Source organism: Anopheles ziemanni, chromosome 2, assembly GCF_943734765.1.
Source record: "Anopheles ziemanni chromosome 2, idAnoZiCoDA_A2_x.2, whole genome shotgun sequence".
In the NCBI taxonomy this organism is placed as follows: Eukaryota; Metazoa; Arthropoda; class Insecta; order Diptera; family Culicidae; genus Anopheles; species Anopheles ziemanni.
The window spans coordinates 23,385,834-23,530,012 of NC_080705.1; the positions used below are offsets into that span (position 1 = coordinate 23,385,834).

The 144,179-nt window shown below is 43.5% G+C and overlaps 8 protein-coding genes across 8 annotated transcripts; 5 read left to right on the plus strand and 3 right to left on the minus strand.

Moving 5' to 3' along the window:
• Positions 1 to 415: 415 nt before the first annotated feature.
• Positions 416 to 30,407, plus strand: LOC131285195 (kinesin-like protein KIF21B). The gene is made up of 13 exons (XM_058314060.1): positions 416 to 459; positions 19,170 to 19,308; positions 21,176 to 21,259; positions 21,355 to 21,591; positions 21,670 to 22,138; positions 22,219 to 22,421; positions 22,520 to 24,513; positions 25,422 to 25,913; positions 27,338 to 27,484; positions 28,693 to 28,834; positions 28,915 to 29,204; positions 29,272 to 29,913; positions 30,212 to 30,407. Exons 1-13 carry the CDS (start codon positions 416 to 418, stop codon positions 30,405 to 30,407), a joined length of 5,079 nt encoding a protein of 1,692 aa, XP_058170043.1.
• Positions 30,408 to 38,085: 7,678 nt separating this feature from the next.
• LOC131285360 (uncharacterized) lies at positions 38,086 to 40,412 on the plus strand. The gene is made up of 3 exons (XM_058314250.1): positions 38,086 to 38,600; positions 38,676 to 39,910; positions 39,971 to 40,412. Exons 1-3 carry the CDS (start codon positions 38,086 to 38,088, stop codon positions 40,366 to 40,368), a joined length of 2,148 nt encoding a protein of 715 aa, XP_058170233.1. The 3' UTR covers positions 40,369 to 40,412.
• A 420-nt stretch (positions 40,413 to 40,832) lies between these two features.
• Positions 40,833 to 42,046, minus strand: LOC131293211 (G protein-activated inward rectifier potassium channel 4-like). Its single transcript, XM_058321291.1, has 2 exons — positions 41,885 to 42,046; positions 40,833 to 41,792 (listed from the first exon to the last, which is right to left on the minus strand). Exons 1-2 carry the CDS (start codon positions 42,044 to 42,046, stop codon positions 40,833 to 40,835), a joined length of 1,122 nt encoding a protein of 373 aa, XP_058177274.1.
• Positions 42,047 to 42,585: 539 nt separating this feature from the next.
• LOC131293212 (ATP-sensitive inward rectifier potassium channel 11-like) lies at positions 42,586 to 44,931 on the minus strand. The gene is made up of 6 exons (XM_058321292.1): positions 44,921 to 44,931; positions 44,533 to 44,733; positions 44,242 to 44,369; positions 43,976 to 44,175; positions 42,950 to 43,903; positions 42,586 to 42,867 (listed from the first exon to the last, which is right to left on the minus strand). The coding sequence occupies exons 1-6, from the start codon at positions 44,929 to 44,931 to the stop codon at positions 42,586 to 42,588; spliced, it is 1,776 nt and encodes a 591-aa protein (XP_058177275.1).
• Positions 44,932 to 46,333: 1,402 nt separating this feature from the next.
• Positions 46,334 to 53,034, plus strand: LOC131293213 (uncharacterized). The gene is made up of 9 exons (XM_058321293.1): positions 46,334 to 46,609; positions 46,973 to 47,742; positions 47,874 to 48,129; positions 49,302 to 49,831; positions 50,311 to 50,615; positions 50,706 to 51,237; positions 51,330 to 51,426; positions 52,099 to 52,245; positions 52,328 to 53,034. The coding sequence occupies exons 1-9, from the start codon at positions 46,393 to 46,395 to the stop codon at positions 53,032 to 53,034; spliced, it is 3,561 nt and encodes a 1,186-aa protein (XP_058177276.1). The 5' UTR covers positions 46,334 to 46,392.
• An 11,149-nt stretch (positions 53,035 to 64,183) lies between these two features.
• Positions 64,184 to 95,940, plus strand: LOC131292836 (U8-agatoxin-Ao1a-like). Its single transcript, XM_058320927.1, has 3 exons — positions 64,184 to 64,316; positions 92,274 to 92,352; positions 95,778 to 95,940. The coding sequence occupies exons 1-3, from the start codon at positions 64,184 to 64,186 to the stop codon at positions 95,938 to 95,940; spliced, it is 375 nt and encodes a 124-aa protein (XP_058176910.1).
• An 8,331-nt stretch (positions 95,941 to 104,271) lies between these two features.
• On the minus strand, positions 104,272 to 105,165 carry LOC131293214 (transcription factor ATOH1-like). Its single transcript, XM_058321294.1, has one exon. The coding sequence runs from the start codon at positions 105,163 to 105,165 to the stop codon at positions 104,272 to 104,274; it is 894 nt and encodes a 297-aa protein (XP_058177277.1).
• Positions 105,166 to 115,187: 10,022 nt separating this feature from the next.
• On the plus strand, positions 115,188 to 120,381 carry LOC131293215 (meiosis regulator and mRNA stability factor 1). Its single transcript, XM_058321295.1, has 10 exons — positions 115,188 to 115,376; positions 115,453 to 116,139; positions 116,212 to 116,887; positions 117,071 to 117,786; positions 117,853 to 118,293; positions 118,525 to 118,678; positions 118,883 to 118,993; positions 119,082 to 119,992; positions 120,084 to 120,167; positions 120,232 to 120,381. The coding sequence occupies exons 1-10, from the start codon at positions 115,224 to 115,226 to the stop codon at positions 120,343 to 120,345; spliced, it is 4,047 nt and encodes a 1,348-aa protein (XP_058177278.1). The 5' UTR covers positions 115,188 to 115,223; the 3' UTR covers positions 120,346 to 120,381.
• The last annotated feature ends 23,798 nt before the right edge of the window (positions 120,382 to 144,179 follow it).

Below are 144,179 nucleotides of genomic sequence, written 5' to 3' on the forward strand. Positions count from 1 at the left end.
CTCATTGAATATGATGTTTTCCCTGCGTCGCCGCGGGTTACACCATTTGGTGGTGTTTTTTTCTCTCTTCTGTGTGTTCCGAGTGTTGTCGTTAATATTCATGAGCATTGCTACCGGTTATATGGTATTTAGATTTGTTTCTTCTTTATCGGTTGTCACAGTTGACCTGTCATTCATGAAATAATTCCAGCACGGACAAGGAACCAAATTTTGTGTGTTGAAAGAAGGCTCACAAGTTAAATACTTTTTCTAGTTTAAGTGTTACTTTTTACCCAGGTGAATGTTCAAATTTTAATATTGGATGTATTTTGTTTCGATGGTGTGTACTTTTTCAAGTAATTTATTTATCTTTGTCTTTCTTTTTTTGTCTTCTAGAATCTGAATCCGTCCAACGGTACACAACAAAATCGGCATCATGCCAGATGATGATAAGGAATCGTCTGTACGGGTGGCCGTCAGGTGAGCGAAATTATGCTTTAATTTAACGTATTGAATTTAAATATAACTCAAAGAGGAAAACAAGGAAAACAAAAATTATCAGTGAAGATATTCTGATAGCTTGCGAGTATCTGATTGATTCGTTGCGGTTGATGGAATATTTTAAAAGAATGTTTGAAGACAGAGGACCAAAAGCAAAAAACCACCATTCATCATTTACTTTCCCCATCACGAGTTTGTTCTGTAAACACCTGAAAGGATGTTGCTACCGTCTATTGACTTAGGTGTCGTTGAATGTTCTATCTGTTTCAAGACATCGGATGTCGTAGACCCTTTCCACCGCCATTTATTTCGTCTGTCCTATTATTTTGGGTCTTTGTTGCCACAGTAGCAACACGAAACCGCGCGAGTCCTCTCTGTTCGTCGGTGGGAAATGGTTTCAAATTTTCATTACCACTTCCGGGAAGGGAGGAAACCTCACACGCTCTTTGAATAATGCAGGGAAGCGGTGATCACGACCACGATCCCGCTGATGGTGATGATGATCGTCATGTGTGTATGATAAAAACAAAAATTATGATCCATGTACCGAGTCTTGCCTGGAGCCAACATGTGGAAGTAAGCCTGCCCAGTACTCGGATGCTTTTCCAACGCCATACGCTGCCAGCCGTCCGGTGCAGTTTCAGTGTCTGCCATCTCAAATGCTAAATTATGTTTCATTTGAGTGAGCTCTGGCTGACATTCACTGTGTGTTGCCCGGGTGTGCGGAGTTGAAGTCGGCAGTGAAAGGAACGCTAGAATTGGTAAATCGTGCGTTGTGCGATCGTGCGATGCACATTCACCAGAAATGCAACGGCGGTAACCAATCATTCATAGTTTGGAGTGTGCTGCTTTGCCGGCAATTTGTTGCAAACGTTCGGTAAACGATTGATGGTGGTCTGTAAAAATTAGCATACAATTTACCAGCAGGAAGCCTTTTACTTTCGGCAGATGGTTCTCTTGTTGGTTCGCTTCCCGATTCGTGTTTGCACAGTTGACATTCAGCCATTCCTTTGCCATCATTACGTCAAGGCTTTTGTGGCAGGGGAAATATAGCTGAAGCTCGCTTTCGGTGGAGTGGATTGTTTGGTTTTCCAACTTTCCTTGACCGATGGCAAAAAGAGCGTACGAGGTGGATTCTATTTGCCAAAAATGTTTTCATACACTTCCTACCTTCCTGTGGACGGTGTGCGATGACACACTCACTCCATATGAATCTCGGCACCTAACCGGTATGGTGTTGTCCACTGAGGCTACTTCACCTTCATCGGTCATCAAACTTCATAGTGCGCTTGGTTCTTTTGGTTGAATATTATATTATTAGCATGCAACTGTGAACTTTGGCCACTATTATTTATAGACTTGTCAGTGGCAACCGTGAAACGTGTCACGCCCCTCCCGGTAGTAGGCGAGCACCATAATCAGGTGTGGAAGTAAAAAGAGTATACTTGCGAGAAGTATTTGGTGTACACTGGCTCTTTGTATATTCGTTAAGAAGAGTTATCATTTTAAACTCAGCCTGTCCTATATTAAATTCTTGCAAACCTAGTCCTCTATTGGCCAATGGCACAGGGAGTACGTTATTTTGTAGCAGTACCTCCAATATCCCGGGATCTCCATAGATGGGCCATCAGAGGCAATCAATTGTATCCGTCCTTCCGCTGAGGTTAAGTGCGTACGTGGTCCAGTTGCACAAAACACCCGGCCGGGGCCCTAATGAAGCGGTCAGACAGCGGGATGATCAGTATCATCGGCTAAACGACCGGTCGCCCCCCATTCGGACCAACTAAGGTCACGCGCAGGTCCACCTCGTCTTGAACGGTGCAGTAGTGTTTTGTGACTCATCCGCTCAATGACTGAGTGATTTGTGTGTTTGCGGTCGATGTAACCTTAAATCTTATCATACATTTACGCAACTCCTGCCCGATGAGAGGCCCTTTGATCGCAGCGGATTCTCCGACTGATAGCGAGATAAAGTCTCCCACGATGTCGTCGTCGTGTGGTGCGTGCGGATTAAGCTCTGAGGCAGCAGTACGCACCGACTACGAGAGGGAGATTTATCGCATTTACGTACACACATCACACTTCGTCAATCATTCACGCGTACCAACTTGGCTTGGTGGAGCTGGACGGCTGCGATTACCTCATCATACGTCTAGAGAGGACGCGAAAAAAACAAGCTCGCGCGCGCGCGCGCGTGAGCGTTTGTTTGGGACTTGCGTAGATCGGAGCGTCAGGTCGTCTGGCGTCCGTCTCCAACGGTCGAAATCTGTCCGCCCGAATCTGATCGGTGATGCCATAGTAGAGAACGTCGCGCCAGTACCTCCAAAAACTCCCCGGGTGGGTAGTCGAGAACCGAACCTCTCCGGGGTGTGTGCCCCCTTCTGCCAAATCCGCCAAACATCCGTCAATTTTTGGCCAACCCCCAAATCGATGGCTTGAAGCAAGTCTGGTCCATGCCTTATATGAAGATTTCTGACGAACGCAATGACGCTCTGAATAAATATCCGACATCCTCCGGGATGTGCATATCCGTCGAAAGCGGTGCGTAAGTAAGTGTCCGTCGGCGCACACTGCTGGATCTTCCTCCCTTAAGGTCGATGATGGAGTTGTTGATATTGTTAAATTACCCCGCAATCGGTGCTGCTTCATCGTTAATGTTGTTGTTGATTCTCAGCCGGTTCTTTCTGGACCTACCCGTTTGTTGCGTATCGCCTCGGGCGGTATCGACACATTTGGGTAAATATTAGATCATCTTGTTTTCTGAGCAGCTTTGCTCAGGTGTCAACGATAAGCAGCGGTGGTTCTCCTCGCATTCCCGTGGGTTTGGAACTGGGACACTTCCTGGAAGCGACGAAGTATGGGGTTATCGGTAGGAGGTTGTTTGCCCTGCATGTAATGTCTTATTTGTATTCTTGCTTAAGAGAACCATCTTCGCTCTCTAGTAAGCTAATTTATCCAGAATTAAATTTTTCTCAAACCGTAAGTCCTCTTATAGGAAATCAGTTTGCTCCAAAACGATACAACAGCCCAACGTTGTTTGTGGAACACTTTCATTCGGCTGCGCGCATGATGCAGTGCACTTCAGTCGCAGCCATTTCTGCGGTTAGTGAACAAGCAGGTCATTGAATGTATCTAGCTCACCGCCAACGTATTACCATTAGACAGGCTGCCATTTGAAAGAAGTGAAAGATAGAAAAGAAGGGGGAACCAAAGAAAACGAGATTGTCTGCCTGTCGGTTGGGTTAAAATTAGGCGTCAATCTTGCGTGACCTCCGCAAAAACCTAACGCAATTACCGATGATTGTGGAAAATGCATTTGCGCAATGGTCTGTTGTTGAGCTGCCTGAGCTTAAATGTTGGCCAGTCTGTTTCGTATCCTGCTCAGTACGTGAATCGGGGAACGGAACATGCTGCGTATTAAAATTAAGCTGAGAATGTCAGATCCGATTGCTACATCGTTAAACTCATCTGCGGAATTGAAGATTTGAAAGAGACCTCACAAATCGCTTGCAGTTTAATCCTCTCCCGGTTCTCCTGGTGATATCCATTACCTCAACGAAGTTTTATGATCACCAGCTGACATCTCTCCCCGTGTGCCACACATCGTAACGGCCCCGGAGAAAATTGATGCTTGTCAAAGAAAATGGATCCGATTTCCCTTGAACTGTGTCCACGGCAGTGGCAACCCCCGGGTGGGTGCTATTTTCCAATCTATTTTGGTGACAGCTTCGACCATCGATACCGGTCTCTAATACGCCAAAGCCTTGTCCGGTCTCAGGCGGTCCAGCGGGAAAAGTCAGCAGCTTGTAGTTTGTGAAAGTACTTTCACTAGATTTACTCTGCAGGAAGACCAGGCGAAGTGCCAGCAGGAGACGCACTCGATCGAGAGATTAAATTGTGGCGAAGCGTGTGTGATGGGTGCGCGCCATCGAATGCCAATTCCGTTCGGGTATGACCGTAAAAAACCAATAAGTGGTCGGATGAAGTATTTTCATTGGAGTTTTAATTAAGATTAAATCAACCATTGTGTGCTCCCGTCGGCTACGGTTGGTTGGGGCTTTTAATATTTATTGTGCTCCGTTTAACGATTGCCGGATGAATCGTTACAGGATTAAGGGTGATATCCACTGCTTTTTTGGGTTGGTTTCGGAGGTTGTAGATATCGACAGTTTTGGACACAAGTTGAATTTGTAAATGGAAAATGCATCTCAATACCGACAGAGAGACAGCTTACGCGAAAGAGTTCGCTTTTGCTTAATTAGGGCATGTTTTGAATGCAATGTACCGGGAATCGATCTACTAAATGTGTTACTTCCAATCAGACACGAACCAAGATGCTAATGAACTGCAATGCCTTAGTCGAGGCAAGAAACTGCACGCACGTAATTCGATACCGAGATGCTTGCTGAACGTTTCTGCCAAACGTCTATTTCCAGTCTTCCGGCAACACAGCTACTCGTAGTCGGTATGACCCTTGCTGCGGTTTTCTTGCTTTGAAAAGGAAACAAAATCCAAACACAGTACCGGGGATATTTTGCGTTGCCAATCGTGCCGCAATCGTTGCGGTCTCCTTTGATATCGGTAGCGGCAAAGCAAGGGAGCCATCGAGCACCGCCATCTTCCCTACACTGCTACCGGCGGCTACTGGGTACTTTGTGCGCCGCGAACGTGATCCAACCTCGGTGACGCCGCCACATTTTTGTCACCTTAAACGATGCACTTCACGGAGAGTGCGGTGGCCCAGCGCCGGTGTGGCATTGCTGGATGGATGGATGCCTAGAGATAGCAAATTTGCCAATCGAGGAGGGATATTTCACGGTGCCCAGCGTTCGTTGTTTGCCTAATCGGTTACGGGTGTGCGGTGTCGAGAGTGAGAAGCTCGGGTACATTAAAGCTGCCGGTGGCGGAACAAACACGAAAGGTTCCACACGTATCCAATGCTATAAGGCACGCCAAAGGGTTCTACGTAGCACCGTTTGGGTTCGGGGCGAGAACATCTGACGCTTTGTAGCTGTGTGGCGAGTGTTACAAACTGTCGTAACACGAGAGGGATCGATGAAACCGCCTCGGCGGTACCTCTGCAACCTCAACAAACGATTATGTGCCGCCGTACACACAATGTTAAGGTCAGGTGTTATGCCATCCAACGGTGGTGGAAGTGCTGTAAGCGTTTGGTTTTGTGCGTGCTATACCTGTTGAAGTCTGATGCGCGATTGGCTATAAATTTTCCCATTTTTCTGGTTCGATGGATTGATGGTTATTCTGCTTGGCAGAGGGTCCTTTCAATGGCTTCCCAATATCCGGCCAAGTTCAGTAGAATGGCTCCAACTATTCAATAGGGCCATAACTATTAGATAACCTAACGTGAAAAGATGTAAACATGTATAATGATCTCGCGGCGTATAGCACTTGTGTTGTGGCCGCACCCTTTTCGAAGCAATAAGACACGATTGGGGAGTCATTGTGTGGCCTATAAAACGGTGTAAACAGGTCAGTACGCGGTGTACGTACCAGCCAGCGTGCTCTGTGATGGCGCTTTGGTGATCACACGGGTGGAAACCTGTCCGAGGTTACAATCAGACCTTGGTGTGGTAGAATTTCAAGAGCAAACGCGCCGCATCAACCGGCACCTACCGACTCTGTGCCGTAATTGCCAGACAAATCGTACAGCACCGCGTCAGAGAGAGTGGAGCACCCGGTAGCGTCTGATTGAATCATGTGTATGTTTGGGAACTAAAATAGGATTCGGTTGTGGTCCCGAAAATGTGAGTGAAATGATGTTTTTGGGGTAAATGTAGTCAGGCGTTGCCGGCCTCCCGTACCCCGACGTTGTGCTGTCTCGGGCCTTAGTTGTCCTCCGTACCAACGGTGGACTAAAATAGAACACTTCAGAGAGATCGTTCACACCGCTACGTCGTAGCGTTACGGCACAAGGTTGTGTGATTCGTGATTCGAGTTACGATTTTCGATAGATTGCGACGGTTGGAGGCATAGTACTCGGTTTCTAGTACACTAATTACGTCACTGTTGATGTGTGCGCTACCAGCCTCTTGACACACAACTGTGCAAAGTGGAACAGCGACCGAAGAAGATGTCGCCAAATTCTCCCCGGCGAGCCGAGTTCGTGCCTGGGGTGTGTTTGTTTTCCTTTCAAGGGACTGTGTTGGTTTGTTGTTTGATTTCGACGAAGTGTGACACTTGAAACCTCCTCCATTCACCAGCAGCAATCAAGTGGAGCATCTTGAGGGGTGGGTAAAGGACCACCAAGGAAGCCTAGGGCGCAGCTCTAGCTAGCCGCGCTGAGTCGTTCACGCTTCGCCGATTCGTTGTCAACAGGTTGGCTAATTTTTTGTCCATTTTGAGTCAAATCAAACCACGAAAAGCCCATCAACCGTGCCGTAAAGGTTGTCGGACTTTCTGGTGGTAATGATGATGATGTTGTTGACGGTGAAATGAGTGAGTCCGAGCGGCTGGCAGGCAAGACCTCGCATCAAGCACGCAGTAGCATGCGGGTGACAATTGTTTCACTAAATATTGTCATTCGTCCACAAAACAACTACTTTAAACAAGACGTTAGTTACCCGAAACACGCCTCCACTGTACGATTCCAACAAGAGTTTCGAGAGTCCTAGAGAACTTGGACCTGTCCGAGAGATACTCATGAAACCTTGACTGGCAGCGACACCGACAAAGTATAGGCCAAATAATGCGTACTTTGTGCGTAACTAAACACACGGTACCGATAAGTCGCACTCGGGTCGGGAAGGATTTGGTCCCAAGGTAGGCTGACTTGGTCACAGTAAGAGGTCGTCGAAGTAGCACCAGCAGCAGCACCAGAAGACAGAGGCGTCGTTGTTCATGCTCAAGCTCAGCGTGCTGTTTGCGTGAGGCAATGATTTGGTAAATATAGGATTGGCTTTGGCCGCTTGCTCTCTGGTGGCGTTGTTGGTTCGTACTCTTGCAAGAAGAACGTTATGCTGTGCATGGGGTTGAAGCATGTTTCATAAGCGACCAAAACACACAACCACAAAATAAAAAGACACCACAGGTACGCACTTTTGACTGGGTGGCGTAACGTTTGCGTTGGACTTTATCTCTTCGATCTGAGGGTAGGGAGGTGGTGGTGGTGATTATTTTTTAGAGTAAATATTTGACCTTAGTGCTTGATCTTTCGGGGAGTTTTTAACTATTTCTGTTCGCGCCTCTAGATCAAGAGTTCATTTTATCTTGGATGCTGGGACCCTTAGGAGTTTTCGTACACGGTCTTAGGGTTGGAGGTTGATATCCCGATTTATTCGTGTTGTGATCCCTGAACTGTCTAGTTTTGGAAATAACCTTGGATGTCATATTAACATTCTACCTCGTCCCAAGTCCTATTAATATCCGTCTCGTATGTTTTTACTTAATGTACATTAAAGGTTTTTGTTTTTAAATTCATAACTGAGGATAGTTGTATTGTACAAATGATCCTAGTTTGTTTTTTGTTTGCTGTTCAGTTTGATGAAACAAGCAAAAAACAACAACCCAATAGGAAAACCCACCCGTTTTGAGCATTCTCCTTTCTTTCGCCCTTAATTTCCTTACCTGCTTTCGCAACCTTCGCCTCGCATCGTTGGGCTCTGGGGGGGGCCACTAATTAAACGCCCCATTTTGGTACCGCAGTCGCGCGGGGGGAGCCTTAAAGCGGCTCGTATACATTTTGGGGCGAGTAAGCTTTGACGCCTTTTTTTTTTGATAGTTCAACCACCACCCCGGTTGGTGGTTTGCTGCTACATGGGAAAAATTGAGTGCTTTTTATGTCTGAATGTTTAAGTATCAAGACGTAAAGAAAATGAAAAGGAAAAAACATTCATCACCCGCAAGTCATTGCCCTCACGATGCAACATTCGCACACTGAGACTTTTCTTCAAGGAAAAGGGACCCCAGACCAAAAAAAATGGCCACACGAATGTAAACTGCTGCGGCATGCCGGAAGAAAGATTGCGCGTGATCTATTCTCTCACTTTCCTTGTAACTTTGGGGTTTTTTTTTGTAGCTTTGCTGGTGAAATGGTGAAAATGTCGGCGGCACGTGTTCACAGTACACTTCCAACTCGATCGTGTTTTGCCTCCGATAGGAGGGAACGAAAGCGCCTAGCGTCCCGGCCCACATTGCGTGCCCGTTAAATATAGCCTTGTCCGGTCGATCAAGCCCTAATTTGCCAACCCTGTTGGTGCGATCAGTGGGCGGCGATTCCGCTCCACAGTAATTAATAACGGCGTAAGGAAATGGCAAGCGAAAAAGCTTGATCGACACTGGGAAATGGAGCGCTAAATTCCGGCACACCCCGGGAAAGGTGATAGTTGCAGGGTGCCAGTTGTGCTGGTGGCGTTTGCCGATGACGGATTACTCCCTTTGCTTCTAGTTTTGTTTCGTTTTTCCTCTCTCACCAGCTTGAAGCTTGAACGTGTTTTCAAAAATACCTTTTTGTACCGTGTGTGGAGGTGTGTTGCATGTCTTGAAGACGTACGCCCGACGCGTTGCGCTAAATCTGTGCTGGACGTGCTTGAATATGCAAGTGGCTCGAGCAGCACCGGCCGATAACGCCATGCAAATTGTGCATGTACGTATAAGTGCACCATTAGGACAGAATTAAACTGCAATAGATGCACGAACCGTTTGGACCACGTGCCGTATGGCTTGGTGATTTTTTCTTGTTTGTTTGTGTGTGTGTGAGAGTTGATGCAAGTCTTAAATAATTAATAGCCGTTTAGCTCTCCACATCGATGGGCATATCGCTTCAATTTTCTGCTGCACTGAATAATTATTATTGAATAGAAAAAATGTTCGACAGGGTTGTTTAGAGCCACTCCGCAAGAGAACGTCATTGGAGATGTCAGCTGTAATCGTTTCAATACTTTACGATGCTTAAGCTACCCCATGACGTGACGTGAACGATTAGTAAAAGTCTTCTGTGAGTGCCCAAGACAAGCGTGCAGCTTTAAACCCTTGAATGAAACGGTTTTTATTGCAAATGATAAATCAGGTAGGCTTTGTTTTGCTTTTTAATTTGAATTTTCCAGAAGATCGAAAAACACTTCTAGTCTGTTTAATATCGCCAGCACCACACCCTAAGAATCCGCTACATCAATCGCTCGTTGCATGGGGTTCAATTGTGCGATATTAAAGGTTGTGTCGTTGCAGGATAGTTTAAAAGCGGCTTATGCAAATAAAATAATAATGATCGACAGTCGCGATCGTTCGACCCAAGTTCACCAGGGTCTCCATCCGGTTATGATGAATTAAGCAGCACGAACTACTCGACCCCTGGGTTGGCCAAAGCACTATTTCTAGACACCGAGACCACACATTACTCTCTTGCCTGATGTGATATAACGAGCCTGAGCATGAGTTGCACTTATCATCGGGCAAAGAAAACCGCCGTTTGATTAAACGTAAGAAGTTTGCCGCCGGCTTGGTTGATTTTTGTTATTCAATCCGGTATCTAAATTGACTGGGAGACTAATTGATTAGCATGGCATTATTAAATTACGCACTTTACGTGCACCACGTTATCGATCGGGGGACACAACACGGGTGACGTTAAGCTTCCGCCATTCGGATAAGATGGAGAATAAATAAAATCACTAACGGAGACTGGCTTGTTTTTTCTACAGCGAGAGGGCGTGGTGGAACTAAGCGAAGTACCAGTTTTCATTAGGCGGAGGCTCATTAGTGGTTGAGCGCTCAATTAATCCGATTGTGCACGTTAATCTTTTAATTAATTTTCAAACCATAACATAACAATGACTGTGAGAGGTCTTCTGGAGTCATCTCGGGTCGAATGTCAGTTGGTTCGTAAGCTCATTGATATTTACATTTATGTTTGATTGTTGAGTTTTTCTCTGTCTGATAATGTTTCCTCATTTCTTAATTGGATTTGTTTCCGTTATATCATCTAAGTTACCCTTCATTTACAATGGTAGTGATTGCTTTTAAATCAAATTAAATATTTATTTAATCCTAGAGGTTTTCACATTGATACGCCGTATAGTTTATTACCTAAACAAACTATTTGACCCTTCATTCAATTAGTGGTAGCATCAACATAAATGCTGATGCAGCGGTTCCCCAGAAATGCTGTCCCCAATCGAGTTGAAATGTGCTTAGGAAAAAGATGAATATTTTTCGACAGAAACTGTGTCCATTTGGCATCGTCTTTAATTCTTCTGGCCGCATGCCAGCGGACAGTTTTCCGTAATGGAAACAGACACATTCAATGTGGCACTTATTGCCATGTGTCCTACCCTACAGATTGCTGAGTGGCTGATTGAACATCAATGGTGATTTATATTGATCGGCGGATACCACCAACAGTAACAACACCAGCTGTATCATTTTCATTAGATCGAAAGTTGGTGGCGTACGTCTGTTTTCACTGCACTTTCATATTGATAGTTGCTTCATTCCGCTCGCACTTTAGAGCACGGTGCAATTCAATCGATTCAATTAGGGAACTGAAAGGCCACAAGACACGAGCAATACGATCTACAACAAATGTCACCGAAGTGTCAGTGTCTGAGGTTTTGATATTGATTTTGCCCTATCGGAAAAAAACATCTCGTGAAGTTGTCGCGTACACTTGAGATGCCCAGATTTAGGTTTCGGAAATCGAAAATTTTTGGCATCCCGCCGACCATCGTATCGATTTATATGTCGCCCACGCTATCTACAAGAGTTGTAAGAAGACATTCCAAAATTAAAAAGTTCTCGTAGGTGGCCACGGTACGGTAGCTAGCGCGTTGTCGTGGTTCGAGGTTGTCGGAGCTTGTTGGCATTGATTATTGATTAGCATACGGATTTTAACGATAGGCATTGAGTGTGGTGCTGAAACAGTGGGCTCTAGTGCGCAGTACTCTAGAGTACTTGAAAGCGAACCCGGCGGAGGCCCATGACTCGCCTCGATCGAAATCCCACCATGGAGGATGGAAGTCGAAGTCGTAGAAATGGCCTTACGTGCTAAAATCGTTTTCTGAAAAGTGGCATTTTAACATGCTAATTTAGTACTTTGCATGGTAGGCGTTTGACTCTTAACACGAGGGCGAACTCGGGAAAGGAATAGCAAATCTTATTGCCTGGTATCCCTGGAGTTATGTAATGCTTTTGGCCGGTTTATTCCTCGCCAAAGGTTATGGTTTTTCTTGGCTGCGCTATATTCGCAAATTTTTCATCAACTAAAAAGAAAAAATCCAAATTTGTTCATTAATCTTAGCCTCTGCGATCATCCGATGAGAGATGGACGTAACTATAACAATTTCATCTTTGCCGTCGAATGGACAGCTGGCGGAAATCAAACGGTGCCATCTGCTGACGGACGCACCGAACTGACCCTGCGCTTCGTACCTCTTCCTTTCCAGCTAGATTTTATGGCCGACGGGGGCGTCGACAACAAAACAGCGACAAACTACCGCTCCGCTGATGGAGAACCTGCTCGTGCACTGGTCCCCATCCTCCAGGCGAAGCGCTTCTGCTCCTCTGGGTGATGGTCGGTCGTTGGCGTGGCGTAGTAGTAACACATCTACTCCGTTGGCGCCATTCTCGCCACTCCTACCGTACATTCTTCATAACCCCGAGCTCAGCTGTTTTTGACTCCATACTAAAAGTCCACGGTACGGCATCGAGGATAGGTGTGTGCTTCGAGTTGGATCTCTACCTCGGGTGCTGTTGGGCAGTCGGTGCATGTCGGTCGAGGTATGGTTTGGTCAAGGACGACCAGTTTTTGTACGGCCGACTTTTGCTGGTGCAAGCGTGGAAATTGATCGTTGCGTAGAGTTCTTCTTCGGCGGGGCCGTTTTCATTCATTCATGAGCTCGAGTTCGTGCTTCTTTGGATAACTTTTTTTCTCTGCCGTTCATCTTGGTGGCTCGAGTAAACCGCATACGGCGAGCGCAGAAGGAGTGAAGGGATGATTTTTTACCCACATCTTTTGCTCTCACGATGGAACCATGTGTGTGCGCCCCCCGGCACACACATTATGGGAGGTTTGATGAGTTATGTTATGGCGCTCCGGGAAGTAGTATGCCACCTACGCGATGCGTGCAGTTATTAACCTTCTTTTTATGTTGGTTTTTTTATGTTACTTCGCCCATTGAATACATTTTACCCTTTGGCGAGGGAAAGAGTTGTGTCAGCTTAGGCTGATTGCCTGTCGAGAGGAATTTCGGGTGGGATATCTTCTCACCCACAGTTGTAAATGTATCTATTCTCCTTTGTAATTGCTATATGAACGTGTTGATGTGAATTAGCGTTATGTAGGTTGATCCATAGATTATACAACCCTTCGGAATACTTGGCCCTTCGTTTTTTTTAAATTAAACCATCATGGAACATTTAATCTATTTTAATAGGGCTTTTAAAGTATTTTTTTCACAGCATACAAACATTTTTTCATTTACTGGAAAGAGTTGTGCTGAGAGAGAATAAGTTCGAAAAAACATCCTTAGAGTAGGGCGAGGTAATATACATACATCCCTCAAATGGAAAAAGAATTATCACACTCCACATTTCAACATTGTATCATGTACCTAAAAAACATTATCGAAAATGTGTGCGTTACTTAATCAGAATATCTTGAGTTCATTTAGTTAGTCATAGTGAAGAGTTAGTTTAGTCATAGGGAAAAAGTTTTGCATTTTTTCAGTGTTTTGCCTCTTTTTTAAAACTTTAACCAGAATTTCTTCCCTTATAAGCCGGTGCATGTTTATATCGGATGAGGGTACTGAATATACCTTATAAATCTTACATGATTTCATCCTCAATTTGTTTTATCACGTTTTTGACGTAAAACCGTACAGAAATATTTTATGATGAGAAACGACACTAATTAGTTACTATCCGCATACGAGGGAAAACTGATTCAACAGCAGGGCAATAAACTAACAAAACGGAAGTAATAAAATATTTTAAATTCATGTGAGTTCATAATTTTGATTTTAAAATTATATTGCAAGTTGATTTGTTGGAAATGGCAGTAAACAATTTATGTTGATCCAATTGATGCCTAAGTACGTTTCAAATTTATTCTTAAACGGTAAAATCGGCCGGGATGAGAAACGAATGTTCCATTTACGATCGGTAATTAGGGCGAAGCGCATTTCTACTCGTTGTGATTTCATTTATTAGCTTCATCAGTTTGCCGGGAGAGACCAACTATTGGTCTTAACCCCTCACCTGCGTGATTGCTTAGCATAAGACTGTAACGATCTTATCGTCCAGTAGAAAATAAGTTCACCGAATGGGAAAATGATGCGAAAGGTGTGGTGCACCAGTAATTCCACCCGAAATATTCCACCCAGGGGAGCCTCCGCTCCAGTTTAGGTTCAACGACACGGAAGCTCCTCGAATGAATGAATGAACGGCCCCACCGGGGTGGGAAGCAGGTCTCTATAGCAACGCCCGGTTCAAATTGGGAAGGTGATGATTTTCATCGTCTTCCCGCCGTGCGAGCACTCGTGTCTTCCGACGGTAGAACAAAAGCTAGTAAGCGTGGTAAAAATGTTCATCAAATTATGTTGCACGCCCAATTAATTAATCCATCGCCCGTTGAGTTTTCGGCTGTGCGCGCACATGACATGCCGGGGATGAGAGGTCCACCGGCGTAACGAATGTGTGTCGTGCACGGGTTTTTGAATCACGCTTTGAATTTCAACGGGTGTTGAAGCGGGAGAGGAAGAGCAACTGGAGCTGGGTTTAAAAAACATAATCCGTTATCTCTATCCCAGCGCGCCACGATCGGGGAAGGTTGAGGGTTTTTTTTTGTCTTTTGGGAAAATGGTTCCACCTAAGTATAACTTAGAGAACGGCAAGAAAATGAGCCTTTGGTGGTTCACACCGTGTGGTGAACGGTGTGTCGTTAATTTGGTGAATGCACTGAAGCAAAGTTCAACCCGTGTGGGGAGGCGCCTCGGGAGGCGTTCGGATGCATGCAAGAGAAAGGCGTGTATTATCCACGGGATACCAGCTTTGCCACCGGAGACGAGAGGTGCACTTATGCGTGTACCAGCTTCAATGCATAATTCATCGGTACAAATTTCCATGTTTGACATGCGCCTTCCCAAACCCGGGGTTAGGAGGGAGTGGAACGGGCAGTTCCCGGCCGTTTGTCCAGTCATCGATCGCGTGGGTAACAGGCGGAAAAGGTGAAACTCCCCGCGAGACGTGAGAATTATTTTATACACTTGGAAGCGAATAGACGGGCAATGCAAACACACAAAAAATTGCACACTCTAAAACGAATGCAAATATGACTTTCCTTTGATGAGTTACGGTCGGTCGTAAGCCTTAAGGGTGGAACTTTGTGCACCCCCGGGTTGTGCGAATGGCTAACGAACGAAGAAACCTGAGCCCCCCGGAAGCAAACAAAAATAGAATATATTTTCTCTCCCACAGCCAGCCTACCAACTTCCTGGTGCTTGTAAGGTCGTTGTGACTAACATTATCTTCTTCCTTTGTAGAAGGTTTCCACCTTTCTAACTCTACGCCAGATGACAGGAACCACTTGTGTCGATATATGTATGACCATAGGACATGTTGCTCGCTTTTGCCCATCATGCTCTGAACTGATGTAGAAGAAGTGCGAGCAGACACAATTTAGCGCATCGTAACCTTGACATTGTGCTCAGGTGGGATCGATTACTTAAGGTGTACTTTCTAGTTTGTTGGTGCACTTGTGGTAGTTGGTAATATCGTGAGGTGCATAGCTAAGGCGCGCACGTGTATGGAATATGGAGGATTGACACACACCGGTAATTCCATCATGGTAGCGGCAACGGTTTGAGGTAACAGGTACATGATAATTAATTGAAATACCATCCATTTCGAGCGGGTTTGTAGGAAAAGCAAATTACGTCAAAGCAAAAACTAGGACGGAGCGGTACCAAATAAGTAAATATAATCATGTGTGGTATCTAATTAGCTTCCAATGGTGGATTACTTTTGAGGTTTAAATAAAATACTTACACCAGGCGAGAAATGAGTTATTTACATGCGTTTTTCTTTGTTTTACGCTTTTAAGCTACCAAACAAAGTTTGTGAGTTATGCTACCCCAGTTTAAGGTCTTCCTTTTAAACTTATCTATATATGCTATCATACAAGATGTCTCTCTTTTTTTTCTTGATCATTATAGAATCACTAAACGGACAGTTTCGGCCGTGTATGCTAGCATAGCATATGGGTCAAGATTACAATGGCCGATACAATTCATTTAACTTTTTTTTGTTCGCTATCGACGTGGCGATAAAACACCTTATCTATAACCGAGTCCTCGTTTGTTTTACGTAGTTCGCGCTGATACAAGACTCGAAAGCGTGTGGCCTAATGGGACAATGATTATGGTTAGAAGCTGTGGCTGTGACTTATACAAACCTAGTTGACTCATAACTGTTTGTTTGTATGGAATTTTTGCCTTTCAAAGTTCGATCAGCGCAAGAAACGGATGTGCGTTCTTTGTAATGGTTGAGCAATCATGCTCAAATGATTTTTTCAGGTTGGATATTTCTGAATCAGCTTAATACTTTGCCTTGGTCACAGGCGTTAATGTTATTTCTACACTGCGGTCCGTTAAATTTTTTATGACAGTTTGTGGTGCTAAATCGTCTGAATGTTGGATGAAGAAAACCAGAAAATCCAGTAATCTGCCGTAACAGATTTTAAAGCGGTGTGCAAGAAAGTTTGCGTCACGAATCCCATGTCTAGACGGATAGTTGCTCTTCTTTTAGCACATTGTTACCATCTTATATGCATTACACGTACGTTCAACTCCATCCGACGTAGCTCGCTTCCCTCAGGTGCATTATCGTTACAAGATGATAGACGAAACATGCTTCATTGTCGTTATCTTCGATTTAAACCCTTTCCATGTTTGACCAACTTAATTTTCTACTAACCACTTATAACGGAATTTGAGTACAAGAAACGCCACAAAAATAATTTTTGAATCTTATACATCGTTTATTTTTGGAATTTGCATATTGCTTAATTCTTCAATGATGGTACTCCCTGTCGATACATCAAGGGACACAGAGTATATCTGTACTCAAATAACTAACCGACAACATTAGCCCGGGATTCCGGTATGCTAATGAGACGACGGTGGTGATGTCATTGTTGAGAATGCCAACAAAGTAATGCCGCCAAGTACTATTGGTATGCAGATTCCTATCCCTTTCGGTTGAGGAACCGTCAGCAGGTCGCGCTTCCTGTGCGAAATTCCCGAAAAGGTATTGCGGCACCGTAGTGTCCGATTCCGATTTCAAGCGCTGGGGTGTCCGGTGCATTGTGGTGGCAGACCGATTAGATGGAAGTTCTGCACCGATGGCGCTGGATGGTTGATTAATGGAGAAACAAGTATGGAAAAACGAAAAACTGCATACCGGCGCAGTTGTCCGCCGGCGGTGGCTTCGTTGCCGTGGGAGACTCTTACGACTGTTCCTGCAGAATGTAATAAAGTATTACATGGTTTCTTTTGGCTGGAAGTGGGTTTCACATGGTAAGGCTGTTTGCGATGTTTCGAAACGTGCGAGACGTGTCGCAATTGCCATTATCATAAAACTCCAAGAAATGGCTGAAAAGCGGCGCTCAACTTCCTCATGCTTCCAGGAATGTCTCGTTTCCATAATACAAAAAAAAACTTTGTCCCCCAAACCTTTCGGTCAATGCAGCGGTAACTTGACACCACACACTCTGGGGTCTGGTCGTGTTCAGCCAGTCGGAAAATGGCGTGCGGTGAGGAAAAAAGTAGAGAAGAACAGAGCGAAACGAGATCGGTACAAATTTAGCACGACACGTGTGATCAAAAATGCGCAAACCTCTACGGCTTCCACTTAATCAGCTAAAGGTGTCCAAGTTTTAAGTTTCCTTCCCAGACCGCTTTTGCTGCGTTTACAGCAAGCGCCTTCAAGGAATGAAGTTTTCATTCTTCAAATTAAAAGTCACTGCTGATATCGTTTTCCCTAGAACTCGTGCCCGCTCAGTATGTTTAAAAGATCCTCAAGAGAATACAAATAAATATCCTTCCGATTATGGCAAACCCGTTTCGTGGTGGCCTTTTTGTTTTCAAGTCAGCAGCCAAATGTGTCCATCCGGGGAACACGGCGCTGGATTGAATTGAACTTCTCTCGTCCGACCAATCACGTAAAGATCATTTTTATATGAAACTGCCTGCGTGATTGAGGTTGATTATGAGCTTTTAATAGTTTCCGGTTAATGGGGCGGTGTTCGTGGCAGAGAGTGTTCATCTACATAATAGATGAACTAAAGGAGAATGCTGCAGTTACATATACCTTTATATGGAATTAGCATCTTTGCCTATGAAAGTCAAGCAGTACTGCTTGCCTTTGCTAAGAGAGTGCAAAATTTGAATGCTCCATGCAAACATATATGCTCTGTAAACACATTTAAATGTGTCTTGTCCAAACGTCATCCATCAAATTGTGACTGCAGTATGAGGGCTGGGTACAGACATGCCTACGGAAGGAATTTCTCGTATCAATCATACTCTACCCACCGATAGTAAAAGACGTTGGCAGTCTAAAACAAGTCCACCGGTACTGGGTCGTTAGTATCGCGCCCCCTCTGGGCAGTTTGTCTGGTCTGATGGAAATGGGGTTTCCTGCATTGCCTTTTTTTGCCTTCCGATACCGCATTAATGCCGTCCGCCGACAAGCTGTCTGTTCTTTTGTGCCGCGAGCTAAACTTGTACCACCTAACCTCAATTGACCAGCCAGTGACCGGTACACTTCGAAGCCGCTTAGCAAACCTTGGTCCAGCGCGAACTTTACGGTGCTCCAGGGCGGCGTACTAACCACAGCGACTCTAGCCGAAGACATGGTTGCACACAACACAGTGCATCAGCGTTAGCCCTAAGAATGATAGAGGAAGAAAAAAGAAACACTTACAAACGGTTAACGCGATTAGGAATAGTCGTGTACTTCTTAATCGTACAGAGAACGTAACAAAGGTCTGCAACATGTGTGACAAAAAAGAGATCCATATTTAATCCATGGTGTATGAATGGACAAGGAAAAGTCCAACGAAGAGAAATGATGCCTTTCATGCTTCCTATAAGCAACTTGATATAAAAATGTGCATATGAATTAAACGTTCCTGGTCACACTGGGTATTCCCTTATTATGAGTCAAAGTCAAACACCTCACGGTTTGATTTAGCAGAGTGTACGAAAGCACGATAGACAAATGCAAACCAGTTCCCGTTGCTGATAGACTCTGGCTTTTTCCACTGCAATGACTAGAATCGATTATTCAATTAATTAGCATACAGACGCTATATAATTTCATTTCATCAACCGGGAGTTTCTAACTTGTTGTAGCAGCTTTTGTAATAATTTATAATTTTAGAAACTCAACGATACTTGTGCTACCGTCTCCCCATTCTAAAGGGGGGGACTCAATGTGAACGTACTTCTTCCAGAACACAAAAGAGTCGTGAATGCAATGTTTTGGTATCCGGATGCCTAAAATATCACTGACCCTCCTCAGAAGGATGTTCAATTCTTTCTACATTATCCGTTAATCGGTTACGGAGCTATTCTTAGCAGAGTTCAATTTCATATGCGTGCATTACATATTACATGTGTCCCAATATGTATTACATGGATTTTCAATTTGTTTTTTTGTTTCTCCGTTCGTTTCAGAATTCGTCCACAGATACCGCGTGAGCTTATCGACTTCTGCCGGGTGTGCACCCGGGTCGAGCCTGACGAGCCACAGGTTACCCTCGGATCAGATAAGGCCTTTACCTTTGACTATGTTTTTGATATGGACACCACACAGGTAAGTGCGAACGTGAATTGCGATATGCGGAGGTAGGGTGCGATGTGTAGAACAATATTGCCGATAGGCCGAGCCCTAAAGGTTGCCTTCAGCTGTTGATACGGGGGACATGGCATATCCATCCTCTGTTTCAGTTGATACCTTGAATAATATTGCGGCGGCAGAACGGTAGAATATGTTTACAAAATCCATCTTACAGCTGATTCTTCGCCTTCTGTTACGCAAAGTCGGTATGAGTTTTTGTTGGTCACTTTCCTTTCCTTCAACATGCAATAATAGCATGTTATCGTGTTCCTATATCTGGCTATCGTTGAAACAATATGCGCAGTTTAAGTTTTTCGATAGCGGAATGAAGCATAACGTTGATACAGAGATCGATTGGCGCTCGTTTAGTATGTTAAGATACTGGCAGCAGCGAACGGAAAATACATCCATTTTAACTCATGTAACAAGCTGATTGATGACCTGATGAAGTATTATCTATCAAGGGTTTTCCTAGCGTTTCCTTTTTTTGGCTCAATATCGGACATAAAAAGTGGGAATGGTTTAGACAATATTTATTTACGCTAGTTCAAAATATAAATCATATTTCCCTGATATCGCAGAATTTGTTGTAATAAGAACAACTAATAGAAACATAATGTTTGCACGTTGCTTGTGCGATATCAGGAAACCTGTCAACATCAAATCTTTTGATACGTTCAGAGAAAAATTGTCAGGAGTCTTCTTCAAAATAAATAGACGAATATGTGCCGTATTTTGTATCTACTAACAACGGCAGGCTCCTGGCCTTATTTGGTAGACTTTTTATTCCCTCGAATGGTGAAGGTGGCTACTGAAAGCATGGAGTGCTGAAGCCACAAACAAATGACATCCGGCGCTCGATAACAGTCACGTTTACGTGACTGGCCCGAATGTGTGAGATATGTGATACTTAAAGCGCGATGCATCGCAACCAAAAGTGTAGTACGATTTTCCTCCTAAAGCTGGCTTTCTCTCGTGTGATGGATACGTCTCCATTTGCCTTATGAGCTAAGAATAACTGTTCGTCAGGCTTGTGCTGTGCTGCATCACATCGTAGCACCGCGGCAGCAAACTCGCGTGTTATGAGGTCTAGCCTATAGGCTACCGACTGGAAAAGCAGCTTCCTCTTTATGTTCTCATGCCGAGGGAATATCTATATCTCGGAAATTCAGCATGACACTACCCGAAGACGACAGCCTGAATGCATCAGTTGGTTGAAACGCGTAGATGAATGGGATGGATGTCAAAAAAGGGTTTTCTTTTCGAATGTCTGCTTGCTAGGCTTTTCGCTGGCCAGCGGGTTTATTTATTCGAGCGTTCCCACACAAGGAAGGATATACCGTTTCATTTTGCAAGCATTCGATTTTACTTGCTGCAGAATGTACATGTACATTACCATATTGCCGGTGTAATGTGGAGCGTGGAGATTGTCAGGTTCCATTTGTACGGAACGTAGACTGGAGCTTGTGCTTTTGTGTACGAACCGTTTGTACCTTGTAAAAAATGTAAACACAGACAAATGATTACAAAATATTCTTTAAGTAGTCGTTTTTCTTTCAACTTTTTGTACCCTTCCATTTCGGTACATGCATTTTGTTTGGAATGACTGCACACTTACTTGCAGGATACGTCGTACGGAGCAATCTTTTACAGTTGCCGTACTTGTTTCATTTGTCTAAAAGAACTGTGAAATGGTGGCAACGTATTATTTTTTTCCCTGCAAATAACCTACCATGGTTATGGAGATAGAACGAAACATTTCATAGGCATGATAATTATGCATACTTTAAAACTACATCGGATGGATCAGAAACTCTTCATTTGTTAATTTTTTTTTTTGCAGGTCTCGGTGTACAACAAATGCATTGAAAAGCTAGTAGATGGCGCATTGAAGGGTTTCAATGCGACGGTGTTGGCTTACGGTCAGGTGAGTAGTACTCTGAATTCTTATGACCACCTTTCTATAATTCAATTTTACCATTGATTGAATTGTCAAACTCTTCCCAACGTTTTCCCCTTTAGACTGGATCTGGAAAAACATACACGATGGGCACTGGATTCGAACGGTCACTACCGGACGCTCAGGAAGGGATCATTCCAAGGGCGGTGAGGCATCTCTTCGAAGGCATCTCCCAGCTTCAGGAAAACCCATACGATGAGGATGGTACTTATCTCGGAGCGGTAACATTCAGTGTGGCAGCTCAGTTTATGGAGCTCTACAATGAAGAGATTATAGATTTGCTAGATCCATACAATAAGGTATGTCGTGCATAGGGAAAACTGCGTTGAGCAGAAGCAACGTAGCACAAGTTTTCATTACATCTTTAAACTACGCAGGATGGTCGAGGGTTTAAAATATTCGAAGATACTACCGGTGGTATTTCGGTTGCGGGCGCAACATTAAAGCCCCTCACGGGGCCACAGGAAGCGCTAAACTGCTTGCAGCAAGGTGCCCTCGCCCGTACGACAGCCTCCACGCAGATGAACGAACAATCGTCCCGCAGCCACGCACTGTTTACCATCCTCATCCGGAGGCAGCGGGTCATGACACCGGAGCAGTGCGGCAACGTGGACGGCGATACGGAGACGCTCACGTCCAAATTTCACTTCGTCGATCTGGCTGGCTCGGAGCGATTGAAGCGCACGGGAGCGACGGGCGAACGGGCCCGCGAAGGAATCTCCATCAACTGCGGCCTGTTAGCGTTAGGAAATGTGATATCTGCCCTAGGTGATAAGACGAAGAAGGTGTCCCACGTGCCGTACCGGGACTCGAAACTGACCCGATTGCTGCAGGATTCGCTCGGAGGTAGGGTTCGAGAGAATGCATTGTTGAACAAAACCGATTTTACACGTGATGCGCACGTTTCTTTTTTCGTTTTTGCTCAGGTAATAGCCAAACCATAATGATAGCCTGCGTTTCGCCAAGCGATCGGGACTTCATGGAGACGCTCAACACGCTCAAGTACGCAAACCGGGCGCGAAACATCAAAAACAAAGTGCAAATTAATCAGGATCAAAGCTCGCGAACTATTTCCTTGCTGCGCCGAGAGATTGCTAGTTTGCAGCGAGAGATCCTCGATTACAAACAGGTATGCTTGTAGTTAGAAGACCTAGACCCCTGTGCCATGTATTTTTACTATATTATCTAAATCCTTTTTAACCAATTTTAATTTTCGTCTTGTTTCAGGGCAAACGGAGCGTCGATGCAGAGGGCAATGAAACTATATCCGATGTCTCACTGGAAAATGCCATCCTTATGCAGGACAATGAAAGATTACGGCAGCGCGTGCGTGCGATGCAGGAAACAATCGATGCTCTGACGAGCCAGAACGCACGCATGCAGTCGGAGCAGGCGCTCGCTCAAATGCGGCTTGGCAGTAACGGTGGCGAAGCAAGTGCCACCGAGTCGGATACGCATGGCTCCGGCGACCCGATAACCGCTTTCGGCAACGAGGGTGGAAAAGATACGGGAATGGAAGGGCTCATACACGGTTATATCAGTGAAATCGAAAAATTGAAGGCCAAGCTGATCGAGTCCGAACAAATGTTCAAACAGTTGAAGCTCGTTAAGGCTTCCCAGTCCAAGCTGGGCAAGGACGTTACCCCCTTCATTGAGGACAACAAGGAGAAGATAATCAACATGTTTAAGCGCGAGCTGGAACGAGAACAGGAATCGCACATGACCCGGTCGCTGCCGGGGCTGGAAAATGATCCGAGCAGTGCGTGCCTGGAACAGGATTCGGACAGTGAGTCGGACACCGAGTCTGATGACAAGACAGACGAGTTGCGGGCGGAGATGTGTGACGTCAACACTGGCATTGAGTTGAAAATGCAACTCATCGAGCGGTTGGAAGAATCCCAGCAGCGCATGCTGATCATGCGCCAACAGTATGAGAAACAGCTAAACATGATGAAGGAAAGAATCACCGTTACGGAACGTGAGCGGGATCAAATATTGGCAAACATGGCGCATGGTGGTGGTACCGGTAACAACAGAACATCAGCAAATGCCTCGACAAACGACAACGCGATTCGGCGAGTCAAAGAGGACTACGAGCGGAAGCTGGCCGAGTTGAAGCGTCAGCTGAATCAAATGCAGTCCGCCAACAAGGAGCACTTGCGCATGCAGCGGACGATGCAAACACAAGATGCTCGAATAAAAACGCTCCGGCAGGAGTTGACCGAACTGAAGCAAGTTAAAACGCGTCTCATGAAAAAGATATCGGAAGAAAATAATCGCCACAAGGAGCAAGACAGTCGGAAGACCCGTGAAATCGCTCAGCTGCGGAAGGAAAGCCGGAAACAGGTTAACATGATCAAATCACTGCAGGCGCAGGGTGCTGCCAAAGATCAGGTGTTGAAGCGCAAAACGGAGGAGGTGTCCAATCTTCGGAAGTCTCAGCGCGGTGTGATGAGTCTGAAGGCGTCCGGGCGGGTGGCCCCGAAGACGTCGTACGGTCGGGTCGTGCTTAGCGGTACGAAGCATTTCCAGGCCCACTGGTCAGCAATGCAGCGTGCTATCATGAACGCGGCACGCGCCCGCCAGACGGTAATGGAACTCGAGCGTGAGCTGGAGCGCGTCATCCAGGAGCGGAACGCGCTGAGCCGCGAAATAGCAAACGTTCGTATTCGTAAAAATGCCAATGGGGAGTCGCAGGCGCTGCAAGATCTGATCTCGGAGGAAGACACCATGATCGCCAACCTGAATTACTTGCACGATACGGTTACGCAATTACAGGAGACCATCCTGCAGGTGGAGGATGGCAAGGATTTGTCTACCGAGCACACCCTGTTGCAGAACCTCACCGATAAAATTGACTCGCTCGATGAGGCCCGGTTTTTGCTGATGCGACTGTGCGGCGTCACCGTTGGGCATGTTTGCGAGGCGGGTCTAGCGCAAGCGAAGCTTTCCGAGCGGGAGGCTCTGATGATGCAGTTACAGCAGGACACGTCGATGCACCAACAGCTGCTGCAGTACATGCTTGTTAAGGAGCCCGCAGCTGCGACTTCGGATGCCAGTTTTAGCTCGGCCCAGTCGGCTAACTCGTACGTTCAATTGGGCATTGAAAGAAACAGCGAGATGGAACAGCAGCAGGGAGGATCGGCGTCGCAGCATCGGCTGCCGCATGTTGTTGACTCTACGACACGTAGTCCATCGCCGAGCACTAGCCACACAGAACTGTAAGTTTCAAAATTGCGGGGCAACCGATATTTTCATAACAATCGTATAACCTTCCTTGCTTGCATGGGTTTGTATGGTGATGTGTGGGAATGGTGGTGGCGGCGGCAAATAATATACCTTTTTCCTACAAAGGTTTACTGGTGGTTGTTTTTATAACGTAAACTATTTACCAACATCCAACATTTGTTGTGTGTTTTGTTTGTGACTTTTAAACTTCGCCATTATTTACTATATCGTTTTTTTTTCTTTTTCGTCAGCAGTCGAACAGAACAAATAAATATAGGTTACGAAGAGATTATATCTGAATGAATTAAGTAATGTTACAGCTGATGATGCATGAAGACAGAATTAATTATGTACAAATTTCGAAGTGCGATCCACTAATTTTGAAAAGTAGAAATGGTAAAAAATACACAGTCCACTTCTAACATATTCAACAAAATTCACTTATGTTTCTTGCTCCCATTTATCTTGGAATACACCTTCTATTCGAATAATAACGCTTAAAATGTACAACTAAAGCAAACACATTGCTTATAAAAATTACAAATTTATTCAAAGCGTTTTTTCAAAAATACTTTCAAAGAGTAGTTGTAACACACTGTTGATAGCTTTGTAATTTACCATTTCTTTAATGTATTTCATTATTGGCCGTAAACGTCATTCATTACCTGTGCGTGTGTTCGGTTTATCATTCTATCTAAACCACTTAAATTTATTAGTGATATAACACTTATTTTACGATTGGCATTAGGTAGATAGATGTACAGCTTTCATTTGTAAATTTTCTTTCTCCCCTGATTTATTTATTTACTTATCCGTTTACTTTCCTCCTTTACACACTGCACATTGTCCATACTTGCTGACATACGACGGCACCGACCCTTTTCCCTCGGATACAATTTAGCGATAACATTGTCACCTACAGGAACTCCTCGAGGCAACGACGAAATCCCGCTGTGGTGCCGTCGGTGGCTACCATTCAGGACCTACTGTACGGCAGCAGCTCCAGCTACGTCGGTCCCGCCGGACACGAAGGTGGTGGCGGAGGACCCGGTGGTGGTGGTGGTGGTGGTAGTGGCTTCGATCGCAACACCACCGCGGCCTCATCACACCATGCCAACGGAGGCGGGGGCGGCAGTAAGCTCGAGAAAGTGGGTATTTGTATTTATCTCGAGGATTCCGCAGATGACGATGACACGAAGCACCAACCCCCCTCTCTGCAGGACCGGCACTCGGACATTATGACCCGCTCGTACACGATACTGGGTGGGGCGACGGATCCCGTCGCGGCCGCCAATGCCGGGCTTCCGACCGCACCGCCGGTGGTTGCGACCCCCGCATCCGCCAGAACGTTTGTACCGCTTTCACGTGTTCCCAGTGCACCGGGCTCGCTAAAGTAAGTAGTTCACATCGGAAGCACCGTTTGATTGTTGTGTTCATCCATGCAGCTTTGGTTTATAGTTTGTTCTGTGTGCACGCTTTTAGTGTGTGTTATGCGTGAAATTCTTTAATGCATATTTCTCTGACAGTTCAATACGATCGACGAGGTCAAACGAAGTGAAGCTCCAGTCCATATCGAAAGCAGAATGATATAGTTGTGTGTTTATTAAAACCCCGTCACGACGTTGCGGAGCGATGTGCAAGAAATAATACGAACAGGAATAGAAACTGTACCATACTGGAGCCGAAGTGATCCCATTTTTGACGATGCTTACGATGAAATCCCACAGGAACCATAATAAGGGAAGAATGTTTGGAATTTCGGGAATGATAATAATGCTTGCATTTTGTATGGATTAACCAGTACCTAATTCAGTTGCTGGATCGATACGATCAATATCCTTCTTTGATGCATGACTGCGTTTGCCGAATTTGGCCCTTCCGGGCTACACTGAGTGTTTGTAATGCCTCCGTCGCTGTTACGTTTCGCTGTTCTTTTTGTTTTAGAAAAATTATGCTGCGCCTGCTGGCCACCGTCGATCTGCTGTATCGCCTCCTACCGATACAGCCCTTTCTAGAGTTTAAGCGACTGGTGGAATATAGTTTGGTCACCATCGGCGAACAGCTGCTGCCTCCAGCAGTCGCTGCTATGCCAGCCACCAGCAACGGCCCTCCGCTCCATACGCTACTGAAAAAGTAGCTTTATGCATTAGTTTGTATCCTACAAAAAAAACTATCTCTAGCCGGATTGATTCCTGATGGTTTAGCGTTTATTAGGAATATAGTTAAACTAACTAAGTTCTTTGTTGCTTAGCCAACGGCGATGATATTTGGTTTCTTTTCGCTTACGAATCTAACACCGATCTTTGACGCGTATGATGTTCGTGTTTGCGAGGTGTTTTTTATTGCTGTCGCTTGAAGGCATATTTTGTCCGACATCCTCTGCCTGCCTTACTCACTGCCAATGTTTCGCTGACTGTTTTCATTGCAGAAAAATGACCCTCAGTTCTGATTTGCAGACAAAGTTTTGAGACGGTAAACTAGCATCAGTTACTGAATGTTTGTTGATCTGAGAAGAGCAATATATTCGATTGGTTGTAATTGTAGGGTGACTTTCAGAAAACAAAAAAATGTATAAAAGTATCAAAATGATTATACACGAACGCTGCGGATTGAATAAAGATGATTTGAGGTTAGCACCGTTGCATTTATTTAGTATACTATTGCAACTGATTTGGTGAAACAGCGATGAAATGATCTGAAATTTAAAACATTCTTATACGACAAAAAGGCGATGCACACACGAACACATCTTTTACTCAACATTTGCGCTCATCATCAACACCATCTTAAATCGACACTTCATACCGAATCTTACAGAGGGCTACAGCCACACCCGAACATATCGCGCCAGAATAGCACTGCATCGCCGCTGCTTTCCCGGAAGTCGTTCGAAACGAGCGGCGGAGCTCCATCGTCCCCCAGGATCAGTCGGAGGCCGTTCCCCAGCAAGGTGTCTCCGGGAATGTAAGTATGACTGTTTCTTGATGCACTCCGATTCACTACAAATGCAAACCAGGACTGTTCTGGCGAGGTTCGAATTTATTTTAAAGTAAAAGGTGAATTGGAATTTGCGTAAAACGATTCAGAGTAAGAGACCAACAAACGTATAATTTGTTATAGCCAAAGGAAGAACGATGGTGGTGCGTTGTTCGTTCGTTGTTTTCTCACAATCCCAACTTATTGCCCTTTCAGCGGATTGATAAGTGACCAGCAGTTTAAGAACGCGGCAGTTTACTACTACGGCAAGCGATAAAAAGGATATTCAAGCGCTTTCTACGAAGTTGAAACATATATAAGCTGAAGTCAACCTCTTTGCACCGTCGTGTAATAACGATAAAAACCGCCTAGCTCAATTTAGTCAAATAGTTTTGATTTGTTGCCCATCTACTACCAGAAGTCTTAACCCCTACATAAGTACGTTAACCTTATACTGAAAGTATAAAACTCTACCATATTGAGTAAGATCTGGATAGAAAAGTAAATCATAGGCCGAGAAAATATTTTGCTACGACTATGGTGAAGTTGTTTGTGTTATCTCCCGTTACATGTTTGATAGCAGTTACATTTTAAAATCATTAAACTTAATTTACAAGTTTTAATTTGATAAATAAATAACCTGAAATGTAGTTTCCGTTCCAAATATTATTCGAATAAGTTAAAACAAACATTAATTAATAATTTCTACATAATTTTTTACCGGCATAGTTGAATAAACTAATGCATTTTGGTGTCTTAATTAGTCTACTATTGTCAAAGCCATCGCTGCCAGTGAGAGTATTATTTTAAAAGCCAAAGCGCCAACTTAAACTGCCTGGAACCAACCATTTAAAACAACAATAATCTAATTGGAAACGTTTGCTGCTTTGTGCTGTTCGATTGTCGTATTAATATCAGCTAATCTTGTTTGACTTTTGTCTCTTTTGGATTTAACTTTCATTGCGTGCCTGTTATTGCCATCTTGTCATCTTTAAACCATCATGTGCGGTGCGACCACTAACCTAAAATCTTGCCACAATGCTCTGCTCCACTCTGCGCTACTAAATGTTGTGCCGCGATGTGTGATCTTTTGGCTGCGTTCTTTGATGTTAAACTGGCTAACAATAACACAAAAATGCACCATAACGAATACACCAAACGTACGGAATCGGGAAACATGCGGGTCACCTATGCAGAGAGGACTCGAACGATGTGCCGACGTCACCACCCGTCTACCGTCGTGGGATCTCACGTGAGGATGGCGATGTGTTTTCGCGCCTTGGCGCAGGAACGCAGGATCCGCTTCCCGGGGGAAACATTAAGGAGTTAAACGCAAGGGTAAGATTGGTTTTAGCAACCGGCGAGCAGTTACCTAGCGAACTACGTATATCTCTATATTTTTTGTTATTCACTTTCAGTACAAAGCTGGAACTCCGCTGATTTGCACGCACGTGGTCGATGGGCATACGAATTCCGTGCTGTCAATTAAGGTGTGCAATCAGATGCTATTCACGGCTGCCGCCGATCGGACGGTAAAGGTTTGGGATTTGCGTTCAAACTCGACGCCACAGTGTCTGACCGGTCATTTGGGCCCGGTAGCAGCCGTCGAGTACGACCAGGCGAACAAACTGCTCTTCTCGGCTTCGGGAGCTTTCATCAAGGTGTGGGATCTACGAAGCAGTAACATTCGTCCTATCATTACCTTATGGTGAGTTTGAGAGTGAGACGCATTGAAGATTGCGTGATCTTATTATAGTTCATTTTTTTTGTGGCAGTTCTTCCGGCACAACCCTGCCAGCGAACGCCACCCTCTCGGATCTGGTGCCGGGCGAAAGTTCCATTACGGCGCTCACGATGGGTCCGTCCGGAAAGCTTTACACCGCCGCCTCGGATAAGGTGCGTTTCTGGGATTTGCGTCAGTTTGCTTGCCTTGGCCGACTGTCCGGTGGACATCAGGCCGCCGTAATGTGTCTCACCGCCTGGGAGGGTCCGAACAATACCGATCTGGTGGCAACCGGCTCGAAGGATCACTACGTCAAGGTGTTCGAGGTGAACTCGGGCGGGGGTGTGGTACAGCCCCTGCTGCATCTAGAACCGCCCCACTACGATGGTGTGCAGGCGTTGGCCGTCGCAAACGATGCGATCGGGGTCGATGCGGAGCTGTTTTCCGGGAGTCGCGATTCCGGCATCAAAAGGTGGGACCTGCGCAACGGCGAGCTCAAGCAGTCGCTCAACAACGCCCACAAGGGCTGGGTGTCCGGGATGGCTATCTACGGTGATATACTGCTGTCTAGCTGCCGCGGTGGCGTTGTGCGCCTTTGGAACATTAAAACTTGCGACAGTCTGGCCGAAATGAAGACGGAACAGTCGATCAATGATATCGTGACGAGTGAGAATCGTGTCTTTACCGCGTCCAAGTGAGTATAACGCTTAAACGTAACCATTTCATTCGTGTTCAATTATTATTTTCATTTTTTAAATGGGATTTGTTTTTAAACTTTCGTTCTATGTTTTTTGGAAATATTGTTCTTAAAATCGGGTTGTCTTGGTTTTTTTGTTGTTTTTTTTATCAACGCGGTGATTTGTGGTGCATTTGATGCAACGGGTTAGTTTGACGGTTTTCTCTTTCTCTTTCTCTTTTTTCTCTTCTCTTGCTCCCTCGTTTGCATACGTCCCTTTCCTGCCCTTTCTTGCTCGCTTGTGTCCATTATCTAGTTCCGGTGAGGTACGAATCTGGCGGTTTGTAACCACCGAGTTGGACTCACTTATTGCATCGACCGCCGGTGCGGGGTCCGTTGCCGCTAGTGGCGCCACTGCCAATGCAGGTGCAGCAGCTTCTAGTGCTAACAGTAGTAGTGGTGGTGGTGGTGGTGGTGTTGGTGGCGGAGTTGGTTGCAAAGCGAAACGCTAAATGCGGAACAGGAAAAGAAGGACACGACCTACGTCGATTTCAATTTAATTCAATTTAATGTCAAATTTTAAAACACCTAAGCAGAGTATGCGAATGTGGTCCGAACGTGTCGTAACGTGTGTGCCGGCTTACAGTGAAAGTAGGATAGTTAGAAACTAACAGACAAAGTTACTACTTTCGCAGCAAAAATAATCAACAGGTTAAACTAGTAATTAAGTGGAAGAAACAAACAAAAGATTTTTTGCCATCGCACTGTAGGAATAGCGTTCAACCGATGCCAGGGATTGGAGAAGACTTAGAGTTTATAGACTGGACGTAGCGTTAATAAGATGCTGAATAACCCAAAGAGCAAAATGCTTAAATTATCATCACCTTATTCTATTCGAATATTATTCTCTCTGTCCTAGGAGCGCAAATGAAAAAGAGACACTGATGCTTGGTCTACACGAAGCGCAAAGAAACCTTTGCAAACGGTAAAATGCTGTGAGTTTGCGGTAAAATGCTGTCAGTTTGTCAGTCAACTGTCAAAGTAAGCGAAAATCTGTTTTTCGGTCGGCGAGTAAAAAATAGATTTGCGCACCTGGTATAGAGTGCCGGTCGATGGAAAATAGTAGTTTGTGATGATGTACAGTGGTTGTTGATAAGATTTCAATACCTCTGTGCTGTTTTTTTACAATTAAACAATCTAGTCAACATTGAATGCGCTTACATCTGCATCGGCTCACGAATAGGAACGTCTACACGAAGCGAAAAAAAGTGACAGAAAAAATGATATTTTCGCCTGGGTTTTCAGAGTTTTGCGCATCGTGTAAACTAAGCATGACACTTTCTTCATTCTGAATTAAACTAAATTTACATTGCTTTTGTACGATTTTTATTGTTCAAATAATTCGTGTGATTGTGATTTGTGTTGTTGCTGCTTTCATGGTTCACTAACTTTTCGTAAATTGTCATTATGCGGTGCAATCTTATAACAATGATTGATACCTTTATTTATTGTTGTTTTATAGTAATGCGGTTCGCTTTAGTAGAACTAACCAATACATTGCAAGTTAAACGTAGATGTATGAAAAAAGATAGGTCATAAATTAACATTAAATATAAAAGCAATATGTCAAACAAATAAGTAAATCTAACGCAGGGTACGGCAAGTGAAAAGGTAACGGTTTTGCATAGAGAACTGAATTGCGAGTGGCCTATAGAGATAGAAAACGATCGTTCCAAAATAGAGTTTGCAGACTGAGGTGCCGGCGTCCAGAACACAGGTCATTAACAGTTTCGTTCTGTATTTTAATACCTACGTAATTGTCTCTGCTTGGGGAATCAAAAACACACTTAACTGATTATGAGTACATTTCTTCAATCACAAGGTTATGGGCAAAATTAATTCTCTGGATGATGGTGTTGGTGTGGACACTTCAGCTGGTGGTATTCTTCTTCTGTCCCATAAGCTGTAGCCATAGGGCGTAAGAAGGATGAAAGTACTAATGAAAATAGCACATCTACGTGCTCCTCCGCATGGCATAAAAAAAACTACACATTTTTAAGCGATGCACGTGCCCAATCGTTATTTATTAGTGGCAGGTTGTGGCACCACTTCCTATCATTGCTGCTATCATGCACAGCAGCGGTCTCAACTATGGAGTAGAAATGTTATTAGTAAGTCTTTGCTACTCACTTTTAACTACTGTTTAATCGTGTTGTCCGTTTTGTTGGCTGTTTGTATCACCATTCACGTTTGCATCCATCTTTCTTTCTCATTTATTCATGGCTTACCCTCTGTTAAGCTTTGTTGTGCGCTATATTTTCCTGCTCTGCTGTATACACTTACCTGATACTTGTTGGAGAAACAAACTTTGTGTATAAACCCTATGTGTCAGTTTGACACATTTGTCAATACTGAAATACATTATGAATTCATTCTGTGTTCTACCGCCAACGAAACCACACGTGTTTTTCATTACGATATCACTTTAGGTTATGGTCCCAGTGTAACAAAATGGAGGATGAGAAAAATGATCGTTTTCTGCTCCCATTGTTTAATGGCTCTAATTACAATGCCTGGAAATTCCGTATGCGTGTGTTATTGGAAGAGCGTGATCTTTTAACGTGTGTAGAAACAGAATCGGCGGATATCGAGGAGCTGCGTGATGCTCCTGGTGATACAGCAGAGAAAAGTAGAGAAAAGGCTATGGCGCGCGAGAAAAGGATTAAAATGGACAAAAAGTGCAAAAGCTTGTTGGTGTCAAGGATACACGATTCCCAGCTGGAATATGTACAGGATAAACCTACACCAAAAGCTATTTGGGACGCTTTGTCTCGCATTTTCGAGCGGAAAAGTATCGCCAGCCGAATGCACCTCAAGCGACGAATGCTCTCATTGCGTTTTGAGAGCGGAACACTGCAGGATCATTTCCTAGTATTTGATCGCTTAGTGCGGGAATACCGTGCAACAGGGGCAGTGATCGAGGACTTGGATGTAGTTTGCCACTTACTTTTGACTCTTGGATCCGCGTACTCAACGGTAGTGACCGCGTTGGAAACCATGCCCGAAGAGAACCTGAATCTAGAATTCGTAAAATGTCGTCTATTGGACGAAGAGATTAAACAACGAGGCTCAGGTATGGAACCGGCTTTAGTTGAAAGCGGATCACCGGCTTTTGTGAGTACGAAGAAAGTGTTTAAGACGAAGAAAATGTTCAAGTGCTACGGGTGCCAACAAGAAGGCCACAAACTTTCAAAATGTCCCAATAGAAAGCCAAAGGCGAATTTGGCAAGCAACGGCAGTGTTTCGTTCGTCAGTTTGGTCAGTAGCAATGAGTTATTGGAAAAACAGGAGAAGGTGCAATGGGTTATTGATTCGGGGTGTTCAGACCACCTAGTGAAAGACAAAGGTCTTTTTGAATCATTGTCTCCGTTACCAGTTCCTATAAGAATAGCAGTTGCAAAAGATGGCGCGTCGATCGAAGCTCGGCACATTGGAACAATACGGCTCGTTTCAATAGTAAATGGTGTGTGTATTCCGTGTACGGTAAACGACGTTCTTTTTGTTCCCGCACTACGCTTCAATCTGTTCTCGGTATTGAAAGTTGAACAGAAAGGTATGAAAGTAGTGTTCGAGGATGGAAAAGTGTGCATATGGAAAGACACAAGGCTTGTTGCCACAGGTTCGCGTCGGGGACAGCTGTATGAACTGGATGCAGTCAGTGAAAAATGCAATGAAAAGAAATCTTTGGTGGCATGCGGACGAATCACGAAAAACCTTGATTTGTGGCATCGTAGGTTTGGTCATGTGAATAATCGAACACTAGAAAAGTTGATTAGACATAATTTTGTGAAAGGCCTAGATTCTGTGAAGTGTGACGATTCGGATAAAATTACTACCGTGTGTGAAACGTGCGTAATGAGTAAACAGACTCGTCAACCTTTTACAACATACGAAGGAAAACGCTCAACACGTATACTGGAAATGATCCACTCGGATGTATGCGGACCAATTACACCAGTGGGTCCAAATGGTGAACGTTATTTCGTGACGTTTATTGACGACTGGAGTCATTTTGTCATGGTTTACCCCATGAAACGTAAGGATGAGGTGTTTGAACTTTTTGTAAAATATGAGGCGTTAGTGACAGCAAAATTCTCTACAAGAATATCGCGTTTAAGGTGTGATAATGGAGGAGAATTTAAAAACCGCCATTTTGAAGCCTTTTGTCGTCGGCAAGGAATTCAAATAGAGTACACAATACCATACACCCCACAACAAAATGGCACTAGTGAAAGAATGAATCGCACACTTGTAGAGCGAGCTAGGGCAATGTTGGAAGGTGCAAAGATCGACAAATGTTTTTGGGTACAAGCGGTCGAAACAGCAGGATATGTGGTTAATCGTTGTCCAACAAGAGCGAATGACGATGACAAAAGTCCAGCTGAGTTATGGGAAAGTACCAAACCTGATTTGTCTAAGTTGCGTGTTTTTGGCTGTCCGGCGTTCGTCCATATACCGAAAGAAAATCGCAAGAAGCTAGATGCTAAGGCATGGAAAGGCGTATTTGTCGGATACGCACCGGCAGGCTACAGAATATGGAATCCTGAACAGAAGTCCATCGTTGTAGCGCGAGATGTTGATTTTCTGGAAATGGAAACTCTGAAGAACGTCGAAAGGAGTGAGTGTTCCAGAAGCTACGATAACATTGATGTAGTTGTTTTAGATCAAGAGGAAGCAGAGCAAACAAATGAAGGCAATGATCATAACATAGAGGTTATGAATGATCAGGAGAGCACAGGAAGCGAAGGAAACTACGACACTGGTGAAGAGGAAATAATTGAAGGTGAAGAAAATTCTAATACCAGGCCTGTTCGAGAACGAAATGCTCCTGTGTGGCATAAAGATTATCAAGTTAATGCCAGTTTTGCTCTTAATGCTTTGTGCTATGTTGATAACATACCTGGATCAATATCTGAACTAAAGGAAAGAGACGATTGGATATTGTGGCAGCGGGCATTACAAGAAGAAAAGGATTCAGTGCGCATGAAACACGTGGATGTAAAGTATTTCTTTGTAAGAGACCTAGTAGAAAAGGGTACCATAAAGTTGCAGTATGTTCCAACAGTAGAACAGGAAGCGGATATATTGACAAAAGGTCTACCTGCACCAGCTTTCACGAGATTGCGTACATGTCTAGGATTGTCCGATTCTAAGGTTTGAGCGGGCGTTTTTGGGACTACAAGGTTTGAGCGGGCGTGTTGGAGAAACAAACTTTGTGTATAAACCCTATGTGTCAGTTTGACACATTTGTCAATACTGAAATACATTATGAATTCATTCTGTGTTCTACCGCCAACGAAACCACACGTGTTTTTCATTACGATATCACTTTAATACTTTAACACTCGTTCTGAGCACAAAGCCAGCACAATATCCCTCAGAAAAATAATCTATTTGAATCGAATGACACAACAATGCGTAGCACTTACTTTTTACCGCTCGGAAATGAACTACTTTATCAGTGCAGTTCATTTGTTTCGTATTCCGTTTTAATCGTAAACCATTTTAATTGTGGTATTCATACATAATCCATCGCTTTTTTGATGTTCAACTGTGGGGTTTCGCTTTCCAGTGATGTGGATTTGCGAGAGATCCGCACCATTTGTGCATATTATTTTTGTTCATAATTTGTCATTTTGAAATTGTTGTTTTTTAAACATTATATTTTATTTTTCTCTGTTCCTACGCTTTCTTCGTTTTATGATCTTTATGATTTACCACCCGCACCTACAACGCAGCGATGGAAAGGTTCGCCTGTGGCGCGTTTCTTCCGCAATCCGACGCTTTGGACCGAACGACAGTATATGACGCCAGCGCACGGAAGCGATGCCAGAAGCTGCCCGAATGTATCGGCGGCATAACAGCGCCGGCGGCGGCAGCGGCGGCAGTGGCAGACGGAATAATCTCATGACGCAGTCGATGGAATCTGGATCCGGGATCAGCAGGACTTCGCCTAGTGCAAACGGCGCCGTAGGGCAGTCTTCCACGCAACCCTCGTCGTCATCGTCCTCGTCGTCTTCGTCGTTTGGTGGCTCCTCGATCGTGTCCTGCATGGCAACGTCCTCGTCCACCACGCCGTCGGTGGCATTCGCTTCAGTGCCTCCTCCAGTAGCTACGGCTTCTAGACCGTTAGTGCCCGCCAATGGAGTCCCGGCGATGGGCTCCGCTTCGCCGGGATCGTTGCGAAACAATAGGCTTTATCGTAGCCTAAACCATAACTATCTCAGTATACTGAACCGCACAAACCGACGGTAATGGGTACTATCAGTCCAGGATAGATGGTTGTACATACTATCCATACGGGACTCATTAGTTAGGATTTGTCCACGTTGGCCAATAATACCAACAGTGCACCATGTGTACCTGGTTTTCATTTATGATTGTATTTGCCCCAGCAAAATCCATTTCTAGCAACTTTCCTCTGTTTATCATTCTTTACAACAAGCTGAACCACTATACTTTTCTGTTTTACATTTCCCGTGGTTTTTGTCATGCAAATGTTGTGGGGAGGTTTTCAATGTTCGTACAGCAACTAAACTTAATCTAAAATGTAATTTTTTTTTTCGCGGCGACGAATACTCATTTTTTCTGAACATGACAAACAAAAGAGCTTAAACCCCTGTTGCGAACTAGAACAAAAATGGTGTAACTGAATGTTTAGATTACCTTTGAAACTGAGGAACTTTTCAACTTGATTTTTCATCGTTAGTTCGGTTGACATTTACAATCTAATATTATTAGCTCATTTACCTTCGTGTATGGTAGTTTTCCAATACTTTCCAATTAATCCCAAATATAATTTAATATTGGTTGTGATTTTAGTTGATAGAGAAGAAATCGATAAGTATTTACTTCGTTTTTTCCGCTATTACTTTATACTAATAATTAACTCTCGCATACACGCTCGACCGACTGTTCTGTGTAGCATGAAGATGATGTACAGAGCGTGCTTATTGAAATGACAATTTATGCTTATTTTTAACAGTATTCCCAATAGTTAGTATTTCGGAATGGACGTCGAAATGAGGGCCCACTTCGTCTGACACAGTATTTAGCTAGGCAGTTAATTTTTTGTGTTGATTATTTTCATCTTTTTAAGCTTAAGAACCCACCAATGCACCAACACGCATTCCATTAAATGGGTTATATGTATCTTTTATATTAGTTGTACGGGGTATGCCTTCCGTGGACTGCTGGATAATAAAAAATGCGTAGAAACTGACCTATGCTGAATGTGAAATACTACAACCCCAGATACTAAAGATTACAGGAATGCTAGAGAATGAAATATGAGTAAAAGAAAGTGTCCGATGAACGATAGGATGTTGATAAGAGCATGCCAGGGATAAGAAGAAATTTATGGTTCGACTAATTTGTGTAAAGGCATGAACTGAAAGACAACAGAAAACTGCATAGATGCTACTTAGGAATGTTTAAATTCAACAAATAATAAAAAAAACTTACTAATTTTGAAAATAGATGCTTTTTTCTTATTCTTGGTTTTTTTATTCAATAGCCTTATTTAAGCATATGAATCGCCAAAACGGTAATTTTGGACATACATTTATAAACAATTAAAATGAAGATTGCCCTATTTCTATCGCCTCATCGTCTAGAAAATCTTTCGTATACGGTGTATATTATGTTGTTTTTTATTCTACGTCACTACGCACAATAAACAAAAAAGGCTATTGTTGAAAGGTATGAGAAGTTATACGAATGTTTATATTTAAAAAGCAAGACTTTTTATTTGTGTAAATATGATCAAAACCGTGTTTCATACTTTCGGTAATTAACGAATTGTTGATCATTTCAAAAACTCGCCATGATCAGATGTAAACAAACCATGACAGCACTGTCAAATATGTCTAATTATAATTAGTGTATACACCAACCTCTTTGTTGCATGCACTGTGGTATCCCCTTCGCAACCGAAAAATCCAAACAACTGCCATTTGTTTGAATCGGTGCTGCTGAGGCTACGAAGGATTGCGGATCGCCATTTGTTCTAGGCACTAGGACGAATCCTGTGGGTTGAGTGAATTATTGATTTAGCTTGGTTAAATAGTGTTGATTGAGTGTTTTAAGTCGTGAAAACGTTCGAATGAATGCTTCTATCCTGTAAAAACTATGGCAGAGATAATTTCATGCGCCAAGGATACGCAGCTGCACAGCTTCCCGGAGCTAAAACAGCTTTCCACTAGTGCCCATATCGACAGCAACAATGGATCGGATTGTCGGTTTTTCGGGTCCTCGAAGTTATTCGTGCGGGCGAACAAGAACACCGGTATCGAGCTGCTGCGCATCAAAGATGGCGAAGCGCCGGTTGACGGCGCTGCGCCCACTCGATCCATTGCGACCGTAAAGAAAATGATGATCGATAATCTGTACTGCGTGGCGTGTCCAAAGACGGCGAGCAAAGATGAGATTGCAATCGGATTGACGTCCGGCACGGTACGGTTTATGAACTACAAGAAGGCCAACTTTACCAAGCGGTTCGATTCCGAGCGGATTACGAACAGCGTCACGTTCATGGACTTTAATGCGACGGATGATTTCCTGGCGGCAGTGTACGAAAATGGGCTGGTAAATGTTTACGGAATGAAGACAAGCTCAAAGTTGCACACGCTAGCATTCGATAAGAAGTAAGTCGTTCGTCACCTTTACAACATGGGTCCGAACAAAATAAAAATATCCATCACCAACGTTCTTCTTTACAGCACAAACAAGGCACGCTTTCATCCTACGAAACGGTTCCACATGGCAGTAGCATCGGACAAAGGTGCGGTCGTGGTTTACGATTCTCAGGCAAAGAAAACTCTGTTCTCTCAACCAACGGCTCACGGAGCGCCCTGTCGCGATGTGGGCATGGTCGAATCATTTCCGGACTACGTTTTCTCCGTTGGCTATGATAGTGTGATCAATGTGTTTGATACACGCCGCAAGGACGTGGCTTACCATATACAGTCAAACTATCCCTTCGAGTCGCTGGCGATCGCGGAGGATGGTCACCACTTCGCTGTGGGCAATTTGAAGGGTTACGTGTACGGTTACGACTTGCGCAACCTGCAGCAACCGCTCAACATGAAGCAGATCCACCAGAGCAACGTCACCAGCTTGACGTTCGTTCCCAAGGCCAAGGACGGCTCAAGCAGGCGAAGTATGATCGAGCTGGACGAGTCGCGAAAGGTTAGCTCTCGCGGAGTTAGAATCAGTGAAGGTGGTGTAAGGGCCAATGGAACACCGGAAATGGGACAGGCAGCAAACGAAAAGGAAAAACAGCACGACAGTTTCATTGGAGATATTGATCAGTTCATGCAACGACGTGAGCCTACGTTGGGCTGTATGTCTCGGCTGAGCACATCGTCCCGGTTGAGTGGCGAATCGCCGAATCGTTTGGCGGGAAACAATTTGCTGGGCTTCTTGGATGATCTTTCTGACTGTCATACTGATCTGGACGATACGGACGGATTGTCGGAATCGAATCATGCACGTGACCAACAGCATGCTTCTGGGTCTACGCCTGAGCCAGAATTGAACATTGATGAAAGTTTCATCAATACCACTCGTCTGATAAAGCGCATCAAAGCGAATGGTGGTGGGCGACCGAATGCCAGCGCCGGTGATCGCCTGAACAAGAAAGGAATGGTCGACAATTTGGAACACATCAACGAAGAAGCATCCGACATCGGGGAAACTGAAAATGAAGGCACTGAAGAAAGTGGCGTCATTGTGGTTGGTGCTAAAAGCGAAACTAACAAGAAACCACCACAGCTTAGCATTAATCGTGTGCTCCTCGAAAGCCAGCAGGAAAACAAAGCAGTAAAGGCTGTTACGCAACAAGATAGCCGTAAGTTGCTGAGCGTCCCTAGTGAACTATCAACTCCTACGGTGGATGGAAAAGAAAACAATTCTCGTTCGATGATGGCGGCCGCTGTTTTCCGGCATGAGGATTGCCCCGCTACGGCCGCAGAACCTTCGACGACCAATCACCTTGGTCCGGAAGCGAATGAAGATTCCCTCAAGCGACCGGCCATCGATCAGCAGCCACTGACGAAACAACAACAGCGAACTAGTACAAGTGGATTGCAGGTCCCTGTGCAGCAGCAGCAACAGCTCAGTGCCGAAATAGCCGAGCTGCGAAAAGCAATGATGGACCAGTTTCAGAAGAGCACGATCCAGCAGGTGGACGCGGAACAAGCGATGAGGAGCCACCTTTGGATGTGTATGTTCAATCTGTGGAGGGAAACGCACCAGAAGCTAGAGTCGATCGAGCAGACCGTAAATGCCGGCTTTGGGTTGCTGCTGCCGAGGGATGAGTTTGCTCAACAATTCATAAGCATGCGAGCAGAAAATGAAGCTTTGCGAAACCGACTGAGAGAGCTGGAAGAACAAGGGAAGCGTGGAAATTAGCAGCAGCGTAGAAAGGGTAGATCATTCAAGTCCCTCCGGGGTTTAAATAATACACAGTAAGACTAGTTCGATTTAATTGTCAGACTTTGCTGCTTCCATTTGAAATTCGTTTATTTGAAGTTTTGTGTTGATATAATGTTTTTTTTGATAAGGAGTAATTCCGTATATGCTGAAAAACGTACCATTAAAATAACTTTTATAGTATGGCATTATGTACAAAATATGGTTTTAAGGCCTATAGGCAAATATTCTCCGTACAAATTCGATTATCATCTCAGCAATCCAGTCTGGCTTAAGTAGACCGAACTCAACTGAAAGCTATGAAATAGACATTTTAAGGATAAGTTTAAACGTGAAAATAGATCTTTCGTTACAACGAATCAAGGAAGCTTTTCTTTTTGATGGAGCAATGATGTAAAATAGGATGTGTTTCTTTTACTTCTGGCTTTACTGGAAATGGTTTCTTACGCTTCGGTTTCGGGGGTTTGAACCTGGGTTCCTGGTTGCTCGTTCTTGGTTTGGCTTTGGCTTAATTGGCGCCTTATTTGATCCAGGTGACGGGCGCTGCATAGTGGCGTATCGACCTGTTCCAGGTCGTGCATTTGCTCATTAACTGCGACGTAGCTCTGCTTTCTCGAATCGTACTCGACGATGTTGCGGAACCGATGGCCCCAGCAGATCTCCGCCGGCATGTAGGACGTGCGTGCCTGGTTGATCTGCCCTGTCGTCATTGTACCACCCGTCATCGTGATAACGATTTCGAAATTCCGCTCCAGCAGGTCAGCTGCCGACACCCCGTAAAGCGGGCTCTCGCTGTCGATCACGTGACACACGGTGACGGGCCACAGCAGTATCAGCCGACCATCGTTTTCTAGCTTCAGGTACGACTCGTGCTTCTCGATCTCCTCTCCCTCAGCCGTACGGCGTGATTCGAGGAGTACCGCCGAAACTTTCGTTTCGATCGCGTGCTGCCAGCGACGATCGCAGATGCGAAATACAAAGCACAGCTTACCATCGCGTAGGCAAACGACCGCCCGACGACTGAACTTCGTCTCTGAGATCTTCTGCGGGGGACGGACCATCTTGGCGTATACTATGCCAAGGATCGCTGCGTCGATCAGCAGACCGACTATCAACTGTATCGTGAGCAAACCGAACGATTCCGGGCACTCCTCCGTCGGCACCTTGGCACCGTAACCGGTGGATATCTGTGTTTCCATACTGAACAGCAGAAAGCCAACAAAATCGGACACACCGTCCACACAGGGCATGACACCGTCGAATAACCGTTCGCCGGTCGCCGGATCAAGTGCTAGATCCCCGTGTGCGTACGATAGGATGTACCAGAGGCCGGCAAAGAATGTCCAACTGCCAATGTAGCTCAATACGAACACGGCCAAGGCATAGCGCCATTTTTCTTCCACCTGCAGACCATTTTCAAAATAGAAACTTTTCATTCACTATGGCGATGTTCCTCAAAGATCCCTTGTGACACAAGGACGGGTTTTAAACTTACCAAAGTTGTAACAAGATCCTTCACGAAGCGGATGGATCGTTGCGGTAGGTTATAGATTCGTACGTTTCGTTCACCGATTTTATTAACGACACGTGACACCTTCGTAAACGGTTCACCGAAGTTCTCTTCGGGACAAAGCTCTACTTCCTCCGGTTGACCCATCTTTTTAACGACGGACTTTCACGACAGTTGTTCCGTCTTCCAACCGTTGTTGAAGGCAGTTTTCGGCGTCACTGATAAGATATTACAGATGCACAGCTCCAAGCGACCGCTGGAGATGTGGTTATCAGCACGAAATGTTTGTGTAGCTGATCCCTTGATAGGTTAATTTAAGCCGAACAGAATGGTACGGTACCTCCCACCAAGACTGAGCGGACGGTGCAAAGAATTAAGCCAATTGCAAACGAAGCTCCATTCGGCAGAGAATGAGAGAACGAGGTCGGTCATGGAAGCTGAGCCGCGTGGGACTGTATCTAATCTTGTCCATCGTGTAAAGCAGATTTTGGATCACATCATTTGAAGGTCAGCAATATGGCCAGATAGTATGAAGCGTCGGATAATTGAGCTACGTTAATTTGTTTTCTTAGTTGTCGACTAGGTATGTTCCTCTTATATTCATGAAAATATTCAACTACTTTCACTTCTACCGATAGTAATTGCTAAAATAAAATACAGTATTTACACATTTCATTATTTGAGGATTACAGAGGCTTTCCATTTTCCACATTTGCCTCTTTTTCAGTTATGTCGATGGGCTCTAGATCGGTTTTTGCATGCGCAAGGTTGCTATTCGCTTCAGTGGACTCTCGATCAACCACTTTACCGTCGTCAACAGTAACGCAGACAGAGTTACCTTCTTTCTGTCTATCGTCTTCCACCGAGCCTTCGATATCATCCTCCTCCTCGGAATAGATATCGTTGAAGCGCACGTAGGAGCTGGGATTGCTACGTAATCGGTTGCTGATTTTCGATCGAAAAGATGTCTGGAAAGAAAATGGTTTCAGCATGAAATGCATTGGTGAACTGTTTCCTTGAGAAGATTTTTCGTCCCGGTGAATAACATACCCCTAGCCTACTGTCCTCATCTGCTCGTGAAAACTCGTCAAAGCGGTTCCGTTCGTTCTGCAGCTCGTCGATCACCTCTTCCAGCTGCCGGGCGCTACAGAGTGGCGTGTCCACCTCCTCCAGTAGATCGAGCTGCTCGTTCATGGCCACGTAACACTCGCGCTGCGCATCGTACTCGATGATATTCTGAAACCGATGGCCCCACAGGATCTCCATCGGTAGGTAGGACGTGCGTGCCTGCGTCGTTTGGCCCGTCGTCATCGTTCCGCCCGTCATCGTGACAACGATCTCGAATCGCCGATCGAGTAGATCGGTGGCCGAAATGTCGTACAGTGGGCTGTATCGATCGATCACGTGGCACACCGTGATGGGCCATAGGGCCAAAATGTGCCCATTGTTCTGCAACCGAAGGCGCGATTCACAGCGTTCCACCACGCTCGTGCCCGGATGGCGCCGGGGTTCGAGCATCGTTGCCGTCACCTTCGTCCCGATCGCATGCTGCTGCTTTTGGTCGCACACACGAAACACCAAGCACAGCCGACCATCCCGCTGGCAGATGACGGCCTTTCGGCTAAATTTCATTTCGAAGCTTCGCTTGGGTGTGCGAATCATTTTGGCATACACGACACCAACCATCGCCCCGCCAATGACCATCCCGAACACGATCTGCACCAGCAGCAAAAAGAACGCCTCCGGGCACTCCTCCGTCGGTACGATCACACCGTACCCGGTCGAGACTTGCGTTTCGACGCTGAACAGCAGAAAGCCGGTGAAGGTGGTGGTACCCTCGACACACGGCTTATTGCCGTCCCCAAGCCGTTCGCCCGTTTTTGGATCCTTTTCCAGATCGCCGTGGGCGTACGCGATCAGATACCAAAGGACGGCAAAAAACAGCCAGCTAAGGCAGAAGCTCAGCACGAACAACATCAGCGTGTAGCGCCATTGCTCGTCAACCTGGTGTGAGTAGGAAAGAGGGGCACAGGTGATGGCTACAGATAATTTGGATAATTCAACACTTTTACCTACCAAGGTTGTGGCAATATCTCTCGCAAACCGAATCGATCGTTGAGGCAAATGGGCCAGGTGTACGTTGCCTTCACCTTTTTTGGTGACGACACGTCGGGCTTTGACAGCACGTGTCCCTTGATGCTGTGGATCACGCCGCAGTCGAAGGTTCTGTAGGCTTCGAGCACTCTGTATGGTAATGGGGAACATAGGATCCCTTTCTGGGGAGAAAAAAAGCAATTTAAAAAAATAGATATTTCGGAGTTCATTTTTAACGAAATAGTTACCTGTTTCCGCATTTGTGAAAGCTGTCCCTTGGTCGGGATTACTGCTACCATCTTCCGGTCCAAGGTCGTTGATGATATGCTGATCTTTGCGATCGATTTCCGATTCGGAACTCACATCATCTTCTATCCTAAAAAAATGTGAATATTTTCAAAATTGTATATTATAGCTTAGGTGTATAAAGAATGAAACAAATCTACAAAACACAATATTTCTAATCAGCTGCCCGGTTCACGTGCGTGTTTGTTTGAAAACATTTCCGGATGCCGTTCGCGATGCGTCATATGGCTTACCATAGTCTATTTCTATCGAATGCCGGTCGGCGAATGTGATAAGGACTGCCAGGCGCGGTCCAGGAGTTTCGCTCGTTATCGTAGTCCACTATCTTGATCGGCCGCGAGAATCGATATTCGATATGTTGCTGTTGCTGTTCCTGTACGTTCAGCCAGTGCCGCCTTTGGGAGTACGGACTTCCGTCTAGCGAATCCATTTTACTGTAGCAGGAGAATAATGTTTTAAATAAATTTATTTTATATTGACTTACAATTGTACATTGAGGCTGAAACACGTGTTAGAATGGATGAAAATCCAATACACTTGTAAATGAAAGTGATAACCGTAAGTAGATTTTATGAAATAATAACTGTTGCGAAAGAAAATACTACAATACTGGATATTTACTCTAAGCTCATGTTCACCGTCACTTAGATCACGGATGACTACACCGGGTGGACATTCGAGTTAAAGAGAGTGTGCGCGACTGAGTAGACGATTTCCAAATCAGATTTTGATATGTAGTAAACATCGGAACAGATAGACGGACCGTAAAAATGGTTCCCCTATTCCGGGTGATTGATGATAAGATATGGGGTCGTCGTTGCGTCGCACTTATATTGTTTCTAATGTGCGAATATCAGCTGCAAGTTGGGAAATGATGAAGGAAAAAATTGACTTCCAAAAATAAAATAAATTGAGTTCGAGTGGCAAAAATTTTTGATGGGTAATGTTTTGAGTTGAATTTTAAATCCGTTATTTAACGATACTCCAAGGCAACCTCTGAGCAAACAATGCAAGGTTTTAAATTTATTTAAAGCAGATTTACAGAGATAACTACCAATTTTTAAATTTTTATTTTTAAAATTTACGCACATGAAAAATAACAAGTTCTACCATCTAGGCAAACTGTCAAAATGATCGACGATTGTCATGTCATGTCAGAGGTGTCGTTCGAGACTCCCCTTCTAAAACTATCCCCTGGTCTAAACAGAAGAAGAAGCTTGCACGATTTTGACAGATCGCCAGTATTTTGTGAGAAAAGTTGACTTTTTACTACGCACAGAGTAAGAACGAGGAGTGTTTGAGGCTAAACTTTACGATAACAAATCCTTTAACTATTTGCTAGGCGAAGAACAAATAGCGCGGGAGTGTTTTCGTAAGCGGGAGGCGGTTCTGGTGCATTCTGTTTCGTGCACTTCGAAGTTTCGATGCCAGTGGCGATAGCGTTTGTTGTTCTGTTGGGTCCTCGGAGAAGGCGAATGGTGGTACTCGATCAACACGAAGTGCTTTAGCGAAAAAGGTTGAGCACAACAGTTGAATAAGCATTTCTCATCGCTACAAAGACCAACGATTGCCTGTAGCTGGTGAAACTGATTGAACTAAGTTGTATTCCACGTCGAGGTGCACCAGCGTGTTATGCATCTTCCTTTGCAGTGTTATTTATGTCCGGTCTTTTAAAGATACCATGCTGCGCGTCGAAAAACGCTTCCAGTGGTCCAACGGTAATAACGATCGACTGAATAGAATGGCCCACTAAGGCAAAACTTTTCTTAAGTTACAAAATTTTGTTTGGAAGTGGCTCGTTGTTAGGGAAAGTGTGGTTCTTGACGAAGCGGTTCGCCACGCCTCCTGCGAACCGGTGCAGATGTGATGCCATATCGGAAAAGGCGGCGGTTTGCGGTTTTGCCTACGAGTGAATAGCGAGTTTGTAACCGTTCTATTACCGTAACAATGGCTGTCCGGTGTGTAGTTTCCACACCGAAAAGTTAAACGAGAGGAACCAGAGTCGAGCATCGACGGGTCGCGAAGCGTTTTGTGGGACGCACATGCCAGTGTGCCGCACCTGCGGACGACGGTGGTAAACAAAAACGAACGAAATGTCGACAAAAACAACGACAACCACTACGACGGTGACCGGTCGAGGTGGCAGTAGCAGCAGCAGTTCTGGGGAGTTTGATGTGGCCGCGTTCGAGAAGCGGCTCCGAGATCTAAAGGATACGCAGGAAAGTGTACAGCATCTGTCGAGCTGGTGCCTTTCGAAGCGGGCGCACCACAAAAAGATCGTCAGTAGTTGGTTGAACGTGTTGAAGCAAGGTAAGTCCTGCCAACGTTTATCCGGAATGTTGGCACCATATAGTTCATCTCTGGTAGCTCAAGTTCACATGGGAGTATTTTGTATGGTGGTAACATGAATTAACTTGTTTGATTAAAATAATTTTCAAGTGTTAATCTTGATTTAAAGGCTTCTGGTTATACTTGTTCTAACGTTTAGTAATTCTGGATGTGACAGGGAAACAAGACGAATATTTTAAGTTCAGATAGAAAATCTCATCGAATCGACTGATTATTTCAAACGATTTCTGTTTATGCAAATACTAACAAGAATGGATTTAAAAATGATATCATCAAGATCGCTTTAAGGCATGAATTAAGAGGTTTTATTTTGTCTTGTTTCAGTGAAAATCGAAAGCCGCCTTACGCTGTTCCACCTGGCCAATGATGTTATACAGTACAGCAAGCGCAAGAACTACGAGTTCGTCGACAGCTGGGGCACGTACCTGCAGAAGGCGACCACCCTCGTCCGGGACGAGAAAGTCAAGCATAAAATATTGCGCATCTTCAAGATCTGGGAGCAGCGTGACATCTACAACGAGGAGTTCCTGGCTGACCTGAACGGGCTCCTTAGCGCGACCACATCCTCGGCCAAAAAGCTCCAACAGCAGCAGCAACAGCAGCAGCAGCAGCAACAACAACAACAACAGCTGCAGCAACAACAACAGCAGCAGCTGCAACAACAGAAAGAACAACAGAAGGAAGAACTGAAACGGCAGCAACAGCCGGAACAAGCCTCGACATCGGCACTGTCCGGCGTGGTATCGACGGACTCCAGCAAAGCGAAGCACGTGTGGGATGATTTCCAGGCGACGCAACTTGCAACCGCGATACGCGACTGCGTGAAGCTTCAGAGCGATACGGACCAAACGTTCAAGGGTCTGAACAAGAAGCCAAGTGTCGAGGTCGAGCCGGTGATGAACTCGGTCAAAGGAAAGGACCGCAAGCGGGTGGAGGAGGTTGTGCACGAACTGGAGGAACAGGTCGAACAGCATGAAAGCTTTGTGGAGGTGCTAAAGGCGGAACAGCAGTCGAGGCGGGAGCTGCTGAATGTGCTGCAGCAGGCACAAGCGTTCTACGACCATCAGCGCGCTGATGCGAAAGTTGTTGTGGTTGTAAGTAGTTTTTTTCTTCTCCCCCATGCGCTATCTTTCCCTTCATCCTTTTCTGTAACCCTTTATTAGTATTACTACAATGGTAAAAAGAATACCCTTTTGTAAATTTAAAACTGTTTATTTCGTCCTAGGCATATTCGAGGTTTTCCAGCCATCTGCGAAGCATGAAAAAGCGCTTGGACGACTTGACGGCGCTGAGCCCGATACCGTCGCCCGATGTGAACGCACCCTCGCCGGTTCCAACGGACGGGGACAACATACTGCCAAACGAGGGAACCTACTTCAACATACAGCAGCACCATCGGCAAAGCTATATGGACGGCGGCAAGCTGCCGTTCGATTTAAACGACTTCAACCGGAGCGATTCCCCTCAGGTTCACCACAGTGGTAAGTGCCTGCCCGTAGAAATGTGTTTGTGTGTGTATGGAAGGATGGGGATGGTATGGTAACAATATTAGAAAAGTCAATTTAGTATGATATATTGCAACAGGGAAAGATTGTGGTACAATTGTTTTTTTGTTTTTCAATACTTAATTTACTGTAAAACATTTTGGGCAGTATTGTTGTTTTATTTTTTGTTTCCGTTTCAAAGACTCGTTGAATTAAGCCATGTCAACATTGACTTAAACAGTCAATGCTTGCACTGTGGATTAGATGCGATTCGATTACAACTTGTTTTGTGCGTTATTTAGTATATTTTTTTTATGTGGCTTAGAAGATGTGTAACCGATGCTACCTATTTTTCGCAAAAAAGAATTAAATGCTTCTGCTTTCTTATGTGTTTCATATTGATTTGAAATTGAACAAAATTGTATGTTGAAGGCTATTTAGTTTTAGCGAAAATCTTTCGTCAAAACTATTGACGACCTCGTCCTTCAAAGTTAATGTTAATTGATGGAAGTTATGTCCAAAACGTTCCAAATTTGCAATATTGTTTAGGAATCTTATTATTCAGTAAAGTACACTACAGTTTGTTTAGACCCACAGCTTATGTCGTGATTTTATTGATCATGAGCATTGTTTCACGTTTTGGTCCTTGCGTACCCCACACTCTATTCGTTAAGGCTTTTACGACTACACACCGATGCGATGATTTCATTGTCCCGAAATTTGAATTGTCGGTACACTTTTTTCAAAATGTGCATTTAGAAGTTTTTTTGTTTGGTTTTTTCTTCTAGTTTGATTTTGGGTTTGATTTATATTTTTCCTTATTTGCTTGAATTTATTTCATTTGTTTCGCTTGCACTAGTTAATTTTAGTTTCAAGTTTCTATTTTGTTTAAAGCTGTACGAATTATTAGAAAAAAGTGTTTCGCTGCTTAGTGAAAGATAAGTCTAGTGTAAGAAAATGTTCTTTTGTTTTTGTGGGGAAAACATTCAATGATCATGTATTTGGAAGGTAGAGCACAACGCACTAGCATCAACGAGCTACGCACGATTCGTTACGATAATGATGTTGCTGATGTAGTTCTTTCATCTTTTTTCTGTCCGTCTATCTTTTTACTCCCCCTGTGGCAAACAAACAAAAAACCAAACATTGCGCGGTAATGTGCGGGACAGTGCAACCGATTGAAGTGATACATTCGCGTAAGGAGGAATCGGAAGGGGTGAACGATTTCCTGAAGACTTTTTTCCCCGATCCATCAGGTTACCACGGTGGCCAAGCGGTACCATCGTCGTCGGCGGCGGTGTCGTCGGGTGGCGTTGGGCTTGGGCTAGGCGGCGGTCTCGTAGCGCCCCCGCAACCCCCTCCCGGAATGGTGCCACATCCGTACGGCGGTGGTGGTGGTGGTGGTGGGGGAGGAGGAGGAGGTGGTGGTGGTGGTCTGGTGAATCCGTGGGTCACGTCCACACCACGTGGCCCCGGGCCTGGCGTAGTTGGTGGTTATGGAAATCTGCCTCCGCCACCGTACGGCAATCCGGGATTGCTGGGTGACTACGGTTCTCCGCAGCCGCCACCCGGTTTGGGACGGAATGCCGGCCCCGTAACGTCACCGCTTCTTCCCCCTCCGATGCCACCGCTCAATCTCGACGAGTCCGATGAGTACAATTCGACCTGGGATATGCCAATGACATGGGATGGAACACATGTAAGTATAATGCCATTACAAAGCTGGAAGTTTTTTTTTAATTTTTCAGGTGAATTAAGGGTTCTAAGGGGAATAGTTTGTTTCCGGTGAACACTGTTATTTTCGCATATAACATTGAATGACATTATTTTTAAACTTTTCTCCATCAAAATCCAGATAGTTCAGTTGCAACATTCTTTACCTTTTTCAAATTTAGTCGAAAGTAAATTCAGAAAGTCATCAAGTATTTGATGAGATAAGTAAAAAAAAAGTTTGGTAAAATATTAAATAAGATTCCTACTTTGAATTTCGATACAAAAGGTAAAAAGCATTGGGTCCTGTAAAGGTCGGGGCCTAAAGCAGTTTATTAGTTTACTTGGGCTTTGATTCACCAACAAAATACTGTACATAATGTTGTCCATACGTTACGGTCTGGCTAAAGTAGAAAGAAGCATAATAACGTCATTTGTTGCCGATAATATATCTCTTTTTGTCTCTAGGATTCGTCCGGATTCCAGAACCTAGATCCAACGGTGTCACCGTCGCATTACGACCGGAAAGGTATGAATGCCAGCAACATTATGATCGACTACGGCGACGGCAGTAGTGGCGACGGCGGGCATCAAGACGTCGACCATCGGCAGCTGCAAAACAGCATGACACTGTTCGCAAAGGACAAGGGACGGCTTGCAGACGTCGACCACCGGAACCTCATCTCCCTGACTGGCTCGCCGGGCGGTCCTCCGCCGAAGGGTGGTGGCATGAACGACATGGACATAGACGACCATGACGACGACAACGCAGAGCACCATCATCAGCATCATCGTCGTCACAATCATCATCAGCAGCAGCAGCTACATCATCAGCACCGAATGTCATCGACGGGTGCCAGTAGACGGCCAACGACGGCGGGTGGTGGTGGCTACAATGCGCGCAAATCCGGCCCACAACCCGTACCTGCCCCACAGCAACAAGCCATCTGGGCGACGGGGAACGCATTTTCATCGACGTCACTCGACGTCGACCAGCGTCTTCCTGCCACCAGTGGCAACGGTTTGGGCTCGTCAGCATTGACAGTCGTAGTCCCGACGGCGGCCGATGATTCCGGGGACGAGAGTGTTGCAACCGGTGCCGCCGAACCGCCGCCGGGTGATGAGTCAAAGGATCTCGACATGCGAATACAATCGCTGCAAGACGCGATCGCTGCCCAAATAGCAAACAATGGTACCGGTTCCAACTTCGTCCTGCCCAATTCTTTGCAACGACTCGGGGACGGAATGGCTTCGGACGACGAAAACGTAGCTCCGCTTCGAGAGGCCAACGAAGAGCAGCACGGTAACACAACGCTCGACGACAGTGGCGAAGGCGATCTGAGCCTTCCGGAGCTGCAGACACCGGTTTCGTTGCTGGAAATTGATGACTTTTTGGTAAATTACCTTTGCGACTAGTCACCGCCACTTTTGTTTTATTATTTTACAACTAATGTTTCACATTTCTTAACCTACATGCTTTACTTTAGCAAAATTTCGAACGGGAACGCTTCGACCTGACCAAACCGCCAGCTTTGCTGATGAGCAATCAGACGGAATCGTCGCAGTCTCCTCCACCTACCTCAGGTGAGTGTGTCGTATTATGTTGCACTTCTATTGCTTTTGTTTATTGCATGGTTTTTTTCTTCTTGGCGTAACGACCGTATTCGGATATACCTGCCATATCAAGGGCTTACTAGATTTTTTCCCTTTGGGAAAAAGTGGGTTCGGTCTCCGTTGGGATTCGGTGCATATCTAGAACAAAATGCCCTTAATGTTGGGGCAGCGGTCACGGGCTCATACAAACAGTCCCCTGAAGTTATATGAAACGACGGCATTTGAGAGGATTGTCTAGTCGATTGTCTAGACTCTAGAGGGATTTCAGTGAAAGATTGCATTCGTCTGCTAGCACCATTGTAATTTGCTGATGAAGTTTAAATAAATAAATCCTTTACACCTGTTCCGGTGCGAAATGAAAATGCGGTGGCTGACCAAAGCTTCTACATCCTCACGTTTTCTGCTTCTTAGTATTTTTTTTCTGGTTTCTAACACAATAACCTTTCCAGTGCTGTCAGATTTATCTTTACATTTGCTTAAATTTATAGCAAAAATTCGTCACGCGCCCTGTATATGAGCACTTAACCATATTACCTTGCCTTATTATTTATTCTATTAATCTGTCGTCCTCTTGTCGTCGTCAATCTGACTCTCGATTTTTATGTGACAACCCTTTTTAATCCTTTTTGCGTTTTCATGTAGAACACTCCGGAACGGGAGGAGATGGTAGAAAGAATCCCGCCGATAACAACGAGAGTGTCGACATGGACCTATCAGACGAAGAAAACGACGGTCAGCAGCAACAGCATCATCACCAAGCGATCCAACGATCACCGCCAGAAGCAGCAGGTAATTGACACTTTATGCGGTTCATGTTTCCGTGTACCGTTTTCTTCACCGACACATTTGTTGCATTAATTCCCTATTGCAGCTCACCTTCCAAGCGCCATGGACGAAAACAGCAGCGACACGATTGGCAAGGATGAGTCGGTCCAAGGTCGTACACCGGCGAACAACAACAGTAGCAGCAACGGCCTCGGTACGGCCTCCAACAGCAACAGTGGTAGCGATACGCCAACACCACCAAACCACCAGCGACCACCACTACTTCCCGATCCAACCTTCCCACCGACCGGTGGAAGCCGGGCGAAATGGGATCTTCCACCGCCCAGCCTGATGAGCCTGACCGGGCTCGGTAACTTCGGTGCGGTTCTGCCTCCCCCGAGTCTGGTGGGCAACCTTAACCATCCGCCACCGGGAACGTCGTCGCATCTGCCGCAGATCTGGGCCGACCAGCCACCGCCACCGGCAGGAATTGACGTGCCGACGGGACTGTTCAGTTCGCCCAATCGGCCTCCCCCATCGCTTCCGTTCGGCGCCGTTGTTGGTCAACCGATCAAAGGCAACAATAACTATCGGGGAGGAACCCCACGCGGGCGAGGACACCACAATCGTAACGCGCCGTACTTCCGCGGCGGATTGATGATGGGTGGCGCTGTCGGTCCGTTCATGGCAGCGGGTGGTGGCGGCGGTGGAGGCAATGGATCCCCGGGAATGCGTGGCGGTGGCTACCGGGGAGGAGGCGGTGGTAACGGGGGAAAATTCCGCGGCGGTGGAAACAATCGTGGTGGTTGGTAATAAAATGGCAACGACAAACGTGGGGAGAAACAGAAACGAGCAGGAGCGGATTGAAAGAGAGAGAAAGTAAAGCGAAAAAGGATCAGCATGTAAAATTGACTATAATAATTCATAATGTTTACGAGTAACACATTATAACCCTGAAACATACGTAGTTCCTTGAGGGGAGAGTTGGAACAGAACAGCATAGTACGAATATACAAAAGTGTTTACATTCTTATTGAGAGTAAGCAAAGTAGGTAGAAAGAAGTGTTAAGGTGTTAAGGAGCGTAGGTCAAAGGGACCGCACTGCGTGCGTGAATCCCTCGGATTCGGTAAGGATTTGTAAATATATAAATAGAGGATGGCAGGTGAACACAGAAAGCAACAAACGAGGAAAATAGTTTAATTATGCGATTTAAAAGGAATGCAAAAAATGATCTTTTTATAGATATATTTCACTCTCTCTCTCTCTCTTGCTCCGATTCTCTTTCGATTCACGGATAAAGTGCATGAGAATGTCGAAGGCAAAGAATGGGTGCGCAGAGTATAGTGTCAGGGAAATGTTTGTCAAAATTGTTTAGTTTGTAAGAGACTTGAATTTTCACACACACACACACACGCGGCCAGGGACAAAAGAAGACGAACCCGACCGGACGACACGGGAGAGCGATTGGTGGGTAAAGTGGCGTGAATGGATGGGAAGAAATCATTACATTACTCGATGTTTGTATACAGTCCTGTAGGGACTCCGCTTGGTTGATACAATAACGGAAGAATAACGGTTCTTCGCGAGCTACTAGATGTTAGCTGTAAGCAAGTCTCTGAAAAAGTATAACGTATCAAAGCAGTCCCCGATTCATAATGCGATAGGATGGAAATGGATTACGAACCTTGTAACAGATCGTGTTTTTTTTATTTGCCTGAATTAAGCGGTTTGTCTATGGTTTGGTGAAACTATCATGTTTATATCACGTTTGCTTTCGACAATGTTTCGCATTGTTGGTATGACACATTTTTTCGCGTTTTTATTTTATTTGTTTGTGAACATTTTGCACGATCTCTAGACCGGTAATCACGAACGATCAGAAATTTTGGGTAGATTAGTTTTGTTTGTCAAACGTTTTTCCCTGTGCACAATCAAAGTAAGCAATACAACGTGGTCGTAGAACAGCTTGTGTAACGTTGTATCTATTGGAAAACAGGACTATCCCTGGAGGTAAATAAGAAGGAAGTAGCAGGGTGCCCTTTAGATAAACAAACGAACCACCCTGAAAAGAATAGAGGGTAATATGCTATTTACTTTGCTGGAAATTTGTTTGTTAGGATTAAACAGGCTGAAAAAATGAAGAACAACCAACCGATGGAAACAGCTTTAGTTTCTTCTTCACATCTCTTCAACTGATGCTTCACCTTAGAAACTAGATGTTCTGATATGGATAATTGAACGATAGAAATAAACTGAATTGTGTTAAACTGGTGGTACTCGGGTGGAATGGGTGCTTTTTCACGCGGTTGACACCGAAGAGGGTAGCACGACGGTAGAAATTAACCCTTATATATTTGAGATATCATTCCTTTCCATTGCGTCCTATTGTTATTGCTTTCTTGACCCAAGCCTTTTTCGTTCTTTCCCGGGAGAAGGCGTTTTAATTTTTACAAGCCTTTATGCTTTGATTTTTTTTAATTCCATGAATTTTAACTTAACTTATGGTTTTTGGATTCATTTTAACGAACAAAACCAACAACACTCAACACTGTTTTAATATGGTGTTATATTGTTGTGTCCAACTATTCAATTATGTGCTGTTTTGGCCCTGGTTTCGGTTTGCAGGTTTCTAAAATAATCAAATTTTTCAAATGCTCATGGCGTAGAAGGTTATTAGAGCTTGTTTTTGCTGCTTCTGAATGAATATGTACGCAAGCATAATTCAACAAAACATATCGCGCGGGCAAACAATGCTTTTATTCGCTATCAACTATTTTGAAACCCATTTTCTGGTCGATGAATGGTTTGATTCCTGCTCGCAAAAGCTCTGTTGGCATCTTTCCGAAAAGCAATACAAAAGGTCAGACACATAATTAATAGAACGAAGCTAATTTAAGGTCATGTAGGGCTAATGAATACGAAAAGGAATCTAATAAATTTGGTAAGAAGCAACGATGAAGCGAAACCAATAGTTGCCGAACAAGTGGTTGAATTTATGAAATCACTTATGTAACGACCGATATAAACAAATTTGAAAAGTAATGTACGTCAAGAAGCCGTTATTCTGAGAACACAGTTTGTTTTCATTTTGTGTAGTTTGTCTGAATCCCCTGGCTTAATTTGTATTTTATCACACGTTACGTGTTAAATGGTACGAAAATATAAATCAAACTGCGTACATTGCAAAAGAAATGAAGGTTAATTCTGTTGGCAAACGCAAACTAATGAGAATCGGCTTGCATACTGTTCGTTGGTCGTTTCTCTCAAACCTATTGGTTCTGAACCTCATAATTAATACACATTATATTCCTTTTTAAATGATGCATTGTGTCAAAATGTTAATAAAATTTCATATTTCAGTTTGTATCATTTTCAAAATGCAAACTAATGAAAATCCAGCGATCATGTAACGTTGGTCTGTAAGGTTCGAAGTTTGGTTTTTTGAGTCAATCATGAGCGTCTGTGAAATCAAACTGAACTTTCACGTTTTTTAAAGCACAGTTTCGTTAAACGTTGATGTTTAAATTTTAATTGTTCAGCCTTGATTTAGGGCATTGCATAATTTAAAACGGACTGTTGATAGAAACCAAAAAACCACTTTCAGGTGGAATTCTGTTTATTTCATATCAATCCCATTTTCACACTCATCTTCTTTCATCTGTGCTCAAAGTATCCCCGTGTCGGTGTTCGCTTTTCTGCTGGCCTCTCTCAGTTGGATCTCCTAGTATAGTTCAAAAGCACACCATAACAATCCGTTCCAGTATCGAGGTGGTCTCTATGTAGCTCGGTAACGAGCTAGACGCATTGTTTTTTTATCAGGATTATTTTACTCACAATAGGGAAATAAGTTCAACAGTGTTCCGTTAGTCGTAGGCAAATGTGTGACGAGGTTACTCCCATTGATGAACATAGTGTACAAAACAGGGTTAGATGTAAATGATACTAGTAGGCTAGTGTACAGGTTGCGCTAGTATGTTAGTGCATTTGCTGTTAATTTTTGTTAGCTCTAGATAACAAATGTACAAAAAATACGATAAGTGTGTGGATTGTATATAAGAAAGGGGGAAAAAATAAAGATTGTTGTCAGCAGGTCGCTGGCAGTGGCTCTTCAGGACAGTGGAGAGTGTAAATGAAATAAAAAAAAAGGATTTTATTAATTAAACAAATTATAAAAACTCCTAAATAGCGCTGTAAAATTCACAAACAACCTTTCTTTGTCTGTTTCATTGTGTTTTCGTTATATTTAAGTTTTCGGCAAACTTATACTAATAGCTGACATTATTCCCGATCCGTTTTTGCTTTTATCATCATATTTCGCATACATACTACTCCTTTCAGCAACTGGGACACATTTGGAGTTCAAGGATCGTGGATAATGGCGTAAAAGTTTCTTCAACAGACTGAACTAGTGATGTAGTGCTTTAGATAGAGTTCAAAACACATAAGCAAAAAGACGGCGAATGACTGGAACAGAATGCCAAGCAAGTGGCGGGACAAAGTGAAAATATAATTGGAAACATAATACAGTGATTGACACGTTAATGATTGGTTGGGGCCGTGTCTTCAATGTGTCCTTTGCCCTTTTCTCTGTACCTCTCGTTTTCCTTTATTCTTTCTCTTCGGCTTGAGATTCCCAAACAGGACCCTCTACAGTATTCGATGACGTAGCGTAGGGAATTCACTGTCGGTGTTGTATTCCGTTCCGTCGATCGAACGTGCGTACCGAAAAACCTCCGGAAATTCCGTAACCCGAGCCGAGGGCTCATCTCCATCCGCAGGAAAATACGTATGCAAAGTCAGCGCCCTCTGCTCGCTAGACACGGCGTTCGGCATTTTGGCCGATCTCCGATCCCCGTGCCAGTGATAGCTTGTAGGAAGTCCTGCCGACGCTTTGAAGTTAATGAACCCCATAAAGTAATTATTTTATAATTCCCCAACCAAACCCTTTTTGTCACTTTTGGTGGATCGGGCAATTCTACACTCTACCGTGAAACAACGTATTCCACGACGTATGGCACGTAGAAGTGGCGGGATCAGTCTTATGTTGGTGACAAGTTTGAGAGCTCCCTTCCTTGGCGAGGGCGGATATTGGATAGATGACAGCCGGATATGAAAGCGGTTCCAAAACAGGTCGCAACAATAGAAAAGCTTGTTGAAGAGTTTTCTAATGAATTTGGTTCAAAACATAACCATGGGACGTTCACGGATTTCTTTTAGAATTTAAATTAAGGCTTATAGAAGACTCTATCGTTTTTATTTGTTTGTTGAAGCTGTTTGATCGAAAGTGACATAATTCAAACTTTATTCGCGATACTAAAGTGCTATAAGGAAAAGTCCAATTTCCTTATTCATACAGACTTTTTACAGTAATAAATTGTTGAATAAAGAAACGGCATAACATTCACGCCATTCTTGTTATAAAGTTCTTTGACAATTTTCGCCAAGTCACTACATCAACGATACATTGATATGCTTAAAGAAATAACACAAACAAGTGACAGTATGTTGTAAATTTAACTTCATTGGCCTTGACAATCCTGCAGAGAATTCGTTTGAGTTGAGCGAATGCTGCAGGTATGCATGCGTTGGTTTACACATTTTTGTGTAAGGGAAACACATGAACTAACAACTGCCTTGATACCTGCCTCAGCATGCAACACATGTGCGTTCTCGTTTTAATTAGTTTGGCATAATTTATGAACTCTTCTGGACGGTGTCTCTACGCCCGGACATGGTATGTCCTTTCACTGTACGCAAAGATTAATGTGAGTGTAGATCTGTTCGGACGTAGTAGGTAATGCTTTTCAGATTAGTAGTTATATTCATCTCACTAACAGAGAATTAGTTACCAAAGCATGTCAATTGTTTAGCAAACTGTTTTTAAATCTAAATAGTTTACTTAACTTCTGATTTGAAAAGAGAAATAAAAGTTACTTAAGATAAAACTTTCACTACTCTACTTTTTACATTGAAATTTCCATCCTTATTAGTTTTCGAGCAAGGTAAGCAGTTGCTCAACATCGTTTAAGTTTGTTTAAAGTCGGGAAAAACAAAATGGATCCGTCGATGGCGCAATTTGTTGCCGGTATATTTATTGGTAGATGTTTCATTCCATGCTTCATGTGCTCCATCCTTATCATCGTGTCTGGCGAGACCAGACGAAAGCACTCGAATCTTTTTCCAGACATTTAACCCCGACTGAGCGATAGAAAACTTGGTCTTTTAGATATGATTTTTAATGGTACACACATTTATTTGTTTATAGACTTTCACATTTTGAAATTATAGGAGGAGTTACTTGCATTATTAAGCATATTTTCAAGAGCTTAACCATGCTACCTTCATGCAGCACAGATGACAGTTTCTCGGCACTGATTTATTGCTCGGTGACTGTACTGATTAATTGAATATTCAATTTACAGTCTGCCCTAGCCGACGCAGGTTTCTTCTCGCTTTTTTTCATTCTTCCTGGTCATGAAATTGGCTCCCGAAAAGAGCCCCGTTTCGTTCCGGCATTCCAGGTCGTGAATTGTAATTTAATTGTGAAACGACTGACGATAAACGCACGATAATCAACGGTGACACCTTTTTAATGGTTCTGACTAATTTTGTTTCCCGTTTTGTTCCTTCTTTTCCTATCATCAGCATGGCAGTTTTTCCCTTCGAACCCTTACGACACGTTTCGCGTTCATGCTAATTGACCGAATTCGAGGAAAATGGTGATGTTTTTAAATCGTTTTCTCTCGTCTACAGCGTCTGAGTTTTTGCTTTAACACTCAATGCGTGAATTGAATGGTTTACTCAAATTTGATTTAAGATATCAATTACACTGATCAAGATTGCTTCATTTACCCATATTTTGTGAGTTAATAAAGGTGAAACGGGCAAAGATCATTCTTGATTACACCTGATTCCGCCAAAATGGAGAATAAGTATATACCTGATGGTTATGAAAAGGTCAAGTATTTGAAATATATGTCGATCTGGTTTACTGTTAAACAATTTGAGAAAAGTAAAATCAATTTTCCTCTTGTAAATGTTGTAGCCATTCAAGGTAAATAAATAGTTTAAAATCTAAGAGTAATCTTCGTGAAGAAAACGGTTGTGTCACTGTTTTTTGGTGAACTTTCTAACCAAGACAGGAAGCAACAACATATTTTACAACCAATAAGAAACCGAGGAAGAAAATAAGGATGAACTGTGCGTTGAAAAAACAAACACATGCCACACTAATCCTACATCTGTCACGCGTGCTGGGTAAACACATGGCGGCCAGTACTACAGCTAGTATGTGTGTATGTGTGTGTGTCGGTGTGGTCGGGATGCTCCAAAGGGTGATGGGAAATAATTTAATATCGCTGGTAACACGTCCTCCCTTGTCACCACGGTCGGCTGATGGGCTCGGGATTATCCGGAACAAATATAGATTCGAATGTCACATGGATGACATTTCTCACTTCCGTTTCGCAGGTGGCCGCGCGTGGTGGTATGTGTGGCGGTGTGTGGAAGTATGTCTTCCCATAGGATTTCCGGGAATTTGTCGCCCACCAACGCAGTGCATCCCGCATTGTGCTGTAAGATCTCATTTTCCAAACCGTCGATGGCCATCGGGGCCGAGAAACTGGAACTCTCGCTTCCGGTGGCGTACCGGTTCTGTTGTTCAAGTTGTTCAGTATCTGGTTGTATTATCTTACCCTTTCCGGTGATTGTTTCTCTGGATCTGTGCAACTTCTTGTGGAAGTAGAGTTGATTTTCACGACGTTTCCTTTTTATTTATTCTCCTTCCTCTGACCGGTCACGGTCGATTAGGTTGTTCAATCATATCTTGTCGGTTAGTTCAAAGATTTCCACCGGAGCAATTTCAACCACTAATCGTCACATTTTTCCATGGCTTGCTGTAGAATAAACGAGCGTCAAAAGTCATCTGGGAAAGGATGTGGTTTTTCCTCCACTTCCTCGCTTGTGTCCGGGCGATGCGATTTCTTTTTTCGCAAACCCGGGATACGAAACGGGGCACATTTTCCCCTGCCAGAAGTCACACACCCTGGCGCGATGTCAGGAAAACTAACCCAAGCGTGGGACTCGTGGGCTGAGAAGATGGAACGGTGCGGGTCAGCCACACTCATGCATGGCAGCCGCCCGTGGATTCGTGGAATTTGTAACAGGAAGCCCGCTCGGTGGTGGTCCACCCCAGGACTGCTGATTGCGACTGCTCAAGACCACGACGCGTGACATCGTGGTGCGAGTGTTACGGTACTACGGTATCTGCTTCCAAGGGGGCAGACATAAAGTGATATTGTGTGCACGCCGTGCACAGAAGCGTACAAATAAAAGAATGTGTTAACGTCGCAGTCACCGAAGATGCCATCATGGCGACCGTAGGATTCGTTTAATTGTTTTTAGTGTCCATACTTTTTTGCTCTCTCTCAACTTGACTTTTTCAACATCCATGAGCGAGCATGGCTATTGTTTGTGCAACAGTTTTTATTTAATCATCTTCCATGCATTTATTGATGCCGGTTAGTTTTCATCGCTTCTGCAATGGAGGCGCCTGGTGGTTTTGAGGGCGTAAAGTAATGATAACGGCTCATCAGTTTTCCTGCTGTTTCTACAAACAGACTATTGCTTTTATTTTTGGGTCAATCGCCTTCCATTTGTCTCATAAATGCCATTTATAAGCAAAATGCTTCGTATAATGGTTTCTTATTTTTCCATTTCATTCCAGTCGCAGATTACATTTTAAATTGCCTTTATAGGCTAAGTAAACTTTTACAAATCTCGTTTATTCATGTGTCTGTGGAAGAAAATTCTGCACCAGTTCAAACAAGCTCAGGTACAAGTAGTTTAAGCTCATGCAACTTTAAAACTTCGCTTCGTAGTAATGAAACATAAAAGTAAAATATTACGAGATTCGTTTTCTCAACCCAGTTTTCAAGGGGATTTAGACTTTGTCGGTGCTTGAGTTCGTCCCAGAGCTTTATCCTGGCCGGGTAGTGTGATTAAAATGATGTAATTTAATATTTTCCTTCGAGCGTTGGTAATCCCTTCGAATGAGTTAGGCCGCAACGGTTTATTTTCTTGTGTGAGTGCGTCATAGGAATAACCCATGGCAAATGAGGTTAAGCTGCCGGCTGCCCCGAATGTGATTCATCCGAAATATTGTGCAGTGCAAAACGATGCAAAAATGTATATTTCATTGAGTTAACACCTTTTGCTATAAAGAGTGGAAATACACGTTAACAATATAAGCGAACTTTGGAACAGAAACAAGGAAACGAATTCTCCTGAACATATGGTAACAAGCGAAAAATAGTTTTATGGACGTTGAAGCCTACACAGTGGCGATGAAAATGCTCTTTTTCCAGATGTTGGAACGCCAGACAAAATCGGAAGAAAAAAGAAAGTGTTTTTCCTTCCTGTTAAGTATCTTTGCCAGAGAATAAATCCAAAGCTCATCGAATAACCGGGCGGAAGCGTGCACTGCAGTGTCGCAGAGAATTATTATTGGACGCAGCACATCTGGTCTGGTCTGCCGCCGTTATCGTCGTTATCGTCACTCGACTAGCGGAGACCCGCTACGTCTGCTTGATTTTCCTTCTTTTTCGTCCGTTTACCCTTTTTTTTGCGAGCCGTGGGACTTACAAACTCCGCTATCGCAATGCAAGCATCGAGTTACAACTTATCGATGGAGACGCATGGTGGATGGAAAAGTGGAATCGAGCGAACGATGATGATACTTTATCGCCATCGCGTTCCGCCGTTGCCGCCGCACCATCATCGCCGAGCGGTGTTTCCTCCAAGTAGGCATAGTGTGGCCCGAAGTACTTTCGCAGCCGAGTGAGTGGGAGAGGAGGATTGTGCTTTGAGGTAAGGTTGGTTGGAAGAAAAGCGCGTTGAAATGGAACACACCGACGTCGACGTTGGTAAACAGATCGCCAGTTCCTCTAGTTGCTAGTGAATTGTACATTTGTTACAAATTAGCTGTTAGATTATTTTTTAAGTAAATGTTTTCAACGACGTTTGAATGTTAATTTATGTTGCTCCATTTTCGAATACTTTGTTTGCTCATTGGTATATGAAACATGGTGAAATAAACGGTAAATTAATGCTGTTCTATGTAATTATAATTCCTTGGCGGGTTCAATTTTAACAAAACTTAATGTAGCCCGTTTCATTCATACGCTTAAAATAAAGAATGACTAGAATTGGAACTAAGTAAAACCGTTGCTTTAAAAGGGCCTAATAGGATACAGATTCTTTCTTATGAAGATAAAGAAACATTAAATTACACAACAAAGTAACATTTTATGAAATAGAAAGGTTGTAGTGAATGATGGGTTTAATACGTTATTTTCTTGAAGCCATCGATATCGTTAATTATATTGTTGCATACGGAGAATTTAAATATTTGCTGCTGTAAATATTCTCAATGTGTAGCAACTTCTAAATAACGCAATGTAGTTTCTTCTAAATTAAAAGTTTCTTCGTTTAGGTATAAGTAAAATTGAATAAAAGCTTTACTTTAAACCTTACTTTAAACTTTATGAATGGTGAATTAAAACGAATAGAAAATTCTACTTTTGCACCAAAACTATTGTTCAACAAAATTAAAAAAATTAAAAGCATTAGATTAGATTAGATTACTATATTTAAAAATATAACGTGCTCAAACAACAATTGTGAATTTTTAATGTACGTTTTGAACGGTAAAAAAATGCTATCTCCTTAAAATGCTATCTCCTATTTTTGTAAGTCGATGTAAAGATTACATATCAATAGTGAATTATTTAAAAAAACAACGAATATTTTGTTCATCCTATCTCAAAATTTGTATTTCCATAAAATTAGTCTCACTTTTCAAAAGGTGTACAGCATTTGTTCTAAGTCACAAAACAAACTTGGTATAATTTTCAAACAAATAGTTTTACTAATACCCCAGTGAACTAAATTTGTCACGTATTGCTCAAGCCTTAAAGTGAGTTGAAAAAATATAAAACACGCAAAGGAGGCACCGTATGGAAGCGTTTCGCTTGTCCCCGATAGAGTGTCTTGCGCTAGGCGTACTGGAAAAGAAGACGGGATGTTGGTTTGTCCGAAACTATCGTTCGGTGGAAAATAAAACCAGATGATATTCGACCCAACAGACAGACGATGGAAAGGGTCAGGTTGGAGGAGGCACGCGCACCACAGCATTTCGTGCAGCTTCGGCATCGTGTCGGTGGCCGTTCGTGTTCGGTCTCGTGTAGTGATGATGATGCTGACGCGAAGCGATGATGGTCATGATGACGACGATCGGTTAGCGATCCGGATGTAGGAGTTGGCTATGTGTCGAGCAAGAACGGGACATAAACACACACCCGTTTGGTCTTCATGAGAGGGAGAGACACGTCCGGAGGAGTTCGTGGGCGGTGGTTACTGACGACGGGCGAGGAGTGCTTTATCGTTCGTATTCGGTTTGGCCAGCAATGGCGGGCATATATAAGAACGCCGTCACGGTGTCGGTGCTCCATCATTTCGCTCTCGGCTACGGTGGCACTCGGAAGCAGCCGAGCATCATAACATTCGGCATCGTGCGAACGAACGAACGAACGTGCGTGCGTGCGTGCGTGCGGACGGTCGCGTTTCCCCTTTCCGGAGTTTGGAGCTGCAACGTTCAGTTTCCGGTGGGTCCTAACATAAAAAAAAACGCTAGCAGCATCTTGTTTGCCCTCCGAAATCATCTCCAATCCAGTGTCGTTTAGCTCCATCGAGTGACGCTTTCTCCCTTGGACTGTCTGTGTTTACGAAGAATTGGTTGTTTGTGGAACAAAGCAAACGCTGGTGACTATCGTGAAGCAACGTTTGTTTATTAAAACTTGTGGTGTGTGAAAGAGAGTGTGACACGAAAAATAACATCCCAGCAAGCCGCTTTTGTGAGGACCGGAAACTCACCGCCCAATCGACTCGAGTGGATGCACCAAGATGCATAAGTGCACGGTGGGAAGACTGTTGATCTGCTTGCTGATCGCACTCGTGGCCGGAGCGCACGGTGCCAGCAGCTACGTGTACGACTCCGAGGAGCGCTATCCGGTGCCGTCGGGTAACCTGCTCGAAGGTAAGTGTGTAGTCCCATTTCCCACACTCCCTCACGGCTCAGGCGGCCTTTGCAGTCAGCACGAGAGACACAAGACTCGGTTTCGGTGAAACCGGAACTCATTAATCTTCACGAACTGTTGCCACTTCCCCGAAAAAAAAAACAACAGCACCGAAACAAATTAACCCAAACCCACCTGTTACGGTGGTTCGCGCCCAGTTCGCGAACCGTTTAGCGGCCCTCCGATGCCACCATATGGTGGCGTACGTGATGGGAAGAACGAACCCACTGGTAACGCAAGTGAGGTGTGGTATGGCGTCACCGGTTGTGGGGGATCGGGGCTGGGGCGATACATAAACGCTCCTTCTGGGCTTCCTCTCGGCACCCCAACCCGGTGACATTTAACGAGGAACGCGTGTTAGTTTCGCTTGCGTCGAGTTAGGCTTCCAACGGCCTGTTTGGAGGAGGAGGAGGAGGAGGGGGGGGGGGGAGGGGAGTTCTATGTATTTTCGTTTCTTTTCTATTCCTTTTTTTGTGGAGCGGAAGGCTGACAAACTGTTGAATGTCCTTCGGGCATTCGGGAACGTCGAAAGGAGTAGACGGCAGGGCAAGAGGTAGGCGCCAGGAGAGGGCAATAATTTCCGGGATGTATTTTGTTTCGTTTTTCTTTTTTGTTTTCTGATATTCTAGGGAAACGGTTATCGATTGCCTTGTCTGCTTCACTATTCACTGTTCACTGTTCAACTTAAAGAAGCCATGAACTGAAACTGAATTGTTTGTAGGATTGACTGGAATGTTCCAAACTATTAAAAAAACAGTATTTCTTACGTAGATTGAACGTTTTTGCATAATGCAATGATTAAAAACGAGTTCTGCACTAAGAATCTTAATATCTAATACCATTGCTTAAGACTTATGTATTCCTATCAAGTGAAACCACTATTGTATTAAAGCCAGTGTAATCACTATTGTATGAATATCTACTTGGCAATGAAATGAGTCGTCCTTCTCTGGATCGAACGATTTATTGACTATCTCAATCCTTTAAAAGCTTTAAAACATACCGAACCTAGGCAGAATTGAAAAGTCTTTTATACATGGACTTTGAAATTCTTGGTCTGCTTTCATACCTCGATAGATATGATCTAGATTTAAGTGTACGATAGTTTTTCCAAACAAGATAAAAACACTTCAATCGATCGATAAGAAGTGTGTTATTCATTCGCCAGTTTCATAAATAAACTATCCTTTCTTGATCAAAATCGGGAGGTCAAGAAGCGGTGATAATGTTGTTGTATGTTTTTAAACGGCTGTGCACGACAATGGCTGAATATGCCGTTTGGCGCTTAATAAAAGCTTTATACGTCAAAAAATTATCCGCATAATACATACAGTGCTTTTCCTTAGAAAACGACTTAATTTGGTGTGATATTTAATATAGTTTAAGAGACTTATTAAACTCTTGGCATAAGACAAGTTTTTTGTTAATTTCGGATCGTGCGTAGCTTTTAACCTAATGTTTCCATGAACGAGGCCAATTTAACGCATAATGGTAATTACCTCGCCAGGTTTGTGTGACAAATAATGTTCCAACTGTTTACACACTTTGGTCAGAAAGTGTTTTATGGCAATAGTTTTATGGTTTTCGAACGTTAAAGTCCATCGCCATGTGTGCAACGTACACGGACCAGAGTTAGGATTCTTCGATGGAGGCGCCTGGTGGCCCGTAAGCTATTAAAGTTGCCCGTCGGTCGGCACTTTAGCCTTTTGCTACACACGTTAAAAGAAGTGCTTTTAGCTGAAACGAATTGTGTAGAAGCAACTCAACGGAACGCAGCAGAGTTCCAGCAGGGCGTAGAAAATGCCAGACTTGAACGGGAGGAATGCGGCCTCGCTCCGTTTACCAACGTGATACGAGATAAGTTTCCATCAGCATTCCCTTCATTACGGGCAGGAAGGGTCTCACATTTGCTAAATATTTATCCTTCCAACGACGGGCGCACATCATGCTGATGCAAAACGAACCGAAACGAGGCGAAACGATTAGCAGTACAAAAGCGAGCGATGTTTCAAAAGACGTGCGTGAGTTCGATGTGTTTTGTTGCTACAGTTCTCTTGGTGATGTGTTGCTCCAGAGTCTGCATACGTTGAACCATACATCGCATGCAGGTCATGTCAAGGCATGACGCACACTTTCACTAGCATTCGGACGTGTGTTCGGTGTGAAGCAGTAGGTGAAAGGTTGTGTATTAAGAACCGCTCTTTATCTGTTTATTATGCAAATATCTTTTAACAAACAGCTTTATTCGAGATGCTTTCTAAAGTTGCATTCGTGCATGTTCCTGCTCAAATCTTACCAAATTGAATAAACCGTCGTGAAAGGAAAACGTTAAAGGGAAGCTTAAGGGGTTGTAACTGTTCGCAAGCCGTGCAAAAACAAAGTGCTTGCAAACCACGTTTCGCAAAGAGGCACATAATCCCGCACAAATATTTACTCCACTCTGAACTCGTTCTGTTGGCTGATGGTGAAAGCGTGACCATTTATTTCGAGTTTCATTTCTTGGGCGAGGAAAGGCTTTCCGGTTTGCATCGATTCGAGTGACTTCGACGAAAAGACAAGTCTTGAACCGGGTTGGTTCGGTGTTTGCCGTTTCGGTACAAAAAGGTTTACATGAGGTAGAGAGGCTGAAGCAAAAGGTGCGAGTGAAGATTACAAACGGCTTAGTGTATGGCCCGTTGAAATGCTGGCCGAATTGGACGGTGGAAGTATTGCGAACAAATTTACCATAACGTTAAACATGGGTTTGAAATGTTTGATTTAGGTTATTGTTTTTGTGAGGTTCAAGACAACTTTATAAATATGTTCTGGTAAAACCTGTAGTCTGTTGACTAATTGTTATTGTATTATTATTTTTAGGTTTTATATTACTTGGTTACATTCTCGCATCTCTTTTTACTTGAAATTTAAATGATCTGAAGAATGCAAAATATACATTCGATGAAGATGGATTAATAAAAGCAGCTCAGTTCTAAATTTGAATTTTAACAAAACCGAACACATCTTTTTTCCATTAAGCAGACATCAGAAATGAATGATGCTACGCTACTGAATCTCGGTAATCGCTTTTTTATTCTAAATCGTTCGCTTAAATTAGTAAACTTTTTCAACCAAATCGGAAAACACCCCCAGAGGATGTTCATCGCCAGATTTGTCCAAGATTTCCCCAACGAATCTACAGAATGAGGTCGATGTTACAATGCGGTTGCAGCTTAACTGTCACCGATGATAGGAGGTTTGCATTTTAATCTTCTCAATCCCAAAACGGGGTGAGTGGGAAAGGCTTGGGAAGTTTGGCGTGGGTTTATTGGCCACTAACCCTGACGAGACCGTGGTAGAAAAGAAATCATGCGGTTCCTTCCAAGCTGTGTCTTAGTTATTTGCAAAGAGTGCATTTCAGACTCATTCGTTACTAGTCGGCGAGTGGTTTTAATCCGATTGTCGAAATTATTCAATCGATATTATTAACCCAAACCCACATTTAGCATTGTGAATCTTTGCAGTAGGACAGTGAAGAGAGGTAAACTTAGCCTTTTCTCGCGTTTCATTTCGATCGTTTCGTTTAGCTGTCCCATAAAAAAAGGAAAGGATTTATTTTGTTCGAAATGCAAGAAAATACACGGATAGACATTGTTGAAAGTAACAATCGATGAGAGAAGGGAGTGAGCCGTAGGATTCGGCAAACATAAGATGGGCAAGGGCCTGACAGACAGACGAACCGAATCACATAGAAACGATGGAAAAACAATCGGATAATGTCACTGTCAATGTTTGACTTGTCAGCAGAAACGGACGAACGAGGAGGAACTAATGCGAACAAATTACTTCATTTCCAAAAGGATGTTTACAAACTCACACACACATAGACACACGCACACATCCACGCTAGCACCCATTTCCCATTGCCTAGCGAAGTAAGTGAGCAGCAGGCTGGGGAAAGATGTGACAATCAGCAGCTCGTCAACTTCGTGGTGCCAAATATCCTTGAGCGTTGTAAACAGAATTCGAAACAAAGGGAGGACAAAGTTTCCACCGAACGTCGCAGTGTTTGTTAAGACTTTATGGTATCAGAAGAAGCCCTCGAGGAAAGAAGGTGGAGGACCCGCCTGCGATGAAGGAAATGCATTGTTCAGTGCAGTTTCAAGTTTGTGTGTCAATTGAAAGGAGTTATGTATTATTTAAAGCCCATCAACGAGGGGTAAGTTGTGCATTTGCAGAGCTTAATTAGATCACAGTTTGTTGTTTTCGAAGTGTGGTTAGTGGTCTGGCACTTTCAAGTTTTTGTCTATATCCGTAAAATTTGAATAAAAATACCTGAAGCTTTTGAATAAAAACACCATAAAACAAGCATTTATTACTTACATAAGAAATACAAATACATGATTTGATTAATAGGAATAGGATTTTTCTTTTTCATCAAAAATAAATTCTACCGTTAACATAAGTTATAAAGTTACTATATACTAGAATGGTAGAAGCAGGAGAGCTTATATTAAATCAAGAAATATGGAGTTATCTGCAAAAAAAAAGGAATTTTATCGGTGTTTGATCTTTGTGGATCTTTGGAGAAGTGAAAGTGCCAATCAAGCGCGGAAAATTAGCGCTTGCAAAAGAGAGAACAAAACGCATCCTGATCGACCATGAAGACGCTATTGTTCTGATGTTGCTAAGCTATTGGTTGAGATGCATGTTTCTTAATCCTATGGGTTGCATAGGATTCTTGCACACAACATGAGATTGTACAAGTTCATGCCATACAACAGTACAACGATAAACTTTATGTTTTATCGATGTAGCAATTACCTTAACTACATTAAAAAAAAAACATACTAAAATAGAACTCCTACTGTAACGATAAAAATAATTTTATCAGAAAAGTGCGTGATGGGAGTTCTCTTGTTTCCTTTTTTATCGAAATCATCCACCGCCATGAGATCATCATCGCTTCTAATTGAGTTTTTCCAAGAAACATTTCGAAGCAAGCAGCTGGCCGCTGACCTGACCACGCTGTTTAATTAATGTTTGTCAGGGATCGTACATTATCTATGTTTTTTTCCTTTTTCAGCCACATGAGAAGGGATGAAAAAAAACAAACGAATTAATTCTGAGTCTAGTGCACCTTCGTCAAAAGTTTGAGGAAGAGTTTTGAACAGCTCAATTAAACCACGAAAAGTGCCATTGTGGGGGATTTCTACCCTTAGTGATAACATTCAGTGCTTTAACGACTTGAGCCCAAATAGGAAAAAAGGTTGATGATGATGGAGGGTTTCAAGTTGCCCAATATCTGGAAATAATTTTCGATAGATCGGATAGTTTGGCGAGCTAACCAGGGAAACCTTTCGGGCAAAATGAAAATCAAATTGGGAACGTGGGTGAAATTTTCCAATTTACCGATTTACGGGAAAAATTTCGGTTGCGTGGGTATGATCCAATTCAATTCTTTGTAGCCTCAGAAATATTCCGTATATAGTTATACAAATTTAAAAAGTCTTGTTGAAAAATTGCTCAAAATTGTCTTTTACAGATACTTTTTTTTAGATAAGCTGCTATGAGTGCTCTTCCCACCACTCACCGGGAAAAATAGAGCAGAAAACAAAGGAATGAGAAAATAGGTTAATGTTGTAGCAAATGTTCGACAATGAGTCATCTTTCGTACCAGCTTGTTTCAACATTGTTTTCCATTCTTCTATAAGGGTATGATTGGTTCGAACCTCTTGACAAAACGAAGATCATCTGTTTCAGGAAAAGCTTATTAGTTTTCCAGTGTGTTGCCTCTTGTATCATCATCCGCTAGGATCCTTCACGGCCACTTGCTGCAGCGAATATTTTGCACCGACGTTGAACGATTGGCTCATCTTGTTTCCAAAGTCTCTCTGGATTTTCACATGTTTATCCTTTTCTAGCATGTGCCTTACCGATATGCTGCAGCAAGCATTCACTTATTATTTATTGCCCCAAGTGTTGGCCACCTTCGGGCCGCAGTTACACGTTCTCCGAAGGGTGGGTGGTTGCTTTTCGGTTCCCAAAATGCTTCGGAATTGAACGATTATGAATCATCTTCGCAGTGGCATTTATTTTCACTTTCCACTTCGGCCGACTGGCTGACGACTTTCGCCTTTGTTTTCGTCTCGTTCCGGTCGCACGGAAGCGGTTCTTGACGTTCGTGAACCGAACGGACACAATAATGGTTTCCGAAGTCGAAAAAGCGTGCGCCGGACCGGAAATGGCTTCCCTCTTCAACTGAGCGATATCGAATTCAAAAGCTGTCGCAATTCAAACGCAATGTGTTTGTGTGTGTGTGGGTGGATGAATAGGATACCTTAGGCAAAGCAGCTGCGGAAAGAAGTTGTTTCGTGCTGGTTTTCTTTGGTGGCCGTACTTTGCCACAATGAAGAACCTGACGGAGCGATTTTGAGACGTTGCTGAATCGTGGCGGTGTCATCACATTTCTCATTGGACGCGAACACGTGAGTTGCTGACCGGCGACAGTTACTAGGACAGCAATTTAGGTGAAGGAAGAAAAAAATCCTACAACCATCACCGAGAATCGATCAAAAAGATAAACCACTTTCGGGAGTCCCACACTGGCGGATGGTTGGCGAAAGGAATTTTGAACGGACGATTTTGCGTGGGCAACGATTTCTGGCACAATACTGACATAAACAATTTTAGACCTATCAAGATTGGGTAAAAAATAAATAAACTGTTTTGCCACAATATTTAAAGACGAACCCGACGAACCTGCCAAAACCCGTGATTGAATTGAAGGGAATGGAATTTATTAGTCGCTGCTAAAACACCAGCTGGCCAACGAGAGGGCTCCGGTTTCCTGCCGGTTTCGTGTTCCGGAAACGTTTATTCGGCTTAGGATGGATTGGGGAAGTTAATGTGGTAGAGTTGGGAAAGGCATGGAACAGCTCGTTATAGTCGTTCGTTTTTCCCGGAAAATCCTGCCAGGATTTCGTCAGCTCAACTGCCGAATGCCAACGGGAACCAACTTCGGAATGAAGAAAGAGAACTGCGTTTTAAACGGAGATATCTCCTTACTCTTAATCTAAGCAAATTAAACATCGAAATACGTTTTCAACGACTTTGTTGAGGTGACTTAAAGCACTTTCAAGCGGAAAAAAACTTTCAAAACAGCTTTTGCTATGCTACACAATCTTTCAAGTAACGCAATACAGGACGGGTCAATTTAATTCAAATTGGGAACGGTTTTAAAATCTCTTCCGAGCATAAATACTTTCCGAGCTTTTTTCCAAGCATTTTTGATTGCCCTCCTGCATCATCCCGAACCCATCATCCTCCCTGCTGACCAGGTGACAGTAAGTTGACGTAAATCTGCCCCATCAAGGGCGGGCGGGCGGGGCGAAATTGATCGACACAGTTCCGGAGGGCAGTTTCAGCCCCGGCCGCGCTCGTTTGCCACGTTCCGGAGTGGGTTTTGCGTTCCTTGATTGTCGTCCCACTGTAAGCCACGGTGTGAGTGATACGTGTGGGTTAAGGTTCTGACAAATTTCGACAAATATTGCTGTGCTTTTAGGGACGGAGGATTATAGAAAAATCTAAATTTATTTATAGACGAACCGATAGTGGAGTGGACACACGTTGCTATAGGGGTTCATTCCGGTCGAAATTGAAATTGGATTGGATTGAATTGTAAATGTTTATGAAAACAGTTTATACTATTTCGATGAGTATTTCACCACATTAAAATGTGTATCTAAAACCTTCTTCTTCTTCTTCACTGGCCCGCTCTCAGTTGAGCACGTCGTGCTGACATGGCCTGGTCACCAATCGCTTTCCAGGTCGCTCGGTCCATGGCTGCAGCCCTCCAACCCCGGTCGCATCCGATGTCCCGCAGGTTCTGCTCCACTTGGTCCATCCACCGAGCTCGCTGAGCTCCTCGTCGTCTCGTGCCGGGCGGGTCGCTGGTGAGCACCTTCTTGGTGGGGCATGAGTCCGGCATCCTCATGACATGCCCCAACCAACGAATCCTGCCGGCCTTCGCCACCGTCAGGATGTCCGGCTCGCCATACAGCTCAGCTAGCTCGTGGTTCATCCTTCTCCTCCACACGCCCTGCTCATACACGCCGCCAAAGATAGACCGAAGCACGCGCCGCTCGAAGACTGCGAGAGCGTTAGCGTCCTCCGTGAGCAGAGTCCAAGATTCATGCCCATAAAGGACGACCGGTCTAATCAGCGTGCGGTATATGGCACACTTAGTGCGTGGGAGAAGCCATCTGGACCTCAGGAGTTTGTGGAGCCCATAGTAGGCACGATTCCCCTGAACAATGCGCCTCCGGATTTCGCAGCTTACGTTGTTGTCCGGAGTTACGACAGTGCCAAGGTAGCAAAACTCCTCTACTACCTCGAGTTCGTCGCCGTCTACTGATACACTGCTCCCCAGCCTGGCTCTGTCACTGTCAGAGCCTCCGACGAGCAGGTACTTTGTTTTCGTCGCATTGATCATCAATCCAATCCTTGCGGCCTCGCGTTTCAGTCGGGTGTACGCCTCGCACACCGTCCTTGTGTTCCGCCCGATGATGTCGATGTCATCCGCGAAGCCGAGGAATTGGAGAGAGCGGGTGAAAATCGTGCCACGGATGTCGAAGCCCGCGCTCCTCATGACACCTTCCAGAGCGATGTTGAATAGAAGGCAGGAGAGTCCATCACCTTGCCTCAGACCCCGGTGAGATTCGAACGGATCCGACAGCATGTTCGAAATCCTCACCTTACACTGCACCCCCTCCATTGTGGCCTCTAGCAGTCGAACCAACTTCTCGGGGAAGCTGTACTGCCGCATGGTCTTCCATAGCTCCTTCCTATCTATGGTATCGTAGGCCGCCTTGAAGTCGATGAAGAGGTGGTGCGTCGGGATCTGGTGCTCCCGGCACTTCTGGAGGATCTGCCGTAGAGTGAAGATCTGGTCGGTGGTGGATTTGCCTCCAACAAACCCAGCTTGGTAGCTTCCGACGAAATCTGTAGCAAGGGGCGCGAGTCTGCAGAAGAGTATCTGGGATAGGATTTTGTAGGCGGCATTGAGGACTGTGATGGCTCGAAAGTTGGCACAGTCCATTCTGTCACCCTTCTTGTACACTGGGTGGATGACACCCAGCTTCCAGTCATCCGGTATCCTTTCCTGCTCCCAGATTTTCACAATTAGCTGGTGCATACTGACGGCAAGCTCTACCGAACCCATCTTGAATAGTTCTGCCACCAGCCCATCGCTGCCAGCTGCTTTGTTCTGTTTCAGCTGCTTGATGGCACTAGTGACTTCGTCCAAGGATGGTGGGAGCACATCGTCATCTACCTCCTGGCTAATGTGCTGCTCAATTCTGCCTGCGCCGCTGCTGGACTCCCCTAATTCCGCTCCGTTCAGGTGTCCGTTGAAGTAGCACTTCCACCTTTCGATCACCTCTCGCTCGTCCGTAAGAATGTTGCCCTCCTCGTCACGACACATTGCGACGTTTGGCGTGTAGCCGCCTCGTGTCTTCTTCAACATCCTGTAGAACTGGCGAGTTTCCCCCGACTGAGTTAGCTGCTGAATCAGTTGTTCATCCGACTCCTCGAAGCGGCGCTTCTTGCTCTCGAAGAGTCGGGTTTGCTGTGTCCTCAGTCGTTTGTAGTGTTCCACGTTCTGACGGGTTTCGCGCTGCAGCATTCGGGCGCGCGCTGCGTTCTTCTCGGATAGTGCCCGCCTGCACTCGTCATCGAACCACTCTTTCCTCTGGTTACGTGGCTTATGGCCCAGTGTCTGCTCGGCTGTGCTGCTGATGACTCGCTCCACCATACGCCAGTGGTCATCGAGGGACATTGTGGCGGTCGCGATGTTGTCCGGTAGCGCTTCCCCAAGCGCTGTCGCGTAGCCCTCGGCAACAGCAGGTGTTCGCAGCCGATCCGTGTTTAGGCGTGGGGTAGGCCGGTGACGCAGTGTGTTGACAGCGCAGAGCTTCTGCCGTAGCTTCACCATAACCAGGAAGTGGTCCGAGTCGACGTTTGCGCCCCTGTACGTACGTACGTCGATGATGTCCGAGAAGTGCCTTCCGTCTATAAGAACGTGGTCTATTTGGGAGTATGTCTGTTGTGGTGATCTCCAGGTGTAGCTGAAACGAGGTTTGTGCTGGAAGAAGGTGCTACGGATGTTCATGTGCCTCGAGGATGCGAAGTTGATGAGCCGGAGGCCGTTGTCGTTGGTTAGCTGGTGGACGCTAAAGCTACCAATCGTAGGTTTATAGGCCTCCTCTCGCCCGACCTGAGCATTTAGATCTCCGATGACTATCTTCACATCATGTTGTGGGCAGCGGTCGTACTCCCTTTCCAGCTGCGTATAGAACGCGTCTTTGTCGTCATCGCTGCTCCCAAGGTGCGGGCTGTGCACATTTATAATGCTCAGGTTTAAGAAGCGTCCACGTATCCTCAACCTGCACATCCTGTCGTTGATCGGCCACCATCCGATCACACGCTTCCTCATAGCACCAAGGAATATAACAAGGAACGCCGTACCGAGCTCGTGCTTATCTCCACCACTCTGGTAGATCATGCAATCGCTACGGTAGGGGCGCTCCGAGACTCCTTTCCAGCGAACCTCCTGAAGTGCTACTATCTCGAAGCCGCGGGCTCTCACTTCCTCTGTGAGTATTCTGGTACTCCCGGGTGATGTAAGAGACCTGCAGTTCCATGTACCGAGCTTCCAATCATAGTCCTTTTTCCGTTGCGAGGGTCGGGCATGATTGGTCCAAATCGGTTTTTCTTCGTAGTGACTTTTCGTTGCGGTTATACAGGGGGTGGCTTGCAAGGCCTCTCCCCCCGCCTCCTATCTCGTCGGTGGAACAACGCATCCTAGCTGTTTTACGTCCCGTAGGATGCCAGGACAGGGTGTACAGCCGCCCCTAACATGGGGAACAGACGCTGGTTCGAGCCGCTCCTAACATGGAGAACAGACGCTCGGGGATGGACTACTAGCAAGTAGCAGTCCATTCCCCCTCTCAATTCAGCCTTGCCGCCCATCCGCCCAAGGGGGTGGGTTTCCCCGTGTACCCAAGCTTGGATATTTAGGCGACAAGTTACCGTTCTGTACGTCGCGGACGTATTGAGTAGGAGTTGGGGAGGAGAGCCTATAGTAGCCTTCAGGAGGCGTCGGATCCAACCCTTTACAGATCATCTATCTAAAACCATTGGAATCATTTCACTGCCCAGCAACGTACTCTTAACTGATGGCTAAGATAAGTGCATCCATTCGATTAGATAGAAACATATGGATAAACAACGGTCTATTTTCTTGGTATTGAAAAAAAGACATCAACATAAACACCGGATTGTCCGTCGTTGGCAATTGTGTATCGTCATTAAGTGTACGCTTGGCAAAGTTTATTGCTGGAGATTTTATCACGCTTCCCGTAAATTGCTTCCATCAAACTAATCAGGCGGTTGGTCACGTTCCAGCTTGCATGAGCGGACATCTTCACTTGAATTAATAGGAGAAGTTTAACCTCATTCATGCGTGTATGCCATCGATTCGCTTGGGAACATAATTATAAACATGACGATATTTTATTTATATTGAACCCACGTTGTTTTTGCTTTAAGATATTTAAAGGAAGATACAGCCGTAACCTTTCAAATAACATATTTGACTAGTTCTTCTCGAGGTACACTAAGTGATAATATTTTTGATAAAACATCGATAACGGGTTACGGACAATGCTTTGATAAATCGATAGTATCGAATAGAGATTTCTTTTCATTTTTCCTGTGCAAACCTGTATTGTAGATGTTAGAAGAAGAAAATCAAAGGCGTTCTAATTTTTTTTCTCGAGGGTATAATTGTGGAAAAGCTATAGTTTGTTTATGCTACAAGTTTGGTGAAATACCGTCTAACGTTATCGGTTTTGTACAATCATTCATATTATTTATTAAATATTTCGGTAACCGTTAACTTAAGAAGTTAATTACTTTGCATTCGAATGACATATTTTTGGGTTCATTTTTCCTGCTTGTCCAATTAAATCACACAAATAAGAGCAGAAAGAGCCGACTTCCGTTGATTGCTACACATCCAATACTTAAGTGGTGTCACGTTTTCTCACGTTGTGCGATGAACTAATTGTCCCCCGGTTTTCCAGCCGCGCGGTTGCGCCACTGCACGTTTCTTATTCTTCCGGAACTGCACTGTTGAGTCTTCCCCGTTGAAAGGGTCACGTTGAGAGCCCCTTTTGACATTTTGGCAGCCTTTGATGGGAAAGATGAGAGAAACATAGCAAAAAAGCAGATCGTTCCCATAATCGGTAGAAATGACTGACTTTGAAACAATTTCCGTGCAAAGCAACAAACAAGGCGCCTGGTTGACGAAAGATGAAAAGTTTTCCACCACGCAGCAACAGGAAGGACAGATGAAAGGGCGAAATGAAGCTCGTCTGACGAAAGGAAGCAAACTCCTAACGAATTTCCTTGACAAAAATAATAAAGAAGGCGCGCAAACAAACACTCATTAGTATTCCACCGGTGGATGACGGGTTTCTTCCAATAAATCAATTTCCACTCGCTGGCAATGAATTTTTACTGCTTCTTCTCGTCCCTATCTCACTCTCCTTCATCCTCTCCAATTCAAAGTTTTTGTTTGTATCCGCGTGAAAAACGGGGAAGCGAACGAACCGGGCGTAGCGTACCAAACGCAGCGGGACGTAAAACGAATAATGTGTAAATGAATACGCGCCCGGGCGTCCCCATGGGGTGGCGGTGGTGGAAAGCACCAGATAGGGAACAGGAATCGGGGGAGGTCAATTTGAAAAATGACTATTGCCCTACCGTGTAACGCCCTTATCGGACCAGACGATGGAACGCCTGTTGGACGTAATGATGAATTTATTGACCAGCCAGCCAATGTGGAATCGTCCCTTTCTCCCCTTCTCTGTCTTGCGATCTCTCTATCGATCGGGGAAAGCTTAAGTAATGACGGAGATTTGGGTTGCTGTGGGCGGAAAGAAATTTCTTCAAACGAAGCTGGAAAATCGAAAAAATAGATTACCTCGAAACGCCACTTTGCAATCCCCTTACTGGACTGCTGTTTTTCGCATTTTCCTTCTCTATGCTTTGCGACAATGTACAGCAAGTTGTGGACTGCTATTGCATCTCAAAAAGACGATTTCCCTCTACCAGCGGACGGCTTGCAGAGGAAGCCCTTTGAACGGCACCAAAATGAAGCGTCCCACCTTTTCTTGGTAACATTTTAATGGTCTCATTTAAATATTATTATTCAAATTGGATATACTTTTCATGCATTTCAAATAAATTTCCCTTCCTTATTATTGTACTTATTGACCGATCCAAAACGGATTGGTGATAGTTTGTTTTTTTAAATGGCACAAAAAATTAATGACAAATATGGCAGTTCATATAAATCCTAGCCTTAGGACGTAAACCTTTGAATAAATGGATGACAGTTTAAATGTAAATTAAGTCCACAAGCCGCAATAGTCGAATACTAACGAATAATTATTTATTTTGAGCATAACACTTGTTATTAGTGTTTACCTACAGATCAATTTAAAACAAAAATTCGAATTAACAAAATAATTGCACCAAATAAATCGTCTTCTAAACTACAAATTTTTCTAAAGTTCATCTTCACTAAATGAACTCTATTTTATTCTTGAAATAAAGGTCGTAACAATACATAAAGAAAAACACACCGTAGGGATGTTAGTAAATAGTACTTCAACAACGGCAATGGAAACGAAAATAAACCGCAAATCATATGTGTAAACCATTTTCTAAGTTGCTGCTAATAGTAATGTGTGAAGAATGAATGTTTTAAATTCTCTGTAGAAGATAAGAGGTTTAGCTGGAAAATCGCAAAAAATGGAGTTTGCGTGTGATGCATGTTGCGACACGACTTTGCATACAAATTTGACGAATGAACACCTCCTATCTTGCTAAGCCAATGCTAGGGCTTCTTAAAAGCTTGACTCTCTCCCAGGACTAATCGCTAAAGTCTGTAAAATCCTACTTCGTATACTTTCTTCAAGTTGTAGCCATTCGTGTGGTTGATACGTCGTTCTATGCTGTGCATAATTTCGTATGCTTAGGGCAAAAATTGGACCGGATACGTTCAGCAAAGAGGGGTTGCCTACTAATCACTCCTGACATCGTGGCGAGGTTGTACTCGTTCGCTTGATCCTTGTTTATCTTTTGCGGAAAATGTACATGCTTAAAACATGCACAAGGTGTAGTATTACGTTTTAGGCTGTCTTAAAACCTTTAAGTCAGGCCTTTTTAATTGAATATTTTTAAGCTCCCGAAAGAAACCTAGCCCTGCTTAGTTTACATTTATCATTTTAAGATTTCATAGTCTACAATATGGCGCATAAATAGCGAAGTGTAAAACACGTCCCAATAGGAAAAAGGTCTAAATTTAAATCGCGTTAGCTTATTATTGCGAACTGTTCGGATGACTGGGTAATCGTCATGATAATTTTAGATCAGTTGCGTAACCAGGACCCTTCACGTTTAAATTAAATTGCCGTTGAATGTCGTCCTGGTATTTGCTATTACTTGTGCCTCCGTGTTGTGGCGTGATCCCTTCTCAGAATGACAATTCCGATACATCAAACGACGACTAGAGTTAGTTGAAAGATTCATGTCACATTTTCGTGTATTGTAAATGCAAGTCAGCTTCATGCGGCGAAGCAACAATTTTTCCCATCTCACCCGGTGCTCGTTACACACTTGCTCGATTGCATACGCCATAAGCCACCGCCATCTGTGCCGGTTTGGCGTGTGGGATGATGGACGACTTTTTTTCCATCGGTTCGAGCCGAGAGACGCGAAACGCTTAAAAGCAAGCACGTGCCAGGGCACGCTCCCGGTTAACGGCAGCGTAATGAGTTTAACACCTGACGATGCCTTTTCTCACGCCAGCAAAACCGGGGGCCCAACCTTTGATACGCCGCCCGCGGTCGACCTGGTGGATGGACAAAAAAAGGGGAGCAAATTTGCACATTTCCCACCACTTTCGCCGACGCCCGGACGCCCGGACGCACGGCTCTCGGGGTCTGACGCACTTGGCCTGTTTGACTTCACAAAGGGCTGTACGGCTGCAGTGACACGATGTGCTCTAATGATGCCTCATTCCCTCCGGTCCGCGACTCACTGGAGCCGGCAGCGGACGATAGTGATAGTGGCAACTCGAGGGAAAAGTTCATCCGATGTCTTGGACTGCTAAAGAAGCCACTTATCTGGGACAGCGATAACTAGTTCCGAGCGAGCCAGTCGTCGAGGGGGATTGGTCGGTCGGGGGAGTCGAGTAGGATAAAACATTATCCTTCCATACTTCCGGGCTGCATTGTTGCGTACGCTTTCTGGACGACGTCTCTGTACACTATGGGCTCCCCTGTTTGTCAAAAGTGTTCACAACTCAATTTATAGTTCTAGCCAATTGTATGTATAGTATAATTGTAAAAAGTATCTTCATGTTGAGTTTGTGATCTAGTTGCAACATAAAAACGGTGAGTTGAGAATAGGTTTTACCAACTTGGGCGGAGTAACAGTATGAATTAAACACTTGAATAATAATTTCGCTTATCTATTTTTAATGATTTAGTAATACAATCAATCATACTATTATCATTAATTATCAAAATTCAATCATTCTTCATAGTACAATAAAACAATTAAAATATTTATAGCAAAAAAAATTTGAACTTAAAGAAACAAAAATAAGAGATTTTGAAAAACTCAACATATTGTCAATTGTTAACCGATTTTTATTTTGTGGTATGTACATTTTTAGATTATTATTACATATTCAGATCTATCAAGCATGGTTTCTTATTCCTTAGCATGGAATTTCATATAATTCAATTTGTTCATATTCGATGACATATTCGATTCGATGTTCAACCGGTCATATTGTTCTTCTAAAAGTTAGGTTTTCTAAAAATTAACGTTTTAGCTTTACTATCACACTGACTAATTTTTATTACCTATGAAGTAATGTACTTAAATCGAAAGAAACAAAATCGATACAAAAACAGCATAATCAACACTAGTAAAATGGAGATGCTATGCATTCAACAAGCTAATACATTTTAGACATCAGTTAAGGTAACGCATTCCCATTGTGCGTCCGTTGTTTATCCAGCGTTACCAACGTTGACAACGAAGGGTTTTTGGTCTGTGTCAATTAAAGTTTCACTTCTTGTTTTTCACATCGCGAGAAAACACACACAGTCCTGCCCCATCGCCGTCGTCGGCGTCGAGAGGCCAAGTCATGTCCGTTCCTCTTTACTTCGCTTTTGCTTTTGGAACTTTTTTTGCACTGCAACGCACTTCCTGTGCCGGAGCATAGGTATGTGCAGTGTTTCCACCCGTCATCTCCGCCTGGTTGGGGAATTTCAGGATGATAATAAACTAGAGCAACTCACATTGGCCATCCTGTTTGCCAGGGCACGGGAATTGCAGTCGCCATTTTCTTGCGTTACTGCCCGGGAATGCTGGCGAGCCAACCAACTTTGCTCGAAGCGCGTGCTCAGCTGCAGTTAAAGTTGACCTAGCTGGCTGGTAATTGAGTTACATCAACGGCCAACCAGTGTGTTTTTCTATGCGTGCGTTTTGGGCCTGAATATTAATACATTCGGACGATGGGAAATTTAAATGGATTGCAAAATGTATTGATTTAAAGCGAAAAAAAAAGTCCCATGCACAAGGTTGGGCGTCAGATGGGCGAAGTTCCTGCTGGGAAAAACAAATAAACACGATCGGATCATTTGGCATTGATAAATTGTTTGTACAAACAAACTGCACAGTTGGAAAAAAGGAAAACACTGAACCAGGTGGATCATGCTGGATGGGAACTTTTACAATTTCCGTTACATTGTGAACCCGTCTTTGACGTCAAACGCCGGTCCCTGAGTGGAATGCAAACCAGTGGTGCAGCATTGTTTTGCAAATATAAATAAAAGTAAAACGATAATATCCAATGGATACTCCATTGGAGCACCTGTTGCATTGGGGATGGGTAAAGTAAAGGTAGCAAAAGTTCTCCGTTAACCTATTTCCCCGACGCAATTTGTGTTCCAGGGTGTGGGCTTATCATTTGTTTCTATCACAATAATTTGTTTTGAGATTTGCGCTCTGCTGGTCGACATACAATCGAGGCAAAAGCTCCGCTTCAGTGCACTAACTGGCGAGGAAAACATAATTTAAACTTTTTCCCCGAGCAAAAGTTTTTCCTTCGCAGGTAATATAATAAAAGTGCTATTTCGTCAGTTTGCGAGTTTGAACTTTTGTTCATCCAATGAAGCATTGATATTGATTGGCCAAAAATAACCCGGATTCGATTATCATGAATTCCCCGGTAAACCCCCGCCGAGTTCCGGTCTCCAGTCAAGCGCAGTTTTGTGATGAATAAATTATGCACTTCGATTGGCTGTCGCAAAGGCTATGCCGGGATTTCCATAAATAAATCGGCATTAAAAATGGTTTTCACGTGGCTTAATGGCCGATTGATGTTGGCGTTGAAGTGTTGTGCTTAAATTAGATCTCTTCCTTTCCACATGCTTTCTCTCGTTACGTTGTATTTCAGGTGCACGTTTTGATGATGAGAGTAGACCTTTTGTTGGTGATTGTTTTTGTCCAGTGCATACATAGTGCAGCACTTTGGTATGTTTGGTCAAGTTGGTTTCTGTGTGATTGCGGTATAAATGAAATAGGAAATGCATTTCGTAAAAGTGACGAGCAAACAGTAAACTCTGTCTTCAAACAAATTAGGATGATTTTCTGATGCCATATACCATGTACATTAGGAAATTGAAATACATGCTGTTTTGGTGTTGGAAAGTGAAAGAATAGAAGCCAACGATAAAACTGAAAAGTATGGAAATAAAAAAAAAGTGGATTTCATAAAAACGCTCACGCCAAATTTTATTCAAAGCGAACAAGCGAGCTTTTTTCCACAATGGATGTGCCAATACCCATAACTGGCTTGTCTTTTTTTATCCCTTTTCCAATTCAAATATACAAGCAATCTTCTGGTGAAAACCCTCGCAGATATTCTCACGAAAACCCTTGTTTTTCAACCATCTTACTAAATAATTTTCTTAGAAATATTAATTATAACAATTGCTGCTTTCGTATAAAGTTTTATTATGACATGCGCTAATCCTCTTTTCGTAAATTTGTGTAAGAAATGCTTTTTCCTATTGCACGTTTTCCGCTATCCGTAGCTCGTTTGTTACAAGCTACTTTTTTCATGCATCCCACCTTTTGTGCCCGGGTGCAAATGCATTACCACCTTCGTGTAAAGTAATAAATCCTTCCTTAATAGAGTTTTACCAAGGTGGAAATAGTGCAAAGGGTTGTAGCCACAGATGGTTTACACTGAGTAATATTGTGAACGACGCGTTTGAGCAATGTGCAATAGAGTACATTAGGTTATGTTTCATTGGCTAAGAAATAATAAAAGTTTTGTGAAGAAACTATTCACACAAAAAGAGAGCAGGAGAAGGTTAAGTTTAGACGACAAGAAAAAAAAATCGGAAATGGGAGATAATATGGTAATTTTGAAATAGGAAATGCAGGTAATCTCCTGAATTGCACTCAGCTGGGCGCATTGTGTAAACACAAGATGCCGCCTACTGGGGACACGGCATGTACCCTGCACAACCACCCACTGGGTGTGAGAAATGCATGCATAAATTGTAATGAAACTCTACACCAAGCGTGGCCGGGCTGATGACGTTATATTACACGCTCCAAGCGGCAACCTTTCCCATCCGAGCAGGAGAAAAGCGTACAAGGGCCTGACTGCTTCAGCAAGAAAGCTCCATATGGAAAGAAAATGGAAGTTTTTCCTCCTCCTCCTGGGAGGGTAAGTTACTGGCCAGGGGGGGATAATTATAGAGGGAAAGTTAGCACGATCTATTTCTCCTCGGTTCGGTTTATGATAAGGCCTCGGTTGGTGAGGCATAAATTACGTATGCATGCGATCGTGTGCCGACGGTAACTCGATTAGCCTCGCCTGAAAAGGGTTTGTTTACCGTTGCCTGTGGAAAACGATGCACAAGATTCCGAGCCCGCGCTCCGGTTGACAATTTATGGCACATTATCGGAGCGCTTGAAGACCTCTTCTTGGAGCCTTTTCTTTAGGGCGAGAAGAGCCAGTTCTTGGGTTCCGGAGGGTGCACATTAACAATTTCCCCGCACGACAATAGAGTTTGGGCTCATCTCTTAGGAGCAACTGATTGAGTTAGCCGATCCACCTCGTCCCGGGAGTGGAACGCGTGGGTTGGCGTGACTGGAAAATCGATTACCGTATCCTGCAAAAGGGAAAGAAGGCAGGAATTGGATTGACCGTACGTCACACCCTGTCAAACACACACACACAGCGCTCGGTTTGGTGGCAATGAACTGACCATGTCTTGAGGGATTTGTCTTTCCTCGGTGAAGTCCTTCATGGGCTGAAGAACCATGGTCAATCAGTGACGTTACTTCGGAAAAGGTGCGTTCCTTGAGCGAGCCTTGGGTAGATTTGGCTTCACAAGAACTTTACCTACAGTAACTTGATCTCAACTAGCTAACGCTGGACTGTTTACCCAGCTTTTAGAGCGTGCTTTTGTTTGTGCGTGAGGACACTAGAAGTTTCGGGAGGCTTTCGGAAAATGGACTTGTTGACTCGTTTCCATTTCCACTTATGAGATTACTTAACAAGACACCATCACTCTTATGAAAAAGTTTTACACAATGCGTAGTATATTTTACATGGCTGAGTCCTTTTTTGTTATGGATGCATAATTGTGCATTTAGTGCTCTTGTGACTTGCATCGTTTCAAGCTGGTTTGAAAGACTTTATATTATTTATATACTGTATTTTCTCGAACGAGACCTATAAACACAAATACAGCTTTTTTATATAATTAGACCGGTTTACACTGAGACCAAACCGTCCGGCTTATCTTGATTGATTGCGGAGGGTTTTGAAAGTCTTCCACCAGAAGCGTCCTTTTGTAAGGTTTCATTAATTTCATACCGAATATCTGTTCGACGGATATGACATTATCCTTTTGTGTAATTTCCATATAATTTCCCCTTCCCCATGGCAGGCCCAGTGTAAAGATTTTTCATCAAACATCCTCACCCCATCCTGCCTAGGACCGGATACAATAAAAAGCAAGGCACATCCTTTCAATTGAAGACGAAACCCCACAAATCACGGGTCGACCGCAGACCGCCAACCGGGTTCGGAGGACGAAGGCAAGCCCCGGGTAGCTCTTCTCGCCCGGAAAATCCATCCCTTACACACTCCGCACTCCTACGCAGGGGAGGCCAAAACGATGATCCACCAGCAAAGCGTGAATAATAGACGAGGATATCGGGTGCGGGCAGACGAAGGCAGGCAGGCATCCGTGCGTGGCTAAGCAATGGTTCGTGCCGCAACGGACGATACATGCTGTCGTCGGCCCTTGTCGCTGTCATGCGGGGTTTCGAGACGTCCGCTTCGGTCGGCTTTTGTGATAACGTACTGTCACAGTGCAGCCCGCTTGGAAACGGCACGGAAGCCGGCGGAAATAAATGGCAAACAAAGGTCTATGCAAATGGCCAAATAACCCGTAAAGATCCCGTATCTAATCTCTCACTCCGAAACTCGACTGGATGTACGAGAAGTTAAGATTAACGTTCTAGTGGCAGCTTCGTTATGCTATGACGTAGTAGAAGACCATTTGTTGGGGTTTTAAATAAATGAAGAATGAATAGATATGGAAGAGATGTTACATGAAGACGATACCGTTTTTATATGTTTACAAATTGATAATATGTTCGTTTTGAAATGCAAATTGTTCATTTTGCATAAAACTGAAAGGTATCTGGCCCCCTTCTTAAAGGCAAAGTCCATGCATTGACATTGCCATATGAAGTGCGTTTTTAATATATTGAACTCCACGTTCCCCATGGTGGGGGTGGTTTAATAAATTTTGTAATCAAATTTTAAACAAAACGATTGAACTAAATAAAATGTACCAAAACAGCGTGACAGTCAACGTGTTATCACGCAAGAACTCCATTACTATGTAAGTGCAAAGGGCAGGTGAGCATTGGCATGAATTTACTTTTGAATGGAAGTAAATCAGGAATATGAAAATGTCAGATTGATCCAACTTATCGGAATTATGTTTTGATGCAAAACAGGTGCTCACAATACCTACAAAAGCTTAAGGACAATTGACATGGATTAGCAACAATAATGTGCTGCACATTTAAGCATTTCAAACCAATTGCCAATTTTAAATCGCAAAAACAAATTCATTTGAAAACAATAAAAATAAATTACTTGTCAATTTGTTTCGTAGAAATGATATTCGTGGAAAAAGATTCTCTTGAAAAGTTAATGATGTTTTCGCATCAAATTTGCTTTGCAAATCAGGTTTTTGGGAATGAAATTTTGTCAATCAAATATCATTAAAAAAAATTTTACTTTAATTTAAATTCGATTCTTCATTCAAACATGTGTGGTTTAATCTAAATTGAAATTTTATAAATTTTGAAAAATAGAATTGAATGGTGAAAGTATTGCATGTTTTTCTAGCCTCCAACTTATTGCTGCTTGAGGCCTCTAGAATGCTTAATCCGCGTCTGAACTTTTTCTAGTTCAAATTCTTTAGATAGGAAACCATCCAAACATTATTTTCATTTTAAAAAGCTTGCCAAATGCATAGCTTAACAGCAATTTAAGAAACGTTAATCATTCCAATGTTTGTTAATTAAACAGTTTTTTCTGTCCATGAACCCCCACAATGACACCAGCTTGCAGCAGAAACTGAGATTATCCTTGCATTTGAGAGGGAACTTTTAAAAGCAAGATTGGATCGCATAATCACCTTTTCTTCTCTACTTAAATAGTCCCACTAAAGGATGCCAGAAAAAGGTCGAGTGCTTGCGAGTCGTCGTCTTAATTAATGGGCAACCGGGGTTTGCGTTCTTTTATGCTACGGTTTAGGGTGACCTGTAAGGTACTTTGGCCTGGCCGAAGCGGCTTTAGGGTTCCTTACCCGGTGCACTTGCACCGGCACGAGCAAGGATGGCTCGCCACCTTCGCCACCGGAAGTGGCAGGAAATTGAAATTGCACTTAAACCCAACCCCGAGCCACCTTGGGACGATGGTAACTCCATTTGTTGGTTGGTTTGAGCTTTGTTGTTGTATGCACAAGAGAACAAAAATAACTCTCTCTAAGAGGGAAAATATACTGCGCGGAGGAAAACCCTAGCGTGAGCCAAATGCAATCACTTCCACCAGCTGCACCAGGGAAATGCGGCACAGTGGGGATTAAACTGTTCGCCTTGAACGGAACTGCCACAACAGGGTGGAAAAGTGTCGTTGGTTTCGCTTGAAGAGTTTCTTAAGGTGCGCTGTTGCTTGTGCTTGGTTCGCACTGCTCTCGGCGGTACGCGGAAAAGTGTATTCCTAAGTTATGAAAGAAAACAGTGAACCATCGGTGCATTATTGTCAAGAAATTGGAAAACGGTAACGAGTACGTATCGCCAATCAACGTTATGAACACGATACCGTCCACCCATCATATACTCCCATTTTCCATTAGCAAAGAAGCCAAATTAATCGAAAAAGTTCACCTTCTTCTTGAGGTGACGAATCAGTTATACGTATATTTATTTTTGTATATCAAGAAAAGGAAAACATGCATCGGTGCGAATTACTTTTCATCGCCACTCTTGATTAAGTATGATGAAGCCAACCTAGCATCCGAGGTTTCTGTTCGATGCTTTTCGTCATTAAATTTATTTTATAATATCGTAGTTTTTGAAGGAGATAAAAACGAATAGAGAAGGGTATTCTAATATGCACCCTAAAGGTGAAGATAATATTTCCAGAATTTGTTCGATTATTTCGTATCCTTAAATGGAGCTGATGAAAATTGTGGCAAACACTGCTTTTGGTAGTTAAATGAATTTTCTTCTCGTTCACTTTGCGATAGAATTTACTAAAGTTTTCAAGGCCCAATGTTATACGCCCTATTTATGTGTTTTGTTGGTGATAAGTACAGTTTTATATTTTGTTGATGGCTTAATCCTCATTTCGTAATTAAAATGTGCTTTAAAATTAATATCTCTTCTTTCTCAAAGGTATATGAAATTCGGTTGCAGGTTTTCAAAGGTTCCAGGCCTCACCTGTTTTTTCTCGTCTATCTAATATTTTTCTGAGTACGATATCGGGTTTCAACATACACGAAAAAATAGAAAAGGCATTAGAAATTGTGATATTCAGAACAGATTTCTTAAATGTTTGATGAAATACAGACTATGCCAATTTTAATTATAACATTCGGTTGGTTATATTAAAATTATAACCTACCGGGGTACATATTGAAACGCTTTCCCCTACAGTGCGAAAAAAAAATCCTACCGCACTTCAAGTAAACATCGACGCCGCCGGTGCCAAATTGAGTTACATTAAAAGTGTGATTATTTCGCTTCTTCCATTCGGTTTTGCGTATTATTTTTTCCAAAAACCCTCCCACGACATTCCCCCGAAAAGGATATCTCACGAGTTGATGGTTTTCTTTTCGCATGCCACACGGTTCCTTCCCTCGAGTACTTCGATGCCTTAGTGAGAATGTACTTGCATGGTATGTTTTTCTTCCACTACAACGCGTCTTTTCCAAGTACACGCTTATGTGCGTGTGTGTGCGGGGTGTGCGGCAAAATTGAGGTTATAAAAATATAAAAAAACGGATCATCATCGCTGTGTCCAATCTATTTCCTGGCCCAAATGCACGAAAAAGGCATTGCGAATAAAAAAGCTAACGCACGAAAAAAGCACCACGATTTCAGTCTCAGCAGTGATACGACTTTGTCGTGGTCGTTGTTGTGTTTCCTTTCGTGCGCCTGTTGACATAAATGTCAGCCTGAGGGCTAGGAAAATCCACGGTGGATAACGTGAGAAAAAAACGCAGCGCCTGCTTCTGCTGAAAGGCTTTTGCTTTTGGGTAGGATGAAGTGACAAGCTAGATGTGGTTCCGTACTGCCAGCATTCGGTAAATCAACAGCGTTACTTTGATGACTTCGACACCAAGTTTCTTCCGGAGGCTGCGGTTCGTTTTCCATCGCAGGAATAGTGAAAACCTATCCTTTACCCTACCATATGGTCATCCGGCTTAATCACGGAGGCTTTTCCCGCTCCCAAATCTGGACAAGCGAAACTATACTGTGGCGTTGCTTTATCAGGCAATTTAATGCCGCTTTTCCAGCACTTGACTTTCACGATCCGATCCTGCCACTTTAATAGTGTGTTTAATCTGTAGCGTCACTTGCTCCGGGTTTCTCTCTTTCTCTCTCCCTCTTTGTCTCAAGCTTTTCAACACCCTGCTCGGTTGGCCAAGCGGGTTAGCTGAAGCAAAGTTTTCGTGCCATTTCAGCAGAAAAAAGAAACAAAAAAGTTAACACGTTCCATCGTGCCAAAAGCAGGCCAACTTTCATGCCGTCCAAGTGTATGCCTGCCCTCGGGCTGCCGCTCCTTTCCGGGCGGTGGCTTGGGATTTCGAGGCATTTTGTGCCTCATGCCGATGAGACGGAATCTGGTGGCAATCCTTGACGTGTCTCATGTATGTAGGTGTGTACGGGGCTGAGTATGTCAAATGGGATGCGGGAAAAATGTGGTAAAATATGATGAGAGTGTTACTTTTTCAACTAATGGGTGGCCCGACCGCGAGGGGGTAGCAAAGAGGCGGCTTGAGTGTGCAACGCTAGAAAAGAAACCCTAAAAGTGAGGACCATGAAGTTAAGGAATTTGTCTAGGGCCGAGATTTAGTGGCCTCGCAGGAAAAGGAGGCCGAAAGAGAGAGAAAAATATCACACGCCCACACAATTTGAACTTATGTTTGCAAGAATTGCGTTCTTTTATTCGTTGTCGTGTAGGAGCGTTGTTTTATAATTTATACTTTGTATTAAAATTATATTGTCGTGCCTGTGGCTTCGTAGTTCGGGACAAAATGGAACAGCTTTATAATTTTTATCATGTTAATATCTTTAAAAACCACAGTTTCTGAGAAGCAACCTTCTTCTTTTAATTCAAACATTTGCCTTAAAAATTAGCCGTCGCCATGTATTTCTTACACACAATTACTTTTTGGCATCTTTGTACCTCGTTGAGCCGTCCTTTTCTTGGCCATATTCATCATCACAATAGAGGCACGTCGTTTAGAGTACATGAGTATCTCTTTTGGATTTTGAAAGGACAAGACACAATGAAACATTTTCTTAGACCACCGACAAAATTCACTCCTCAAAAGAGACGTCTTTTCAGCGGGGAGACAACCACGGAGCTTCCCACATGCTTCAACCGGTAGTCAAATCAGGGAATTGATATGCAATTCCCATTATTCGAAACCAACAAAGCTCACGGCTCGTGAAGCTCATGGCTTGTGAGGCTCAGGATTTCCTTTGCGGTTTGATGGGGTTTTCGGCAAATCGGAAACCTGTTGCAATAGGGATGGATAGGGTTCACGGAGCAGGGCCAAAGCTGGGCTCGAGCTTCGGAAAAAAAAAACTGGGAGTACCGGATATCCGGGTACGTTAGTGCTGAAAGCCGTTTTCTTTCCTTTTCTTACAGAAGAAGTTAATAAATTGGTTTCTAAAGGATATAAAGATTCGTGTTGAAGAGTACGCGTTTACATCCTTTAAATGAACGATTTTGTTGAATGAAAAGAGGTATTTGACGAGATTTTACTATTTGAAAATTTTTCTTGTTTAACATTAAGCGGAAAAAGTTTTGCAATCCTGTTTTGTTGTGTAATCCGATGCTCCTTTTTTAACGTCACACACATTCAATAAACTGTTGTTTGTGTTCTGTTGATGATCTTTTTTCTCTGTTGACTTAGTCCTTTCGTGCAACTTATCAATCAACTTTCCGATCGATTTCAAATAAAAAGCCACCTACCCCACACTCCATCCCCTTCCCGCTTATCATTCACCTTGACTTACCTTTCCGTTCCTCATTCACCAACCAAGCGTTCGGACTTCGAACGCTTCGGATGTTTGGCCGTGTAGCATATTAGTACATCACCCACTCATGTCTACATCACCCTTCAAACCCGGACCTCCACCCCTCCCTCTCCACCCATCGTCAGCCAACCGATAAACTAGCCATAAACCAGCCCGGAGCCAATTTTTATTCCACCGCCCTCCGACGTCATCGGAGTGGCGTGTGTCGGTTTGGCCTGCGATTTGTCCTTTATAGCGGCTTCCCCCGTTTCCCCGGTACGGTTTTCCCCCCTCGTCGGCTCGTGCTACTAAGTCAACTTTATGCTCAATTACATCGCACTTCGTTCCTATACCGGCGTATGTGTGCATGGTGGGCACGTACATGCCCGCGTGCTGGTGATTGGAAGGATGAGAAAAAACCAGCTCATGTACCGTTAAACGATTTCCGATAAATACCATCGACCGCTGTGGCCGCGGCGAACGGTCACATGTGGGTAAAAAATCGGCTGAGCACTAACGATCAATGGACGCATTTTCCATTCTACAGGCATGTCTGTTTTGTGATTAGTTCAACCGATTTTTCCACCACGTCCCAAAAGCTTTACTTTGTTTTCTTTTTTTCTGCATTTTGCAGTCAACTTGCCAGGTTTTACATGGTGCATTTGTATACTTCGCTGTATACTCTACTTAACATGTCTTTTATTCTTTTCAAGAACGCTTGGTTTAGTTAATCGTCTAACTTTAAGTTTTTGTTTCAATATTGTTCTTAGTAGAAATTTAAATTTTAAATTATCAAACCACAAATCGTTTGTGCATTGATTGTTACAACATTACTAAGCGTGCAATGCTGTATTTGTGTAAAGTTTGGTAAATTAAATTTTAATGAACTCTACTTAAATCGATCCAAGACAAATCTTTGTGCTTTAATTGAATTTAAAATACGATTGTTGGTTAGATAGAATCTATTGTTTCTATAATTTTCGTTTCTGCTCGGTTAGAGTAAATACTAAATTTGAATAGTAAAATAAATTCGCTTATCTAAAATCTCTCAACTTTGCATTGTAAGTATTCTTATTGTGAACTCTCGGAATTTAGTTATTTCCGGCTTTAAGTTTATTCCAGTGTCGCTTCCACATCAACGACATATTGTTACAACTGGGTACGTTTTATGTGTAAATTTCCGTATGACCCTATGCACATAGCGCTTCAGTTCTTGTTTAGTTCAACTGGCCGTCTCGTCACCGATTCATCCATCACCAGCGTCCCTCAGGGGCGATAGGCTGATAACGCGCGGTGGTGATAATTTCCGGTTTATGGCTCCACTCCATGTCGTTTTTCTTTTTTCTTCCCCTGCGTCATTTTGTTGTTTTCGAGTGGCGGGAAAATTAATGGAAAACCCATCGCAGCGTGGGCCACCCTCTCGAAGCCAAGGAGGGGGGGGGGGGGGGGGGGGGGGTCGAATGTTCGACGGGAGAGATAATTGAAGGATAACGCTGGTCAGTAATGGGACACCAAGGTTACCCGCCAGGGGGGGCGGCTTGGATGCCGAACGTATGCGTGCCATTTTTGGGATTCGAAACCTTGCGTTTTGCGGGTCTCACATCAGTGTGTGGGTACACATTTTCCGGCAGCAGAAAGATTGATCACTTCATCAGCGACGGTCAATCAAGTGGCCGATCGGCCGATGGCTGATTTCCATTTTTGCCCGTCGCATGGCCGAGAGATTAATCTATCCGGAGTAGAGCGTCCTTGGACGTCCAGTGGAAGGGGCAATTGATAGCTTTTTTCCTCTTCCTTCCCTCCCCGAACGTGTACGCCGCGCGGAATTGAGTATAATTTCTTGAGTGCTCTCGTACTGAAATAGTTGAATTGAATGCGTCGTTGAATAGTTTCCGGTGTACTGATGATATAAATGACTCTTGTACTTGCAGACGATGTGGAAGACACCGACCGGGCGAGTCTAACGGACGATGGCCTGCTGGATAACTACCTACAATCTGGAGCCTCAAAGTAAGTTTTTCAATGTGGAGAATGTGGCGTTCTCTTAATCATTTAAATTAGGAAGTATTTAATTTGAGAGTTGTGGTGATTTAACTTCATGCAATACGGAAATAAAGCATGAACTCTATAGATTAAATAATTTTAATCTAGTATAAATCAAAGAACTATGAAGTTATTTGTGTGTAATATAAAAACCCTCTCTTTGAGGATCGTTTCTTCATTTAATTCAATTCAGACTAATGAACCAACTTACAGAACATGTTCCATTTCCATACACGAAATTTTTGCATCCAAATATGAGCAAGACAGAAAAGCACTTCATAAATTTAAATAATCACGAGAAACAAGAAGTTTATCAGTTATACAAATTTTTGTTACCAAAACCATTTTAATTAGCATTTCTCTGCATTGATAACAATAACTAGTACTAGTTGGTAATACATATTCAATTCTACACGGATGCGACCGTATAAAATGCAGTAAAAAAGAAGCATAAAATTCATACTGGCTAACACCATTATCCAATAATAGAACATGAAACCATTCCGTGACATGAAGAACATCTTCCCGATAGGTTTGATAAATATAGACCAGATGATCGATTCGAAGCATGGAAGCCGACATCGGTGTAAGCAAGGGAATAAAACAAAATAAATATTACCACCAATTTGAGACGTGATGAAAATTCCATTTGTCAACAAGCTGATGCTCCATGCGAACACGAGTTTGGAGTGGAAAGCATTAAAAGAACAAAAAAAAAAAAACCAAGAGCTAACCAAGGAGTTTTTCCAAGTTGGAGAAGCTTTAAGAGGATGTTCGAAAGCGTGTGGAAAATGCGACGTGAAAACAAAACAGTAGCCACAAAGCTGATAAAAAGCAAGTCGCATGTCGTACGATGGAAACAGAACTTATCGAGAGGAAAATAAAAGCAAATTTCAAAAGCGAAAAATAACACGAGAGGCATGTGAAATCACACCCACACACACAGACACAAGGACAGTTGATTCCACTTTCCTGCGTCCAACCGTTAGCGAATGCACTCCTAGGGAAAAGCTGATCGTGTATCGTAAGGGACCGTGTACGCTCCGAGCCCGGAAAAGATGGGTCGAAGAAATGGTTTTCCCCGCGTCACGCGAGTCGACCGTCCGAAACGTTCTTCTTAGCGACAGCCCTCCGAAGAGCTCGGGCGTTATTGGTTGTGAAATTTTTCCGGATCAACGCCTCCCGGAGCCCGTCAGCTATGCGTTCCTCCTCAAATGTCAGCTATGCGTTGGCACGGACGGCATGGTACGTTGAACGAAATAGGATAAAACTCAGTGAGAGATAAATCGTTAGATTGCCTAGAAAAATGTTTTTAAAACACTTGGGTACATTTCTACTATTTTTTAAGTATCCGTATATATCCAGCAGTTTGTTCGTACATGGTTTCTGGAGGTAGGAATTCTGTTAAGTGGTGTCTATGACATTTTAATGATAGTAACACATGTAATCTTATAAGATAAAGATCAAATGCAATATTTATTGTGTGCCCGTCACAACGTTTTATTTAATTCTAAATTGTATACACATTTACGAAATAATTCAATTTAGGTATGATTAAAACTACATTCAAAGGCGACCCTTTTTTTGCTCGGAAATTTTTTTTTCCTAATTTCTTTTCTTTCTTTCTGTTGCCTCATTTCGATCTGCGATAACGTTTTTATTATCGCAGAATGCGTCATACATGCCATTTTTTGTTGCTTCCCTCGTTGGCACTTTAACATAATTTTGGCGAATTACGGTTCCGCAATCACAACAATCTAAGCCTCGCCGCATGTTTGCCTTGCGTTTAGTGTGATGTGCCATGTGTGTGGATGGAGGGGGGAGGATTAACGAAAAGCTTTTCCCATCCCCCACGCGCTCTGGGGCGCAATGGAAGCTGGTGATAAGGACGTTCAGTTTAAGCGATTTATGTTCGCGTACCGATAATCGGTTCCTCAATACGCCCTGTCAAACATGCTTCTCGCCGTGGAAGTCAAGCGCTGACCCATTTTTTTTTTCTTCCCATGTTGACAAGGCTAATGAACAGTGAGTTTCGGTTTTTTAGGCTTTGTTTTACCGCTCCAGTGACGCGGTGGCTTTGCTCGGTCGTGTTAAAATAAAAGCTGTCGGTTGATTGATAGCCTCGGTTCGGTTGGTTCTTTGATGGGACCTTGGCGCTTATGACGGTCGCTTGTCATTGATGTGGGTGTTTTGGGTGTGATTTGCAAAGATGAAATCGGCGTTATGACTTGTTCTGGCCGCGTCAGCTTATCTTGCTCGTTAATGACTGGTGCTTTTTTATAGGAGGAAAAATATTGCCTTGTTCACACATACAGTATGATCGATTTTCGTGGGTTTATTGATTTATTAATCTTCTTTTTATGATATTGGCGAGTGTTTAAGGCAAAGAAATCCTTAATCTGTAACTTTCAGTAGCTTTCCTGCTAGTTTCGTGCCATATTTTATTGACTGAAGCCGAATCAATGCATTAAAAAAAATCATTTTTATGAATTCTCTTATAAAAATTATTTTTAAATCAATTAACGCTATTTTCCATTCAAATGAATCCAAAATTTTCCATCTAATTAATAAGGTAAACAAGTTCGCATTTTTCCTATTTCAAAAGTTTTTCATAAACGCTTACTTTTTGCTACTATTTTTGAACTTTTAACATAAATTTAAATGAATGAATCATTCATATTTCTTCTTCTTGGCGTAAACGACCTCTTGGTCATGCCTGCCCGTTAAGGGCTTACGAGACTTGTTTCCCTGTTGTACGTACGTGGATAGTCAGTCCTCTCGTACAGGGGAGGGTCCGGTCTCGGTTGGGATTCGAACCCACGCCGTCGAGGTGGTGAGCCTCGGCGCTCATGGGCCGATTTTCTAACCGGCGCTACCGCTCGGCTGTCGCGGACCCCCCCAAACTAAACACATTCATATTTGGTGACATTAAAAACCAGTATTGTATAAATTCTAGTGATGTGTGAGTGAGTAAATGAGCGATTAAAAGAGTTGCTAATCCCCACTGAGATTTTAGAGATTTTAATCTTAATCAGGGATTCGAATTTTGCTCAGAGATTCAAATCTCACACAGGGTCTCGAATCCCATAAGACTAATTGAAAGAGTAAGTAAACGTGAGACAAAGTGTTCCAATGATGTTTTTCCCTATTCGAATGTTCAAAATCCCCAAACGTTAAGTTTGGTTCAAATTCCTGAAAAGAGTTGTTATTCTCATCATTTGTGAATTCACCAAATCGAAGGCCTGATTTTTTCTTTCACTTACAATAATTGTATATTCTGAAAGAAATCAATCTTATTAGAAACTAAACTATATATCTCTAAGGGGATTGAGAAGTTAATTTAATTATTGCTTATTTAAATTATGACTGATTTTGTTCTTTGCCATTTTCAGACGATCCTCGTTGATCCAGGTGTACCGGAGGGGCTGCATTCCGCGGGGTGGCAACTGTGACCATCGGTCGAACGACTGCTGCCACAACAGTTCCTGCCGCTGCAACTTGTGGGGCTCCAACTGTCGCTGCCAGCGCATGGGTCTGTTCCAGAAATGGGGATGAGCACAGAATGAGCTGAACCGTTAAGAACACAACCCACCTCTGTTCGATTTCGAATGATTTGTTCCAGTAGACTAGTTGTTAAACTTAATCCATGATTCCTCCGTCGTTTGTGTTCATTTTATTCGGTTTTATTTAACGTTTGGAATGTGTTTGATTATGTGTGACTTTCGTTAGTTGCTCCTAGTTAGTCCAATCCGTTGCAACCTGTCGACCTTTCCTTTCGAATCCTCTTGAGAAAACAGACCGCGACACGATCAATAAGGACCATGCGACCGAATAATGCTACCGGAATGAACGGGAAAACCACAACAACCGAGGAAAACGGGAGAAAACACTGGTCTCCGGCTGCGGCTGATAACGGAACACGGAACTACTAAACCTTTAGCCGATGCGTTTTGTAAAAGCAAACCGTTTGCAAAGAAGGAACACACAAAAACAATGCGACCTAGCTGCTCTGGTGGTGACTTAAGAGTTTTATATGATGCACTAGCAAACGGACGGAAAGAGAACAGATTCTTACCTACAATACATATATTTATAAACATACAATACATACTGCATACATAGTGCATATCTAGCGTACATTACCGACCCAAAACGACCCGGTCCACCCATCCCGCCCAACGGACGTGGGTTGGTGCGACCTTACGCGGGCGGCATCCATCCCTTCGCCTGCACCGGCATTTGGCATGTGTGTTATGTGTCTGTGTGCCCGGTGTGGACGTTCTTGGGGACGCCCCTCCCCCTGCCGAAGAAGAAGTGTCAATGTTCAACTGGTTCAAGCAAACCCTGGTGCGCTCGGCTTTTTCCACCTGCTCCGGTAGGATGTAATTTTACGTTGTTGTTCGTCCGACTTGTCACATTCGAAAATGCACACGACGGACAGTTTACTGTGGACGTGGTTGTGGTCTGGCTGGTGGTTGTGGTGGCTGGTGTCTGGCGGGGCGAAAACTCGGGGTGGAGCACACGGCTGTTTCGGCGGCAATCGATCGAACGAAATTGGCATACTAAATATTCTACTCTAATCAACTAAACTAAACTCTACTGTGTAAGCTTTTCGGTGTACGTTTGAAAATAAACACAAAAGTAATATGAACCAGAAACCTTCCTCCTACCACCAAACGAGTGGACTAACGCGATGGCGATCTTCGGAAAATGTGCAACATTCCAGAACAGATTTTGGTTTGCTTTGAAGGTGTGTAAAGCTTATGGAACGTTCAAGGTTTTGTTGAAATATTTGCAAATTACAGTAAATCACCTAATATTTTCTTCGATGGATAGTACTTCTACCCAGGAAACTTAATTAGTACCCTCGAAGAAACTTCATTAGTACCTCAACATATAAGTCACGGATCTTTGATAAACTTTATCATATTTTTGTCTCCATTCCTCCTAAACGGCGTTGCCCAGACAATTACACTTTGGCAACCTCCATAAACACCTTTTCGAAAAAGAGAATAACCAGTACCCCACAATGCACCCTGAAGGATCAGTTAAGCTGTTGCTGTCGACAGTAATGCAGACGGCCATCAACGCCATCAAGCACGGGAAAAGCTCTTTCAACACATTTGTTCCAGGATGGTAATGTATGATACAAGCAGTAGAAGCAGGGAAGTAGAAGTATATTTACGACATTTGATGCCAAAATAAGTCGAACCGATGGTTACTACTATGACTACATCTGCATTTACGTATATGTGAAGCGTTAGTATACATGCACAACGTATCAATATGCACCTACTTTGTATATGACCCCACTGATGTGACCTATTGTTAAGCGGTGCCCAGCCACACAGTTACAGCAAGCAGTAGGACACACTAGCAGGCGCAATAAGTAGAGGCTCGCGTGAATGGCGGAGGGTTCATCCAATCCAAGCACCGACGATCACCGCGTCCCCGCGGAGCACTTGATCGGATCGGAGTTGATTTAAACCTTAGTAAGCCGAGCGTGACGGAATGGACGGGAAGCTCATCTGCTCGAAACCGCGAAAAGCTCTCCGAAATGGCGATACGGTAGTGTCCGGTGGTTCCGCTGTACGGTTTGTGCCAGAAGCCATTCCTCCAGCAGATCCGGAAGGAACTGTCTTACGGGGAAAACTTCCGCTCGACTGCGGCTAGCTTGTGAGGTTAGCTGATGTTTGCCCGCCAGCATTGGCAGCACTGCCTAGATCTAGTGTGCGGTTGACCGGTGGTGGACCGTTTCCCAGCCTTTCGATCAAACGAAAATTAAAAATCACCCCGTCACCGTACTGCCCAAAGGCTGGGGGCAACGCTAAGGATACCGAAGACGTCTAGCGTCGCAGTGAGCAGGAGCCCGATCGCTTTTCGAGATCTTTTCGTTCTACCGTAGCTCCTCCGATCGAGCTAGATCAACGATCCTTTCTACCCCTTTTCTATTGACTCCCACAGTAGACGCCAGCAGCGGGGTGCAATGCCCTGCACAATCAGCTGGCTCAGCTTTGTAATTAACCCCTCCCGAAAGCCATCGCCGGTCAGAGAGCGGCTAATGTCCAATCCTACCAAACCGTTGTAATTGTGACCACCACAGATGAAGTAATTCAAGTACATTAGTATTATATATGAGATCGAAGCTAATAGTGGACTTTGAGCAAACATACACACACACACACAGATAAACTCAAACTGAAGATGATGTGTGTCTGTTTGTGCTCGTTTTATGGCCAGCAGACCGTGACGGCGCCGGGCGGCCGCGAGGCGCGCCGGTCGGAAACAAAATCGTTAGGGAGAAATGGAGGTGCGCGAGGAGAGAAAAAAATAAAATGTACTAAAAAAAATTAATAAAAAACTAATAAAAGAGCAAATGCCAACGGTGTTGGTATGCGGGCGAAGAAAACAAAATAAACCAATATACAAACAAACCATTGCAAAGTTAATCACACTGTTAGAGATATTGCAAAACGATAAAACTGGTTAACACTTTTGACTTTTTTCTAATGGCATTTTAATTTCATTTTATTTGGCATGAGATGATGATGTTACTTTTACATGATGTTTACAAAATGCAACGGAAGAAAGAAAATTAAGAATGAGGGATTCTTCGGCTAGGAATTGATCAAAAGGTAAGTATTCTTTCGACTAATGGACTAGGACTAATGCGTTTTCGGCTGTCAAATAAACTGACTGTTGAATGCGGAAATATTCCAGAAAGAAGATAAGATTTCTTCGTTTCTTGATTGATTGATATTTTTAACATAAGTAAGCGTACAAAGAATAAAAAACTATTTAAAAATGATCATGCTTTCATAAATCATTCATTTTAAAAATTCCTCAGCCAACATGATACGTACGCAGCCAAACGTGCACTGACTTTTGCATACATCTAGGCTGCGTACTAGGATGTTATTTAAAAGACATTTGTTTAAATGCCATTATCTGTTGACTTCTGGCCTTTTTGGATTTAAAATATTAAATAGAGACACATACAAGTTGGCAACATTAGATAAGTTGCAAAAATACCTTTAAATGTTCTTAGTTTAATAATGGAACAAATGCATCAAATATTTTCCTATCCATCTTGAGCTCCAACTTGAACTGCAATCGCTTTACCGAAAACGACATCACGAAGATCATCATAGCATGTCCGTCGCAATTTATTAGATTACACTGCTGACAGTTGTGAGATACATAACACAAATTTTCTAACAGACAAATTCCATTTCAACTAGATCATGATCGGAATTGATTCGATTCTCTTCAACGTCTGAATGATTTCTATTACGTCTGTACCATTCCATCGTAGATAGTGACATCCTCATCGCACCAAACTCATGATGGATGGTGTTCAAGTTTGCCTGTTTACATTCCTCTTGAGTTACGTTCCACGTGCAATTGATGTCGATTGTTCCTGGCGGTTTTTGGCGCTTTCCATGAAAGACAAATAAAATGTTTGAACGACAACCTATTTAGAAGCAACGCTACAAACAGCAATTAGTTGGATGAATTATTTGAACGTTTTATTCATCGTGGTATCCTCTACGTGGTATGTGGTACCTTCTACGATTAAATGTTTATATCTTAGTTATTTTTTCATTTTTCTTATTCTTATCCGAACTTATTGTTAGAATTTGTTAAAGTAAATATTCTTCTTTTTAATTCAAGGCATTACTAAGCTTTCCTCTGGGTAATGTTTAGCAATAAATTAGTTTAATAAAACACCATATATACCATTACACGCTGAAAAATTAAAAATGAATGGTGAAGTTACGAAAAAAAGCAATGTTCCAAATACAATGGTATAAAAATTAACCATCAATAAATGGTCTATTTTAATTGCGATGGCTTTATAAAATTATTCCTTCCTTCGTACATATGGTTCGGACATCTGCCTGACGGTGGAAACCGCAACAAAAGTTTTCCGTTTTCTTCCAGGAATAAACCCGCATTTAATGCACGGTAAGTCATACAACCGCCAGGACGACATCGATCGATGCGATCGTGGGAAGGAAGAATTATCAGTTCCGGAAATGGCAGCAAGTTGCCGCAGATTGCAGGTCGATCTAATTGCAATTGCCGGCAAAATGTTCAGAAAACATGTTCCCTACGTTTCCACAGCGTGCGATGATTGAGGTTTTTTAATACCGGAATCACAATGTGTTTCTCTAAGGAATTGCATAACACAGTGCATTGCCCCTCGTTCGTTGGCTTTGAAACGCCACAAAATTGGTCGGTATTGTTGTTCGATGCAGAGTAAAAGCGCTTTTGTTCATATAAAATATGGTAGCAAAAAAGATATTGGCATACCGATATGCGGTTGCAGGATAATTTGCCTTCTAGCTACACAATAGACGATGTAACGACACAAAAGAGAAGAGCTGGAAACAGCGGCGCAAATTAAGTGCAATTAGGGCCATGCTTTGCACATCCCTTCGGACTTAGTTTCGCTGCATCCTTCTAAACTGATGCTTCGCTGGCGGGTAATCATTTTTGGTGGGAACCTAATGCTGGGTTGTGCCGTACCGCTTTGTTTTGTTTATCGCCGATGCAGAGTTCAGCGACCTTTCCAAAAAAAACTTTACATTTTTGATCTTTTTGTTAGTCTCATTGTATCGGAAAGGTGTTTTAAATATTCAGGAAAAATAATTTCACGAAATTGACCATCACCCATAATTGAAAATGTGATCGTGCGATATTTGAAACATTCGGGAAAAATTTAACTCATGTTTTCACTGGTTTCTACCGAAACTTTCATTTGATAACCCTTCGTCAATGGATGATTCTTTCGATATTTAACCAACAAATTGCTAAATGATATCATCATACACCCAACAGAACAAAAAAGGAGTACTAATCTGTACTGCGGTGAAACATATTCCTTTCCTAAAGAATCTGCGGCACGGGAATGCTAAAAATAAGCAACTCTAAACGACAAATGGGAGTGTACCAAACTTGTCACTTGACGGCTGACGGAACGGTTTAAACTTTATATCCAATTATGGGCGCGCGTGGATAAACAAGACATTCGAACGGGGCGGTTCGGTGTCTATACAATGGATGCCTGCTTCACCTATCGAACAACGCCACCCGGCGGAAATTGAATTGTTTTCCACTGGATGCGGTCGCGTTGGATGTGTGTTTGTTTTTTGTGGGAGCATTGGGGTGTGATTTTTCCTGTTTAGTTTGCGCTGCTTTGCATCGCTCGCTCGGCTTTCGGGCTTCTGTTTTGCATCGAGCAGCAGCAGGCGTGGGTTTCGAAACATGTCGTCCGGTATGCTTCAGCGTGGTGTAACGCATGTAACACCCGCGCACGTGAGACCGCAGCCGCCGATGTGCTGGATGTATTTGCATGAGATATTGCACAATCACAAGCTATCGACGCACAAATCACGACCCGAGGGGGAGGGGGAGATGGACGCGTGGGAACACGAACGGCACCTTGGCAACGGGCCCCGAACAGGGAAGCACCAGATGGAATGAAGAGCAACGCAAACAAATCGCCAGTGACTGCGTGACGAAGCCGGCGGCGGAAAGTCGATGTCCTGAATGATGTTTCCTCTGTGTACGATAAGGAATCGATGCGAGAGGATGCGAAAAGAAAACCTCTCTTCCGAACGCAGATGTGTTTGGCCGCGAGTAGTCCGCTTGTTTGTGGAGGCGAAGTCAGTGAAAGCTGAACGGGAAATATTGACTCGATTTACATCGCAGCACGTTGCCGGTGCTTGAGAGTTCGCGAGGAATCCACTGGAACTGCGGAGCATAGGAAGCTCGCCATGGCCACAACTTCCATTCGGATTGTGGCGCAAAGGTATCGTAAGATAAATTGTACGCTTGCCGTGCGTCAATTGTAGCGGTTCCATGCCTATTGCTCATTGTACGTTACTGAAGGTGTTTTCCCACAGAGATTTTCCTGCCAAGTGTTGCAAACGGAATTAAATTTACCTGGAACGTTTGTTACGAATAAAGAAGTTTGTAGCTCTTGTATAATAATGACATTATAATATGATGGCAATAAATAGTCTAATTGTTAATTTAAGTAATATTATCCCTAACAATAGATTAAATGTATGAATAAAAATACATATACGTGAAAGATTCTAACAACATGAATTTAGTAGCAGCTCTTATGGGCCTAAAGAATTAACCAAAAACTGGAACTGGATTCTTCAAAGAATTAACCAAAAACTAGAACTGGATTGATAAAGTTGTTGCTGTCCTAAACAAAATTTAGTTGCCTAATACTTTGAGAAACAAAATAGGTACTTCTGTTGAAGTGGTTTATCCCACTACTGGTTGAAGAAATAGAAGTGTACATCATTTTCTCTAAGTTCTTTAATTTTGCTCTCATGAAAAACACTCGCGACGAAGTTTTCCAACCAATTGAATGTTTCCAAACCCAAACACTGGTAACAATTGTTCAGTTGTGAATTCTTTCCGAAAGTATTCACGAAAACTTATCGGATTCCTCGGACCGGTGACTACAGGGAAATGATCTCACCGAGTGCAGAAACCGACCCACCGGCTACTCTACAAACTCGTGCGGTAAAGTTCAAACAACCCTTCGGTACGCCGAAGTGTTATTGGAAATTCTTCAAATTTCCACCGACGTCGTGCCGGCGCGTGACGCTGCAGTTCGCGTGGAAAAGAGCATCACGGTACGTACTACGAAGCACCGTGGAACAACAAGGCAACGGCAGCCAATCTCACTTCCGCAACCAGACACACTTCCGAAAAATTCCATTCCCATGGGGAATTCCCTTTGCGGGGGTCGCCACCATCCCCGGTCGCCAGAGATACCCCGCGGGAGGAATCCCCGAAAACATAAACTAACGTCCACAGCAAGTCAGAACCGATGTGGTACGGGCTCGGAAGCAATATCCGGGGAGCCGGAAGTGTAGCGCCGTTGGGTTTGATCGACTCCCAGGACCGAGTCCGAGCGTTCCGAAGGGTGTGAGATTTGTTGCTTATCGCGTCCGGAAGCGGTACGATCGAGCTTGGCTGACGAATGGGAACATCGCCCCGTGAACGGAAGTGGGAACGGTTTTTCAATTACAGCTAGTGTATTGATCTTTGGTGGGCCCGGGGTTGATCTATATTTGCCATCTTTCGGACACGGTGCCGTGAAACAGCGAAATGATAAATGTGCTGCTTGCGCACACTAACGGTATGAGTCCCAATTTGTGAAAGGTTTTCGATCAATAATGTGACAAATATCTATAAAATGGATCATTCATGTGGTTGAAGCTTTTGATAGCATATACCCAAATTCTTGTAACTTTCTTGTTTAGCCGTGTAAATGTGTTGTTAAATATGTATAGAAATAGTCAATAATGGTCTTTATGAGTGCTAATTTCCGTTTTAATTTTTCTCAAGGAGGTTAGAAATGTAAGCAAAATATTCAACAGAATTTTTTAAATTAGATTTTTATTCTGAGCAATACCATATGGATTTAAAACAATCTATGGTTTATCGTTACTATAATATTAATATTGCAAAAAAAAAAGATTTTGGTGTTTCAAAAAAAATTATAAACTTGGTAAACTTGTTATCATCATGCTGTTTATGAAACATTGCGAACGCTTAGGGTTTTATAGTCCACGTCTTTATTTATTGCTAGGATCTTTACAAGTATCGTTAAAATTCACTATGTTGGGCACTTAGAGTTCGTTTCATCTTACTGACTATTTTGCGGTTCACTTTGGAGAAACGGTAGAAGAAATTAAAAATACACAAACACTTACGACTAGCTTATTCCTCGAATCATGCGGTCGCAATCAGTTTGATAAGACCGTAGTCACGGTGTCACGACAGAAGAATCTTTTCACTCACGCTTTATCACTGTTCAATTTGTCTGTTTTCTTTCCTCGGGCGAAGAGCTCAAACGTAGGCTAGATCGAGGAATCGTCCATCCAGTGAGTCGTCGCCGTCTCGCAGGAGCAACAGCTGACCGCAGGACGAACCGTCGGTCGCCGTCGTATGGCCGTTGCTGCTGTTGGTGCTGGTGTTGTTGTTGGTGTCGTTGGAGCCGCCCGACGGTGACTCGGTGAGGCTGTCGAACAGGCTGTAGGTGGTAGCGTCGGCGCCCCGTTCCAGCAGGTCACTTAGCGCACTGATGTACGTCTGCGCCATCTGCAGCGTCTCGAACTTGGACAGCCGATGGTCGGGACCGAGCGAGGGCACGATTTCACGCAACCGGTCGAACGCCACGTTGAGGCTGTTCATCCGTTTCCGTTCGCGCGCGTTCGCCGCTAGGCGGCGCTTTTTCAACACAGTCGGGCTGGGCGGGGTGGTGGAGCCGTTGGTGGAGGTGTTGCACACACTTGACTCCCTTTTGCGCCCCTTGTGCAGGGACGACGAGGATCGGCGCGATTTCGCCATCATCCTCCGATTGGTGGACGTTCCATTGGCGGATTCGGACTCTCGCACGATCGTCGGAGTTGACTGAGTCGCCTTTTGCGGACCAGATGTCACCGGATCCGGTGGAGTAGTTGCGTGATACAGCGCTAGACTGGTTTCGGTGGACTCGAGCGGTACGAACGATTCCGTCCCATCGAACAGGACATCCGGGTATCCAAGTGTGTGGTAGCTGTGGTTAAGCTCCGGACCGGAAAAGGAAGGGCTCGTGCCCGCGGACGAGGCGGTGTAGCTGCTCCGGCAGAGGGAAGTGTCGGGCGTTGGGTAGTGAGAACCGTACCCGACACCACCCATCGGTACTCCCATCGGTGCGTACGAACTCAGCCGATCGATGCCCATCATGGTGAACTGCTCCATTGCACGTCGCGCCGCCGGTTCGCGATCTTCTTCCGGATTTCTCAAGCTTCACTGTCCCAACTCGCAACACTCCACTCCGCAGAAGGCTTCTGTTTATTTGATCTGCACCGATCGAGCGTCCTGCGCGTACTGCGACGGTATGTTGACCTATCGTGCGCCGTTTGCTCCTGTTTCGCTCCTTTCTCTCTCCCCTGAAGCCAAGGATCGTCGGGATCGTTGGTGGACCCTTCCTTCCGCTAGTGGAGGGCATTTCCCGATCCTGAACATCGCTCGCGGGTAACTGCCTCAACCCCTAGCACACAACCCTGCTCGTGTACGAACAAGCAACCCCCGAAAAGGGGCGCAACGATACACCGTTGCCCTCGCACGTGCCCTCACTCGAGGGGGAACAAAGCCGATGGCTTGAAAGAGGGACGAAAAGGTCAATAAAAAAATTAATGCTGCTCCAATTGGTTCAAGTTCAAAGACTCCCGCAGCGAAGTAGCGAAACACTTCGAACGCTACGAAAGGAGCTTCTTTCTTAGGTTCCACTTGAACGGCGTAACGGGGTGCTAAATCTGAATACTAGAACTTTAAATAACGGCAATCCAGATGGTAGATATTTGTTTACTTTTATTTGACCACAGCCGTGCATTTGTTATTTCGTTCTGTTGCATCTTTTGTATATTGTGTGTAATTTTGATATGGCTTTATATGGACAAGTGAGCAAAATAAACAACTCAGTCCGTTTGGACATTATTCGAAACAATCTTTAAAATTATTTAATCGTTATAAACTATAATAAGTACAAATTCAAAATAAATTTCATGTCGTAATTCATAACAAATATTTAGAATGAAATTTGGAAGTAAAATATAAAATAAATAGCAAAAAAATGTTAAAACCAAAACTTGGTATGATTGGTTTGCATGATTTCTGCAAATCACTACAGCCAATGAAAGTGAAGAAATATGGAAGATTATAAGCAACAACTATCTGTACTTATTAATTTTTTTTCTTAGTCTGAATAGTTTATGAAACTTTGAATGAATCTTTTTATCAACATAAAAGTCTAATCTGTGTTATTTAATCCACTTTTTCTTCATTTGTTTAATTTGTTTTAGTTTTAGTTTAGTTTAGTTTAGTATAGATTCTCGATCTTCACAATACGTTTCAACGTGAGTTCAAAAGTCCCAGGCACAAATATTTATTCTGAGAAAAGTATGTCCTGGACGTCTCATAGAAGAACATTTCAATTCACAAACAAACTTTAGAAGTCTGATAAGTTAAAAAAAACCCTGCCATCAATGAACCAAAGCACTAATTCTTGTCTCTATTTTGCCAACATTTCCACAGTCGGTCATCGTTTCAATGAGAAATGATAACGCGTCACTGGCAGTCAGAAGTGAAGGACGACTCAAGACAAGACACCAACAGAAATGTTTGATAGATGTTCGCACTACGTTTACCGTCACTTCAGGACAACCGTTCCTTTTCCTTCCTCATAAGAAGTAAAGACAACATTTGGAGGGGAAACGCGCTTCGGTGGAATCATTTTCTGTTTTCTGAGGCGAATCAAATGGACAAGTTTCCTTTAGAGTAGTAGAGAACAGCTGGAGGCAAAGCAAACAAAGGACAAATGTTTAATCCGGGCGTTGGTGGTGATTTCCGATAGGTCGGTTGTTGACATCGAGTTAACATGAAGTAGGAACGGCTTCGCTGGGCGGCGTGTTTGCACCCTGAGGATGCTGAAAATTTTTAACTCAAGTGGAAAATCTATGATGCGTAGTACAGGGAAGAAATACCAATGTTTATTGTATTTTAAAACTATCTTTTGATAATGCTCGTGGTTTCTTAAGTCCTTAAGTTTGCAATACTTTAAGTATGTTAAGTATGTAATATTTATTTAAAGTTTAAAATGGCTAAGAAAAATATTTACGCATGGTAATGTTATAATAAAATGTGTAAAAGAACAGATTATTCACTCAAATAAAAATTGACCAGCTCTTTCTCGTGGACCTTAAACAACCAAACTTAATATATTATATTACAGCGAAAAAACTCTATCGCACTTTCCCATGGCATCGCTAAACTGAATCATTCATTTTGATTGGGATCTCCTTGATGCTGATGAAAATATTATCATGCCATGACAGGACGAATGGTACTTATTTATGTTTCCTTCCGTGATTTATCCAAGTCATACTGGACTTAATCATTGCTTTGCTAATTTAATGCATTCCGAGGTAGTACAAGGAAACGACCTGCGTAGTGGCGAGTTTTGATGATAAAAGGATAGGACGAAAGTGTGTGCATTGGGAGGCAAAAATTGTTGCATTAAACACTTCCTCGTACGAGCGGGTCCGGTAGCTCATACATAATAAATTCATAATAATATTAATGAACCTCCACCTCGAAGGAATCAACGAACGATTCGTCCAACAAACGAACCAGCGTTAGAGGGCTCTTTTCACCTTTTTTTCCTGTTCTCCGTCGCTTCTCTTCAACGCTTCCAATCACTCAAAACGATCAAAGAAAAACACGGAATCCCTAAGACTCGCAAGGAGCAACGTGAAAGCGAGTACGGAAGTGTTTCGCCCCGGCAAACAACGGAACGGATCCAAGTGCACGAGATCTTTCACGCGTCTTTCGTCCTCTTTACCGAAGCTTTTTTGCGTCCGAGTGCCTTTTCTTCTGTCCACGTCCGCGTGGTCAACCAAGCGCTTCCGGGTTGGTAAGGACTCCTTGGTGAGGGTCAAGGAAGCACCACAAAACTTCGCGCCTTGCTCGTAGGAATTCCTTCGGAACCGAAACATCTGTCGTCGTTACTTTCTGTTGTGTTTTTATTTTCTTTTGCTTTCCCAATGCACCCCTGGCAAGGGGGTTAGTTTTCTTACAATTTGTATCGCGGGAGTAAGAAAAGAAAAACGAGCCGAATGTAGCACGCGCTTGGGGTGAAAAGAGTGTAGAAAGTTTTCAAATCGTTGGGCCCGTGCGCCACGTGCCGGAGTGTGCCGTTGGGGGTCGTAGGTGTTAACGTGGAACCTGCGGAGACCGAGGGTCAGAAAAACGAAAGAGAAAAGGCGAAGCTTTTCCCTGCCAGGATTGCCGGTTCAATTGATCGTGCGATCGAATAAATTTGCACTGACCGGCAAGGATCTGGCTTGTCGTTTTCGCTCTCAGTTAACGAGTTAATGGAGAAGTTTTCTCTTTGTGTTCGGTTCAGATGTTTCTTACAAAGTTATTTATTTGTTTTGTTGCGTTTTCCCGGCCCTTATATCTTTATAAAAAGTTATCGTTGATGTCATGAAATAAAAGAACGTTTTAAATAGCCGGTTCACGTCACAAATATACAAACGGGGGTTAAAACATAAACAACGTTTGATAAAGGTAATAATTATTGTAGACTTGGTAGAATTTATAATATCCCCTTTTTGGTAGTCACCAAACCTTTTGTACAAAAGAGCGAATTTCGTTTGTGATTCTTGATGCTCGGAGTAAGAATAACTCACACAGTTGCTTTTTTTCATTCTTTCAAACTGATAAACTTATAAACTTAGAACGTAAGAATTGTTTCTAACAACACCTCAAATGTCATGTGAATATTGAAAAACAATATTATTTCAGTGTATTTCTTCTATAATACCGTTGTCCTTTAGACTGTCCAGTTGAAAAGTTATATTTTTGTTACTTTTCTTACTTATTTTTTCTTAAATTTGAAACATTTCTCGGTTCCATTGGTATTTCTTTGACTTTGCACAACTAATTTGATTGAAATGTTATTGAATTAAAATTAAATTAACGTTCTTTTACTTTTATTCTGAATCGTGTGCCATTTTTTTAAAAGGATTTTCGATTATTCAGTTGACCTTTTTGGCTAGAAATCCTCCACCAAAAAGGGATACCCTCGGTAAGAGAATAAAATGGATAATGCTCTACAGGGCCTATCGCATTTCATTCCGTGTGCTCAGTGTCCCATTAAAAGCTGATTGATCAACAATGACTGGCGGATTTCCCACTCAGCCCATCGACGGTATGGTTAATCCACGCACTGAACCTGCTTACCGCTCCCATTGAAGTGGCGGTTCGCAGGAGGATCGCTCGAACAAGAGCACAAAAAAGGGTGCCAACTTTCATCCCCTTGACTGTTTCACTGTTGACATTCCCCGTCGATGGACGCGTCCCGCGACCGATCGATTTCGACCAGAGGCCAAGGATTAACCATGTTATTACGAGTGTTATTGGCTTGTTTACATTCGCCACGGTGATTCGAGTGGCATCGCTGGCGTGAGGATGCGCAGGAAAGGCTTCGACTCGGGATTGGTTAACTGACTGACGGAATTCGTGCTTCCATCGCCATCTGTGAGCACAAGTTCCTGGTCCTGGCGCATCGACGTGCTGGATCATAAATTTTCAATTTTTATGACAGCAAATTCAATTATCGACGACAGTTTTACAATCAATCAATACCTGCTTGGGAGGAGGATCGCCAGCCCTGGTGCTGGTCATCATCCGGGTTGTTTTCGGATCGCAGTTTGATGACAGGTAATGAACCGTATCAAACAGCCGGTTCGGAAGCACCGAACCCTGTTTTAATAGGGTGCCCGAATGGACCGCTTCTCGAGCTTTCTCCCTTGCGAACGCGTGCCATGGCACTCGAAACAGGGGGAAAACGGCCAGTAAACTTACCTTACCGTTAGTGAACCCTATGATTTTTGGGATTCCCTGACCTGACTTTTCCGCACAACAACTGGCAGCACCCTGCCACGATCACGCGCTCGAGTGTTTGAAAGTCGGCAAACCAAGCGTTGACCAACTGTTGTCCATATATATCCCTGCGCATCACGACCCGACTGGAGGAGCATCCTCGTCGTCCCTAGGTCGTAATTAAAGCACTTTTATTCCTTCGTCCTTTTGCGCCCTCGATGGATGTGGCCCTCGACTGCACTCCTACTCTCGGATGGCATTTCGTTCCGCTCCAGTGATGAGGATATGCGATGCCGCATACTGCACCATCAACCATAACGATCGCGATCGGCTCGAGCGGGATGCACCCTCGAACGGGGAGGATCCTTTTTTCCCCGTTCGCCGCGTTGGATTGTCGTTAGTCGGGCACGAGGGACGATCTTACTTTTATTCAATGCTTCTAAGGCTCGAAGGTAAGCCCCCGGAAAGCGGACGAATTAGTTCAAGGCGAATGTGAAGTCCAAATGGGGCTTCAATTAAGAAAAATGTCTAAAGACGCCAGCTGCGACTGTGTCTTACCCGGTGTGCAATATTTGGACAGTTGAATATTCATAGCTGCAGTGGAGTGTTCAGACAAGGTCCAGTAAACTTTCCCGGTAAATGTACAATATGATTCTTCACTGGTATTTCAACGGTTTATGGAACAGACATATTTTGAAAACAATCGATATTTACTTTGGGATGTATTAGGGTGTTGAATAAAGTTAGATGCACAATTTGTATTTTACGCAAATAGGAAATCATGCAGCAAAAATTTTAAAACAATTTTTCCAATTTTGTTGGAATTGTTTAAAACATAAGTATTTAATTCTGACTGAATACATCAACGCCTTTATTTTGCATTATGAATTAATGTCAGTATATTGTGCATAGACTCTGTACTAGTTTAGAAGTAATGTAGACATAGATCGGTAAAACCACATTCTCCAACACGCAAGAGAAATGGTAAATAAGAAATGTTTCAATTTGATGTCTGAGTAAAGGAAATCCGTAAAGAAGAAATATCCGGTTTACCACAGACTTTGTAGCTCAACAGCAATATATGAAGGAGTCAAATCCGATCAAATGTATGCACTTCGACAGCAAGACAATGTAAATTCGATTCCCGTTCGATTGTATCGGTCGTCGGCCGCTGCTTCCAAGTTTACCATAAACGATCAATTTAAACAAAAATCAAACTCGTTGTCACTGTCAAGTGCGATTTTTCGGGGAAAAGTGAAAATTAAATGTGATAAACCATCAACCATCTGCCCACACGCGATTTCGCCGTATATCCCGGGACGCGTCCTTTTGGGGGCTGCCGATGTTGGTTCGAACCGAAATTCATGAATAATTGAACTTGTAACATTCGCCACGATTACACGCGAAGGACGGCGGGTGTGATTGAATCAGCGAGAATATTCAACCCGTCGAAGCGTAACCTTCAATGTTACAATGTTCAATGTTGAGCATCTTTAAAGGAATGGGAATGTTGTACATTTGCCTAATCCTACTTGAACGAAACGCAACAGCGGTTCGATTGGGAATGGAATCTGGAAAGCGGATAAGTAAAGGAAAATGTGCCCCTGTACAAATAAATAGTTGATGAGCACTTCGTAACTGTAAATTTTCAGAATTATGTGAGTTTTCTTATAATTATCATACTTCTGAAATGGAAACTATACCACAGGAAAATAAAGAAACTAAAATGTTGAGGAATAAAAAATTATCCAATATTTACAAAAAGATATACACCGTTTTGCTATCGAGATTTGAACTTAAATAAGATAAAAATTGAACTACAAACGTTCGAGACAAATACATGGAACGAAACTTTGTTTTATTGCCGACCGAAGCAGTAAATTAACCAGATCGAATTGCACGATAAACAAGGGGCTGCCCGTTTTATCCTTTCAAATCGTGAGGACACGGTGCAACGGGGTCAAGTCACCGGCCGGGAACGACGCTTGATCCGCTGCCCGATCGCACTTCTCCACCCCATCCGGTTTTGGAACCATCCGTCTGGAACGGAAGGGGGAATTGAGGATCCAGCTCGAGCCAACCCCTCCAGGAGGAAGCCTTCCTCGTACGCTCGCGTGCCACCGTTCGGTTAGGGTCAGTTTGGCACGTGTGTTTACCGACTGATCAACGGAGTAGAAAAACACGTAGTGGAGTCCACAACTGAATGGAAGTAAATTACGGTATTCGAAAGCAAGAAATGTATACATTTCTATACACATGTACAGAAGTGGCAAAAAGGACGCGTAGATTTTTCTTCATTCCAAGATTTCCTGGATTATAAAGAAAATGTATATAAACACACAAATATTGATGTTTAACTGAGTTTGATCGTTTGGTATTGTTTAAATTATACACGCTCTTAGCTACTGTCCTTTTTCGAATACTACTAAAAAAGTATACATGAAAAAACTTTCTTCACGAGATTTTTATCTTTTTATCAGTTTCATATCTAATATTGTATGTATATACAGGAGGTTCTTTACAGTAAGAAGAGACATATTAATTAAAAACTGAAACTAAACATTTAAAAACTAAAAATTTTAAACAGAAAAGTTTGACAATTTTCATATCATATATTTTCATGTAATCTTTGAAGCACCAAATATGCCTTTAAAATTACTATAAATCCTTCCAACAAAAATTTCTAAGCACTGAGTATTTTTTGTTATTCAAAACGACAAACTTGATGTGAGAAAACAAAATCACTGGTCAATTATTTGGATAAATATTAAAATTGCCGGTTGTAAAACATCACCAGAGCGCGGAATCGAATGTGTTGATTTGCTTGTCATAATCATATGATTACGCAGCCTCCCGCCGGGTGGGCAGCCATTAGGGAAGAGAAGTTCAAATTATCGAACAATCAAAATCAACTTCGCCGGAGGTGGCGGCTGGTATTGTTTCTTTACTTTTCCTTTCCTCCGTGTTGCCTTCGCCCCGTTTCAACACGCAATGCTCAGCCGGCGGAATGCGGTTGCATGGGAAACAAATATTGGAAGATGAACCCCGGGAATGACAGCCTTCCGAACAACGTCTTCATCTGCTTTACGTATGTATTGTCGGCTTCACCGCCGACGCCGCCATCGACGATTAAGATCTTACTGAGCTTGGCCAATAGATTTTGATTAATTCACACCCGGTGCATGGTGGGACGGGTGTACGGAGGGAACCAGGGAACCGACGGACACTGGGCCACAACAAAGCAAACCGCGAACCGTGCGCACCAACACACCCGAGATGGGAGCAAATCAATAGATAAACGAAACCGATAAGCCGACCGGTCGAAAAACCGTAAGTCACCGCAAAGGGTTCCGAATTGAACGTCCAACCTGGCCACCGATGGTGATTGGGCAAGATGGGAGGAGGCGCGCGGGGCATTCCGACGATTCCGATCTTGCGCCGGCGGTCGATTTCTCACGTCGCCCTCCCGGAAGGAACGGGTTGCGCTTTTCATCGGCATCAATCAATCCGCTCTGAGGAGGCCCATTGAGGGGAGTACCGGCGGCTTTGGCACAGCCTTCGCACCGGAGATCAAAGGCGCACGGTGCGTCTTATGTGGCGTTAAATTGTTGATAGTTTCGCCAGATTATCGCTCCTAATGAACCGGTGAACAATTGGAAACATGATACCCGCTGGACCCGCCGTCCGAGCACCATTTCTGGGCTCCGGTGGAACGTGGAACGGCTTCGAACTTTTCGTGATGTTGACCATGCGATACCTCGCTTCCTTTCCTTGATCGAGTCCAAACGGAGATTATTCAAGGAAAAGTTGTAGTTAAACAATGCACCGACTTGCCATCGGACGAGAGCCACGCAGGGAGGAAGTTGTGATGGCTTCATTGAGGTGGGCTTGTCACGTTTGGGAAACTCATCTTGACCTTCGCTGGACAACGGCACGTTGTCAATCATACGGGCACGCGCTCTAAATTGGGGTTATTCAATTGGGGCCATTAACTGTAAAAAATCACTCTTTTCTACTGCTTGCCTTAGGTTTAAGATGGCACATTTGTATTGTATACCTCTAAATTCTTCACCATGAAACGAAATGTGCATCCATTCGGCTTTTACTTTTTCACAATGTTTTATATTCTTTCTGACAAACATAAAAAACGATTTACATTCAATCTTTTTGTTTAATATTTTATGATAATTGGTGAGATCAGTGAAACGTGTTAATTTCTACATGAGTATATGTTTTTCTTTTTTAAATTTGTTCGATATCCTTTACCAAATGCTTTCGTAACTTTTTCTTACAAATTGCAAGTCCCTCGATTAGTTATTACAGTGTCTCTGCATATTTACAGTTGGATGAATACGTTGACTAAGGTTTGTTTAAATAAACTAGCTCGAACCATTTCAGATAAATATTCAATGGTATTGCATTTCTACGTTTTGGATGATTATTTCGATGAATTTTCGGTGTACTAAAATGAACTGATAAAGATCGTCGTTCGTGTGAGATGATAACAGATCAAGAGAACCGTACCACATCAAACGCTTGAATACATGCACTCTCTTTCAGAGTTCCATTCCGTACGGAGACAGATCATCCGAAGGACATCGTCGAATCATTGCTTCGCCGGCAGTCACGGGAGCAACCGCGTGGAACTGTTCAGTAGTTGAACTATTTTAAGACCTACATTTTAACTATTTTGCTTATTTATTCCTACATATTCCGTATCGCACCGTTTTTCGCTGATCGGCGTATGTGTGTGTGTCTGTGACTGTGTGATAGCCGTCGTGAAGGATCCTTCGTCCAAATTGACGATTCAGTGTCGTGTAGTGCCAATCCTTGCAGGGATACTAGTTGCAGGGCTTCATTTTAATCGAAAAGGCATTTTCAACCAATTACTCATTACTCTAAGCGTAGTATTTAAAATAAACCAGCCAATTGCAGTTCAGTTGGCTTTTTAACTGGTCTAAGTGCGTGTTTGATATCAATCAGATAAAAATAAGCCTTTTTATCCCCGGTCCCGAGCCCCGCAACACGGAGACCATTGTTCGACGTCGACAGTAACCTAGAGTAACCTTTCCGTAGTACGAAATAAGCGTTTCGTAGCGTAGTTGCTTAGATACGGATCACCGTTGCCCGAACGATCGATCGCGTTGACGCGCAGCTGCCGTTGTTCCGAGCAGCTTCCTTTCCAAGCTTCTCTTGCGCTGGTAGGTGCCGCCATCGGGTGATGGGTTAATTCAAAATGGTGCTCCCGCCGACGGGTTCTTCGTTGCCATGACACCCTAGTTTGGTACACTCTGATAGAACATCCTCCATTTTTCAGTGCCAGCCCCCTTTAGCGTCCACTAGGCCCCAAACGATTCTGTAGCTGAAGGACCATGAACAACAGCATCAGCAGCAGCTTCTACGACATGCGATCCTTTCCGGAGTTTGTGACGAACTTGGCCGCGGAAAGCACCAAGATGTACAACACCAGACAGTCGTACACTGGACAGGGAGGTTATAATATGAAGTTTTATAACTACTATCAGGTAAACCACTGGTACCCAAGAGTAGGAAATAAAACTAATATTTTATTTTCTCGTATTGGGTTGTTTGGGACCGCAGCAAACGACGCCGTATGTGTCGCAAATGTATGGCAACTGCTACCCGAAGCAGCGCTACATGCCGTATCCCAACCGCAACAATGGCGGCGTCGGCGTTGGTCCTAGCAACGGCAGCGCTAGTACTTCCAATCATCAAAGCACCCATTGCCCGCTGCAGCAACAACAGCAGCAGCAGCAGCATTTACAACCATCCAGCGCAAACACGAGCAGCTACTGTCAGCAGGCTACGAACAAGTCGTTGAACTCTTCGCTTAACAGTAGCAACTATTCCGATTCCGGTCGAAACTCGACGTTCTACAGCAGCAACAACAGTGGCTGCAGCAGCCCACACCACAGCAGCTACTCCACTGACAGTGCGGGCACGGCGAGCACCGGTGCACTTGGGGGAATCGCGAACATCAGCGGAACGGCCGGTTCCGGATCCAGTTCGAGTGCTTCGGTGTCACCAAACATGCCAGCACCGGCCAGTCAGTCACAGGGTCCGACGCAGTCCCAGCCAGGAACGGCTGGATCGGCTGAGCCCGAGCAGAAGGAGATGGTGGTGCTGCAGATCAGCAATCTCGATGCATCCATCGATGAGCACAAGATGCATCAGTTTCTGCTGTGCCAGCTGAAACCGATCACACCGGTTATATCCCTGACCATCGAGAGTCCTTCGCTGGCGAAGGTAAAGGTACCATCGGCACAGGTGAGTTTCAAACACACCCAGTTTGGTCATGTTTGGTTTATCGATATATTTTTTCCCTTTCGTTTCACTTAGTGCGCAAAACAAGTTGTGGCCAATCTGCATCGCAAGAAAGTGGGCCACAAGCGCATGGTCGTCTCGTACATCAAGGATCCATCGTCGGCTGAATCGTCCGCACTGCGCTGCCAGGTGGCAGGGTTGCTAAAGGACGTTCCCTTCTACAGCCTGCCGATTAACCGGTTCCGGGAGCTTTTTCAGTCGCGCTTCAAGTCCTCCATAAGCGTGCTGGATCTGTATCGCATGCAGGACGTCTGTACAATCACGCTCGATAAAAATGACGAGAAGTACATCGCACTCCAGCCGGACCTAATTGATACGCTCAAGAACAGTTCATTGGTCGAGACGTCTCAGCACAGCGTCCCATACTGTATGTATCACTTTCAGCAGGAAAAGGAAAAGGGTTGGGCGGAGCAGGAAATAGAACCACTGCCAAGCGTGATGATGAGCATTAATCAGCTTCAGTCGCTAGTCTATTCGCTGTTGAAATCGCACAAGAATGACATCCCGGTCGCGAGCGTGCTGTACTGCATCGAGCACGAGCTTCAAATAAAAATAATCCCAAATGATAATGGGGTGCCACTGGAGCATCTGCTGTGCTGCATTCGGGGTGTGCAGATTGCGAATAACAGTTATGGCATAAAAGTCCTATCGTGGATGGACCACGAGCAGAATTCCACTAAGGATAACGATGGTAAGAGGAAAAAGAATGTGCTTAGGCGTTCGAGATGGATAAATATATTTTGAACCAAAGTGTATGTTGTTTTAAATCGCCAAAACAAATTTTTCTTGACAGTTTAAATTCAATTATTGAAATATAAATGTTATATGCTTTACTAAAATGTAATTCATTTATTTATTTTTCTGTCGTTTACAGATGCTTGGGCAGTTAACCTTCGATACATGCCCAAGAGCCCCTCGAACGAATTCCTACAGCAAATCTCGCGTGAAGTCGTCGAGCTGATCAAGATGTCGCCCAAGTCGACGATGAAGTTCACCCGTTTCATTCCGGCGTACCACAATCACTTTGGCAAGCAGTGCCGAGTTGCCGACTATGGCTACACCAGGCTGATCGAGCTGTTCGAGGCGCTAGCGCCGGTCGTTCAGGTGATGGGCGACGGTGAGAATCGTCATATCACCCTGACGCATCGTACCCAGATTCGTCGTTTCACGAACGACCTGCTGAAGATCCTGCGCAGCCGGGCAAACAAGTCGATCCTGCTGTCCCAGCTGCCGATGGTGTTCTCCCAGGCACAGAATCGGCTATTCGACGTGACGGACTATGGCGTTTGCGACATCTTCGACATTGTCGATGGGCTCGTGTACAGCAACTCCATCACGACGAAGGTGTACAACGAGAACGACGTACTGATCTCGATCGTAAAGCGCAAGCAGACCACGCTCGAGCTGGAAAAGACGTGCACGTTCGCCGGCGAAGTGGTGGAGCTGTTCCGCAAGTCACCACAGTTTTCGATTCTGTTCAAGAAGTTTGTCCGCTCGTACCACTACCACTTCGGGTATCAGTGTCGGTTGAGCGATTACGGGTTGCTGAAGCTTGCTGATCTGCTGGAGGCTATAACTGGAATCGTTGAGGTACGTTCGCAGGTCCGTCAAGTGCATATGTGCTATATTTAATCCACTCAAAATATACCTTTCCAGACAGAGCAAAGTAACGACGAGGATCGCAAGATCTATCTCAACTACCAAGTCGCATTGCGCATCTTCGCCGAGCAAGTGCAGGAGATTATCAAGCACTGCACGGGCAGCCCGAAGACGATCATGCGGCTAAGTGAGATCCTGAATTTCCACAAGAACAAGTTCGGCTATCAACTGCAACCGAGCTGTTTCGGCTGCAGCAACATGTATGACGCCATTAAGGCACTACCGTTCACGGAGGTGCTTGAATCCAACGGCGAGTACATGGTGGTTTCGCACCTAGAAGATCCAATTTTCCGCATGCAGACGTACGCGGCCTGTGCTATCCTGATCGAGTCGCAAAAGGACCATCTAAGCGTGGTAGAGCTGGTGCGTGCATACGAGCTACGTTTCAAGGACTTTCTGACTGAGACACATATTTTCAACATGAAGCACGCATTACTGGTAGGTTACGGGTAAAATCCCTCATTCCTGCGCCACGCGCGATATTTCCTTCTGTCTGCAACCGTTTTCTTAAATTAACATTCGTTGAGCAGCATACTGTCGGGAGCTCTCAGGCCGCTTCGGACGTCAACTTATTTTCGATCGACGCATCGTTTAGTGCATCGATTAATGCATTTTATGTCACAACTTATCACGCACTCGGACATTTGCTTTTGTTTGCGTCTTTTGCAGATGGAGATGGATAAGGGTTTACAGACGGTGACATTGACGCCGTTGATGAAGTTTGTCGTGCGCATGGTGCAAGTGGTCAAACATCGCACGCCGATCAACGTGCACGACCTGAAGCTGGCTTTGAACGTGTCGGTGGGAACGTGCTTCGAATTTGGTAAGTTGATCATACGGAAAGCACTGCATATCGTACCGTTTGAGAGCGGAGTTTTGTTGGCTTCAAAATCAAGCGTGTCATAAATTAGAAGCTTTTGTGCATGGGAATGCTTTGGGTACCGTAATCTGCAAATGCAATTCTTGATTACTATCTTGATCCTTTGTTCACTTTTTACCTTCTATGTATAACAAACAAAAATTCCAGGTTTTCCAAGCGTATCCTCCGTGCTTAACTACTTTGCGGATGTTTTCGTATCAACCAACTCGTCTTTCATTCACGAACGAAGTGACATCGAACTGAACCGTGACTGCATTTGTAAGTTTTATGTTACTGAATCACCTTCATTCACGGGGTGTGACTCTATTGGTTTATGAGTTTTCCTGGTTTTTGGTTTTCGACACAGTACCGAAGGTATGTTTCACCAGTGAAGAACGTTCTTCGTTGGGTTGTTCAACGCTGGGATCTTCTAACGCTGCACCAATCGTCAAGTATTCTCCCCTGGACGCTTCACGCTGCCGTCCACCGACTGCTTTTGCCAGTTCTGGGCTGGCCGACAAAAAACCGACTGCACGTTCCTCGGGCAACTTGTGCCTTTCCCAGCAAGGACCAACACCAACGCACGGATTCAACCTTCCCTTTAAACAAATGCAGCCACAGCCCCTACAGCAGCCCCAGCAGCAACACCAACAGCAGCAACAGGTTCCTCTTCAGATGCAACGCCAAACCCATCCGGGTTTTCAACCGATGCTGCCACTTCAGCCATCGCAGCAGCTTAACCACCTTAGCCAACCTCCGATGAATCCGTACTTCCCCAACAACACTAATCGACCGCTTAACGCCTCCTATTCCAACGGATACGGGGGTAATGGCAATGTAAGTAACACCGCAGCGATGCTGGGAAACTCTTCTATGCTGTCCAGTCTACTCGGAGCAGCTCCGTCGATGGAAATGAGCAGCTCGATGGCGGAGTTTAATCGGGGCAAGGAGAACATCTATCCACCGGCGAACGGCTCGAGCGGAGCACAATCGAACTACAGATCGAAAATGGCCGCGGAACAAATGGCAAATGCATTCCAAACCCAGTGCACACTGCGATCTATCGGAACCGGAGACACACCGCAGCAGCCATCGATGCCGCCGCAGGCTCAAGGGCAAGAAACGGGTAGTCAGCAGATGTCCGGGAATCGGAGCGCCTTGTTGCAGTCCTGGAAGAGTACAAACAGTCTGATGAGCCACTCCAGCACAGCGGATCCGATACTGACCCTGCTGTCAAAGTACAGCGAGCCACCGAAGCCGGATACCCCACCAGGAATGGTAAGCTATTGAATTGCAAAACTTTTTTATTTGCGTTTCAAAATTCCTAGTTTGATACAAAAAACCATTACCCATATTCCACTTCCATCAGAATCTTCCATGCTGGCTGGATCCTACCTGGAACGACACAGAATCACTCATAGGTCGTTCGCTGTATTCCGATTCGGAAGTGACTGTAAGTTACACCGATAAATTACACCAAACAATCGTTCCCTAACGGTGTATCTAACTTTTCACAGCTCAACATTCCGATTCCTGAGTTGAAAACGTGCAGCAATCTACCTCCACTCGATACGCCGCATATTCTGCTGTCGGAGAAACTATCTTGTTTTACATTCGACCAAGATAAGTAAAAGGTAAGGAGGGCAACCAGTTGAACAGTTTTGTTCCCTCCACTGTATCGCATCAAAAGACTAGAAGTGCATATTACCGCGATCGGTCCTTAAAGCCATTTAATCAACTTGTAAGCTAAAGGAATAATCTCAAGTAAGGACATCGTTACCCGAATCGATCCGATGAGCGGATAGCCATAATACGGCTCATAAGGACACACCACGGAGAACGTAAACGAACTGCCTGTAGAAAAGCTCCCTATAGGCCCGGGGTGGTATTCTCCTAGCATCAGCCACAGTAAACATTCTTCCTGTGATGGAACAGTCTGTCACAACCCAAAAGGTACCTTTCACCCCTTCAAGGGTTCGATTTATGTTAGGTTTAAATTGATCATTGTTTCTGCTTAATAGTTAGCGTGAACAGATAATTCGGTAATATTTATCTAAAGCAGAAGGAAAAGGGAGAGCGAACACATCCACGACCACTGTAACGGGAGGAAATTGAAATACTATACGGTGCTCCCGAGAGCGGACGGCGTTTTTTCTAGACTCGAAAGCGAACCATTCCCTCGATCCCCGGACGCTTTTCTGGTTAAAAGCGAACCCGTTTTCCTGGAGAGTGCAGGGATGAACCTGTGAAGCCCCCGTCCGTCACAGTCCGTGTGTTCGTCCTCCCTCCCCTTGGCGATCATGTTGCCCAAAGGGCTAAGCGAGGGTGAAGGAGAACTTTTACATTTTACACCTAACTGGTTTACTTATTGTTAATAATTATTTATTTTCCGCGCGTACCGCTGTATCGTTCGTGGGTGACTTGTTTTCTCTCTATTTTAAAACGTCGTCTCGTATAGTTGCGTCTATCGTTGTTATCGAGTGTAAGTGTGCAATGTGCAGACCGCGCGTGGGGGCCCCCACATAAATCGCGGGCCGTTGTCCCGATAGGTAGAATGTGTGATTTTCAAACAAACCTGCTCTGCGTTAGGCATCACATAGTTGTACCCATTTCTATTCGTACTGTACTGATTGCATGCATGGTAGTAGTATTGTAGGTTTAGTATTACCGCCGCACTCGTGCACCATAAGAAAACAAGTTGTCCTTTCTAGCCTTAAGATACAAAATTATGATGCGAAGCAGATCACCTAACCCTAATTTAAAGGATTATTATATTGTTTAACGGAAAAATAAACCTTATGTAATTGTTAAGTTAAATAAATGCTGTATTTGAAGAAGTAGAGTATGATTTTAAATCGAACATGGAAATAATTTTATTGTGATGGTGAATAGGCTAAAGAGACATTGAATTTTTTTCAAGATGCAAGGATGCTTGGTTATGAAACATGTATTGGAAAAAGTTAAAATTGATGCGAAACACTATTTTTAAAAGTTTCTATAATGTTATGTTTTGAATTTATTCAAGTTACGAGAAAAAAATATTTCGTTTGAAGCGCTCTTTATTGAAGTTCATATATTTTTTACTAATGAGTTAAGCTTGTATATTGCGTTATTCTTGTGAAGACAACCTCGTGAACTGACGTAGACCATAAATTATCTGCTACACCTTCACAGTGCAAGAAAGGTCCTAAAGTTTCTGATCACAAAAAAACCGAACGTGTCGTCCCCGAAATTGAGTTGAAGCTTGAGATGTCGATATCCGATTGAACTTCTCAATTCGTAGCACGCGCAATCCGCTGGGCGCGGAATTCGTTCCCCCCGGGGAGGTCGGGACGTTGTTCTGATGTGGAAAGTGTATCTTCCCTTCTAGTCAGAAAGCCAAAAACCGTGCACCCTCCAACGGGGATTTGCCATTCGCAGCGGCAAAAGACAATGCGAAGGGACACGCAGGAAATCAAAATTAAATGGGCTCCTGGTCGTCCGCTCGGGGTACGGCTCCTCAGACGCCCAACGGAACCACGAATTCTTTCGCGCCCTAGAAGGACCGCCGAGCAGTGGCCCGAGCGTTGGGTGAGACTGTCCCGTGGGTTAATTAAAAATCAAAATTATTTAAATTGCGGACTTATGAGTTATTAATTTCATTCCTTTTCCGTGTTTGGTGCGCATCCTTCGGGACCATTACCGTTTTGCTGGTGGACGACCGGGACGACAAAGAACGCGGCGTTTGGTTTTCTGTTTCGCCTTTCCCCTTTTCAATCCTTTCTTCTGCCCGTTCCGTGTTGTTTGTCTTGTCCGTTGGTCTGTTAATCGACTTGCATCGAACGATCTCGCATCAGGCCTGGGAAGCTCGACGTTATGGTCACGATCGAGCCGAATGTTTTCGGACATTTTTTGATTTGTTCACTCAAAGACGTCTTCGGGCTCGCTATGACTGCACCCATGCGTCTTTTATGCACCTTTCGATGGCACGTTATCATAAAACTTTGTGGCTTGTTTTTTCGACCAATTTCGGACCCTCCGTCGACGGGAAATCATCATTGGCACGCACGACGCAGGTAGGACGCGTTACCGTTTGCCGTTATGAATTTATTAACTTCCTTCGTACCGGGCATACGTTGTTCTTTTCGTTGGAATCTCCATCTCTAATGCAAACGAGTGAATGGTTGATAAAAAATCACTCCAAGAAGTATTGTGCATTATGGTTTTTTCCCTTCAATTACTAAGCATAATATAAAAATTGTATACAAGATTTATGTCAAAAAAACTTTCGAACTTATTGCACTTTTCAATACTTTCGACCATGCATTCATGCGTATATGCAAACCGTGATAATTCTTTTCAATTGCATTCAAATTTAACATGTTCACACCAACATTTTAATCTCAACAAACGTATTAAAGTATATTTAGACCTACTTAAACTATTATGAAAATTAATTTTCTTAGCCGCAAACACTTTAGACTGTTGGTAAGGGTTTGCATACAAATCCTTAACAAATATTGGTTTGGAATGTATAATAAAATAAGACTTTTTTTAATACAAAATAAAAGCAAACTGAACAGTTTGTTAAATTTATCAGCCTTACTAATTTTTATTTCATTAATTAATGTTAGGAGTTTTTTTAATAAGACCAAATGGTTCCAATGAATCTTCAAATTCTGTTCAAATAACAATTTAACTATTTGACTTGAATACAGTTATTATGGATGTATTTGAGATTGGACGTATGAGGTCACATAAAATAAATTTTGAAAAATAAAAATAAATACTCTAAAATATTTGCTCAAATACCGTCCCGATAATAAATTTAATTTTCATAAGCATTTTAAATGAAAAACTTATAATGTGTTGGACAAATCTTCAACACATTAGATATAATTTAACTTTGAATGTAATTCCAAGTGCTGCTTCACATTTGTTTTTTTTTAGAAAATACCACAGGATCATTTTTATTCATTTTGTAATCCTTCCTTTGCAAACATCGATTAGTGAACCATATTCAATGATAAATGCGTCCCCAACTCACTGTGAACGTCAGTGCAAGTGTGCATTCGGTTAGTTGCAATGCAAAGTGAAAGAGTAAAGAAAATCCTGCCCCGGCTGTTCAAGCGGTATGCCGTCCATGCGTCAATATTTGTTCGATTTAAAAGAGTTTCCAACACGGATAACGCAATTTCCTTCCACCGGCAAATGCTTCATCCGTTCCAATCTGGCTGATTAGTATGCATTCGCATGAAGTATGTTTCCAGGAATAAAAGATTTTAATTGACGCATTTTATTACTTTCTGGGAAAAAACAGATTTGTATGGGAAAACGACAAATGTCGATTAAAAACAGTGCACAGCATTACATACCTGATTTCTTGGGAATCAATAAACAAATTGGTCGTTGTCGGGAGCGAGGAAGTCGTGTCTCATATCGCACCAGCGCACTTTCTATCAACCCAACATGTTGTACCCAGAAGATCGAAGCATAACTAATTTAAACATGCTCTGCATACACCTGCGGGCATTCCTGGTATTTTTCTCCGGCTCGTCTGCACCATTCGATTCCGTTAGGACTTCATCCCACCGGCAGCCTCGACATTTTAACCAGGTCCCCCACCCGGAAAGTTTGAGTCCGTTGGATTTGTTCCTTTTTTTTAGAACCGTTTCCCGCAAGGACCGTTACACTCATCCGTCATCAACCGAGGCAGATTCCAATAACCGGCAGCCGAAAACATATATCCATCTACACATCGAACCACTCCACTCACCCTTCGGCCCAACTCAAGCAGCACAGGTCCTTTTCCCTTTTTTCACTTTTTTTTTTGACCCACTCCTTGCCGCCCGAGCTCGGATTGATGAGTTTATGTGATTTATCAGAGATGCAGATCCTCCAGGCCGATATCGAACACCTCGGACACCGATTGTGGCCCACCGTGTTCGGAGTTCCGTTCGTTTGCCAGCTCTAATCCTTCGGCTCGTCTGCTTCTGCATGTTTCTGCTCTAAATCAATCCCTCACTCGTTCTCTCTCTCTCTCTCCCAGAACCGAACGGAATTATCACGGCACAGATTCCAATATTGCACACTCCAACATTCCTTCGCCGACCGACACAAAATTTATTCCATTTGCATAACCGCCTCGGGCAACCCGGTGGGGTTTTGATGGTTTTATTGGAAAATATTTCACCCATTGCGGTGTGGTTTTTTGTTGGTTTTCTTTTGTGCCTTAAACCTTTTTTTTCCATTTCACTCTCATGTCTGTTATGCAAAGCAGCATTGCAGCGTTCGGTCGGTTTAGTTTGAAACCGAATGTGGTTCGGACGATGCACCTCCTGGACAGTGCACTTGCTTACATCCTTCACTTCGGAGACAGTTAGGTCCGATTGGAAGTTATTTATTCTGTTCTCGGAATGATCTGTTAACTATTTATGTGAACTCGTCCTACGTCGGTCAGTGGGAAAATCAGCTTGTTCTCTATCCGACGATAAAACGAACTTTCATCATGATCATGCTTAGTAATGTCTTATTTAGGAATGAAAAACATTCCGTTTTTTGGTAGGTTATTGGAAAACCTATACGTTTTCGTGGGCAGACAAGGTTTTGAAATTGGATCAACTTAATTTTCACCTCAATCCTGTCTACCAGTTCCAGTTTCAAGGTAGCGCATCAGGTTGCTAATCAGCTCTAAACGGTTTGAGTTAATTAATTAGCCGATTTAATCCCTCGCCAAATCCGCTCGGGATGTTTTCGTGCATCCGGCTGAGTTATAACTTTCTTTACGGCCCGAAAAATCGTTCGCACCGAACGTTTGAAGAACATTAATGCCAGCGCACACGACCTTCACAAGGGAAACGCAAAGAAAGGTATCTTCCCGTTCCCGGAGCGTTTCGCGTACCGCGATACGGGCGACAGGAGTTTTGGAGGGATTAAAATTAATTTATCATTCCATTCTTCCCTTGTCTTGGCCTTGTTCCGAAGTGTGGCCCCGTTAATTTCGTGCTGCTGACATTGCAACGTAACGATATCGATAGCGTCACGCCGATGATGTCCGGATGGTAAAGGTGGATTGGGACTGGGTTATCTGGGCGCAGCCTGTCTCGGAAGGAGTCTTCCAAGAACCGACGTAACACTTCAAACCGAGGCGCTACACCGCCATAATTATGTAATGAGGAACGGCATCCTTGTTGGAGCGTAGGACCGCGTATTTATCGGAAGCTCAAATCTGAGGCTCACTGATTGCTTCTTCACAGTGAGTAGAACTGGAATGTCCTGCCAAGATTGGTGATCGACAGAAATCACCCTTATGATGACAGACTGACACTGACCTGACTGCCCGAGCCGTGTCTTTCTTTCGTCCGTCTGTCTGACCCTTCGCATCCCTCTTCGTTGGCCATCCCTGTCAAACTGGTTCGGTTCGTTTCGATTCGTCTTTTCCGTAGCTCCCTTTACACGCTCATCACATGTTCAGAAGCTGACTTTCGGTAGGCAGAAGTGACGAGAGGCGCTAAACAGCCGATAAAGTACAACGAGAACGAAACAAAGCTAAAACATACCCGTCAGCGACGCGGATAAAACGGTAACATACTTTAAACTCGTAAATTAGCCCCCGGTTACACGGTGAGCAATTGAGATATCGATCAGGTGCGAAGATAAAGCAGGGCTCATAGAGTTTCTTCAGTTATTCTGCTGGCTTTCGACACCAGGGTGGGTGCTGTACGGGAACCCACTGGAGGGACCTGTTGGGTCGACGATGAAAAGTAATTTAGATACCACGACAATTCAACGGGCTTCGTCTCGAACACAAAGTATCCCCGATGCGGCTTCGGATGCTTCGTTGCCTTCGAGGTCACTTTAATTACTGCTCTTATGACACCACACGCGTGAAACGGGGAAGAAACCAACAGACGATAGAAAGGAACAGCAGGGAGACGTACCGAAACGTCGAGCTAAAACAAAGCGCAATATTTGGACTGGCGGTGTTGGACCTCCTGCTGCTTTTTGCCATCTGGCCGGCAGCTTTACCGTCCACCCCGGGTTATGATCCGGACGACTTTACGACTCAATTAACCACGCTGCAAATGGCGGCACGTGTGCACGGCGGGACGACATTAGCAACTTGCGCGATAATTTCTTAGTTCATCTCCTGCAAAAACCGACTCAACTAAGCTTTCATTAATTTGCGTTATCATCAAGCGTACCTGGGATGGGGCGTAAAGTGATGTTATTGTTATCTGAACTATCACGATTCTTGTAGGAAATACTTCTTTTATTCGTGCTCGGATGCTGTTTGCACAAGTTTATCACACAGACATTTTAGTTTTCATTTACAAATTATCTATAATAAAATTATTGTTATCTATAAATTTATAAGGAAAGCAGAGGTTTGGAAGTACTGTCAGCCGTGTTCAAGAGTTCTCGACGTCTCTATATTTCCAAAATAGCTGATACTTTAGACAATATTGAGTACATATTTATATACTTTGTGGTATGTGCTCAACCATATATTTTGCGATACGGTGGGATGACTCCCCGCTGATAGGCAAGATTTCTGGATGTCCTTCAGTGGATACGATTAATGTATTCTCGGAACATTTTATCGTATTCCGGCCTCGTAAATTGTGTTACCTGTTATTTGAATTCTTTGTCAAGCGTCACTTTTTATCACATAAATGTGCTAGATAAGATTTCTGTGTTCGTCTTCCATGTTTTTGAGTTTTTTTTGGTTTTGTCCACTTTTTCCAATGTTCAACCAATAATGAATCTTAAGCAATGTGTACTGTGCAAGTTGATCAGAATTTGTAATTGAAAACTTTTTTACGTAAGACTATTGTTTCCTACCGTCTTGATTCTTTTTCGTAGTATATTGGACAAGAACCCTTTGCATCCAGTTACAAATTACCCCGTATAGCATGCCAGCGAACACTTCGATGAGGAACGTTACCGTTGCCATGGCATAACCGATCGTAATTGCGATCCAAATCATCGTCAAATCACTAAACGAAATAATGGTGCTGTCCAAATATTCGAATCGCCGCTCGTACTGCTGCTGGTCCCCCGTTTCCCTCTGCCAGTGCGTGACCAGTCCGCATTCGAACAACCGATCGAGGTACCCACGGAATCGGGGATAGAGCGTGAACGAACCCGAGAATGAGTACGAGGCCACCGTCGAGAGAAGTTTCTCGCTGACAATGTGTACCCGAGGGCGGATATTACGTCGTCCTCGGGTATAGTGGTTCCGGGTCCACTCGATTAGATGCACCCAGGCCGATGGACAGAGCATCAGTACACCGTGTTCCAGCTGTGCGTCGAATGAGAAGTCGTACTTGGTGTGGTTTACAATCCGTCCGGCGAACTCCTTCCGAATGGACAAAACCGTGGCCGTCGTTTCACCCATCTCGAGCATCAGTTCGGTTCGTAGGAAGTCGGCCACCGTGCGCGGATCGGGTGGATATCGCTGGGAGCTCATCAGTGATATGAGCTTTGCCTGGTACGCCTCGGAAATGATGAAAAACAGTACCAAACTGCAGAAGAGCATCATTCGTTCAGTCCTGGAAACGTCCGAGGAGTTGAGCGATGTGCCAAAAAGAAGGGTCGCGAGAAGGCTGTGCTTGCAATACCGCTCAGTCAACAGTGAGCCAATGAACAGTGCTAATCCCAACACGATCCAGCACATTGGTTGGAGCGGATGTACCAGATGTCGTAAGACCTCGTACTTCTTGGCCTTCGGTAACACCATACAGAACCCGTTCATCTCCGGTAGATAGTGCACCACGGATCGATCGGTCGGCAAAAAGCCCCGGTCGATGTAGATCTGCACGACTTCCCGCTCCAGCAGATCGTTCACCCATTTGTTCACCTTCAGGCTGGGCGTGTAGTGGTGCATGGTCAGGTTCCAGCGCAGTCCCAGATGTTCCAGAATCGTGCGGAACACTTTCCAATCCGGTCCAACCACATCCCCCTGGGCGTTCTGTCGAAGATGTCCCGTCGATCCTGATGCTAGTACATTCACTCGGGGTACGTCTTGACTGTGGAACCGATCTGCAAACAGACTAGACATTGGTGCGTCAGGAGGCAACAGCAACAACCGATCGCGGTAGTCATGGGCCATCACAATAAGCGGTTGGTACTGCGTCGGAGGAGGCGAAACGATGATGAAGTTAAACGTGCAAAAGAACACATTCAATAGGTGAAACTTGTTCGATTCAACAAACCGCATGTCGGAAAGCACCAGGATCACGTAGATGTTCCTACTGCTGGTGCCGAAATATCTAATCGTCTGTCGCGGAAAGGCCTTCACTAGTGAACCCTTTTGGAACGAAAAAGAAGCATATGTTTATTTGGCGTACATTTGTGTTAAGCTGTCGATAAAACTCTTACCATGATGCTGTCAATGCTATCTCCACCGACCATAACCAGCTGCCGAGACTGTGCATGCCTTCCTACTACATTGCTGAAGGTGGGTACCATGAGCTTCTCACATCGCGGCGCCAGACGATCCACAACATTCCGGAAGAAGGATTCATTCGTTCCGACGAAGCTGTATGTTTCGATCGATGTCGCACGGGCCTCTAGCAGGATGCGGTCGAGCAGATTCACCACGAGAGTTAACCGGACGTCGGGCTCTTCCTTTTGCAAGAGTACATTTGTACCATCGGTCAAACCAAACGGAAGCAATACGATGAACGGCACAATCCAACAGAGCATGATCGCGTATCCGTAAGCCAAGTTCGAAGACTGACTAAAGTCAATTGGTACTGGATGGAATGTTCTCCTGTCCAGCGTTAACCAAAGTCCACCAAAGTAATTAACGCGAATGTACATCAAACACAGGGACCATTCATTAAGTCTTGTAGCGATTAAATATCGGCTGGCGGTTTATTCTCATTGGTCTCATGGGGAGGTATTACTGGTACGACTTTCAGCATTTACGATACCTGACCTTCAATGACAATCACGATTCCCCACATATACTCAAGGGAGTTTTCACAGCAAGTCGTTGGGAACTTCAAAAAGTTGAAAGTATACTACACGGAAAGGAACCTGATGTAAAATATTTTTCAACATGAATTGAGTTTATTTGTTTACCAATTTCTTACATGTTTCCATGGTTTAACTAGCTTTCCACACTTCAACCCAAATCACCCAAATACAAAACTTCGCTGAGACTATTGATTTTGTCGTGTATGTTTAAATACCTTATGTTATTTCTATCCTAGTTTTAATTTTACATTTGCTATGGACTTTCTTCTATGATTATTGTGATGGTTATGGTTGTTTTTATTTTTTGTGAATCAACAAACAATTTTTTTTGTGTAAGTCTGAGTATGAATTGTCACACGGTTAGAGTTAGATTATAAAATGTATTCCGAAATGGGTACGTCATTTCAACATTGATGTTAATGATCTTGTTGATCGCACCGATGAATCATCGCCGTCTTTAAGATACTTTTTGACATGTTATGAGAAACCAAAACGCTGCACCTACCGCACACTCTTCGCCCAACGGGGCCCAAAAAAAACGAACCCTCCCTCTCTTCCCGGTGCTTTGCTGGACACCGCCAGTGACGATGATGAGCCGCCGGAGCTTGAGAAATTAATTATCTGCCGCCCGAACCCGTCCCGCCGCCGACGGTGGCTCTGCCCAATATTCCACGGGGGATGATCTTTTACGGAAAATTTGTCGGTCAATTTAGTTCGCGCGAGCGCCTGCGCGACGGTCGATGGGAAAAAGTCCCTGGTCCACTGGCGGCAGCCCATTACGGCTTCCGTGGGTCGAAACCCGGAAAGTTGTCCCACGATGATCAGCGGAATCGCCAGATCCCGGTGACTGGTGAAGAAAAAACGATTATCGACGAGAGGGAAAAAATCGCGCTCACTACCGCGCGATCTCCGGAAGTGATCTCGTTCTCATCGGGTTAAGGCGATCGCGATCGGGACGTTCTAGCGTGAAGCGGGCCGGACACTGGGAACCATCGGGGTGGATTGTAAGGAACCGGCGGAAGATGTGGTTCTCGATACGGCGCATACCGGAAGTGGTGAATAATGAAATTTAAAATATGCCACCTGAAGCGTTGGAAAATTGCAATACTAATACTCAATATACAGCCCCAAACCTAACAAACTTTAACCAATATTCTTCATAATTTTTTATAGTCATCAAAAGCTTATTTACTAATATTAAAGCATCGAATCAAAACTTTTGTTCATGTCAAACGTATTGACATAACCTCTTAAGAACAAGCAACACATAATTCATGGCTGTAAAGCAATTGTTCTTAACCGGCAAAGTGTAAAATTTGTTCAGTTGCTCTTTTAGAAGTTTTCAATCCTGAAAATGATATCAAGGTTGTGCAGATATTAACTTTCAACAAAAACATGCGTTTCTCAATTAGGTTTGAATTTTTGATATGTAATTCATAAAATAAATGTAACTTTAATCCCAACTTTAGAATGCAAATAAAGCCAAGGCTCCGAGCCAATTCAGAGGAATTTCAAAAATCGAAAAAGTGTATGAACAATTAAATGCTATGAAATTAATCAAACAAAGTTAGTTACACCATCGCGTCTCCCTTGTTTTGAAGTATTATTTTAATGAAATAACTAAGCAATATTTTTCCTTCTTTCCACGCATCTTTCATATATTAAAGCAGTTAATTTCAATTTCATTTATTAATTTATTTTATTAAAAAAGGTCATTAAAACATATTCAAATATTCAAACATATTATGTCCTGCTGAGACTATTTTTGTCTTTTAACAAAGTCACAATATTTTAACAGTGACTGTTGTTGATCAAAACCATTTAAATTGCAAACTTAGGCATCTTTTAAAAAAAAAAAAAGGTTTTTTATTCAGTTCAAAATGTCATTTAACAAGAACAACTATCATGGTGAAAGAGTTCATTGCTACGGCGACTTACAAGTTTGTTTCCAGCATCAGTTGAAAATATTGTTCACAGGTCCCGGGAGCAACCACGGCTCAACGAAACATTGCTTCCTTCCGTCCTTCTTTGATTCATTCCGAGTAAACCATTCCGACCGGTGCCATTTGATGCGACCGGCGTTAAAAGTACTCCAGGGCGGCAATTCAGAACGGCTGCGAAAGCCGTTGTTCCGCACTGGAGAGGAGAGATAATTAATAAAATGCTGCCCGCCCGTCTTCGGTTCCGTTTATTTTACAATTTTTCAGTCTCAATTATTACCGATTACCACTAGCCGCAACCAGGCCTTCCCTTACCCGGGAGTTGCGTAAGTATTCCGCACGGGGAAGAATAAGGCTAGTGGAGGGGAAAAATCACAGACAAAACTAGCCAAAGGTATGGATTGGTGCCGAGCCGGGCAGGGTATGCCACAATCTATGTAGTGGAACGCCACGGTAAAGCGTACTCCCGGCAGCAAAATCAATGAGACACAGAAATGTCATTATTGGTTATTAAATTGTTAGACCTCCCTAGAACGACTGGCGATCGGGATCGATAGGGTCGGCCTGGTTGCCGGGTGGAACTACTCCAACCGTCGAGGAACAGTTCCGTCGGGCTCCATTCACCGGCTTCATCCGGCACAATTAAGGTGAACCGGCAAGGACGTTCCCGGGAAGTTCTCGATTCGTTTCTGGTGGTGTTTATCGCGGGCAGAAATCTCCTCAACCGCTCGACAGAATGCGAGCAATGTAACCTGTTTCCGATTGAACCGAGCCGCACTGGCTTTGAACCTCCTCGGCGTTCGGTTGGAGTGACCCCGCAGAGCGTAAGAGAGAGGCCGTGAAAGCGAAACCGCGAACTCCAGCAAAAGTGTTATTAAATGATCTGCGCCTTCCTTAGTAATCGCCGATAATTGCCGATCGTCGGCTCGATCGATGACCGTGGGTCAACTTGTATTCATTTTTGAGCATTCGAAACCGGATTCGATTTGGACAATCATGAGCTAGGAATATATCCTGCGTCCATGGCATGAAGTTTCGAACGTTTCTAATCAACCCGATCCCAACATATTTATTAAGATGTACAAATCCTCAAACATCCGGCAAACATTGTTGAGTTCAGAATTTGCGAAAAGCCTAGAACCATGCGTTTCCCTTTGCGCTAACGAGAGCCACTTGCAAGCACCGGCCATTACGCGCCCTAATGACATTAATTTACCACACGCGTGGAGCCACTTTTCCCATCGAGGTGAGCGCCGAAGGCGAGCGACGTGTGCCGGCCCGCAAATGACGGAGCACTTTTCCAATGATCGGCTCGGCTTTCGGACAAACTATTTAGCGGAAATCTTTTTTCGCCCACGGCGCACCCCGTTGATTGTTGTTTAAATTATGCCCCACTCGATGACAGGATGTTCGAAATCCAATGCCGAAATAAGACGACGAACAGGCGGAGGGCACGTTAAGTGTCATTTGCAGCTTAACACCTCGAAGGCAAGCGGCCCAGCGAACGTGTCGAAATGCAGCACGGATTTCCGGAGGCGGTTGCAATTTTCGCACGCGACACGTTTGACCGCAAGCTGTTGTGGACACGTGCATCTTCTTATATGGTCGGTTAAGGTTTTTGGCTTCAAAAAATGGAAGGCACAAAAACAATTGGAAGGTTTCGCTTGGACATTTCAGAATAATTGGAACATGATGTTTCGCCGGGAGGAAAAGAAAAGTTAAAGCAAACTTACTCCAAAGGGTCAGAAAAAAAAGCATTGGATAAACTTTTGTACAAACATCGAAACAGCTTACTGGAATAATGTATAGCTGAAGAAAAACTCCTTCTAATTAAAACGAAACTTTATCAAAAGTACGAAGAATGATGTAAATTTATAACATATTCTATCAAGAATACCTATGTATAACAAGAGCTATCTATTTACGAGTTTTGCTAACGAGATTTTGTGATGCTTGGGCTTCAGAAACTTGTCCTAAGAGGTATTAATTATGTCATGAAAATCCTATTCAAAAGCGCAAGTATTTCAGTCGATTCCTGTGAATTCGTATCCCAATGCAACTTTTATAACTATTAAGTGTTATTTGATGCATGTTACCCAACCCAGGGTATGACGTTTATAACTTCAAATTGAAAAATTATCTTTTAAAACATTGCAAGCACGAATGTTTGTGGCTACATGTTACTTCCACATTATCTTCAGAGCATAGCAGATCGTTTCTCCAGTCTTTTCATAATGCACTTACCGCTAATGTGTTATGAGCTAATTGACTCATAACACTATCAAAGCAATAACTTTTCTTCACTTTTGCTCGAAAAACCCACGTGTTCCACATGACACATTATGTTATGCAAAATTCTTTTTGACTTTTCTTGCAGTTCTATCCGGTAGCGAGAAAATCATGATCTCCGAACGATAATCTGGACGACATAAACCAAGTTCACGTGTCGAACATTCCCGTGTGCTAGGGATGGTTTCTTCCGGACAAAAACCTGCATTGCACCACGAGCTACCTTTATAATATTGCAAGAAACTTGCGTTTCGAAATTCCTTCTTCCTCCTTCGTTACGGCTTTGTTCTTAAACGGCGCCTTTAAGGTCCCATCAGCGGAGAAGACGAACGATGAGCAGAACCAAGCAAAAGGGAACGGAAAGCCCATCCAGAAAGCCGTCTCATGCCGCGGCCCGTAGCGAATGAACCGTAGCGCAGGTACCCGCAAAGTCCCGCAAGCTACCGGCCTGTGGTGAAGGAACGAACGGGAAGCCTCGACTCGACGCCAGCGACGGAACCGTTTATGCTTGAGAATGTACCGGCCAAAAAATGATCATAATTTGAATTTAATTAATAAGCGTAAACAATCCCGCAGCCAACGGCATGTAGATGAACCCGCGATCGCGGCAGGTTCAGTAGGTTGGACCATTATGAATTTCGGTCGGGCACAGTGGACAAGCTAGCGCGGTCCCTTTGTGGGTCCAATGATCGCGATCCCCGATTTAGCGGCCAACATCGCCGGTACCTTCTTTGTCGACTTTCTCGACACGATTTTGCTACCGTTTGGAAGCGCTCCGGAACGATTCAGAACGATTAGCGAGATCCCTCCGGAGGGCTCTAATGTCCGAGGCGACCTCGGTGCCCACCAACCTGTCCTGTTCTCACCTCACTAATTATTCCTGCGGCAACCCGATTAGGAGTGGTAACGCACCGGAACACTCCACCGCCTTCACCAGCACGGCGTTTCTGTTATCCCTCCTCCAAAAGCAGGCATTTGTTTTTGTGCCGAATCGACTGGAACTCTGGCGCTTATCCCTTAGGCCACGCGAGAATTACGAGACTTAATCCCGCTAGCGCCCAAGACTGCCACTGACCTCTGAACGAATGAGCCGGAGAGGGGATGTTTATGATAAATTGTAGGCGCAACCTTGGGTCGTGGGAACGATCGTGGGATCACCGCGGACGGTGGCTTCCTTCTGCGGTTTGTTGCCTCCGCAAAAGAGGCTTCGAGAACCGTACGAGGGCCTGCAGGTGTATAATTTAATTAAATTGCACCATTTCTCACACCTTCATCGAGAGCTGAACTACTTCGCATGGTTGGCAAAATTTTAACCCAAATAAAAAAAAATGGCTGGGCACAATCTCTATTTCAGAGCTGCTGTGGCGCGAAAAGTTTGCAGATTTAAAAACCTACAATTCCCTTCATCGAAAGCGAGATCGGAAACTGCACCGTGGTACGGATATAACCACTTCACTTGGGCATCCTAGGGCATGCCAAACAATTCTTCAAACTCGCCGCAATTCCACGGTCCGATTTCAGAATTCAACCTCCCGTGACGTATTCCGGTGCTTTGAAACTATATTTTCCTTTTCTCCTAGAGCTGTGTGACGAGATAAAAAATACAAATATTGGCTACATAAAAAAAACTATATATCAGCGATATGTTTGCCAAATGTAGGTTAGTTTCCAAAGGTTTAAATTACGCTTTTACATCATCATCATCAGCATCATAACATCATCGCGTTAGGCTGAACAATAATTCGTTTAAATATTCTGAGCTGAAATACAGGTAAAATTTCGTAAAACCTTGCAACATAGCGCAACTCGCAGCTTTTTCTACCGTACAATTTCCGTACTGCTCAACATGGCCGATCAATTCATTGCGATTGAGGAAAAACAAAATTCGTTTCAGCGTTTACAAGATACAAGAATAAACCATATAATATGCTTGCGGATACAAGAATAAACCATATAATATGCTTGGTTCTATCTACGTCTAACTTAAAATTTAAAAATCAAGGTGACGCGAAATCACTTGAGATCACAACTGTATGATAATTTGAATGTTTGAACTTTAAAAATAGTGCAATTAAAGAAATATTTAAAAATATTAAATCAGTTATGACAAGAATTCACCACGATGTTCTTTAACAAAACGGGAGCGAACCGGTTGTTGAGCGAATTTACCGTATTAAAAATTCCATTCCAGTATTCGCATTAAAACTGTTGTAACTGCTAAAAGTTAGAAGCACTTTAATACTAGAACTACCGCAATTTTCACTCTTGAAACTTTACCATGATTTATGTTCAATTTAAAAAAATATATATTTTTTAATACATAAAAATAACCATTCCATTGGATGTGTGAAAGTCATGCAGTTACATTTGGTAGAATCGTTTACCCTTAAGAAATAAATGTGATTGATAAAGTACCGTGCCAGTCAAATTGATTGGTCCGGTAGTTCTAGTGTTAAAGTCGTTGAAATATAGAATTTTAATGTGAAAAATGGGATGATAGCTGTGGTACCATTTCCACAGGAACATTACGAGAGACATTGTACCAAATTATTACTTAATGTCTCGCGAGCAGTAATCATCCAACAATAGAAGCTCCCAAGCAGTCGAAATTTTGCTTAGCAATTCGACTCACAATGAACCGTTCATTCATATTTTTACACAGGTTGTGAAAAAAATGTGCCCATTCAAGGATGTCCAGTTAAAACACCTATTTCATTACAGATGGCTCCAATTAGTGTCTTACTTTAGCATGGCCCAAGCCTTTCGAATGGAGTGTCAAAACACGTGCGTAATCGAAAACCTGACGCCTCAAAAGGATGGAACGTGGATGTTTCGACATTTGTCTACATCTGCCAGTGACGTGGTGAAATTCGTAAACTTACGATCAACTGTTGTTACTAAAGTGTTTCTAAACAAAACTGGCCAGTTCGTGAAAGAAATAAAAATAGAAAACTCGCCAGTCGTGCAGGAAATAAGGCTCCCCAAACCATGTAACCTGTTACATCTACAAGTCTCGAATTCTCGCCTAAGAATGATCGAAATTGACGAAAATAATCGTTTAATCAGTCTGATTATAGTTTCCAGCTTTCTAAAAGAAATACCTTCTACATTTCGCTATTTGCACGTTGCTACAGTGATCGATATATCCGAGAGTCCGATCGTGACGTTGGACTTGGCTCCGTTCTGTTCAACGCCTTCGCTGAGTATGTTAAGGCTAAAGAAAAATAAGATTCGCTACATCATTAATAGTTCAAAGGTTCCTTGTAAACCACTGATGGAGCATATTGATTTGGCTAAAAATCAGATTCAGGTGCTTAATTTGGAGCTCTTTAGTATGTGTTCTCGATTGCTAACTGCTTCATTCCGCAAAAATGTAATCGAACTAGTGGTTGGACGTTTTACTAGCTCTTCGTTATCGACTTTAGTTCTGACAGGAAACTATCTCACTCGTTTAGACTTTTGCCAATGGAAAACACCTTTGCTGAGAAGTTTGTTCATTAATTCCAACAGGTTATCCGATGTGCCACGGTGTCTACAGAAGCTATCACAACTTGAAAACATAATTATGCATAGAAACCGTTTTACACACTTTCACATACGATCCGTGGCGAAGCTTAAGCATTTGGCAGCGTTTAATATCGGTCTTAATAATTTATCCAGCTTCAACATGAATGACAAAGAATTCCCTCCTAGTTTAGACAGTATATATCTTGGTTACAATCGTCTGGAGACCCTAGATCTCTCGTATGTTCCGGTTCGTTGTTTGGAAGTGTATGTTAATAATAACCTGATTAGCACGCTTGATGTAGGTAAGGTATCACAAAATGTTGTTGCTTTATACATGGATAATAATCCCCTTGATTGCTCGTGGTCAGATCAGCACGAAAGAATGTTTGCGAAATGCATTAAAACCCCAAACTTTGACCCAGTGAAAGCTTACAATGGCGATAGTTCAAAAGTGTTCGAACGAGAAACTTGATGGTGCCTAGTCAGATTTTGATAACTGTCTGATCAGAAAGTAAAACTAATAAAATGTTTTAAACATAGCAAGTTGATTTACTCAATGCTAACTAGTTCACTCATTTGTTTCTAACGTATTTGACAAAGTTTCGGTTTCATATAACTTGAATGATCAAGCGATTGTATGTTATAACATACTTTATCGTACTCCAGCGAGCTGGAACAGTGCCGAAGTTCTAGCAGTTAACACAACTAGCATGTTCATCGTAACATGTGTAACGCATACTGGAAAGTTAGGCACGGTAAATGATTTGACAAGTTAAAAGCAAAAAAAAAGATCTCAAGCAAAAGCAAGAAAAAAGAAATGAGAAATGAAAATAAGAACTAAGCTTGAAATGAAGAACGGGTTTCCAAATAATAAACACGCTGCCACAAATTTGGCAAGAGTATAGGAATACAACATGGAAAGAGGAAAAGGAAAATTAAGGGCTAATGTTGCTTCTTCTCGTTCAAGTCTCGTAAGCCTTTTACGGGCTGGCATGACCAAGAGGTCGTTACGCCAAGAAGAAGAAGAAGAAGTTGCTTCTTATGGTAAGATTTACCAATATGAATCTTCTTCTTGGTGTAACGACCATCTTGGTCATGGTCATGCCTGCCCGTTAAGGGCTTACTAGACCTTTCCCCTTTGTGTACTCGGATAGTCAATTCTCTCGTATCGGGGAGGGTCCCGGTCTCGATTGGGATTCGAACCCACGCCGTCGAGGTGGTGAGCCCCGGCGCTAATGGGTTGATTTTCTAACCGGCGCTACCGCTCGGCCGTCTTTCGAAATCGAATCTTTACCTTTTATTTTCTGGTTACAGATGTCTGGATAATTTTGGATAGTAAGGATATAACGTGCTAGCCTGTTCCCAATAAAGTTTTTTTTTCCTTTGTTTAACCTGCCAGTTGCTTAATAAGTGCTATGCGAAGAACTATGGTGTCCAAACCTTCTCATTTCGTATCACTTTAAACGAACAAAAACGAGAAAGGAATTATACCTTCCATTTCTATCAAAATAATAGAAACCCTATCCGTAATAATAAGCAATCGTTTGTTGACAACCATTGGACAGGTTGGTCGTGTTATAATTTTTGCTTCGCCACGGGGAACGTAATTTGATTTTTAATTCGATTTGATTAGAAAATGATAAGGTGTTGCTAGTACATGTCATGAGAACTTAAACCACCCTGTGCATACACTACTAGTTAGAGTGCACATATAGCTCAAAAATGAGTTATCTTAGCTTATTTAAAAAAATTACTTTCCGATTAATGACCATACCCTACTGTCCACCGCGATACCACAAAAAAGAGGTAATTCTACCCACAAGGTGTACAAACTCATTCAGTTTTGCTTACACATTCGACTCACAATGAACCCTTCATCCATCTTTTTATATAGGTTTCAATGAAAACACGAATTGGCTCAAGCACGTTCATTTAAAACACTTGTTTTATTACAGATGGCTCCAATTAGTGTCTTACTTTAGCATGGCCCAAGCCTTTCGAATGGAGTGTCAAAGGGTGTGCGTAATCGAAAACCTGACGCCTCAAAAGGATGGAACGTGGATGTTTCGACATTTGCCTACATCTGCCAATGACGTGGTGAAATTCGTAAACTTACGATCAACTGTTGTTACTAAAGAGTTCCTGAGCGAAATTGGCCAGTTCGTGGGAAGCATACAAATAGAAAACTCATCAGTCGTGCAGGAAATAGTACTCCCCAAACAATGCAACCTGCTACATCTACATATCTCGAATTCACGCCTAAGAATCATCGAAATTGACGAAAATAATCGTTTAATATGCCTGGAAATATTGTCCAGTTTTCTAAAGGAAATACCTTCAACATTTCGCTACTTGCACGCTGCTAGGGTCATTGATATATCCGAGAGTCCGATCGTGACGTTGGACTTGGCTCCGTTCTGTCCAATGCCTTCTCTGAGAATGTTAAGGCTAAAGAAAAATAAGATTCGCTACATCATCAATAGTTCAAGGGTTCCTTGTTATCCGCAGATGGAGCATATTGAGTTAGATGAAAATCAGATTCAAGTACTTAATTTGGAGCTATTTAGTGTGTGTTCTCGGCTGCGATTGGCTTCATTTAGCAAAAATGTAGTAGAACTAGTGGTTGGGCGTTTTACTAGCTCTTCGTTATCGTCTTTAAGACTAACCGGAAACCTTCTCACTCGTTTAGACTTTTGCCAATGGAAAACACCTTTGCTGCGGGTTTTGTTAATTGATTCCAACAGGTTATCAGATGTGCCACGGTGTCTAGAGAGGTTATCACAACTTGAAACCCTAATTATGCTTAGAAACCGTTTTACACACTTTCACATTCGATCCGTGGCGAAGCTTATGCATCTAGATTTTTTACATCTCGCTCTAAATAATCTGTCAACCTTCAACATGAATGATAAAGAATTCCCGCCTAGTTTAAACAGGATAAGTCTTTCCTACAATCGTCTGAAGACATTAGATCTCTCGTATGTTCCGGTTCCTTTTTTGAAGGTGCATGTTAGTAATAACCTGATTAGCAAGCTTGATGTAGGTAAGGTATCACAAAACGTTGTAGGTTTGTTCATGGATAATAATCCCCTTGATTGCTCATGGACGAATCAGCAAGAAAGGATGTTTGCGAAATGCATTAAAACCCCAAACTTTGACCCAGTGGAAGCTTACAATGGCAATAGTTCAAAAGTGTTCCAACGAGAAACTTGACGGCGCCTAGTCAGAACTTGATAACTGTCTGGACACAAAGTAAAATTAACAAAATGTGTTAAACATAGCAAGTTGAACTATTCAATGCTCATTATTTCACTAATTTGTATTTAACGCAATTAACAAAGTTTCGGTTTCATATAAATTAAATAATTTTTTTATCGAGCGATTGTATGTTATAACATACTTTATCGTACCCCAGCGAGCTGTAACAGTGCCGCAGTTCTAGAAGGTAATATAATTAGCGTTATTAATGCATATATGCTTAGGCACGGTAAATGATTTGGTAAGTCAAAAGCAAGAACGAAAATGGAAAAAGTAAAAATAAGCTTCAAATAAAAAACGAGCATCAATAAACGTACTGCGACAAATTTGGCAAGAGCATAGGAACACAACAAGGGGCAACTTATTGTATTTTATTGTTATAATTGTGTTTGCCGTGTTTCTACCAAACCAACTTATCCATTAAACCCCATGTGGAGTATAAATAGCGCAGTTTTGGATGTCAAGGCTATAACGTGTTAGCTTGTAGGCAATAGAGTTTTCTTCCTTTGTTGAACCTACCAGATACTTTAAAAATACTACGCAAAGAACTATGATACCAAAACCTTCTCATTTCCTATCACTTTAAGCAAGCAAAAACGAGATGAGAATTATTCTTTCCATTTCTACAAAAATAAAAGAAAAAACTTCTCCGTGACAGAAAACAATCGTTGGTTGCCAACCATTGGACAGTTTGGTCGTTTTATATTTTTAGATTCACTGTGGTGAATGTAAAATGCTTTTTAATTCGATTTGATTGGAGAATGATAAGGTATTGTCAGTACGCGCCATGAGAACTTAAACCACCCTGTGCATACACTACTTGTTAGAGCTAAAGCTATTAAAAACATTATTTTCCAATTAATGACCATACCCTACTGTCCACCGCGATACCACAAAAAAGAGGTAATTCTACCCGCAAGGTGTACAAACTCATTCAGTTTTGCTTACACATTCGACTCACAATGAACCCTTCATCCATCTTTTTATATAGGTTTCATTGAAAACACGAATTGGCTCAAGCACGCTCGGTTAAAACACTTGTTTTATTACAGATGGCTCCAATTAGTGTCTTACTTTAGCATGGCCCAAGCTTTTCGAATGGAGTGTCAAAACACGTGCGTAATCGAGAACCTGGTGCCTCAAAAGGATGGAACGTTGATGTTTCTACATTTGTCTACATCTGGTAATGACGTGGCGAAATTTGTAAACTTACGATCAACTGTTGTTACTAAAGAGTTCCTGAGCGAAATTGGTCAGTTCGTGAGAAGCATACAAATAGAAAACTCGCCAGTCGTGCAGGAAATAGTACTCCCCAAACAATGTAACCTGCTACATCTGGGAGTCTCGAAATCACGCCTAAGAATCATCGAAATTGAGGAAAACAATCGTTTAAACAGCTTGGAAATATTGTCCAGTTTTCTAAAGGAAATACCTTCAACATTTCGCTACTTACACGCTGCTACAGTGATCGATTTATCCGAGAGCCCGATCGTAACGTTAGACTTGGCTCCATTCTGTTCAACGCCTTCTCTGAATATGTTAAGGCTAAAGAAAAATAAGATTCGATACATCATAAATAGTTCAAGGGTTCCTTGTAATCCGCTGATGGATCATATTGAGTTAGATGAAAATCAGATTCAAGTACTTAACTTGGAGCTCTTTAGTGTGTGCTCTCGGTTGCGATTGACTACATTTAGGAGAAATGTAATCGAACTAGTGGTTGGGCGTTTTACTAGCTCTTCGTTATCGTCTTTAGTACTAACAGGAAACCTTCTCACTCGTTTAGACTTTTGCCAATGGAAAACACCTTTGCTGCGGGTTTTGTTCATTGATTCCAACACGTTATCAGATGTACCACGGTGTCTAGAAAATTTATCACAACTTGAAACCCTATATATGCAAAGAAACCGTTTTACACACTTTCACATTCGATCCGTGGCGAAGCTTAAGCATTTGGAAGAGTTAAGTATCGCTCTCAATAATCTGTCAAGCTTCAACATGAATGACAAAGAATTCCCGCCTAGTTTAAACAGTATAAGTCTTGGCTTTAATTGTCTGAAGACATTAGATCTCTCCTATGTTCCGGTTGCTTGTTTGGTAGTGTATGTAAATAATAACCTCATCAGTGAGCTTGACACAGATAAGGTATCACAAAACGTTGTAGGTTTGTTCATGGATAATAATCCTCTGAATTGCTCATGGATCATACAACCGACAAAAAAATTTGGAAAATGTATTAAGAACCCTAACTTTGACCCAGCGGAAGCGTACAATGGCGATAGCTCAAAAGTGTTCGAAAGTGTGTAACGTAACTTCAGCTAAGTGCGTGGAAGTAATTTGGAGAATTGAAAAAATCGGTTAAAACTAAATTATTCACTAAAGTCAACCTAAAGCGTTGTTACTGGCTCTGGTCAATAGAGCAATTGTGAAAATTGTACGATTGTAAGATAAATAAAATGCAAATACAAGTGAGCAAAAGCATAACAAACACTACGTCAAAGCACTGAGAAGCTCATTTAAACAAAATGTAAATAATGAGATGTTGTTATTCACATTAACTGTACATTAAAAAACATTTCTACAAATTAATTTTACTTACATTATCTGTTTTCTTTATTTTCTGCGTGAATTCGCTTACACTAACGATGCAGATATTGCGTCTTTGCCACGCAAATCGCTCCCAAAAAACCTCCGGAATCTGAATCTTGACAGCATTCGGGAAAGCAACGTCCAAAGAGCGGAGGCAAAACATTACGCCTCAGAAAGGGTGCATAGGTTGCGGTAGGAAATTATGCAATTTTTTCGAGCCTACCACTCCACTGCCGAGCCACTGCCCACCACCCATTGACCACTTCCATCCGGCGCGGTACGTGGCATACGCGGGAAGCGCCTGGAAACCGAGCCCGGAAGACCGGAACACTTACCAACCGTGGGGATCCGAAATGCGGGAGAATGCGGCATGCGTGCCCCTTAAGAACTATCCGGGATAATTTGAATAATCTTCCGCTGGTATCGTAATGGTCGCCCAGTTTGTTCACCTTCTGCTCGAAAAAAAAAGGCGAGTTGGGGCTTCCGAGCTGCGGCTTCCTTCCTGGCGCACTATGGGCGTTGTGTTGCGCATTGTGTGACGGGGAGGAAAAGTCGTTGAACTGTTGGCGAGGATGGTTTTTGGCGCAACCGTACGGGCGTTGCTTTCGACCCCGCGCTCCAAATTGAGCGCATTTCAATGAACCATAACTGTAGGATGCTGCGGCGGAAAGCGGAAACTTCTCGGTCGGCATGATAAGGAAAAGTTATTATTATTATAATCATTTCAAACATTGTATCGCTTGCTGCAAGAAGTGAGTTAATGCAACGTAAGTTTAGGAGATTATTAATATTTCAATATTTAACCCACCAGATAAGTACCCAGTAAACTAATGAAAATAATACTTTTTTTTTATCAAATACCTTTTATTTATCATTCAACCATGTGAATCCAATTCCAATTCATATACATAAACACA

Coding starts and splice junctions, on each gene's coding strand:
- LOC131285195 (XM_058314060.1), top strand. CDS start 416: ATGCCAGATGATGATAAGGAATCGTCTGTACGGGTGGCCGTCAG. Junction 460..19,169: donor TCTGTACGGGTGGCCGTCAG/GTGAGCGAAATT, acceptor CGTTCGTTTCAG/AATTCGTCCACAGATACCGC. Junction 19,309..21,175: donor TTGATATGGACACCACACAG/GTAAGTGCGAAC, acceptor TTTTTTTTGCAG/GTCTCGGTGTACAACAAATG.
- LOC131293214 (XM_058321294.1), bottom strand. CDS start 105,165: ATGGAGCAGTTCACCATGATGGGCATCGATCGGCTGAGTTCGTACGCA.
- LOC131293213 (XM_058321293.1), top strand. CDS start 46,393: ATGTCGACAAAAACAACGACAACCACTACGACGGTGACCGGTCGAGGT. Junction 48,130..49,301: donor CCCTCAGGTTCACCACAGTG/GTAAGTGCCTGC, acceptor TGTGCGGGACAG/TGCAACCGATTGAAGTGATA. Junction 49,832..50,310: donor TGACATGGGATGGAACACAT/GTAAGTATAATG, acceptor TTTTGTCTCTAG/GATTCGTCCGGATTCCAGAA.
- LOC131293211 (XM_058321291.1), bottom strand. CDS start 42,046: ATGGGTCAACCGGAGGAAGTAGAGCTTTGTCCCGAAGAGAACTTCGGT. Junction 41,793..41,884: donor AGGATCTTGTTACAACTTTG/GTAAGTTTAAAA, acceptor AATGGTCTGCAG/GTGGAAGAAAAATGGCGCTA.
- LOC131293212 (XM_058321292.1), bottom strand. Junction 44,370..44,532: donor TTCGATAGAAATAGACTATG/GTAAGCCATATG, acceptor ACATTTTTTTAG/GATAGAAGATGATGTGAGTT. Junction 44,176..44,241: donor TTTCACAAATGCGGAAACAG/GTAACTATTTCG, acceptor TTTTCTCCCCAG/AAAGGGATCCTATGTTCCCC.
- LOC131293215 (XM_058321295.1), top strand. CDS start 115,224: ATGAACAACAGCATCAGCAGCAGCTTCTACGACATGCGATCCTTTCCG. Junction 115,377..115,452: donor AGTTTTATAACTACTATCAG/GTAAACCACTGG, acceptor TTGGGACCGCAG/CAAACGACGCCGTATGTGTC. Junction 116,140..116,211: donor TAAAGGTACCATCGGCACAG/GTGAGTTTCAAA, acceptor CGTTTCACTTAG/TGCGCAAAACAAGTTGTGGC.
- LOC131285360 (XM_058314250.1), top strand. CDS start 38,086: ATGGCAGAGATAATTTCATGCGCCAAGGATACGCAGCTGCACAGCTTC. Junction 38,601..38,675: donor ACGCTAGCATTCGATAAGAA/GTAAGTCGTTCG, acceptor TCTTCTTTACAG/CACAAACAAGGCACGCTTTC. Junction 39,911..39,970: donor TGTTTTCCGGCATGAGGATT/GCCCCGCTACGG, acceptor AAGCGAATGAAG/ATTCCCTCAAGCGACCGGCC.
- LOC131292836 (XM_058320927.1), top strand. CDS start 64,184: ATGCATAAGTGCACGGTGGGAAGACTGTTGATCTGCTTGCTGATCGCA. Junction 64,317..92,273: donor GTCGGGTAACCTGCTCGAAG/GTAAGTGTGTAG, acceptor TTGTACTTGCAG/ACGATGTGGAAGACACCGAC. Junction 92,353..95,777: donor CTACAATCTGGAGCCTCAAA/GTAAGTTTTTCA, acceptor TGCCATTTTCAG/ACGATCCTCGTTGATCCAGG.